This window comes from Megalops cyprinoides, chromosome 2, assembly GCF_013368585.1.
Source record: "Megalops cyprinoides isolate fMegCyp1 chromosome 2, fMegCyp1.pri, whole genome shotgun sequence".
Taxonomy (NCBI): Eukaryota; Metazoa; Chordata; class Actinopteri; order Elopiformes; family Megalopidae; genus Megalops; species Megalops cyprinoides.
This window is the reverse complement of record NC_050584.1, coordinates 39,850,387-39,994,565: the sequence shown is the minus strand read 5'-3', so window position 1 is coordinate 39,994,565 and position 144,179 is coordinate 39,850,387. Positions and strand designations below refer to the sequence as shown.

The following is a 144,179-nucleotide window of genomic DNA, read 5'->3' as shown; positions in this document are numbered from 1 at the left end:
TATTTTCCCTCTCTTGTTTCGGTGTGAACTATACAGTTTACTCCATGGGCTGCAGCCCGTCCTCAGTATTACATTGATGCAAAAGTCATTCGCTTTGGCAGATATGGCACCTATGCCTAATCTATGTTGGGCAGGATGAGACATGCTGGTAGGTCTACTCATACAAACCCTTCCTAATGATGACCGCATCTTCAGTTTGTGTCTGAAGTTTAAAGCTGGTAGGTCTACTCATACAAACCCTTCCTAATGATGACCGCATCTTCAGTTTGTGTCTGAAGTTTAAAGCTGGTAGGTCTACTCATACAAACCCTTCCTAATGATGGCCGCATCTTCAGTTTGTGTCTGAAGTTTAAAGCTGGTAGGTCTACTCATACAAACCCTTCCTAATGATGACTGTATCTTCAATTTGTGTCTGAAGTTTAAAGCTGGTAGGTCTACTCATACAAACCCTTTCTAATGATGACTATCTTCAGTTTGTGTCTGAAGTTTAAAGCTGGTAGGTCTTCTCATACAAACCCTTCACAGTGATGACCACATCTTCAGTTTGTGTCTGAAATTTAAAGCTGGTAGGTCTACTCATGCAAACCCTTCACAGTGATGACCATATCTTTAGTTTGTGTCTTAAGTTTAAAGCTTTCACTACTAAAACTGATCTCTTACACATCATATACTTTTTTAATATGAACATACCATAGTTATTGCTATTACAACTAAAGGGAATGACATTTGAGATGATAGCTGTGGTTTTTCTTGCTTACACTTTCGGTTGTAAATAGCATCACGCGTAGGTGTAGCTAACATGCTGGTGTCACAACAGAAAAAACTAATTCTACAAAGTCTTGATATGGTCATTTTTTGCATGGAACAAAATAAGCACATCACTGGGGACATTTCAGATCTGAATAGGTGCGTCCTGTTTCTGAAAGCAGGCAGCACAGATTTTGTTATTGCCTTATCAAGCGCAACTATAACTTTGTTGCCAACTATTCGGGTGTTTGTCAGCGCTGACCTTGATCTCTGGTATTGGCCAATGTAACTGAATTTCACAAAAAGGAAGATACCAGTCTGAGTTCCATTTCAATGACCACTGCTTGCTTTATCAATAACATTTTGTTTAATGTATTGTGCAAGACACTGAGTCCTTGTGTGTGTAGCAGCAGAATTATGAGAAGACTTAAATCAGCCTGATCTCAAAACACATACACCATTTATATACAGTAAGAAAACACATACACCATTTATATATAGTAAGAAATCTACTCTTGACTGTTAAAGACTCCATATTCATAGAGATGAACTGAACTCATTTTTGTAGTGGGGGTTTTCCAGACCCCTTGACCCGGTGTCTACAGCCCAGAAACAGCTCCTCCTCTCAACAACCAGTGAAGACCCCCCTCCTACACCATGGGCTCTCACACCCGCTACTGTCATGTGGATGCTGTGCCTGCCCCAAACAAGTACACATTCCCCACGCTTATGGGCTCCCAAGTGCCCACCAAGCCTTGCCAGCTACACAAATTTGGGACGCTGCAGGACTGGCAGTCTGTCTCAAGACCAGTCTAAAACGCCAGCAACAGCACAGGTCCAAGTGTCTACCTGCCCAGGCAGCCTGCTTTCTCCATGCTTGGGTGCCACAGCAACCCCCAGTGACGCCACTCAAAAGCCCAGTCCTGGCAGTCACAACCCAGAGAAGGTGACGATACACAAGCCCCGCCCCCCAGCATTCTCCATCATCATCAGACATACCAGGTTTGTCACCCCGCTGGTAATGGATCTGTTGGACTGACTGGAACCTTCCATGGTTTCTTGTTATTTATTTATTTTTTTTAAATCTGCCAATTCACTCAGTGTTTCATATTGGGCATCTTCAAATTTCCTTAGAATATCTAGCAACGTATACAACAGAAAGTGCAATTTGCTTCCATGTAATGTAGTCTCAAACTGTTTATATTGTTAAGTCTCTATTAAGAATGAATGATATTTTAATCAAATGCTTCATGCCGCCTGTTAATGAACAGGAAGATAACTGGATTCTGTGGTATTCAGGTGGCAGAACAAGTTGTACCACACTGATGTTACACATCACAGAATCGTGACCAGCAGTATGACAATGAAGCAGTGAAAATCTGTGAGAGGCACTGGAAAATGACATTCTCTCTGACAACACACCATGTAAACAGAAAACTGTACACCAGTTTTTTTGACATTGATCAGATCCTTTTATAGACCCTAGAAGTATGTAATAGGAATCTGAGAGAAAAAAAATAACACCGAAGTTGTGTTCATCATTCATTTATTTGGTGTAATCAGATATGCAATTGTCAGGTGTGACAGAATTATCCCCCCTCTTTAAAACAACCTAAATAAAGGAATAATTACAGGAAGCGGATCAAATATTTTTGTTAAACTGTCAAGCCTAATTTGGGCTAGCCCTATCCAATATAAAAGACTTAACTTTCACCCTTGCCATCAGAAAGTGAAGTTGGCAGCACACAGGTTTCTAGATGTACATCACACATGATCAAAGGAAATTCCTTGAAGATCAGTGAAAAGTTGTTGATGCCTATCAGTCTGTAAACAAATACTTACAAAGCCATTTCTAAGGCTCTGGGGCTCCACCTGAAGCATTGTCAGATCCATAATCTCCCAATAGAGAAAGGTGGTGAATCTTCACGGGAGTGGCCATTCTGCCAAAGTCTTTGCAACAGTAAGGTATAAAGTCATCAAGGAAGTCAAACAGCACCCTAGAATAACATTCAGGGTTCTGCAGGTGTCTCTTGCCTTGGCTAAGGTCAGTAAGCAAGACTCCTCCATCTGAAAGCCTGTAGGCAAAAGCTGCATTCATGAGAGAGCAGCAAGGCAGGGACCACTGCTCAGAAATAGGTACATGAATGCTTGTCTCAAGTTTGCCAAAAAGCACCTGGAAGGACCTGACGACTTTTGGTAAAATGCTCTATGGACGGACACATGAGTGAAAAGTAGAACACAGGTCCTGTTACGTCTGGCAAAAACCAGACACTGCATTCCACCCCAAACCAGCGGTTAAGCATGGTGGTGGTGCTACCTCAGGATTTGGATTACTTGCCTTCTTGAAGGAACCATGATTTTTGCTCTGTATCAGAGAATTGTAAAGGAGAAGGCCAGGCCATCCATCCGTGACCTGAAGCTGAAGCACAGCTGGGTTATGCAGCACGACAATGGTCCAATCTGCACAACTGACGGCTGATTTATGCTTCAAATTTGCACACAGCTACTAATGTGTAGGCAGATGTAGCACCGCCCGATGAAGACCCTTCATATCCCTATTTACATACCCTACCTACCCCTTATTTTGTTTCTGCAGGACAGTATTTGGCTGTATGTGCCAACCACCAAAACCGTTAGTTCCGACATGTTGAAATAATTGCGATAATCCTTGATTTTGTAACAATGTGAAGGGCTTTGCAGATGACTGCAAGATTATCACATATGATAACTGATTGATGATGAATATGGCTGGAATGCAAACTGACCAATAGGAAGAGTGAGTCAGCATTAACCATTTTGGTGGTTGGTACATATGGCCATGTACTGTACTGTCATGCGAAAATGGAATAAGCATGAAAGTTCTTCAGCTGGCGGAAGGTGCTACCACACCTCATCCGCATACATGTTCATGCTCATGTGCAAATTTTAAGCATAAATCAGCCTGCTGTCTACATCAGAACAGCTGAAATGCAACAAACTTAAAGTTTTGTAAAATACAGCCCTAAACCTAATTGACCTGAAAAAAGCAGTCCATGTTCAAAAGCCCACAAATGTTGAGTTAAAGCAGTTTTGCATGGAAGAGTGGGCCAAATTCCACAGCAATGCAAGAAACTGATCACAACCGGATATTGAGTAAAGGCAATTATTTTTTTATCAGGAATTATGTGACATCAATACAACAAATCCTACTTTGATTACTGAATCAAAGTATTAGAAGATCAATGCCTGTAGGGAGTTTGATGGTTGGTTCAGTACCTTGGTGTCCATTACAGACAGTTGAACCATGAATATTGTTTTTAAGCCTTAATATGAGCCGACCACCCAAAAAAAAAAAAAAAAAAAAAGGCAGCATATGAATAAGTATGTATGAGGTCATTTGCCCTCAGATAAAAATGTGCCACCGTGAAAAGTAGTTATATAAATATTGAAACTACAAGTTACATCTGAGAGGTTTACTAACATTACAAAGGTACAGGGCGTATATATGCACATATTTTCCTATTTATTATGATGCTTCTTATACAGTTACCCCACACAAGCCCAAGTTTGATAACCTAATGTGTAATGTTTTTAATCCACCCATGCGTCTTCTACACCAAAAACTTTTCCATTCCTCCTACATAGGGTAAAAAGACGGCCCCAGCTACATCATCTGCTTCGGAAACATAACATCCCAAGGTACAACATGGGGAAGTAAGTTTTAATATAACATTTTCCAGCCAGACTCCTGCTATTCTGTTTCTATTTTAATTGCTAGAGTCTAACTATCTTAACTTAAATTAAGACTGAGTTATATTCTTATACTTAATCTTTAGAGCAAAACGCTGCTGGCTAGTTAGCTGGCTTGTAGAAGTAGGTTATTTACAGTCAAGTTAGCAAACATGATTGCATGAATTATGAATTGAACAGCTAACACTTAGGCGGTTTGCATTTCGCGTGATTCGGTTATTAGCTAACATTGCAGTTCGACAAACAGAGAGGTAACTTAGTAGTATAACGTTAGCTAATTAGTTAGGCTTGCTGTAACCTTAACTTAGACAACACCGTTCCCTTGCTTCACTTTAAAATTGATTTCTGAAACTTTTGTATTTTGTTATGAATTATGTATTCCAATAACGGAACAATACATTTTCTTGCGAAAAAGCTTTTAATTTATGTAGCTCACTTAGCGAAGTATTCACCATCGTCATTCGCAGCAGGCAGCCGGTCACCTGCTCGCTTACCCAGGGGCAGCTGACATTCAGTTTCGGCAGTCAACTCAAATTACGGTGTCCAATATCTCGCGCACGGATTGGCTGAGTGCACAAAATAACGGATTTTGACTTGTCTGCATTGCCCCGCCCTGTTAACGGCGCGCTGTGTGTCCTGTACAGAAGTCACGTATTCTGGTGTTAGTGGAAGTTAGAGGGGTATTTTGTCACATGGCGAAGCCTCACTTTTCTGTTTTGTTATTGTTACACACCTCCAAGAAATTTGATGAACTTATGTGCAGAACAATGAATACAAATAAGCCAGCTAGTCACCTACGTGATGCATTTAAGTTCCCAAAATATTAAGAACATCCAGTAAAAACAATGAGGAAAATGACAGTGTCCTGTTCTACAGTAGTTGGCTACATCGCAGGAAAAATGAGTAGATGATAATCAAAACGGCCTTCAGAGCTGGCTCGGTCGAGCTCATCTCTTTATAGCCTAGTCTGTGGAAAATTTTCTCAACCTCGGTACAATTGTTTATTCCAAATATATATGAGGCTACAACTTTTCAGGAATATGAACATTGCTCATTTCTGTGATTATAGTCACAGCAGTTCTTTGTCAGTGAATAGATATACTATAGGCTATAGAGTCTGAAAACCTGGTCAAAATACCATTTTTACTTTTAAAAATGAATTAGGTGGCCAAACTCTGCATGAGCACTTTTTATTGTTATGATGTTTATGACTATTTAGTCATAGTGGAAGTGATTGTGACCATAACAGTTGCAATATTTTGTATTCAATGGACTCCTTCTTTTGTGTAAATGGCAGCAACACATAAAGTTTCTATGTTTGCTTAGATTCAGTACATCCAGAATGCACTTTGTTCTTATCACTGAGTAATTTATATTTGCAACAGCATTAACAGAACTTTGGTAGCAATATTGGATTTGATGATACCTTGGAATGGCCTTTTCCAAATTAACCATTTTCCAATCTACGTGTACACATAGATTATCAGGATCAGGACATACATGAAAATACCTACTCTGGGATATAGTTTCAGCTATTCTAGTGAAAATTAAGAGTTTTAAGAAGACATACAAAAACTAGTCTACATTATACAATTGAAAATTGGTGCACTACATTGCTCCTTTAACAAATCACATGACAATCTTTACTAAATGTACTGATACTGAAATATTTCAAATTTGGATCATTTTCTTTGTTGATTGTACTTTGCAAGTCTTGGCCATGCTTGGTTCAAGTTTTTGTTCATTTCCAACATGCACAAAACAGTCAAATGGTTATTGATGGATTACTGACAGTAAAGACGATGGATTTAGTAGAAATTAATGCAAAAGTTATCGTGCAGAGAACATTTGGTCTGTAGCCTAGTTTTCTCTTCTTTTCTTTGAAAACATTTCAAATGTCAACAGTGGTTAGCTAACCACACAATATCTGTGAAGAGAATATGAGTACTTTTATGGGCTTGGGAGTTTAAGTATTCATTGAGTATTTAATACTAATATACAGTACTAACATAACAAACTTATTCATTATCAGGGTTCATATCTTTACTGATCAGTTTGATGGCATGTTTCCAATAATGTTACATTTGACTCAGGCTTGCTTGTAGATGAGGGAGGAAGGAAGGTCTATGCAGTATTTTTTTTTAACTCTAAAGCGAGTTTGCTAAAGGTTATGCAGCCTACATAGTCTAAGAAGAATCCATACCCAGTAAACAAAGTTAATTAAAGTCATGTTGTTAAGAAATATGTGCCCTCCCCTATTTTCAAGTACTTCTCTGATATATTTGCTATTATTGTATAAACATTTTGAGGATTAAATTAGAATGATGAGGTAAATGTGTAAGATTGGCCAAGTCATAAACTCTGCTTCTTAGAATGTGTTAAAGAGTTCAACTATGCTTTAACAAAATAAAATAGGAAGTGATTAGATCTTTATACATAAGGTTGTGGAGTCTTCACCTGTCTTGTTTCTTTCCCCTTTTCAGAATGTTTCCAAATGAAAAAGCATTGCATATCCTGTTGAATTATGGTAGTACATGTGCTGTAACTACATGTGTTACACTCCATTTTAAAAAGAGAAGTTCAAGCAAGAGTGGAATATCAAGGGAGACACTGCATGGCAGATCAGTTGACCAAATTCAGAACCTGCATTTGGTTAACAGATTTATTTCTGCTTACCTACTATCACAAGCACTGTGACACACTTAAGCGAAATGTGTGTGTATATGTGTGTGTACCACTCTTGGTAAATGAGTAACAGGCTAATGCTGAAGGTTCTGTGAAAGTGCGTTTCTACATGTTCTTTAAATAACAACAGATTTACTCACTGGTGGCTGAGTAATGGATTCTAACGAGAACCTTTGAAAATACAGTCTTGAAATGGTGGAGAGCAGGGACGTTTCTACCTATTGAAAAGATTCGGGGCTAAGTCAAGTTTGCCTGGGGCTTGTCTTTTTGTTTTTTTTTGAAGGGAGATCGGCATCGGTAGGTTGGGGAGGTTATATCTACCTTTATAATAAATAAATATTATCACACCTTCAGATGCTGCAAGTCATGTTCCATTCTGTTACACAGTCTGTCTGTTGTTTTGCTATGAACACCTCCTTCTTTAGGGTGAAAATATTCGGGACTAGGCTTAAAATATTTGGGGCTATAGCCCCGAATGATCGGACCTGACAACGCCACTAGAGGAGAGAGTAGAAAAATCAGAGTTTCTCAATTGAAAATGAATATATGTTACAGCAATGGAAATATTAGATTGTACTTTGTGATGTATGATCTTCACTATTGTGGAAAAAAATGCAAACATGGTCAACTTAAATCACATGGTCTTTATTTATCTCTCCCCAAAACATGTTAATGGGGAGTTTCACCACTGTTCATTGTAATCTTAGTGGATCATTTCATTTCACGTCTGTAAGTGAAAGTTGCCGCTGAAGCTTTCCAATGACACAAATCAGTGTCAACGGTGACATTTGACATTTTAAACTGGCACAGACTGTGGTTGGGTTACGGAATATAGTAAATTTAAAAGGTAAACATAGTAAGATCATTTTTACATGAATATGTCATTCATCTGAGGCCTCTAGTTTGAATTGGTGTGGATATTTCTGGTATAACCATCAACCTACTTGACAACAACTCAAAAGACCCTGTTGTTAGGGGCATATTTGTTCTGGATGAACTAACTGGACACCATTCACTGCATATAATTCTCAGGTTTAACGCACTGTAGGACATGACCTTAGATTCTTCAGCTCTCCCTTAGTTTGAAGTCTCATTGCAAAATATTGAAAGACCCTCTGCATTTCTCACTAACCCCCCCCCCCCCCTAAATTATTAAGCTGCATTTTTGCCACAAACAAGGAAGTGAGTCAACATTGTGATTGGATGTTGGAATCAAAGGGGGGTGACCTGTGGTTATTGTGGCTTTTTGTGCTGTGCTTCCCTGTTTGTTCAATATGCAGACACACAGCTCATAGTCACACTCATACATTGGGCAACCCAAAAAAGCCTTTACATTCTTAGAACTTCCTCAGTACAACTGCATTTCATTTTGAGCTGGATTTGCATGTGTTGCATTAGTGGTCAGGGCATCCTCTCAGACAGCGCAGCAGACACTCCTGAATTCGGTGAGTTCTCTTTGGGCATATTACCTCTCCGTATTTAAGACATCTACCTTTCTGTATGGAATTTTTGTGTTGTATAGCTGCTTTCATACATCTCAAATAATTTCTAATTTTGATTCAAGAATATACTGTGACAGTCAATTTGGCAAAACATTAGCCTTTATTGGTTCTTTGGAATTACTGCACATTTGCTTACTTAACAAAAATGTTATTCCAGCCTTTGATATGTTACTGATCAAATAACATTGAATCTGTGTAAAATTGCCTTTTGATTCTTGTGAGAAAAATGGTGACTGAAATAGTGCTATATACAGCTGAGTATGATTATGTACAAAACTGTAAGTACATGTAAGTGTGCAATACTTACTTGTTATGTCAGGATGTTGGGCCTACTACCTTCCAACTACATATGTACCAAACAAATTCGTGCTCATGTACTTTCGCTGGGTAGTTTTGTCCTTTTTAAAACTTAAATCCTCTTTGAAAATCAAGACTGGACTCAAGATATAGTGTTGTTAAAAAGAAACATATAGGAATGATAAACGATGTAGTGATATTTCCATCCCATGTTCACTTTTGTTGTGTGATTCACACTTTAGCAGGGGCAAAGGGGGAAACACATGCACATATTTGTACTGGTCCTGGTCTCTTTTCTGAAGCTCATTAATTCAACTGTGTTTGTATTTCTCCTCATTTACGTCATTATAGCTATTAGTTAGGTTTCTTTTGGTCTGTGAATAAAAAGCCCAGTGCTACAACATAGTACAACACCTTTGTTCTAAAACCATTGCAGCTTGTTTGTAAATCGTATGTAAAAAGTGTATTTTGACCATGGCAGCTTTAGTCAATATTTTCTGACACTCATTATGACCTGGTATAATCCATGCTATTAATAGATAACTCGTTTGTTGGTGTGGTAAATCAGTTATCAGGAACATTAATACCATGTCAGATTCAGGCAGACTTAGGTCAGCTTATTTGTGTGTGTGTAAAGAGATACTGTATTGGTGGTGCTTTCTTTTCAAAGTTAGCTAGAGAAAGTTGCCAGATTAGTTTGGCAGCATTTTCAGTTTCCTTTGCAAGTAACCTAGTTTATACATTGTCTGCAGACATCCAGCTGAAATATTTATTGCAGTGCATTGGTGATACATTTAGATTTGTTCGCTGCCCGCTGTGAAGTCAGACACATGCGCTTAGCAATCAATCTAACAGCAAGTAAGTAGAAAAATAATGTGTAGAATAATCTCATACTGATATATTATAGACTACTTGAAGCTATGCTGGAACCGAAGTGTCATGTATGTGTCCTCAAGAGCTTTTTCAGATGATCAGTTGGTATTTACTCTTAAACTCATTGATACTAAAAAAGTACATAAAAGTCACAGACTGAAATGTTTTGTCCTTAATTTGTAATACTCAAAAATCAGTAAATTCAGATGATATAATTTACATAATTTCAAAGAATGAATTTATGTGGCTTTTAGTGTGACAGTGTGTCGGTATCAGGATTATCTGTTGCCTTTTCACTGCAAAGATTGCATGGTTGACGCCTTCGCTTCACAGATGATCATGGCATTATCAAGACCATTGTGGCATATTGCTGTGAATGTGAACTATTTCTATCTGACACCAGGGATCAAGTGCAGATATGTGGTTTCAGTATATTTTAATCTTCCCTTTTTTCTAATCCTTATTTTCTCCTCTGTAGCCAGAATGACCTTGTGCTGGATTCTCTGCTATGATGTTGGTTTTGTATTGGATTTTTCTCAGAAAGGTGTGCATTACAAATCCCTGTTTAACCCACTTAGGGGAGGCTCCTATAGGTGCGTGATTCCTAATTTCCCTTCCGTCACAGTTACGGGAGAGAGAGTGGTGTAGGGATGGGGTGAAAGGCCTCAGCTCTTCCAGCCTGCCTTTTAGGATGGTAGATGTCTCTCTTGGGAGCAGAGGAGAGGTGTACTGAGACAAGGAGACAGAGATGGAGGGAGGTCTGGATTATCCTGACAGTAATTCTCTTTAAGTATTGCTGTCGTGACTGCCACTGTTTATTGTACATGTCTTTTGAAGAATTTAATTGCCCCTCACCACCACTCACCCACACAGACACACCGCTTCACTCCTCTTAATTGGAAATGGCTGTGGTGACCCTATCTACAGAACTGCTGATGTCCTGCACACTAATATTGATCAATCCTTCCCTTTTCAATAATAAAATGTGGCAATTTGTAATAATAACCACAGCTTCACTGTTGTGATATACTTACGGAATGGTCACCCTCTGGCTGTGGCAGCTGCGCTCAGTGAGATACTACTGTATGTCTGGCTGAAGACACTTCTCTCTTTCCTGACTTCCCGATAGAAGCATAGCTCCCTACAGCTGAACAAAGTGTAGAGTGGGGCGCAGCTCCATTTAGGTAATTCTTTCAGCAGTCATTGTGCTCTCTTAGGGTACAAAAATTCATATGTTCTTTCGGAAATTCTTTATGTTTTAAGATCCTGCCAAAACAGCTTTGTAATCTGGATTACTCTACCACTGATGTGATGACTCATAACCACATACATGCACTGTGTTGGAGTGCTGAGCTTGTGTCTTTGCTGGGTGCTGAATTAGCCCTTTGTTTTAAACATGAAGCACAACTGAGGAGAGCGTCTTGCACTGCAGTCTGAGTTTATTTTCTGTGGGATGCATCTTGGAGCCAGTAATAAGTAATACTCTCCAAGAGGTCTGTCAAAGAGGGGCCACACCCACGCCTCGACACAGAAAATACAGTTTCCTGTTTTTGTGAGCAACTGTGAAGAGAGAGAGTAACGCCGTAGTATGGCCGGCGTGTTGTGATGTCAGGGCCAAATGTGGACGGAAAGGGGTTTCTTACGTCAGCATCTATAGCAACACCTGAACATGAAAGCTGGTGAATGGAACTCTTAAGCAATCTGACAGTCACAATCACGCCTACATACCGTCTGTGACGTCCTTTTTGGAAATATAACTGCTGACCCTGTTGCTCAATTTATGTACTATGCTCAATTTAAAAATAGCTGTTTTCTCAGTTATAATGTTGTATGGCTACATTGTAATACATAAACAGTAATAGACTGTTTTGCTTTTCTTTTTTTTTTTTAAAAAAAAGGCTCCCATAATGATTGTAAGACATAGTTTCACTTCTTAACACACAGTGAGATCATTGGAAGAAAAGCTCAATCTGTTGATTAACACCCACAAAAATGCTTGAATAATGAACTTGTGCACACTGTTTTCTGTGGTAATAATACTGGTCTTCAAAGATAAGCATTTACTGTAAAAAGAGGTGCTTCTGTCATGCCGTATAGAGGTTTATTGTGTGCACAGGAAGGTGCACCCTTGCCGTGTTGTTGTGGGGTGCTGGTTGGAAGGAAAGCCCAAGCAGATGTGGTTAGCTAATGCTGTCTGAGAGCAGCTGGGCAGGGCAGGGCTAATAGATGAGCAATAACACAATGACATCACTGAGAGGAGAGAGGGGGAGGGAGAGAGCCAAGCTGGAGAGCTCAGAGGCAGAAAGGAGAGAGAGAGGGAGAGAACGGGACAGCGCTCACTCTGCACGGACCGTGAGACATCTCTCTCCAGAAGATTTTTGCAAATAAACAGAGATTTCTTTTTTCTCCCAGTACGCCTCTCCCCCTCCCCCTCCCCTTCCCCTCGTCCTCCTAAAGCGCTCCCCTGCCACTCACTGCGTCGGGCTGCTCCCCCGGGTATGCTACTTAAGCCCAAGTATGGCCGCTTTCGCAACGACTCTGTGACCTCCTCCGACGACCTGATGCAGAGCTTAGCCATGAGCGGCAAAGTGGTCGCCACGCCGGTCGTCCCCTCCGCCTCCCCGTCCCTGCCGCTGCCCCCGCTGCAGCTCCCGGACCGCCGCCCGCCCGCCCCCAGCGGCCCGGCCCTGGCCGACTCCCCCTGCATCGACGGAGAGCAGGACGGCACCACCACCTTCTGCATGCTGATCCCCAGGATGCCCCAGTGGAAGTTCTCCAACTCGCTGCTCAGCCGGAGCCCCTCCAACTCCAGCTCTGGCTCCGGCTCCAGCTCTAGCAAGGACTCCAGCAGGGGGACCGCCCAGGGCCCGGTGGGGCCCGGCGGTTTGCCGGTCAGCGGCCCTGTGGCCAGCCTGGCCGCTGTTCTGAACTCCTGTGACCCCGTGTGTGTCACCTCCTGTTCCCTGCAGGCCATTGGCAGGCAGCGCGGTGCAGCCGGATCCAGCGGCGCGGTGGGACCCAGCGCGGGCAGCGCAGAGGGCACAGGTAGCCCAGGGGGTGCGAGCGGCTCCGGGACAGGGATGAGCCGCAGGGCGAGGGTGGAGGGCATGCAGCTGGGAAGGGAGGAACTCAGCCAGAAGGGAAGCTTCATCCATAAGCCCTCTCAGGGCTGGCTGCACCCGGACAAGAAGATCACCGGCCCAGGGGCCTCCTATATCATCAGGGTGAGTGGCACAAATGCACAAATCTCCTGTCTCCCCTCTGCAATCACACCCCACATTTGTATACAGCCCATGGCTTTGCCTTTCTTTGAGATAAGATCAATACGCATTCCCTCTCATGTGTTGCTGTGAATCAGGATATCCTGCCTTGTGTTGATGTGATAAAAGATTTTATTGGGCTTTCAGCTCTCTGTAATCCTAGGTAGAGGAGGTTTGGAGATGGTTTTGGTTGTCTTGTCCAATGCTGAACGAAACAACTGGGACATTTTTGCTGTTGTTTACAGTTAACACTTAAGGGCTTATGAATGTCTTTCATTATCTTTGGTGTGATCTAAAAACAAGTCCTCTACTTGATAGTTGTAACAAAGCAGTTTATGGAATTTGGGGTAATTGAAGCCATTTGTCACAAAATGCATTAAGCCAGCTAGACTTTTTGCTGTATCATTTCTGTTTTACTGAGTTATACAAAAGATGTACCTGTAAAGCTGGCAGTCATAGAATATGATAATGACCAATATCTTTCGCTTTTGTGTATTGTGTTTATTACACTGTGTCAGCTCTTGGCTATTTGTAAACAGATGAAGTGTGATTGAGTTGTACGTGGTTGTTTGTATGTATGGTTCTCTGTGTGTGAGTCTGTGTGTGTGTAGTTGTTGTTGTTGTTGTTGTTGGGTGGAGTGAGTGCATCTGCATGCTCTTTCTTGGTCAGTGAGTGTGTTCTCTCCTGTTTAGGTTAGTTCATGGTGTTAATGTGAAGCATACACGTTTGTCACTAAATGGTAACTCTCACTGGCGTTTAGATTCATGTTTGTCTTTCAATCTTTATGTTACATTTAGCATATGCTGACATTTTTGACGTCTGAACATTGCTAACCTTCGATGCCATTGTTTATTGTGCACCGTAAATCTCGTGTATGTACATCAGAAGAGAATATAAATTTTCTCATTACTGGCAGAGGAGTATGCATGTTTGTGAAAAATAATTCCCACAAACGAATTGTCACCACGGCAGGATAAAGTCACTTGAGTATCTAGAACCATCACTGTAGCAGTATGCGGAGATAAACAATCCCTCAAGAATGGGCTCGCGCTTACGGCACACGAGGGGTTACAGATGGAAGCAGACTATTTGACGTCAATGTCAGCGATCTTCCTCCCCGCACCCCCCTCCTCCAAGCAGGCCGCTATGGCTCTTTATCATCCTCGTCTGGGCCGGGGCACGTTTCCTAATTGCGTTACACAGGCACCATTCATTCCTGTATTCAATTAAATTTAATCATAGTCATTTGTGTCACATGTGGGGGGAGAAGCACCAGGGAAACACGGCAGCAGCTGCGAGTCTCACTGCGTCGGCGGGGCGGGAAGCAGAGGGCAAACAGGATGACCAGGACATCTTCCCCCAAACTCACGGCCCTCCTGCGTGCTCTTGCACTCCCGCCTGATGTCCCGGGCTGTCTTCCGGCCCCTGCGGGACAGCTACACCAGCACCAGAGATGGAGGAATAAACAATGCCGCTCCATCTCAGAGCCTCTCATTTCAGCTGAGCTCAACATCCCCAACGGCCACAATAGAATTATTATACTAATGGGATGTTGCTTAGCTGAAATTTTTCAATGGTTTTAGAAACAGATGTACCTATATGCATTTTAAAGTAAGCTCATTGTTTCACACTCCACTGAATGTATGCTTATGCCTCTATTCAGATAGACCCTCCGGACTCCCAGGTTAGCATGCGTCATTATAATAACGATACTAACTATAGTCATTGTAAAAGTAGTAGTAAAAGAAATAGTAACAAGGCGAGCAGCAGTGAGAACATTGCTGTGTGTAGGTGTAAGTCCCACCACATAAACATGCTGACTCCTGACAGCAGATTGCACCTGCTGCCTCCTTCTGCCATGCTGTGCTGGAGGGAAGGACCCTCGCTGTCATTTATAGAGACATTTTAGCGCTCACTCTGTAGTCAAACTCACAAGAAGATTTAAGCTGACTGCACAGGCCCCTGCAGCAGGGCACCGCAGCACTTCTGAAATCAAAAAGTTCCAGTTCCAGGAACCACGAGCTGCCGAAAAGGGTGACAAACTGTGTGTGAGAGAGGCAGTGGTGATCGCAGGCTCCCTCTCACTGAGGGTGCTGCAGCAATGAAGGAAAGAATCACATTTTAAGGTCATGCGATGACTTCATTCGTCAGAAGTTTATTTCCTAGAATGCAATACAGCACGGGGGAGGGTGAGTTGTTTGGGGTTCTCCCTCTTCCTGTTGGTGAGGTGGAAACAAGCCCTTTTCTGCTTTCACAGAATATGTCGGCCTTCTTGGAACACTTCCATCTCTGGTTTTGCGATGAGGTCAGGGAAGTGTGGGTTGAAGGTGTAACAACGGGAGTGAAACAGCAGTGTGAACGCACTTAGTGTTTGGGCCCAGAGCATTGTGACAGTAGATTGGACATGCTGACGTGAGGTCGACGCGGCTGGGCTTGGAAGGCTGTGATGCGTCTGGCTGAAGAGATGGTGACAATAGACCCATTGAGAGAGAGAGCCTGTCTCCCTGATGGAACACTTCCCCCTGTCTCCTAATCTTATTAAGCACTCACTGAGCTTGCAGGAAGAGGGGAGCTGTGGCTTGTGTCTCCACGCATCTGGGTGAAGCTGTGCATACATACACACACATACGCACACACTTGCATGTATGCATGCACACATTGCTCGCCTGCATGCATACGTGCATGTGCACGCAAAACCTCCACTCACACATTCACTCACGCATAACGATGCACACACTGATGTGAAGAAAGACAATACAGCATTGGCTGGGCAGCACTAAATAAAGGAGAAAATGTAGATAGGTTTCACAGGCGACCTAACAGCCTGGAAGAAGAGTTACCTCACCAAAAACAAACTGAAATGCAGAGCTGCAGTCTTGTGCTGCAGCACTGAGTGCATTTGTGTGGGTGGAGGCATCTGTTGGGGTTTATTGATGTGCATCTTGATTGCCTGTGCATGGGTGTGGGCGTTGCACGCAATCCACTTAGGCCTAGATGACATCATCACAGCCAGTCCGCTGAGCACACTGAGGCCCGCCAAAGTGAAATGACACGCTTTAAAATTCCAGCCCAGATGAGTTCATCCCAGCTGTCCCTCTGGCATCTGCATCCATTCCATCTCCCAGACGTGTCAGGGATGACCAGTGAGACGTGTTCCGCCCCCCTCCTGCGAGCTGTATTGCCTGTGCGCAAAACAAAAGAATTAAACTGCATAGTAAATCAGCTCCACTGAAGCAAGTGCACTCATCACAATTGTGCTTCATTGTACTCAACTTCTTCAATCAAGTGAAGAAATGTATGCTAGAATGAGAGGTGTCCAATGTGCACACACACACATGAACTAGATATTGTTTGTTTGTGTTTGTGTGTTGTATGTTTGTGTGAACCAGCATATAACTGTGTATGTTTAAGGAGATAGAAAGGATGCAAAGTAGATGAAAGATTATATCCTAGACATATGATGCTGTAGGAAATGAGTTACTATCAGAGAGGGGAAGATAACACCACAGGTTTGTTCAAGGGACTCTGACACTGAAAGGGTGCATTGTTGGTCCTATAGCTCTGTAGCTCTCGCAAGGCCTGTCCTGAGGGGCTGAGTTCTGCTGAGGGCTCTTAGCCCTGGAGCTCCCCTGATCTATTTATGAGCCAATTACCACTCTCAAAGTGTCAATTATGATGTCACTCAGAGGGATTCCTGGAAGTAATGCTCTGCCAGAATGCATAAATATTATAACCCCTTAATCACAAGGGAGGGGAGCGGGCAAGTATGATATGACAGGGGAGTGCAGTCATAAAATGTATATTCCTTTATTTGGCAATTCGTCCACACCATTAGCACTGTGGCGTAGTAACAACTCCTGTGTTAGTGACCCTGACGATTGTTTCCATTGCCTTGGTCAGTGGTCAGTTGTCAGTAGTATAGTCTGGAATTGTTCGCTCTAAGAATTTAGGACAGGGAATCGATCCATGCTCCCTAAATGGTTCTCACAGTTGATATGTGGTGCACTAAGAAAATTCTGCAGAAGAATTTTTCCCATTGTGAAACTCACACACAGTCTAGCAATGCGTGTTTCTGTTCTTTTCAGTACATGGGCTGCATTGAGGTCCTCAAGTCCATGCGGTCTCTGGACTTCAACACTCGAACACAGGTGACAAGGTAAGGCAGGGGTCAGTCCCATCATCCATACCCATGACTGCGGAGTCAGCAGAATTGGATCGGAGCACTTTGTGCAGCAGTGGCTCGAGACAAGGTTTCACATAGAAGCAGGTGTACATCTGTATGCACAAGAGTGCACATGTCGACACGCACATGCACACTGGCTGCAGCGTTTCCATCAACTGGCCAATGGAACGGCAGAATTGGGTGTGTCACCATAATCGCAAGTCAGTGGGAAGAAGTACAGTCCAGCTGGGAATGAGACTCTCACAGACAAAAAGGAATTCTTCTTAATTCGTCTTCATCTTTAATGTAAGAGAGGAAATCACTGTAAGGTAAATAGCATGATCGGTTGCTTCCAGTGATTGAATCTTTAAATCAAAGACATGGCCGTAAAGTATACCCCCGCAGCCCTCACAAGGGGGGGGGTGGGGGGGGTGGTGCAGTCCAAACAGGCCCCGAAATTTACTCAGTACAGTTAACTCCATAATGTGTCCAGTGTTATAAAGTGGTCTGTTAGTGGTCTGTTTTGTTGTGCGTTTGAAATGATAAGTATCCTTACTATGAACGATATTAAAATTCGCCTGCTCTGTGCTGCAGGAAAGGGGCCCGCTCAGGGTTAGCTGCAGGGGAGGTCTCACGTGTTAGTGTTACGGTGCTGATCAAAGACACTCTAAAAAGGAAAGGGAACTGAATACACACTAAAAAGGAAAAAGGCTTGCACCTGGCTCTACTTAAGCATTGACCCTTCTCATTGTGTGAGCACCATCTATAGGCAGAGATGACACACTGCTCCTAGTCTTGTTCAGTCAAATCTTGACCCCGTAGCACTTTGCTTTTGTCCTTTCTATGTTTCTCACAAAGAGCCCTGAACAGCGTAACCAAAGCGTGAGGTGTGAGCCGGAGCCGTCGTGCATCCGTATTCTAGACTGGCGCTTTCTGCACTGCCCGCTTGGGTGCGAGTGTGGTTGTTTATGGTGAGTGTTGCTGGGGGGCGTGCGGGAGGCGGGGCGAGGAGCTCCGCTGAGACCGGGCCCCGGTGATCGATGCGCAGTAATCTGAGCTACGCGCGCGCAGCGGGCTAAGTGCAGGGAGAACGGCAGCAGTGGAGTGATTGAGAGATGTATTATTGATGATGCTCTCTAATGACTGTGGAGAGCTGCAGTGGCCTGGATAGATGCACGCTGGTGGAAAATGAGCGCGTCCAGGAGCAGGGGCACTAAACAAAACAACTACAGCAAATAAAACAGCGAAAGAATTACGGGGTTATTGCAGGATACACCTATGGCGACATTACTGTCATGTTGGTTATGGGTACAGGGAATGAAATTAACATTCCAATGCAATTAAGTCACATTATGATGGGTTACTCATGCAGATATGTAAATTAAGGCTCTCTGAATAGGGAGTGTAAAGAGAGTTTGAGAGAGGACTTCAGGTCTGTACTGCATCACAGCCTCACATTACACAATCATTATTATACCTATGATATTCAAAACCCACAGGAAAAAAAGTTCAATGAAAGCCATAGATTATTTAAAACAAAGTTTGTCAGAGATGTTATGAAGAACCAGGATATAAGAAATATGTGAGGAGAAGATGGAGCTTAGAAGTGACAGGAAGTCTAGGGCTGTATTTATCCTCCCCACTGGCTCTCATGATTAAGGCCCTCAAAATGAATCAGGTCAATCACTGTCAGGGCATGGTATAAACTGGCTCAATGTCCTGCTGGTTTTAGGAGGAAGCAGAGTGGCCTTGGACATATCATGCATGTGTGCACCTACACACAGACACACAGACACACAGGGCAATACCCAATCAGTTTTCAGTGACTATCATGGAGGATGTTTGTGGTGCTCCTGACCCAAATACACTCTCAGTATCCCTCCCCCCCCATTGACAGTTAACTGCAGTTTCTTCTTCTCCAGCTCTGCATTGCCTCTTTTGCTCGAGTCGAATTGGGTGAGATCTGAGAGTTTGAAAAAGCCGTGAAAAGTCCCCAGTACAGGGCAAGTGCTGCGTGTTAATTATTCATGAGCCATTTGATCCTGGTCGGGTCCTTGACACGGGCAGCTGCCACCTGTCCCTGCAGTCCCCTGACACTGCCCAGCATAGTGTATCACAGAGAACTGCATCCAGACTGAGGGATATCAACACACCCACTCACATTCTGTGTGCCTTGTGGCTTTGACACAGTTCTTACAGGGAAGGAACGATAAGAAGTATTTGTTTGAAAGTGGATTGTTTTTGGGTATGGAACAGCACCGTAACACAAACACGTGAGCCCCCTCTGTCTCTGTCTGTATATTTTAACTAGCCTATTTTGTACCATATTATAAAGGCAAATTCCCTGTAGGTATGTGAAAACCTGATAAAGTAAAAAAATATTTATTGCTCTGATTCAGCATATACAGGCTAACTAACTTCATATGGCTAGCATATAAAATGGTATATTGGAGAAATAAATTCAACACAATTAGGCTAACTGTTTATCTTGCCAACACTGTCGGTAGCTGTCTAAACTATAGCAACCATCTAGCCTACCTGCTAACTCCAACAGACTGCATCCTTCACGGCTGACAGGATTTACCGTTCCAAATATATATAAAGAACTGTTTGATTAGGATGTCTAAAGCTGAGAAATATGGAGGTAATGTTCTATGGAATTAAGGTAAATCGTTGCATCACTGGGCGTGGAATGTGGACGTGGTCGTCTTTGTGCATTCACCCAGTGCGAAAGAGTACCCCCTTGCTTCTCTGGAAGGTCATCTGGCTGTTCTGTGGTTGCCAGGTGCTGCAATAGCAAATTCCAACATTGTTTGACCCATCCTTTTTGCCGTACCCTAGGGAAGCCATCAACAGGCTGTACGAGGTTGTGCCTGGGGTGAAGGGCACCTGGAAGAAGAAGGTGAGAAGGTCTCTCTGTGCTCGACTATACGAAATGCAACTGGGGATGGGCTGTTTGTGAATCGCGGACGATGACCCCTCTCTCTGCTCCTCTCCGCCTCAGGCCGCTAACAAGGCCCTGCAATCCATTATGGGGAAGAGCAATCTGCGCTTTGCTGGAATGAGCATCGCCATCAACATCTCCATTGAGGGGCTCAGCCTGCTTGTCCCCACCACACGCCAGGTCAGCGTGCAGCACCTCACCTCAGTTGAGCACAGCACTCGCTGACAACCTGGCACAGTGCAGCACTTTTCTCTACAGCTCAGCACAACACAGCACTGTGTTTATCATTACAACTCAGCACAGCACAGCACTGCACTTACTGTATCACAACAACTTAGCACAGCAGAGCCTATATCACTACAGCTTAGCGCAACACAGCACATACAGCTCCAGCCCAGCACAGCCTATATCACTACAGCACAGCACATGTAACTACAGCACATATCTGTACAGCTCAGCACAGCACAACACAGTACTTATCATTACAGGACAGCACTGCACACATAACTACAGCTCAGCTCAGCTCAGCACAGCACAGTAGTCATGGCACAGTGCAGCATATGTCACTACAGCTCAACACGGCATCTGTACACCTCATATTAGCAAAGTACGGCACCGTGCCCCCTAGTGTTTTAAAGACTCGCACAGTGCAATACATTGCAGCTACAAATTGCGCACACTTAGAGCCCTAAAGGCCGGACATGTTAAATTCTCCTTTCTTTGTGCAGGGAAAGGATGCATTATGTTGTTATTGATCCGCTGAGAAATGTATTGTTCTCCCTCTGTCTCAGGTGATTGCTCACCACCCCATGCAGTCCATCTCCTTTGCTTCCGGTGGAGATACGGTGAGGGATTCAAGCCTTAGCGCAATCATTTTCTTTTAGCCGTGCATTGTCTCTACGGCACAAATCAGTCATTATGTCAGGATCTGACTGCGAGTCTGCACATCTCAATTAGCAGCGTGCTGCTGTGATCTGTCTCTGTCTTCACTTCAACTTGGAAGTGTTTCTTCTCAATTATAGGAATTTTGCAGCTTTTATTCTTCTGTTTCAGGACACGCCTGACTATGTTGCTTATGTAGCTAAAGATCCCGTCAACCAGAGAGGTAATTGTCAGCCTTCTCGAATCTATCATCACCATTCAATTACTTTTCGCAATGACTCAATCTTAAATTGCGTATTTTTTTTTACCTTATATACACTTCATAAAATGGTGTCTGTCCACTGTATGCTTGCGCATTCATCAAATGGGTGCTCTTTACATGTGTGGCTTGTTCTTGACTGTCCATCCGTAGAAATGAATTTGATTCACTTGAGATGTTTTTTTTCGCCATCCTGCAGCTTGCCACATCCTGGAGTGCTGCGACGGCCTGGCCCAGAGCGTCATCAGCACCATTGGCCAGGCCTTCGAGCTGCAGTTCAAACAGTACCTGCACAGCCCGCCCAAGGCCATTCCCACACTCGAGCGGTGAGAGAGAGACCCCCGGCACAGACACACAGGAAGCAGATGTGGCTGAATGTATGCAACGGCACAAGCGCTTCTCGTTAGCCACAGCGGGCTGTGAAGCACAATTCTTTTTTCTCTGCAAAAAAAAAAATTACTTCCTGGTTACGTGACTTCTGCAATGAGATATGCCGCGTTCTGATTTTATTCCCTAGTCTGATGTTGCTAATATTGAGAGAGCTGGACTGCTATTTAAAACTGGATCGATTTTAGTGCGCCGTGGGAGCTCATGTCTCAGCGGTGTTACCTGGTAGATGGCGGGGGCAGTACCTTCTTTCTTCCTGGTTTCAAATTCTTCCCGTTCTGACCGATGCTACCAGCATAACCTCTGTACACAGTGACACCAGGCGGGATGTGTTGTGCTGTCTCATTTTGGAAATGCAATTTGGATCAGTGCTAATTTTGTCCCTGGGTCCTAGGAATATCAGGACAGATGAATCGGCATGGGGCGATGATGAAGACTCCGCAGAGCATGACTACTACAACAGCATCCCAGGGAAGGAGCCTCCGGTTGGGGGAGTGGTGGACTCCAGGCTGAGGCCTCCAGGGGCCCTGCTAGGCCACATCCATACCCAGCCTCCAAGCAAGACCACGCAGGTGAGTCCCCTGATCCCTACCACTCCCCTGACATTAGAGCAGCAGTTACTAAGGGCAAAAGCGATGATGTTGTTGACCTAGTATATGGCTTTAGTAGTGTGTGACTGCGCCATTGTGGATAGGTCCTTCTCCTTGATTATATGAGCAAACAGAGACTATACGATGCAGACAGGCAGGAATAAATTCAACACCAGAACGATTTAAATTTGTGCAATTGATGTGTATTGAGTTGACATATTAAATTCCTCTCTAAGCTTTATAGCTGCGTGATATCTTCTTGGAGATCCATTTGCTTTTGTTTTTATGGCTGTTTTGAGTATATGTCACAATGAAACTGAATTAAACAAATAGCAGGAGCAGCTCAGCTGTCACTATCCTGGAATCATCATGAATTTGTGGCCTGTCTGCTTGTAGATGGGATCTCAAGCAAAGAGAGACGGTGCCTCCTACCCCCCAGTGCAGCTGTGCTATGATGTTCATTGGGACACAGAGACCAGCAGCAGCTCAGGTGAGACCCCCTGTGGAGAAAGTTGGTACTGTGAAGTGATTGCCCTGGAATCAGGTTTAGACCGGGCACTTAACAACATATTCAAAACAAAATCGTATTCTGATTATCTAATTTTTTTTTAATAAAATGAAATGAAGAGCTTGGTAATTTTGAAGATGTTAGGTGTCATGTACAGGACTAGGAGTGTTTAAGGATGCTCCCGCTAAGGTGTGGTCAGAAGGGTGGCACTCAATGACTCAATGACAAGTATGTTGTGTGACTGGTAGGCCTGACGTCTGATGGGTACCTGCGTGCAGACGGCCAGCCACCTGGTAGCCGTGACTATGAAGAGCACCTGTATGTGAACACCCAGAATCTAGACGGTTGGGAACCTGGGTCAGAGAAAAGCTGGGGGGGCCGCGGGTCTGAGAGCCCCAAGAAAGACATCTTCGACATGAGTAAGTGCCACACAGTACAGGTCCATCCTCTCAACTTAATCAGGTTGAACACTCATGAATGGCTGTGTGTGTACATATGTGAGCGTTTTTGTCTGTGTGTCTGTGTGTGTATGTGTGTGTGTGCATGTGCGGCGTGTGTGTGTGTGTGTGCGTGCATGCTTCGTGTCTGGTTTCTCTTGCCATGATTCCCCTGTGCTCTGCAGGGCCCTTCGAGGATGCCCTCAAGATGCACGAGGCAGGGGGCGTGTGTGTGCTGGAGGACCAGTGGCCCAGCCCACCCCGACGCCGCGCCCCCATCGCGCCCACCGAGGAGCAGCTGCGGCGCGAGGCCTGGTACCACGGGCGCATGAGCCGGCGGGACGCCGAGAAGCTGCTGGCGCGAGACGGAGACTTCCTGGTGCGGGACAGCGCCACCAACCCGGGGCAGTACGTCCTGACGGGCATGCACTGCGGCCTGCCCAAACACCTGCTGCTGGTGGACCCCGAGGGCGTGGTGAGTGAGACCCCTGTAACACCCCTGTCTGTGTGCCAGTCACCCTCACCAAGGCCAGCAGGAGGAACGTTGGATATTGATGAAACAGAGTTAGGGACAAAGGCTGATTTCCAAATGTCTTCTTTGCCCCTTTTACATTCGGGAAAACTTATCTCAGGTCAGTTCATCAAAACGGAGGCTTGTGCATAGCACTCTGTTCAATGGTGCTTTATGCGTTATAATGATTAAGAGTGTATTCCTGGGGATTGTGACTCATGACAGATTTATCCAAATTATTTAGGGCACATACATGTATAGTTTTTTTTCCTCATCTCTCTGCTTTACTGCTGTCTAATCACTGATTTCTCTCTGTCACCTGTAGGTTCGCACCAAAGACATGCTTTTTGAAAGTATCAGTCATCTTATCAATTACCACCTACAAAACGAGCTGCCCATCGTAGCAGCTGAGAGTGAACTGCACCTCCAACAGGTGGTCCGTCGAAAACAATGATCCCACCCCTTGAATGTCTGCAGTGGTAAGTGTATACACCTTTAGTACTTTGCTCCAGTACTTATAGCCAACAGCACAATTACCCATCTTACACTGAAAGCTTCCTGGTCCTTGAATGTCCTGTACACCATTTGAGTATATGGTGCCCTAACTTGCAGGGTATTTTGTTTATAATCACAACTGAGATTATACTGGAATCGCATCTGGGATTTGATGTTCTGTCTATTGCAGTGCACCAACGTGTTGTTGACACTGTTCCTCGTTGCCAGGAGACAGGACTGCCCTCGTGTGACCTTGAGCGGCTGAAAGCGGGAGGTCCTCGTCTTGCCTTAAACAGACTCTGAGCGCCCCTCCCCCCCACCACCCCCCCACTGGGCTGGCACAGAGGGCACAGGAGCGGACTCTACTGCAGCCGTGAGCCGGACTGCATTTGACGCTGAAAACAAACCATTCATTTCAACAAAAACAATCAGCATGTCTGTGTTATGTTAATGGATGCTGTCTCTCACGCTGACCCTGAAATCTGTCTCACGCGGAGGGAATGTGAGGTCTGGGACAGGGGGGACAGGACATCAGAGGTAAGAGAAGAATATGGAAGAAGTGGCTCCGCTTCTCTGAGGTGGGCTTACAAGTGTAACCTAAACGGTGTCCCACAAGGTTAGTGTTCTATTAAGAAAAATAACAGAAACGAGGGATGGAAACCTTGCACTAAGTCTGTGCTGCACGGTAACAGTGTTACAAGAATGTATTGGGCTTCCTTCAGTCCAGAGTCTTTCAGTGCGAGAATGTGGACACAGAAAACTCAACGTTATGGCATGTGTCAGTGATTGTGTGTTCGGGACATATACTTACACTTAAGTTTGTGTTGTGGAAAAAAAAGTAGGGCAGTGTAGTTCCCTTATACCACCCCTTCATGTTTTTACAAGAGTAAAAGCGGCCTGCTTGTGGTCTGCATTCTTTTTTCCCATGGTTCTTCCTAGACCTGCCACAGATCACTACGATGAAAAGCACTATGGCCCCTGCTTTATGAACAAACTCTGATATAATCAGCCACATGAGTGTGTTTATATTGTATGCCACTTACACTGTACAGTGTTTTTTGTGAACATAATTACACAAATAAGTGTTCTCATAAGTTGTGTTTCCATAATTTAGTTCCTTTATTGCAGCAGCAAGATAATTTCTTCAAACTTACCTCAGGAGCAAAGATCAGGTGTAGATAACCTCTCATGTATTAGATCCTTTTCTGCGATGATAAAGGCATTCAGAAATGTTTATCCACACCAAAGCTGCAAACCAAACTCACCAACACATAGAACCTCTAAAGCCAGGTCTCTCATTAATCTATTAGATTAATTCAACACATGGCAATGTGAGAACCTCACATTCTGGGTTCTATGAGAGAACCTCATGTTCTGGGTTCTATGATAGCAGGAGGTAAAATCACAGTAGGATCAACATTGTATTGTTATTGTGGCTCATATTGTCAGTGCTAAATACTTAACTGCAGGTATTCACGCTCAGCATTTAACATGCAGCTGTCGTCTGGTCACATCACTAACAAATTTGATCAGTCTGTCTTTGCGATCCGTATTTTGCGAAACAGTAGATGCATCTAGATCCTTGGTGTTGTTTGGCTTCATCTCCCCGTTGTATCTCCACTGCTGGGTCCCTGGTTGCCTGATTGATGTCGATCAGGCCCTCTCTGTGAAAACTTCTCGTCTCTGTCGCATCAAATTCAGCGGTTGCACATATCGTTGGAATCGATTGTATGTTGTCGAACATTTCCCCTCCTACTTTCACAAGAATCACAAAATCAACAACCGAGTCTATACTGGCTCTTGAAACCCTCGTTGAAGAACAGAGCAGTGCCTTAATTGTCCTCATGTTTTGTCTTGCGTTGAACCAAAAGAATGAAAAAGTTCACTTGCATCATCAAAATTATTGCATCACACTTATACCATGTGTATGTCAGGGGAAGTCAATGCTGTTCCCAGAGGACTGAATGGTTCTGGTTTCCCTTCCATCTCGCATCTTTTTCCTTTGATCGTGGGTCTTATTCGGACTGGAAGTCAACACATGAGATCAATGAGTCTGCATAAGCTGTGTACCTGCAGACACATCCGAAGCCATATCTATTGGCCTGATCCCCGAAGGCCAGCATTGCCTGCCACTGCTGTCTGCTGTCTGCTCTCACTTAGAATCTCTCCCTACAGACTTCCCACATAAGGCAGGTGGTGTCCTGTTTAGTCCAAGAATCAGTTTTCACCACGGCCATGTACTGTGAACGAGCTGACTGCAGAGCCGCTGTGCAGCCAGACTGAGGGTAATGCATTCAGGATCCCCGTGGCCTGGGCAGCGCTCACTCCGCTCTCCAAGCCTGCTGAAAAGGAAAGGAAACGAGAGGAAGATCTGTGATGTAATACTTTACTCGAGTTTTCAGAAAGACCCCCCCCCCCCCCCCTGCTGTCTCAGGACATTCTTGTATTGGCTCGTCTTTGAACTAAATGCTATTTTCAATAAAACTCTCAAACCTTAAAGCAAATGTGCTTCAGTGCGAGTGGTTCGTTTGACCCAGTCTTTTAATAAGTGGTGAAAAAACGGTTTTGTCTGCATTCGTCCACAATTCACATCCATATAGACACAGTTATGCTGTCTGGTTTAGTGTATGAGCGACCTCAGTGAAGGAGGACAGCATTCTTCATTACAGCTCTTTTGAATCAGAGGCGACGAGTGTTAGTTACTGTGCGTATCAAAGTAAGGGTATTGCAGTGTATGTAATGATGTAAATCTGTATTGTCAAGCTGTGGTGTCAGTATATACCTGTCCTAAGAAATAGATCAGGTATACAGGGTAAATATATGCACTAGTGCTACATCAAAAATATAACATCACATTTTAACTTTAAAATGAATGAGTAAATAAATACACTATAAAACACTGATGTGACCTTGCAGCAAGCTAACTCTTGCTGTGGAGAGATCTAACTCCTTGTATACAGTGTATCCTACCTGGCTGGCCTGAGAACCTGGTTTGTGCTCAGCTCCTCCATACTAAAAGGCTCATTACTGTCAGCTGAGATGGCAGTGTTAATTGGACAAGAATCCAAACTTGTATTATACCTTCCTTGTTGATTCAAACTGATTAGAAAGCACCTGCTGGACCCTGGGAGTACACTGTCTAACTCCAACCTCTGACCCCTTTATCTCATTAACCCTGGGGCACAAATGTACTGATACCCATAAAATGTTAAATAATCAGCAGACCTGCCTTCTGGTGTTATTGTATTATCTCTGAACATATTAGTCTCAAAGAACGTCAGGGAGCCTGACGACTTTGCAGATGCCCATTTGGTGTTAGTTTACATTTTTTTTTTTCCATACATGAAGTATTTGAAAAGGAGGCCTCTGGGAAAATGACTCTACTAACAAATTTCACTTTGGGGAATGGAGGCTTAGTATTACAAAGGTTTATTTTTGCAGAGCAGTCACAGCATTGTCAGTTCTAGCTCTGTTCCATAACGGAATGAAAACTGTATATGGTTCATCATTTGGCCCATGTTGTCAAAGTATGGACGAAGAAGCAGACATGACAGGGAACTCCTGTACTGGTAAAGTACAGTATGAGAATGCATCCTGAATTCAGTGGGACATTACATTTCTCACACATCAACAATGTCTTATGGCAGATGTGTACCCATAGCACCAGTGTACTTTCTCTATGGTTGCTTCCAATTCCAGACCCTAGCAACTTGCTAGGAATAGATCTCTGTGCCTTTCATTACTGATGCAGCTGACGGGGTGATTGCCAATCAATGGACAACACTTTAGGCCTGAGACTGTATGAAAAAGGATCCACTTTCCTATTCATTTTAATCTGAATGAACATGAACCTCTGATTATACCTAAACCTTCAGGATTTTTTTTTACTTTGTTGCTGATATTTTGCATTGAAATTGGATGGAAAAGGCACTATACAGAGTTAAACAGGGCTTTTATTGTGCACTACATCTATTGAAGCTTTTATTATGAAGTACATGGACACTTGCATGAAACCAACGTGTCAATAATGTATGCAACCGAAGGCATTACCACATTGTGGCCAGCAAATCTGTCAATTGAACAAAGCTGGTGATTAAGGGGCTAATAACCTTCACTGAAATTTACTCCCTAAGCTAGGAGACACCCTTGTATGTGGAGGACTCGCTCTTGCATGCACAAAACTGAGATGTAGGATCTAGGGAAGGGTGTAGGCATTGGATTGGATATTTTCCTTAATGGCTACTAACTAATATTATGGATACAAATGTTATTATGCCTATGGGCAGAACATAGTCAGTTAGTCCAAGAAGGCTTGAAATGTTTGGACAAATATAATCAATACTTAGTTAAGATACTGTTATGCAAAGTAAGTGAAAGCATGTGAAACACCCATTTATAAAAACATTTCTGGTTTTCTAGGATACTTTTATATAATTTATATAATTTCCTTCGGGATCAATAAAGTCTTGTCTCATATTAAAACAGTAACCATAAAATTAACAACATTAGACTGATTACACTTAAAATGAGGTGCCAAACATGTCTTGATATTTCTGTACTTATGGAAGGTATATGACTAAATACAATACCTATCAGTTCAATAGTAGGAATTAATTAATACCCTCAACATACTCGGAATTACCAAATTAACACTCATAAATGAATGACATAGGTCTGTTTTTTAGTCCCTTCTACTGGAAAGAGTGCACATTTTGTAATCAAAACTAAGCAGAATGGTTCATTTTCATTATAGTGCATTTTTATTGCATAACACATTGTCCAACTGGACCGGCTATGGCAGCGATTTTTGGAAACTTTGTATTGGGTCCCCTGCTTCCCTGCCATTACAGCCACAGAATTTCTCCACAGGTTTCACCAGCTCCTTGAACAGGTGCCCCCCCCCGGGTTTGCTTTGTTTTTCGTTCCTTTCCTCTTCCCTGGAGAGGGAAGATTGAGAGTGGCATGCAGCACCAGCTTCCAGTAACCAGCCCTGTGTGTAGGCCTCTCCACCTGCTGGAGGAGCACTGCTTTTGGGGGAGGAGGCCCAGTGCTCTGTCCGTTCCAAGTGTAATCTCATGCGCAGGCTTTCAAGTGAAACAGGAAGCGCAGTGCAATCACAGAACTGTAGTTACCTTTTTTAACCACTAGATGGCTGTGTAATGCTGGTGCCCAGAGGGCAGACCTGATGACTACTGAATTGCATAATGTCTGTGAAAAATATGTGAACTTACTTTCTGGAAGAACTACGCACTTTGTTCCTCAGCTGTGCCCGATTCTGTCTCGGGAGTGCTGAGCAAAAGATGTGTGCTTTTGTGCTTTTCCCATGCTCCATTTTTACTTACCCTTTATATATTAAGTCTTTGGTATATTTTTATTTATGAGAGAATTTCAGGAAAACTCTTTTCCTTATTCTGCTGTCTTCTCCCTCTTGAGTTTTAATCATTGTCTGCACCATTCACACAATGATTTCCAAAACCAGCTACAATTAAATAACCTAATTTCTTTTGAGTTCATTAGTATCATCCATAACATAGTAGCATGAGACTGCAAATGTTTGTTCTCAGTTACTATGTCTTTTATGCTGATTATTTAAAGCATGGTGTATATACTGTGTGCCGCTGCATTGATCCCTGATGTGTTATATGTAATAACTTGCATTCCTGTGTGCTGATGTTTTGGCCAGGTCTTTGTGGGAAAAAAAGATTCTCTAATCTCAGTGGGACTGTCTGGATAAATATAGGATAATTAAATCAAATAAATAAACTCTACTCATTTAAGTATATTCTGCACTTGTGTATAATGTGAAAATGGGATTTCCTTGTACACACCACATAATGCTAATACTTACTGTCAAACCACAGCACCAGTGGTGGTCAAGAGAACTATTGGGTGCCAGTTTTCAAAGCTTCTGTAACCCTTTCATAAGGAACCTGCAGTATTTGTAGTGTGGTTCATAGTATATTGTGTTACTGCACTATATTATATATGCACTCAATTCTCCTGGCATGGTTTGTTTATTTTTTCAAATACTACAATAAAACAGCTTTAGGGGAATCAAATGAGCTTGGCTCTGTTCTAGCTCAGCTGTTTTGCTCCAGGTAAGACATTGTTCAAATTGATTCCCTGTCAACTAGAAATGTATGTGTTACTTTTAAAGTGTGTAGGATGTAAAGAGCAGTCAATCGTATTTTAACTATGACAAAATGTTCTTCACAGCTTACCCACTGCAAAAATAACATGTTCTTGAGCAAACTTTGTGTCTCTCTACTTCTTATTCAAATTTGCAACAACAACCCAGGCTGTGTGCAAATTAGCAGACAATGGGGGAACACCCACTATTGAATGAAACTTCTCAAATGCTAATCTTTCACTGAATCATCCACTCTCCAAGTCAGGATACATTCACTTGAGCAAAAGTTGTGTCTGTCATCAAAAAAGCACTTTCTGTCGGCACATCAGAGGATTCAGAAGAACCCTCAATTAAAAGTGCAAAAACTTTTGTCCATTGTTATTATGAGGGGGCATTGAATCCTCAAGCCCAGTGTACAGTAACTATGTTCAGTCCTGCTTCTAACCCACAGTAATACTTTGTCCAAAGCAGCGCATAGTTGAGGGTTCTCTTGCAGTCTTCTCTCTTACAGTATGGCCCAGCACTAGTTCCAGCTGCACGGTGTCCTGCTCTACCCTGGGGAGGGGAGTCAGTGGCCCTGCTCCTTCTGTGTCATCCTCAGGATCTGAAGTAACAAGGTCTGCACCTCCTCATCCATCCGGCCCTGAGGAGTGCACGTCGTTAGACTATGATTCAGTGCTGAACAGCACACACTGCATTCATCCCATGATAACACTCTGCAATCCTCATATACATTGAAAGTCATGACCTCACACACACACGCACACACACACACACTCCTCGCACATGTGATGTTAGACAGACCTGTACAGCAGCCAGAAGGTGAGAACGATACACAGATACCACAGCCCGGTGCTTCCGTTCCCAGTCCTGCACAGACAGGAAACAAGACTGTTGTTTCAAAGTGTACAGCTAGCCTTCCCATGGAAAATCTCTGCATACAGTACCACAATTACACTACACAGTGACACAACACAGTGAAATGTACTGCCATGTAAAAATATAATATGCATTAAGCACCTCAGACAGTCCAACTCTGTCCTGCTTACTGCTATTACCTCTAAGATCCTCTCTTTAGAACAAGTTTCATAAAGCCCAATGCCAGTGTGTACATCTGTACAAGTATGGAGATGAGCTGGCAGAGAAGTACAGTGCTGCCCTCACCTGGAGTTGGTGTGTCAGTGCAGTCACACGGTTTTGCAGTGCCATCTGCTGGCCGGGACAGCCTGAGGAGGGCAGGCCCAGCGGGGGTGTCAGAGCACCCAGGGCCTCCTTTAGGCGAAACACTTCCTTGGAAAGCTCTGTGATCTGAGAGAGCGGACAGATCTCAGCTTTGCCCCCATACCTCTCCAGTTGTGTCACTCTTTCATCAAACCTGCCCTCTTTCATGTCTCCCCCCTTCTCTCCATTTCCTCCCCCTCATCCCTCTCATTAAAGTTGTCAGGGTAATATTGTCATGCATGCGCTCACCATCACTGATCTATAGTATCTTCACTTGCTTTGATAAACTCCCATTGAATGTTTGAGATGCTGCTGAGGGGCAGTCTCTCCTCTCCTCTGCTCCCTCTCACCTTGCGGTCCCTCTCCTTGATCAGACCCTGGGAGTCCTGGATGTCTTTATGCAGCTCCTGCACATGCGTGGACTGGGCCTGCAGGTCTGTGAGCTGCTGCTGCACTACGGCCAGCTGGGCCTCAGCCGCCTGCCGCTCGCTCTTATTGAACAGAGCCTCCCTCTGCACCTGGAACACCTGCAGGGCCAGAGGCACTGAGGGTGAGGCTGTGTGGGCCAGGCAACACTTACATGCGCACACACACACACACACACACACACACACACATGCTCAGACCTCGGTGCAGGTCTTCTCGTGCTTGCGCGTGAGGTCTCCCAGCCGGGCCGTGAGGGTGATGATCTCAGCCTGCAGGGACAGGCGCTGGGCCTCGTGGTCCTCTTTGGACACGAATCCCTGCTCCGCGGCTTTCTGGGATTTCAGCTCCCTCAGCTCCATCTCCTTGGTGCTCAGGGCATCCTGCGCCGCTTGGACGCTGCTCTCACTCTCCTCCAGGGAGCGCTGCAGGGCCGCCTGACCGATAGGGAGCAGCAGATACAAGGAGATGGTGAGGAAGCCGGGAGACAACGCTAAGGACAGTGTTGAAATTTCGGTTCTTGTGAACCAGCAATTTTGTCTTTGCGTGAGTGGGAATAAGAAGTACAGTGTTGAGGTCATACTTAACACTCAAGGTGTCTAAACCTTGGAGATTGAAGCTTGTGGTAGTGCAAGCTTTTTGGCTGATAACAGTAGCACATGTAACATGTAACAATATTTACAATAGTGCTATATTATGAGTATGGCATGCCTAACCTGATGAACACACTTGCTCTGAATAAGTAAATGTGCTCTGGATGAGTAAATGTTCATATAAATGTAAATGTTAGGTAGCTACATCATTTGTCATTCAGGATGCAGTCATTATTCCAGCTGTGATTCCAAGTGTAAAGCTTCCAAACAATCTGCCTGGAAGCTTTACAGGCATAGTATATAACTCACCTTGATCTTTTCATGCTCCTCTCGTGGTATTACGCCCTGCTGGACAGTCCTTAACTCCGCCTCCAGCCTGGATATTTCCTGTTGAGCATGTTCTCGTAGAGCTCTCTCTCCCTCCAGCTCCTGGACAGCCTGGGCCAGCTGAGTTGCGAGTGCGGACACTGCCTCCTGGTGCTGAGACAGGGGTACTGCATCCATCAGCTGAAGGGCGTCCTGTGCCCGCTCTTCTCGTTCCGCGCACAGGGTGTCCAGAGCCTGTGCCGCCTCCTGCCGCGCCACCTCCAGCTCCTCTCTCACAGCTGCCAAGGTCTGGCCCCCGGACATCTGCACAGAGCGGTCTGATTGGAAAGAAGTGACATCATCTCACAGCCTTGGAAGGGAAGCAATGACATCTGGCACGACTTCACAGCACAAAAGCTTTGATGGGCTCAGCTATCAATGACATCCCACAGTGTCTATAAGGTAAGAGGGAAAGAGGGGCTCACACACACACACTCACCTGATGTGATGGAGGGGTCTGACCCCTCGGACCTCTCTTCCTCATCTTCCTCATCGTCATCCCCCTCTTCATGTGGCGGCGGCCTGAGCCTCTCCAGCTCCAGCAGGGCCTCGTTGAGGCGCATGGCCACCTCCGCCCGCTCCCGCGCCAGCTGCTCCAGCTGCAGCCCCATGGTGAGCTGCGCCTCCTCCAGCTCCGCCCGGGGAACGCTATCCCGCAGCTCGTTCAGCCTGGCCTGCAGCCTCCGCACCTCCTCCTCCCCCCCTTCCCTCGCTCCCTTGTCCGGCTTGTTTGCCACGGCTGCCTCCAGCTCGCTCACTCTCTCTGTGAGCTGCCTCACCCTCTCGTCTTCGCCGGTGTCCTTCTCCGCTTCCTTCTCCGACTCTCTCTCAGCCAGAGCTGCCTGCAGTTCCTCCACCTTCCCCCGCAGCTGCTTCACTGTGTCACTCTCCTCCGGCCCCTCCACCTGTTCCTGTCTCTCTGTCAGCGCCGCCTCCAGCTCCTTCACCCTGTCCCTCAGCTGCTGTGTCTCCTGGCTGTCGCCCTCAGGCTGGGACTCGCTGACTATGTCCCCAGCCTGCTCCACGGAGAACACCCCAACCTTCACTTGCTCCCTCAGCTCCCCCAGCTCTGTCTGGGTCTGGGACAACTGCTCCTCCACCCCCCGCAGCTTCTTCCTCAGCTCCACAGCACTCTCCGTCTCCCCTGTCTCAGTCTGCTCCCCTTCACCTCCGCCCTGCTCTTCATCCTGCCTCCCAGCTGACCTGGGCATAGAGACAAGACCTTCAATGTACAATGTACAACATGTCCTGTGTCCTAAAACTGTTATTATAATTTAACCTGGGTAACCCAACCCAGATGGGTTCAAATTAACTTTGATTAAAAGTTGAGTGGCCACACCAGTACACTTGCGTAATAACATATGCATCTACTATCTACTGTAAGGCTTATGTCAGTATGCCTTATGACACAGTACATACAGTACCAGTCAAAGGTTTGGCCACACCTGATTAACATAATGGGAAAAATGCATTCAAAGACATTTTAAACAAAAGACCTGTGCTTAAATGCTTGAACTTTGTTTCTTAGACAGATAAATAGTTGATGTTAAAAAGTTAATGTCTAGTTTTCATTTCTTTTTTTGGTCACTGCATAATTCCATTTATGTTATTTCATAGTATAAATGTCTTTACTATTATTCCAAAATGTGGAAAATAATAAAAATAAAGAAAAAGTAGGTGTGCTCAACTTTGACTGGTACAATATATAGTGTTTATGCATGTAATTAGGTATGTACAGTGTCACTGTAATGTAAAAGGGTCCCTTGTTGGAGCTGGATCATGCTTCAGAGGCTTTATGTTGCCGTAAAGATGACCCTCTCACCCCTGCTCCTCTGACATGCTGGCCGCTTCGGCTGCAGCCTGGGCCTGGGAGTAGCGCTCCTGCAGCTCCTCAAACTCCTTCCGCAGAGAGTCATACAGAACAGTGGGCACAAAGTCTGGGCTGGAGCTCTGCATGTTCGTGTCGTCCTTCTCGAATGTCTCCAGCATCTGCAGCCCATATAAAGAATCACACTGATAAACCTGCGAAAAATGGAGTTTTTCCATTTGACTCACGTTCTGGATGGAAATTCACCAGGCTATGATTTAAAATTGAACAGCTACCGACAGCACACTGGAGACCGTAGAGTGAGGCACCTGGCTCCATTCCAAGACTGACACGATGAGAGGCCCTGCGCATTAGCCCACGACTAGAAACGGTGTGTTACAGTGTTTTGAAGCGGCTCTGGGCCCAGGTCATTGCACAGGTCCCAACTCACTGGCATCCCTCTCGTCCTCCCTAGAGTCAGGCAACTCCGCGGGGTTCGGCCTGTCCTCTGTGGTGTCGCAGGGCTATTGTTTTCCATGCATAAAGTCTGGACTTCTGCAGCTGTCCCGCATTCTGCATGAGTTTGTCCTATTTAAAATCTGTGTTCCTTTACAGAACGTGACCCACTTTGTGAAGAACGCCTGCACCCAGGCTCTCTAATGGCTTTCTATTTATACCTAGACACTGCATCATGCACTTAAACTGGTAATGACTAATAGTACTCGCAGTGCTGCCAGACCTGGTCCAGCTCAGCAATGTGTTGATTGCTGTCTTACTATGAGGGACATATACAGCTCCAAGTATATACATCTTGAATAATAATCTGTGGTTGCATGTATTAATACAGCATTACCTTGTGTCCTTTCCAGCGTGTACGCATAAAAGGATGCTAACAGAACAGACCTAAACCAGCGTGTGAGATCTCTGATTTTAAAAGTGTGTGTGGGTTCCCGAGAGGCTCAGAGAGCAAAAGCGCTCCTTTCAAGTGCAGGCTGAGCCCTGTGGCCCCAGTTCAAAAATGGCCTTGTCAGTTACCAATAATGACCGGGAGCCCTCACTGGTGGAACAAATTAGCTTTGTTTTGCTGGGGACAGGGATGGGTGGGTTGGCCAGGGTCCCCACGTTACTGCACTCTCTACACATTACATTACATGTATTTACAGTAACAGATGCTCTCATCCAGAGTGACTTCCAGCATAAGAGAAGAGAGGTGTCCATCCAAGTTACATGAGGAACAGTGATAGACCAGGTAAGCAAGCATCACCACAAGTTAATTTGTGTTAATCTGAAACTACATCTACAGTATGAGGTAATCACACAGGACTTGTATGTGTGTGTGTGTATCGGCACATTGCACATGTCTAGCACTGGTCTACTAAGTGGGTTCAGCTGTTGTTGACTTAACAACATAATGAGTGATTCCAAAAGTGGGTGAAAAAGCAAAGTAAATGAATTAATAAATATTCATAAAATGTGTATTTGCCTATATCTGTGTGAGTTTCTGCATGTACCTGGACTTTGAGGACCAGGTCAGCGTTGGCTGCCGTCAGCTCCTCCACCTGTCTCTGAAGGGAAGCCAGAGACTCGGGGTCCACCTGGCTCTGAGAGAGGCACATAGAGTCAGGCTCCCCCTGAGAGGTGCAGTCTTCCGTAACACAGAGAGACTCTGGCTCTGAGGCCCGGGATTGCCTGGAGAGCAGCCTCTCTGCACCTAAGACACACAGCACAGGCAGGAAACCTCAGCAATCAACTTACAAAAGCAAATATCAGGGTGTTCACATATATGTACATACCACATCTTGCCGGTGTTTATCTGAGACCTCAAAATAGACATGGATATAGAAACTCGGATGAGGTTGTTCACACTGTTCTTTGTTAGTATATCTCATCTCCCCAAGCTGAGCTCACCTGGAAAGTCCAGCATGTCCTCTGTGACCTCAGAGTCGCTGAGGCTGCCGGCCCCCTGCATGCTCCTCAGCTCCTCTACCTCTACATGCAGCCTGTCCCGCTCCGCCTCCGCCCGCTCCAAACGCTCCCGTAGAACACACAGCTGGCAGGCAAGCAGAGCACAGTGAGTGGCAAACCACACAAACCAAGTCGCCCTGTACATAACACTGTGTCTGTGACTTAAAGGACAGGGTGTGTTTGTGACTGAAAATGTGATCTTAACATACTGGGAATTCAGGTGAAGGTCCTTAAACAGCCACTGTTCATGAACTTCAGGTGAGACATGTTGATGTATGGTAGTATACTTGGCTTCCCTTGTCTAGTGGGGTTGCACAAGTTAACTTAGCTTGAATAGTGTAATGCTCACATTCACTGGTCTGAGAGTGTTAGCCTGGTCTGATACTGTTGCTCACTCAACTTGAATGGATACACTCATGTTCTATTGTACTGGAGGTTTCTGTGGATAACAGCGTCTGCTAAATGAATGTAATGATGCCAATGTGGGGAATGCAAGGCTGCAGTACCTCCTCCTGCGCAACGTGGGCGCTTTGCTGCTGTTGCTCCAGACCCTTGATCTTCTGCAGGAGACGTCCTCTCTCCAACCTCAGCCTGCGGATCTCCTCAAACACCTCCTCATCCTCCGTCTCACATACAGTAACACAATGTTACACGACAATACAATAAGACAGCATCTTTGATGGAGTTTCCATGGCAAGTATTTGGGAAGTCAAGCTAATTCAGATCAGCATGTATATTTGAATTAACACTTGCATGCTCTTTACGGTCATTGGGCCAACTCTGTCTCTCAGTCATTCATGCTGCCTTCGCATGCTTTCCATACAGAAATCAAATAAATGATATGGTTATGAAATATGGAATGTAATGCTCTGAGAAGTCTATTTTGCAGATGGAAACAGGCCATTTTTTCACAGTCTCTCACATGAATAGCCTGGGACATTTAAAAGATGACCTACTTCTGCTGGATTTAAAAATGTCACACACTATCTGAATAATGGCACAGCACAGAGGAAAACACTGCACAAAGCAAATTCCCACAGATTGTGATTCTAGTTGCACAGCACACAACCCAATGGCATATCATAACATGCAAACTGACTGTCAGCTGATACTTTTAGGTCAGTAACGAGCGACACGCCTTTTCATTTACAGATCTTATTTTGTAAGAGCTTTGAGGTGTGTGTGGTGTGTAACATCACTGTTTGCTTGCCTTCTGATACAGAAGAAGTGCTCCAGTGTTTTAACTGTTCTTTGTGGCACTATGTGCATGCAGTGGTTGTCACTCACAATGCTGGCCTGAGGGGGACGCTGTGTTTCTGGGGACTGAGCAGGGGGAAGGGGGCTCTGGGGTTCCGGTGTGGGTGGGGGATCCTGCAACACCACACAGCACATGGATTATCTGTCTATTAACTTTAGCTAAGTGCTGTCCATTGAGAACAGGTCTTTTCCAATTTTTTTCCTTGCACAATTACCCAACTGCTACACAAATGCCGCTGTTTGTCTTTTATTCCTATACTGCTGCACTCTGTGCCTATATTAGGTCACGCAATGCACTGAATTTACTTATTTTTTTTGTTGATAAGTTGCACTAAGTTGCTCAACTAATTAACTGTTTTACTAAAAACACACAAGAACTACAGATTCATGACTGCTGCAGTGTGGTTTAGACAGACTCCTAACTGACCCTGAACCCCCTCTCATACCTGGGGAGGGGAGCGTGGTGGAGGGGGGGCCTTCCTCTTGCGGGGCGTGGCCCCCCCTGGAAGGGGTGGGGGAGCAGGGGGCTGCTGGAGTCACAGACAAACACACGTCAGACTCAACGAGGGGAGAGGAGAGAGCAGGATAATTGCAACACGTCATTGAACAATCTGGGGTGAAAGGCAGCAAAGCAAGCAGCACCATATGCCATGTGTTTCCTCTTTCAATCAGCAATCAGGAACAATCTCAACACAAGTCTTGTGTAACACCAGTAGTGTATCATTGTCAGGGATGCATGCTTTGGTATTAACGAAGATTGTTTTGAGACATTCTTGAATTAAATATTTGTCCAGAGTTCTATACATGGAACAGGACAGAAGCTCAGTAACAGATTGATTTCCTAGATACGAACTCCTGTGAGATGCAGGTGTTTTGTGGTGGAAAGACGCAAATACAGGCAGGCATAAGGGTGTGGGCTGCGGCATGCTCTTCCTTGCTGGTGTCTCAGAGGCTGTGGGTAATCAGCCTGTGCTATGTCTTTATGTGATCTGAATGCCTAACGAATGATCAATCTTGATTTATCTGTGGTGTAAAATGCTGAGTGGCCACAGTTACCTCCTCGCCTGAGCCCTCTGTGCCAATGAGCGCATAGGGAGAGACAGACAGCGAGATCCTTAACCTCCAGCACACTGAGACTCATTACACATGCGCACACACACACACACACACACACACACACACACACACACACACACACACAAACACTTTACACGTATTAGTCTCTCTTTTACATCCCAGACATTGCAAAAAATTTGGGCGGCATCATTTCGTTTTGGGCCTATTCCGAGGACTTTAAGTTCCACTCATCTCACCATGATACATTACATTACATTATTACATTATTGCCATTTAGCAGACGCTCTTATCCACACAGACTTACATTGGTTACAGTTTTTACATGTTATCCATTTATACAGCTGGATATTTACTGAGGCAATTCTGAGTTAAGTACCTGGTCCAAGGGTACAGCAGCAGCAACCTTTATTAGTTACGAGCCCTGCTCCTTACCACTATGCTATACTGCTGCCCTGTTCATAAGTAACAAATAAATGACAGCAAGACTTCACACTAAATACATAAAGGCACATTCTTGCTTTCATGCAGCCAGAGGCAGAGGCCAGTATGGTTCTAAACAGAGGCTGCAGCCACTAAAATTTCAGAAGTATAGGAGTTGCTCGCTCCCTGTTATTAAGAGTCATAGAGGTCACGGCCTCTCTGATGTTACCTGTGCCTCGGGCAGCGGACTGCAGCAGCCGTGTGATCTGCTCATTTCCAGCTGTGACGCTGTAGTGGGTGGCGCTGTGCCCCAGGGCGTCGGTCAGCCGGGGGTCCGCCCCGGCCCTCAGCAACACCTCCACTGTCTCTGTGCTGTCACTCTCACAGGCGAGCATCAGGGCTGACCTGGAACACACAGCACACCGTGGCTGAAGTCAACGCCACAACTGAGGGCGCAGACTCCCAGGATGAAATCACTGTTTCCGGTGCTAGGAAGCAGAAAAATATAACAGCGATCTTTGCAAAGGAAGCTGGGATTTAAAAGTGAGTTTAAAACTGAATGACACCTGAGAGTGATAAAGAGGATAACCACCAAAACCTGCCACATGTGTATTTATAATTCTGTACAACGCACAGTGGGGGGTCATTGGCTAATGTGAGAGCAGAAAACTGAGTGTTACCCCTGAGACTGCATGTGCTAATGTTACATTTGTGAGAAATTTAGAGTGATCATGTAAATGCCACTAAGCACTAACAACGCCCCTCACCACACTTCAGTTAAACACCTCCCAAGATAAACTGCTGTCTGGATCTTCACACTCACAGCAAATATGCCCAGAGAACAAGCAAACACCCAGCAGAGGAAAGATAAATTCCAGCCAACAGAGCTGTAAATATTTATAGAGGAATCAAAGTATCCAGGACAGCATGCAAGCATCCTCCGAATGTAGCTATAACTGGAAACATACGAAGAGGAGGCTTTCGAATTCTCGTGTTGTCTGCAAATCCCTGCTCTGGAAAAATCTGTCACTTTCTAGTTCCCAGCTGATATGAAATTGCAGTTGGTTCCTCAGAGCTCGCTCACTTGGAGTGAAGTTTTAAGCATTCTGACACCATTAGTCCCCCAAAGAATGTGGACTTCTGCTCCTGAACAAAAATAGCAAAAGTCTGCTTTTGAGAAATGGACATTATCATTATCTAATTTTCACCATCATTTTTTTAAAAATATGAACACAGAATAAATCTATAATTGATTTTCCTTCATATTATTCTATGCCGCTTCAGCCAATTTATGGTGACCTTCATGGTAGACTTTTTACAAAATGCATAACCCTGCTGTTTTTTATAGATATTTGACTGTTGGAAAAAAAGGTTTTTAGCTCACAAAGTTAATTTAACATAATTGAGCAGATGAGTTTGTAAAATCACTCCAGATCTTTCTTAGTGAGAAATGTCTGTCATAATGAAGCTTCTTTACATCTACAGAGAAAGATGAAAAATAACACTGAACAAAAAATTAACATTTTTGATGGACAAATGTGCACACAAAATGAATATTCATTTTTTTCTTTTTAAATCTATGTATTTATCTATTTATTTTTGATTCAAATTACCAGTCAACACCTACAATAGCATTTTCCCAAAGTGTTCTTGATCCTGAGATAGTCCTCTCACACGTAATACCTGGCTTTAAAAGGCCTGAGAGCCAGGTGAAAAAACTGCCCTCTGTGATAATTCCCATCTCATTAGGTTTTGTGGTGGATTATTGTTTTTCAGGAGTATCTGCACTGACTCTGCAGAAACTCGAAGTGATTATTCAGAAGATTGCATATGCATGAAACCTTTCGCACAGTCCACAGTCAAGCAGACAGGGTAGTGTGTTCTGAAACCATTTAATACATGGTTAAGAGATGCCATTGGACTACAAATGAGGTCAGCAGTTCTAAAAAAGTTAATTAAAAGGAGTCATGGTGACAAGACACAATTCATAACGACCTTCCACGCTAAGGCTGATCACAATAAAACATACTCCAACAATATACTATAGCCCCACAGAACAGTCTCATACTAAAAGTGTCACTGGTGGCACAAGGGTTGCCTTATTCTAGAGAGAATGGAAATGCACACTAAAGGAAAATCTACACAGCTCAAAAACCCTGCTTCGTTATAACAGCTCTTGAGAATCCCATACACAACCATGTCTCTCAGGTACAGACACTGAAATCATCAAACCGGAGTTTGTATAAGACACTTACAAAAAGCACAAGCTCTGATGTCCTGTAGGACAGTCTTTGGAAAGCTCACACTCTAGGACTATGGCTGGCCTACAGTATAGACATCAGGTTGTGGTGAGACGGATGGGGTTCAGGGCTGCCATACCTGCCCTGGCTGTCCTGTAGGTTGGCATTAGCCCCACGGTCCAGCAGGAAGGCACACAGCTCGACACGGCTCATCTGGGCAGCCAGGAGCAGTGGGGTCGCCCCATCCTGGAGCGCACAGACATGACCACTCAAGTCATTTTCAGTCCCATCCTCATCATCAACATCATCATCATCAGCATCACCATCATCACTGTCACCATCACAGAGATTGTATCAATGCATCATTGACATCATTATCACAGCATGTCTTAAGTCTCCTTGGTTCACATTAAGGCTGTAGCATTCACCGTGGCGCAGAACATATGAACAATATTCAATGTGCATCAACTAATATGCTCATGTGAAAATTACAATATTATAATTCCACTCCACTGTGCATTATGCACTACAGATTTCTTGATGCATCCTCAATAAAAACAGTTGTGTACAGGTGAAACATTTTAAGAATGAAATTCCCTGTCATACACTGATATCCATCAGCAAGCCTACGGTAAAACAGCTATCAATCCACTAAATTCCTCATTTCATTGATAGATTGAAATGCATACAGTAGAATCGTTATCAGTCTCAAAGGATCTATAATCAGAAACACTTTTATTCTCAGAAGCACAGCTGCCACACTGAGAAGAGTTTTGGTGCACTGCTGACAGTGGTGTCTTGACGCTGCATTATTTTACACATGCATGCAGGACCAATGAATATTCCAGAGGCTTTCAGCAGAAGCTGAAGGTGAATAAGCTCATTACTACATCTGCACCAAGAATTCATCCAGATCCATGCACCCCTCCTAAATGATTCATAGTATCTGAACAAAGACAGAATGCAAACCCAGCTACCAGCACGTGGCGACATGTTACCGCCTCGTTAAGAAGAAAAATTATAATACACAATCTGACCCCCCCTATTGTGTCTAATTTTACTGCAGCTTTGTTGAGTACAATTAATGTAGCTCACACAGAGATCAGGTGAACCTGACCCCCTGCTTACCCTATCCTGAGCGTCCAGGCAGGCCTTGAAATCCCACAAAGTCTCAGTGCAGGACAGGCATCCACTCACAGCTGGACACAGCGAGACAGAGAGACAGACAGAGAGGGAGGGGGGGGGGAGACATCAGTTCAGTTCTGTTGTACTGCTTGGATGTTCATTATACCATATGGGCCTCAGAGGGGGTCAGGTGTGTGTGCTGTACTACCGTGTGGCTCACAGCTGTGGGTAGGGGGCTAGTTTTACCTGCATGGTGCAGAGCTGTCCTGCCAAAGCTGTCCGTGGAGTCCACGGGCACTCTCTCCTGCAGAAGAGAGAAAAATGTCTTTTTAAATCATCGCACAGGCACTGAAGTGCCTATTGAAAGCATCAACCCCCCAGTGGTCTACAGGCTAATTAGTGTTGAGAAATATTATGTTTTGCACACAGGCCCAACAGGGGTGCCCCCCCCCCATTTCCTCAATGAATACAACATGGGTGTTATTCATGACTAGGCCTGCCCAACAGTCACATACACATACACGCTTACTTTTCTTCCTCTCACTCTCCATCTCTTACAGAAACATAATCCATTACCATGACACCCTCTGTATGAGGCCAGAATCAGAGGGCTCCGGGCAATCACTCACCTGCAGCAGTCTCTTCACACACTCAGGGTGGCCATTTTTGGCTGCCAAGTGAAGGGCATTGAAACCTTGGGGAGTATCAGAGGGAGGGAGGGAGGGAGGTCAAGAAATCAGCAAACATAGGGGTAATCAAAGGAAAAACACAGGGGAGAGACAAGGACAGATACAAAAGAGCATCAAAAGAACAAACACAACGGAGATTCATGTCCTGGTTGTCCTGTACAGTGTTGCGTAGTGTGCATCAGGCAACCCTTGTCTGGCATTGGCTGAATGGCCTGCTGATCATACATCAAAGCAAAAGCTGCTCTCTGGGAGCAAACGGCTGTCTGTGTGAGCTTGTGTGAAATGTGACAACACACCTGTGCCATCGGTGGAGTTGATGTCAACCCCGTGAGACAGGATGGCCTCCAAGCAGTCCACACGGCCACGCATAGCGCAGACATGAAACCTGCAGGAGAGAGAGGATCCAACAAGTGGAATTAACCTGGCCAGCTCTGGATCACCGTGGGATCAGGACTGCTGGTTTAGAACGTGTGATCTGGGTAAATGTTGGTAAAGGTGAGATTTCCTCAGCTAAAAGAGCATCCTAATATCAATAAGGCATGCTGCCTTCACTCACGCTGATTTCCCCTCAGCATCCAGCTTATAGGCGCAGAGCCCCTTCTTCACCAGCAGGGCGGTGACTTTATCGGGCTCATTCTGCTCCACCGCCTGCAGCAGCCGCTCATCGCTTTTGTTCCAGTCCTGGCTCTAAGAGGGCACAGACAGCCGTGTCAGAACCAGACCAGAACTTTCTCACATGATTCTGCTCCTAGCCTACGGAAGGACCCAGGCTGGCTTTAGGGTCATCCGGGTCTCTCCCCCAATACTTCAGAAAATGTATTCCAGAGTTTGTGCAAACTTTCATTTAGAGTGGAATTCTCCCTGCAAAGAGGAAGGAACGTAAACATTTATTATGGTTGATTAGGCAATAAAAGCAACAGATCAACAGCGCCATTTCCTTTAGAACAAAAGGCAAAACGAGGGATCAGTCAAGGCTTTACAGACGGCAAAGGTGAAACTTCACCTTTTTCTCCTAAAGATTCTCATGCCAAAATGTATGACATATGACATAAGCTTTCTCCCCCCCAAAACCATTGTGCAGGGTTTCCCTCCCCTGTGGACGGTGAGGCTGCCGCGTGGAGAGGGGTACGTACCGGGAATACGCTGAGACAAGGACAGAAGCGCTTCATCAGGCTCAACAGGAGCTGCAGATCCATAGAGCTGAGAGAGCAGGACACACCTCTGCTGCTGCACTGCCTGACTTTCAGACTAACAAAGCCACCAAGCCCTCAGTCCCACAAACACACACACACACACACTCAGCGTCTCACTGCACTGACTGAATCCCTGATATACATACCGGTACCTCACGCGCTAATAAAAAGACACGGACACCCATAGGGACATGCGAAGCCTCACCTTGCACTGATGAAACTCAGAGCTGTCCTGTCACAGACCCAGAGTCACACACAAGAGGAACAATGAGTCAGGCACATACATTCGCTGTGAAAAACAGCAAAACCCAAACACCTCTGCAGACAAATGTGCACAGATGCACACAGAAGGTCAACGACCTAGAGAAGCTCAGTAAAAGGCCTGTAGGTACGTGCGTCCCACACGAGCTGCCTGCTAAACTAACACTCTACACACGATCAAAACAAAATGATCTCACCTTATAATTAAACTGTGACAGTAATACACCCATGCACACACACAAACACACACACACACCCTTTTCTGGCTCTCAGTCTCACAATCGTGCCACCCTCCTAGCACTACCCTCACAGAACAAACAGCATCCCCTCGTCCGGTATTGCTGGTCACAGCGATATTCTCACACTGCAGTCAGTACCTGGCACATACTGTACACTCTCTCTCTCTCTCTCTCTCTCTCTCTCCCCATGTCCTTCTTTTTCACACTCTAACCTAATAACGTCTTCTTTCCCTTCCCTTCTCTCTCTCTCTCTCTCTCTCTGCCCCAGCTTCTTCATTTGTTTCTGTCAACTAACTCCCTCCCCCTTGCTGTCCTATCTGGGCTGAGCCCTCGCTGGACCCATTTGCATCAGGAGATGAAAGCTCAGCAAAAGAGAAAAAAAATCTGGCTGCTGGTGCCAGGGCAGAGGGACACAGCGAAATGCCCAGAGACTCTTGACTGCCTGATCTAACCTGTGCTGCCCTACAGAGCCACTGATGAGCTCAGCATAGAATGTGTCTGAACAATTACTGACATGACATTATCCAGCTTCATTGTAACCTTATTTAGGATGAATGACATATTTTATGATTTTACAAAGCTGAATATGAATACTCTGCTGAAGTCATTCAGATTAAGCTAAATATGCCACCCTTCCTCCTTTTAGATGCAAAAGGAGCCACACAAAAACCAGTCAATACAATCAAATCAGACTAGGCTCACTCTGCACCACTTTGATCAATTCCTGGTTTTCAGTCACACTCCTGCAGGCTCTTGATGAAGTCATCACCAGTAAATTCATATTCCAGACATAACTGGTTATCTAAATTCTGGCAACACAGGCACGTGAAGCTAAAACATTTACAAAATATTCAACTGTTACTAATGCCCCATTACTGCAGAATGCACATGCATATAGCATACACCATCCAACATACAATTTCAAGTGCATAAACTCAGTATACATCTGCAATGCAACCATTCCTTTCCCTGGAGGATGCCTGCGTGTGATAAGATGAGGTAATCTTTAGTTACACCAGGATGAATGTGACAGCAGAATGCACAATGAAAAAGAAGTGAGAGAAAGTGCTGGGGACAGGAACTGCCTGAGCAGAGTGACACCCAATTTGCAAAGTGCTGCAAAAATGTCTCTTTCTCTCTACACAAAACATGAACCTCCCCTACTGTGAGACTGTCAGCAAATGATTAATAACTGTCCCCCTCCTAACTCCCCCAGATGCACCTGTGCTGAGCTCTGAAACCACACAGGCACAGAGGCACTGAACAGGTCATGCCTCAAAGGAATTATATTTCTGCTCATTGTAAATTGTACAGCACACACACACACACACACACACACACACGCACAAACACACACACACAAACACACATTACAAGTGAAGATGAGACTCCTATTGCAAAGATATTTGATCTGGCCACCATGGGTGGGATCTGGTACTGTTAACCTGCCCAGCTATAAATTACCATTGTGTACTACTGTATATGTAAATGATCAGGAGTTAATTTACAAATAACAAATTTTTACAAATTTATTTACAAATAATTGCAAATTCAGTTATTCAGAAAAAAATTCAGAAATTTGTTCTAGCTTTTCATTTTAAAAATCAGACAGATATATTATGATGGGATACAATGGGAAAACAGTGCATACACTGTGTATGCATTTTTATATGAGCACATGCATGTGTTTGCATGTGTATGTGTGTGTATGAATGTTTGCATGTGTGTGTGTGTGTATGCATATGTGTGTGTGGGTGCACGTACGTGCGTGTCTGAATAATTCAGCTCTAGCAGAGGGCTCTGGTTACAGCAACAGTCTGCAGGCCTATCTGGCCTAGTCCCCAGCTGTTCTGGGACACTGACACCCAGCCCACTGCCCCCACTCACTGACACACAGAGAACACATCTAACAACTGAAAGTGCTCAGACATTATCAAAGTAACAAGTGAAAACTCAACATCAATCACCATTGAGTACTATGTAACTAAATGTCTTTTTGGGTTTTGCATAAGGTATATTTGAAAATGATAAAGGTATGTACAACATTTAGATAGATTTTAGATTTTGAAGAGGGTTATGTCAACTCTTACTTCACTCTTTTTAAATTTGGCCTTCAAGCTCTTCATGGTTTTACCCAGCACCACACTGGCTCTCAGCTCTGAAACAGAGAAAAATATACACATTCGCATCTTGCATACCGTTGTGGAGTAGCATTCACAATATTTTCAATATTCAAAAGGAAGATATATCCAATAATAACATAATACTCCGAAAATGTTTACCATATCCAATAAACATCTCCCTCATATATACTCTATATTACTTTTCAGTCCCATAGCATTCTCACTTGGCAATTTGAAAAAAAAAAAAAAAAAAAACAACAACAACAAAAAAATAAACAGCTACTGTTAACATATGAGATGTATTTGAGAGAACGTTTTCTCCATCTAGGGAAATTTTCATAAGCATTTTGAAGCCTGTATCCCTGATAAGTTTGGAGACAACTTATTGGTAAGTCAAACGACAGATAATTAAGTATGACGTTAAACAAGACAAACTGCACGTAGGTTGACATCATTTTTCATTACTTATATTTCTGCAATATAACAATGTAAAACCTTCAGCAACCGTAATTAATGGTTTACTAGTGTACCGTTACCGTTTCTGTGGGGTATGCCTTCTCTGTCTGAAGTGCCGTTCTCTGCACCAAAGCTTCAGCCTGTTGGACTCACCTGGCTAGATGCTCCGAAATCCACCAATCATGTTGCAGGAAGGGGCCGAACCTAACTGTGACAAGCAACTCTGACTGCACAATTTATTCAGTTCTGCCGCCGTTTGTTTGCTCTATTCTTATTTTCCTCTGTAAAATAACTATTTATGGGAAATATGAAATATGGGAAATTATTTGTGGTAAGATCATTATATCACAAACAATTTCCTTGGCGTGGTACACGGGGCAATTTCAGAAAATATGTAAATTTGTGAAAATTGGAGTTCATAGGGCATCCGACAACCTTCATGACCAATAAGCTTTCAGTAAAGGGGCGGTGTGTTTTGAAGAAGCCTTTCTTACGTTTATTGTCACCGGAAATATGAGAGCACGTGTTGTAACTGTGGAGTCAGAGTCTGGGCAGTCTGAGGTTAGCTAGTCACATGAAGTGGTCATCGGAATATTGTATGAAGATTCCGTTCATGTCGGAAAGGAGGGATTTACGCGTAAGATTTCAGTTTTGTTTCGTAAAATGGCAGTAATTTGGTAGCAACATGAACATCGATGAGCTGCCGGTTTGTTGATACTGTAATAGGCTACCTGTATAGTTAAAAGAATCTAGCGAGAAGATGCATCCATATGCAGCTTTGCGTAAAGTGTAAAATAGTGCAGCTTGCAATCAAAAGATTTCTAGATTTCTAATCTGGGTAGCTGTTATTGGATTGGATAACGATGACGATACATACAATTTACAGGAAACATTGATTTCTTCATACTGCCAGAATGAACTGACTTAGCCTGATAAATAAATAGTTAACGCTGATTCTAACCGACCAGCTGCTTAACTGATTATTAAAAGGGTATATCGCTCGTTAGCTACTGTGTTTGTGTTGCTGTTACAGTAGACAGATGCAAACGTTGCTACGGTAGCGCTTTAACAGTTTGTCCGCACCTGATCGTCAGTATTTCCTGCAGCCGAGAGCACCATTCAACATAAGATACGTAGCTTTCTTAATTACAGCAGATTAAACACGTAATTTATTTGGCATAATACTACTTCCTGAATTAATGTATGGGGGTTTATTTTACTGGAAATGATTTGCAAATTCCATGCTCTTTCGCCAGTCCCAAATGTTGAATGGTTTCTTCATAACTGTATTTAGCCATTGTATTAGTGACATTATTGGTGAATGAATTCATTAATTACTGAGACTTTCACTTCCTCTGTAGCGGTTGAGACACTTGAACACACAATGGAAGTCAGACCCCAGACTCATGAAAAAAAATCATTATTTGATTTGAGCTAGAGCACAATGCATTTTTTTTTTGTTTTAATAAACTGAGCAGCTGACTTAGGGTGGTTTTTGATTCAGGTATGTGTTTTTGCAGTGTTGTATGTTCCACAGGAGGTGGTGCTTAATGGAGAAGAGTATTCTCCACTGGTAGCAAAGTGACTGAGCTCAGTTCCCCATTGATGGCAGAACTCGCCTGCGTATCTGTGCAACAAGCACACTGTACAAAGAAACTTTAGCATTGCAGAGATGGTTGTAACTCATGTGATTGCTTGTTCCACCAGAGGTGCTGGTACTTCTTTTAAAAAACCTGTAGTCAGCAAAAGGGTGTGTAGTGTTTACTGACTGTATGTTAAAACGTGCTTTGTTATTTTGTTGGATATCATAGGCAGCTATTCAAAAGTGGCACTTTCAGCCTGAAATGAATGCAGTATTTATACAAGATTCCTTTGATAATTATATAACTTTTGTGTTTGTGTGTCTAGCTGTTTTCAGTCATTTATTGGATTCAGTAACTTTGTGTCAGATGAATGCAGCATGTTTACAATTTCAGACAGTCTGGCTTGGATGTTGCTGATGTTGGGTATGTGAGGCATGTCGGTTCTTCCCCCTGAACATTATATCGTGTATCACAATATTATCACAGCATGACATCACAGTACAACAATGGGTATCAGTCCGATCCCAAATACAGGACACTCCAATCTGCTTTTTACAATCCCAGCAGTTCAATGCACACGCTCACGCTGCCTCTGCACTCCTTGGCCCTTGTCTCTTCAAGTCTTGGGTCCCTCATTATGGGTTGTGAAGCACCCCCATATGGAAACCTGGGAACGGAGTATTGGGGGCTGGGAGGTGGTCTACAGAGACCACTGGTGGTGAGGAAGAAACCTGGAAACCTGAAACCTGGAAAAACACACACAGAGACAGCTTAGTCCAGGCTATAAGGTGAGGCCTTGTGTAGTTGTCACCATTGTATTGATATTTTCATTGATAAAATTTTTCATTGTTTGTATTGATGTCATTTTCAGTAGTGGTTTATGAGGAAACAAATTATCTCTGAAGCCCTTATATGGGGATGGAATACCTTGCTGTTGTACGCAGGCAAGCTAAATTATGCAGTACAGCTAAGAAGCCACAGAGGGGCAGTACATACCGTTGATGAACGGATGCACCATAGTTCAATGCTACTGAAGTCCAGTCGTGGACACTCACAATCCTACAGTTTTACTTGCTCTTTTTAAACCACTAACACTAAGTACTTGGGAAGGGAGCCTAATGAATTTAATAAAAACAACTATTAGACTCGGGTGCATATGTGCTGGAGTGCATTGTAAGAACAGTCCTATCAACAACAATATTATGTGCCTTGTCATGTCTGAAACCATAAAGTGCACATTTTTTTCAATGACCAAAATAGCTTTACATTTACATTTACATTTATTTATTTAGCAGACGCTTTTATCCAAAGCGACTTACAAAAGTGCATACAGTAGGTACAGCGACAGTACGGGGACAGGATGTGTACAGTTCCACAATGAGACAGTTCTCAGCTGAGAGCAAGGTCTGTTTGAGGACGCAGTACTATCAGATTTTTACAATTACAGCCTAAAGGGCAACTAGTACGATATACTTTCGAACTGCGAACTTCAACAACTTCAAAACGGCACAATGAGCGTCAGGGTTAAGGCGGCAACAAGAGACAAAATTTAAAAGCACAATTTAAAAAGCACAGCAATTTTTGAAAAGCACAGCAATTTACAGCACTGATGGGCGGGGGGGGGGGGGGGCAGCAATTGTGTGCTGGGTCAGTCCAGGTAGAGTCTGAAGAGGTGCGTCTTCAGGCCCCGTCTGAAGGACTGGGGTGAAGGAGCTGTCCGTAGCGAGACCGGGAGTTCGTTCCACCACTGGGGAGCGATGTAGGCGAAACGCCGATGTCTGGCAGAACGAGCACCTCCTGCCTTGACCATGCAGGGAGCAAGGCGTCCAGTTGCTGCTGAGCGTAGGGGTCGGGCTGGTGTGTAGGGCTGGATGAGTTCTTGGAGGTAGGCAGGGGCTGTCCTGTTGACTGCAGAGAAGGCGAGGGTCAGGGTCTTGAATCTGATCCTGGCAGCAACAGGAAGCCAGTGGAGGGATTTCAGCAGGGGAGTAACATGGGAGAATTTGGGGAGGTTGAAGATCAGTCGGGCAGCTGCATTCTGGATGAGCTGGAGAGGGTGGGTGGTGCATGCTGGGAGGCCTGCAAGGAGAGCGTTGCAGTAGTCCAGTTTACTAGTAGTAGCTTTAATAGCTTTACAAACTAGGCATTACTATGTTTTAATTTGCGTTTACATTTATTCGTTTGGCAGACTTACAAGTGAGGTACAATACAACACAAGTGAAAAACCATACGGAGTCAACAATATTAGAAGCACTGCATGACAAAGTTCCAAAGGTTAGCGAGGCGAGGTACAGACTAGCAGGTAAAGCTAACGAGTGTGTTAAACCATTACAACCAAACCATTATGTTAAACGTTACCCTTAAACGTTAGATACAACTGGTGTAGGAGAATGAAATTGCTCCCTATTTTTAATCAAGCAGCCACCTGCTCTTTTAGAAATTGATGTTCTAAAGGCCACAGCTTCCCCTGGTGAAACACTCACAGCCACCAGTGATCCAATCACATCACAAAGCAGTTCATCACTGAGCCTGTTGGGAGCTTACTCTGACAGCGATGACAATAGCTGAAGCAGATCTCTGCCTCTGATACTTACTCTAAAACATTCAAGCTGTATACAGGTTACACAGTATGGCAATAAAGAAGACAGAATGTAGCAGTACAGGCTTTCTACAGTCTGCCTATTTACCTCAATCCAACCAGTGTCTGTCAAGGAACTGCCAAATAAATAGTAGCCAGTAAATGTCTGATTGTCCAGCTTTCTAGAGACTATTCATAATGGATGTGCAAAATAAATCTATTGTATTTTCACCGTGTGTTGTTTCATTTCATTTGACTGGGGAGTCATGAATGGTAATCAAGTCAACAGAAAGTCTCAATATGAACATTTGTGTAGACAAAAGAGCTTAATGCACAGCACTTGCTTTTCAGTTTGGTTATCTCCATCCTTTGTGAGTTTTTTTGATGCTGGTGAAGCCAGCCTTTTTATTCCCTCCTCTCCTCTCTTTTTCTTTTGTTCCTCACTGTTGTGGATGGCTGATGTCCCCTGTCTGGGGGGGGGGGGTGCAGTGTAGAGAGAGAGAGGTAAGGGGAAGATGGGGTGGGCTAGTATGACTTCATCCCCCTTGCTTTATCCCCAGGGAGATGGGGAGAGCGTGAGATCATGGCTGTTTTAAAGAGGTATTTATGGGCTTTTTATTGCTTTAGACAGTATCATCTGCGCTATCACCGAATCCAATTTTCTTTTTAACAACCGCATCCAGGAAAAGGGGACATCTGCGAAAGTAGGCAGCCTGGGAGACACATTTGTGGTCTTCTGAACAGGGGGGATATTCATTGCACTGTCTTTCATTTGAAATCTTAAGTGTGTACAACAGTGCATCATTGTCACTCTGTTATATTCATACAAATTACTGACAGTGTGATGCTTCATCAGACAATGCTCTCAAATGGGGATGTGCACGAGATTTGAACATCTTTCCCAGTCAATGTGAGAATGACTGAATTGTCTCCTCAGAGTAAACTGAGCTCTCCCTTTTTCTTTGCCCACTCCCCCACCTCTCTCTGAGAGACAAATCTGCTAATTAAGGTATGCAAATCAGCAACCTAGAGTGGGCTGAGAAGTTTTTTTATAGAACAAATTATGCTGTGGAGGGAAAATTAGAGCTTGATAAGGTATATTTAAATCCCCTTGTTTCTTTGTTAATGTACAAAGTAATGAAGGAGCTACATCCACCACTTAGAATGGAACAAAAAATAAAGAACAGAAAGAACAAATGAATGTGTAGCATTTGCTTGTGAAAGTAACCAGTATACCAATATGCCTAAAGAGAGATAAACTTGAAAAGTCTATTAAGAAAAGGGGGGCTGATTTAATCTCTGGTTTGCACATGTAATTTTACAGTGTTGTGAATCATGTGTGGACCCTCTCCTTAGGAAAACTGTTCTTCTATGCATTCGAAACACTCTCAACGTTAACCTTGGAGAGCTTTAGATTTGCCATTCTCTCGCCACGGGATGTACTGCAGTTTCTTGAGAGGGACAAGGGGATATGTACTGATTTAGATTTGACTTTGACTAAATTTAGTCTGGTATAGATTAAGGAAGGGATAAAGATAAAGGTCATACCTTGTAGAAACGTGCCACATGCCTACACCGATGTTAAGAGCAATTAAATGTCGGCTGAGCAGAAAAGGGAAAATCCACTGGGAATTCAAGCGTTATCCCACCCCTTTAAGCGGGTGGTCTCTCTCTCTCTCTCTCTCTCTCTCTCTCGCTCTCTCTCTTTTCCTCGTACTAGCGCTCACTTGCATTCTGTTGCAATCAGTGGTTTCCTGGCGGAACTCAGAACTGCCGAATGGTCCCGGAGCGTATTGTTTTCTTTTCTCTCCGTTGCACTCCAAAACTAAAACAATCAACCAAATCAACATTTTTTTTCCGGTTTCTATCCAAACTATAAGGATGGAGGTAATAGAAGGCTGATGATAGGATCCAAAAAGGTTAGTCTCGGAGTCCTTCTCACTGTCAGTAAACCCCGGATTGTTGTGGATACATCGAAGCGTGCGTATACAAACTTGCTCTTATGCACACATTGACATAAAGCCTAGATGCAGTTACAAAATCATTAAATGCTTATTCAGTCTGCATTTTGACACCAATATGGATAGTGATGAAGGTAAAATGTCACACAATGAAACGGAATAGTGTCGTATCTTTGGTCCCACGGGGGTTTGTGTGTAACTTACTTCATCTGTTAGCCTACTCTTTTGTGGGAGAGTATATCTGAAATAAACTGTTTTGCGGTTAAATGTGTTTTCCTTTGTCATTTTAACTGTTAGGCGTAAACTAGTTTAATTTAAATCGCCTACTCCGTAATCTACTTTAATGATTTATGTCATACTAAAATGGACGAAGGACAGTAAATATGAAACTGCGACAAACCTGGGTGAAACAAGGCTATTCTCAGGGGAATAGCAGGAATAAGGTAAACTTTTCCCATGAATGAGTTCCTCCGTCATTGCGTTTTCTCGTTTGCCTTAACATGTTAAAGACTCCCAAAGCGTAGTTTTGTTATTGTACGTGTTTTCGACAAAGAGTTGTTAACAGCTCAATACGATAAAGTTGAACAAGCAATTTTATTGCCCTGGCTTGATTTTGTTGTACAATGAGTAATTCGTTTGTCACGATGCTTTCGTTGTAAATTGGAAATGTATGCCCAACAGTACTGCACCCGGCGCCTTTGGGTTGTTTAAATTAAAATGTCAGGTTGCGGTCGCTGCTCTTATCTTAGTATCAACGGTAATTATGAGCTTAGTATGAGTACGGAACGGTAATTATGAGACCGCTTTATATGTTAAAATGAAAACGATCATCAGTTAGCTACACAGCTCGTGTTGGACATTCGATAATTAAAATTTTTACATAATACACAATAGCTTTAAAACATTGTCTGATTCTGTACTTCCCTTAAAGACAGAATCAGATATTTGAACACCTGTAATAGAAAACTGTCGAACAACAAAGTCTACTTTGTTTAACCCCAATTTCTGCGAAAAGGTATTTAAATTAAAATTTGCTGAAGAGGTTTAAACAGCTCTTATTGCTAAAATGTTTAGATTCACTTAAAGCTGGAGTTCCCAAGCTCAGTCTAGACTGTGTTATTGTTTCCCGGAGCCGCGACCTGCAGATCAATGCCAGCTGTCGGCTCTTGCAGAGAAAGTGTTGGTTGCTCCGTGCCTCAGATCTGTGCGCTAGAGACTGGCCACGTGTGTTTTGGGACGGTGGATTTGAGGATTATTCTCTGGATTTAAGGCGCGTTGTCCTGCATTTCAAACGCAGGAGCTGTATTAATATTTAAGCTTCCATGTGCTTTATTTTCAGACACAAACTGGTTCCTACATATCTTATAGGCCTACATCGGTACACAATGCAAGTATTTTGACTTGATAACGTACGTTAGGGTTAAATTGGCGAAGTTAATTTAATAATCAGGGCAGTGTCTGACCTACAATAGTAACCAAAAGTGTCCACGGCTGATGTGTTGAGCACTTCTCATAGTAGAGAAATGGCAAAGTGGCTGAAAGATTATTTGAGTTTCGGCGGCAAGCGTGTGCCTCCTCAACCGCCGAAACCCGATTACACGGAGAGCGAGATACTGAAGGCCTACAGAGTTCAGAAAAACTTGGACTTCGAAGATCCGTACCAGGACGCGGAGCGGGCTCGAAACGACTCTGGGATGGAAGACCTGTCCCACCCTGCCTTTGGCTCGCCGTTGAAGTCCACCAGTTTGGACATGAAGACTGTATCGCCCAAGCACCGACTCATCAAGGTGGAATCGCAAGACCTTGGTCGAAGCAAGATCCTTCTGAGTGCTGTATCTATCGAGGAGCCATCAGAACCCGTAAGTCGTGGTTGAAAAAATTGTATTCGCGTCCGCTAACAATTCTCTCAGCTACAATAATTCGGTGTAATGAAATTATGGTAATTGTAGACAAGACTGTTTGCTCTCCCTGTGAATCTGCGGCACAGTTCTTTCTTTGACAGAGAGTCTAGGTCCTGTCAGAACAGAACGCAGTGTTGCCTTCATGTCTACTTAGTCGTTAATTTCTGAACGTGCAGCACGTGTCTTGACTACAAGTATGAATCAGTTATTATTTGAAAATTGCTAATAATTTCAGTCTTTAAAACGTACTGGTGTGTGAGATTTTTCAGCCCTTAAATCTTAGGCGGGTGTATTAAGCACGGCATGTTTTAGTTGGAAAAAAAAGTGTACATCCTACTCTGGATACGACTCACTGACGAATCCACATGTTCCTAATTTGACTCCTGACAAGCCTGGTTCTGCATATCTGTCTGACGTAATTAATAATGCCAGTGTGGTGTGTACAGTACGGGCCTTTTAATAAGACATGAAGCATACTCTCACGACTTCACGTTATATTGTAGCTTGGGCTTATTAGCTCTTCTCTTTGACTACTTTACCGGTCACCACGGGATGGACGATGAGGTGCGAATTTTGAGAGCCCCTCAAGTTGGAGCTGTCATTTTATTAATAATAAATAGCGTTTGGATTATTGCGCAGTGTGATGGCATCGTGGGCCTTTAGCGAAGGAAACGTACGTGCAAACACTACATGTTGCTCCTCTTGTGGTTCCTTCAGAGACGATGTAGCCCTTTTTTTCGTCATATGCAAAAGCTGTATGTGAACTTGGTCGCAATCGGTATGAAGCGCTGCCTTCGACTGGGTGTTTTGCAGTACCTGCTTCAACCCAAATGCAAGCAATACCCACAACATTCAAAGCGCAGTGCGACGTAAATCAAGCTGAGTATGTCGTGCATTTTAATTTTACTTCAGGGAATATGTAAGAACCATTACATGTGAGGATTGCTTGACGTTGTATAACCTGAAGGAGACCCCAAGCCTGCACCCTCATGATGTTCAGCCTGTTATAAAATGTGCAGAAGCTGACAGAGCTGTAGAGGGACTTAGGTGTTCTGTCTGCAGATGAGTGGAAACCTCAGCTGAGCAGCTGCACTGCTGGAGTGTTATGATTCCATGCACAAATCACGGTGCGCACGCATACCCATCTTCTGGTCAATACCCAGTGCCTCCCTGAGCGCTCACAGTTTCTGGTCTTACTGTGGGTGTCCGGAACGTAGTGAGTCAGTCGGAGGGGAGTGATGATTGCATGCTCTGCTTTACACCTTTCTCACGGAGAATGCGGGAAGCGCACGGCTTAAGATGTGAAGTACAGGCCTGACGCATCGCTGTGTGAGTGTCCAGGCTACACGTTGTGCTCTGATAGCGCTCATTAATTTCCCAGTCTCAAGGGCCAACCAAGGAATGCTGTTCACGGGGAATTGTCACCAACGTGGCAAATTGCTGCTTGTCGATAACTTGTTATGCAGCATTAACAAGGGAATGCATGTAACCGCGTGTGTGTGTTCAGTCAGGCATTGTCTGGATTTTGGTACGTGCTTTGGTTAAGTGATTGCACCTTGAATGCTGGTATATGCATTCAGATTTGGTAAGCTTCTGTGTGTGACCATATGGCATGCTCTGTAATTGTAAGTGTGCCAGCTGACCTCTGACACCTTCTTTGAGCGAGACTGGCAGTACATAGATTCAGATGCAGAGACTGACACACCCACTCACATTACTGTGGGTATCTCTTGCCAAAGAAGTGGAAATCATAGCATATTTACTAAGATTATCTCATTTCTAATTCAGCCTCACTCAAAGTCAATTCCCCTCTGAATTTCCAGTAGCGGTGTGAATAAAGGTGGAGCTGCTGCTGTGGTGCCTCCGTCCGTGCGCGAGATAGAGGTCCACGTAGATAAAAAAATGTCTCATTTGCTTTATTTCTGTTTCTCAGGTGGTCCCGTCAGCCCCAGCTGTAGGAGACACAGATTACTCTGACCCGTTTGACGCCCGCCTCGAGTCACGGCCAGAGCCTGAGCTGGAACCAGTACCATCTGAAAATAATAGCTACATGGAGCCTTATGAGGCGCAAAGGGTCATTACAGGTGAGTCTGGGGTCTCTTTATGTCTTATTCTGTTCCACTGCATGCACTGAGCATTCTCTTATCCCCAGCATTGTCTTTGTACTTTAATGTACCACAATGTCTAGTCTGTCTGGTATGTTTGGGTTTCTGTGCCTCACTTTTTTTGCTTTCGTCCACTGGCCATTGCTGTTCTTATCTGTCAGTGCTTCTCACATACTTTAAAATGCTCTTTCCTTTTTTTTTTTTTTTTTTTTTGCTCCTCTGCACTCTCCTCTGACCTTCCATTTTCACCTGATACAGAAGTGTCTTTTTCTATTTGCCTTTAATATCCCAGTGTCTCTCACTGATGTAGTGAGCCACACTCTCCCTGCTGTAAATTCTCCCAGTCCCTGGGGGGGCCTTGAGAGCTTTGATCAGTCTGAGAGCGAATACGTGTCTTTAGCTGTAGTCTTAGCTGGATTTCTTCTGGTCAGAAGCAGTTCACAGCCGCTGAACAGGAGTAAGAGGTTTCGGTCCTCCGGGTTGTTAGCTGAGCCGAGGCAAACCCAGAACTCAGTCATTTGCAGTTTGTCTGCAGGCGCTCGTTAGAAATGAGGGGAGCTAAAAACAGAGCCAGGTGCGCGTTTGGGAGCGCCCTTCTGATTCTGAAAGAGAAGAATAGGAGTGCTACAAGGCGACTGGCTGCATATTGTCCCAAGAATATCTCCATGCATTCGTCAGTCATCTGGAATGAATGTAATTAGTTATTTTGTTTCAGGCCTTGGGGTTCTTTGTGCGTGCGCAAATCCCTGGAAATATCGAATATTTTGAGCCCTTTCAAATAGTTTGAATCTTTGGCTGCTGGATACTATTCTTTAACTGTCTCCATCATAAATTTGCGTTTGTGATAAACTGGTCTGTGAATGGAAAAGGTGCTGGGTTTGTAACCTGCCTCCAGGTGTTCCTGTCACTGGGTGTTCCAACTCATTTCATAGCTAAATAGATTCTCCACTTCCTCCAGGGCCCCTGGTTATACCCCTTTCTCCTGCCCATCAGGTTAAATCCATTTCTGATTTAGATTTTGCCATTTCCTATCATTCTATGCTGATTGCTGCTGTCTCCTGCTTGCTCTTTGACACTGGGGCTCCCCCCCCCACCCTGCTCAGGTACAGCAGGATTTAGCTCTCCTGTGCCTATGTCTGAATCACTTTACATCAAAACTAGCTCCCCCCTCCGCCTCCCTGCGCCTCAGGGTCTGTCCCCAGGGCATCTGTTGTCGCCATGGAGACGGCAAGGGCGCCCAATAGCAGTGTGTCATCTGAAGGTTAAAGTTTGTCTCTTCCCTTCTCTCCCCTCATCCCTCTTTCTCACTGTCTCACTCTCTTGTTCTCATATTTGAAGCCCCCTCTATGGTAATTCTATTCATACAACAATGTATCTGCTACTGGCTTTTATCTGTTTGTCTCTGACGTTCAGTGAAATGTGCACATTGGTAATGCAACTCTTGTTTACTCAACTGAGGCTCAGTGATTGACATGTTGTTAGAGGGGCGATTGATTTTTATGTTCAGGAATTCAATTTCTTCATCAATCTCCCGACACATACTTCAAGGTCACGCCAACATTTTCGCTGGTTGGGAAAACTGTGGTTTAGAGTCTCACCGCTGCACCCACATACTACAAGCTGTGAACCTAATGACAATTGAAATGAAAATGCTATTGTGAGTAACACTGCACTACAGGATTACAGACTAGATTAGTGGGATGCCTGTGAGCTTCACGGCTCAGTCTCCAACGAGCACAGAGAGCCGACCTCTTCAAAGCCTCTCAGTGTGACCTTCCCTGCTTCACACAAGCTGTGCAAATACAAATTGTCTCACTCTCATTCAAATTGTGTTGTCATCCAACAGGCATTTTAATTATTCTACAAGCTGCAGCAGGACCATGTACAAACAATGTAATGTTTGCGCGTGTTGCTCCCTTATTCTGTTTTTGCTCCCCCCATTGGTTTGAATACTGTGCGTCAGTTATTTTCATGAAATATGAGGCCTGTATTTCCTAAGCACTCTCTCCCCTGTCTTTCAGAGCTGCAGCGGGGCCCGGGCGGTGGCCGGTCGAGGGGTGGCGTCCAGCTCTATGATACCCCTTACGAGGAGCGAGGACGGGGGCACGTGGGGCTGACGGACGACGGGAGGGAGAGCCGCCTGCCCCAGGACGACGAGCGGCCCGCCGACGAGTACGACCAGCCCTGGGAGTGGAAAAAGGACCATATCTCCAAGGCCTTCGCAGGTACTGACCGTAGACTCACCCACGCAGGCTCTCTCTAGCTGCCAGCCTGGCCCTCTGCCACATGCTCAGAACGGCCGCACGATGGCCTCCCTTTCTGATAGAAACTGCCAGGCTCCTACGTGCGTATGTGTGTGTACCTTATGTTCATCAGGATCTGTACACAAGCAGCAATAACCGTTTGTGTGCGTGCAGCATACGTGCGCATGTGTAACTGGTGTGTTGGCAGTGAATTCATACAAGGGGGGGGGTTGTGCTTAATTGAGCTGTATTGAGAGCCATGAGGTCAAAGTGACAGGGCATAAATCAGCTTGCTTGTCCTTTCAGTCTTCCACCCTCTCCCTCCCTCCATCTTGTGCCTCTGTTTAATCAACTTCCTGCTCATATGTGCATGGCTGATCTTGTGCTAACAAAGCCAGTGGCCTGCGGAAGCCGGCACCAACTGGTCAAATCTGAGAGGTGTGCACTCAAATCATATTACTGTGGCAGCACTTACAGGGTCCTGTAATACGAGCCCCGAGCTGGTCCTGTGTGAACCTTAATCTTAATTTATGGGGGAAAATGATTCTCTCGCCCTGTATCAGAACGTGCACTCTCGGACAGGATCGTTTACCGTTAAGACCATTAAACAAATGCAGATGGGAAAGGCATTCAGCGTTTCCACCTTTGGAACTCCGGACACGGTCTGTTTGCGGCAGATCGATTGCTCAAAGCTGAAATGAAACGAATTTCCATGCCAGCAATCCTAAACCCCAGAACTCTGCTGTTGTTTAGTGGAGTAATGTGAAGGGCTTTGAACCTTGAGCCGCGCTGACAAAAAAAAAAAAAAACGTAAGGCAGGGGAACATCCAAGGTTACGGCAGATTTGATGCGCGAGCCGGATCCCTGTGATTCAGCGGCCCCAGCTCCAAGCGGAGAGGACAGAATTAATGACAGCTGCTGAGGAGAGGGGAGGAAGGAAGGGCGGGGGGGGCGACACCGTGGAGGGGTGCAATCAGTCACGCTACGACACCCTCTCCCTCTCCACCGCGCACATCCCTCCAGCGGTGACAGGGCTGTCCCTCCCCGTTGATCTGACACACGAGCGCAGATAAGCTACAGCAGGGGGCGGCGGGGCATCTCTTCCTGCCAGCAGCTCCCCTCCTCTCTCTTCATCATCATCGACAACCCCCCCCCCCCCCTTTTTCCACCCCACCCCCTCGCCACCCCACCACTGCCGCCTTCTGTAGTGCTGATTATCACCAGCCGCCAACCGCAGTCAGGTGTGAGGACGGGTGAGAACGCTCTGCTGATTCAGAATAGGTCACTGAGCTGTGGACCTGGAAGAGCTCGCGGACATGTCCACGTGGGTGCGTGATTGAGTGGGTATCGACAAAGTGTCATCTGAGGGATGGCCTTTTGTGTGTCTGCATTATTTTAAATGTAGGAGCTGTATGTGTGTGAGGAATTGTGCATTAATGCTGCGAAGTAATGGGAATGCAAACATCTGTGTGTGCATTTTGATTCGAGCCTGGTGTGCATTTTTTAAATTAATTTGAACTGTAAGACGGTAGTAATTGCTCCTGGTGCTGGCATGTTTCAGTCCAGCAGGTTTTAATTATAGCAGCCCAAAGCTGTCAATATCTAGCCAATTACATCAGTTGTTAACACTGGCAGCCCGCGATCAAGAAATACAGGAGGACACCAAGCTACCTCTAGAGTTCTGATTGTCTCAGGTTTTGATCATTCTGACTGTTATGGCGCTGGACAATTCCATTGCCAGGTTTTCTTAGTTTCACTTATCAGCTGGGTAATTTTAGCTTAACTGTGTCAAACCCTCTCAGATATGCATATGTAGAAAATGGTCTCTGGTAATTTACCTCTGTTTCAGTCAAATGATGTCCCACAGTGGTGTTTTGTTTTTACCTTGTGTGTTTTATTAAGTTAGGAAATGCAACATTTCCATTTATTTACATTGTTCATGATTGGAAAAGCTAATGGGTCAGGAGAGCTGGTAGAGACCCGCTGAGCACAAGTCACAGACGTGTAACCCACGCGGTGCATGAAAGGAGGAATGCCGTACTGTAGCTTTTGCACACCGCACAGTAAATGCTGCCAAATGATGACATAAATACTGAAACACTGCTAGTACATATTGTAACACGGTGAGAGGCCGAGCCTCAAAATGCTAGCACATGTGCGATAATATCACAAGACCACAGCAAATATGATTCCTGCCGTGCAAACAGTGGGCATTTAGTCGGGGGGGGAATCGGGGATACAAAACCAACAGGGATAATCCAAAAGGCAAATCCAGTCCAAACACAGGTCAAAACACAATCCAGGTTCTCCTCCGAACAAGGTCATACACTAATGTAGATTCCGTTATACACGCTACTTCCACTGCTCACAACAGTAAATCCTTCTCTCTCCCACCCCCGGCACAGGTGCCAGAGCTCCGTTTTATCTAGTGTTGATGAACACGCCTGTCAGGTGTGTCCTGTGTTGGAAAGGTGTAGTGTGAGCTAGGGAAGGGGTGGAGCCACCAGTGGAGGAACTCCTGGCCCTCAATCACCTCTCCCCTTTCTGTGTCACAAAACTTACTTTTTACTGTTATTTTGTTTTATTTACTGAACTTGTCGTCATGCACTGCTGTGTATGGCTAAAATTGTCATTATGATCCATCTGTTTCCATGCTTTCATGGTGCTTTGTTGTGTAATAGACCATGTAATCTGCCTTGGATAGATTCATATCCTCAGTTCATGATGTAATACGAACAATAGGTCACAGACCAAACAGGCAAATGCATACTCAATTTTAAAATGCTGTGGCTACTGGCAGCATTGCTGCCTTTTGAAAATGATGGAAGAATGAGTCAGTGTCCACCTTCTGCAGGCACACTTATTGTCAGCCACTGCTGCTGAAATGCACTGCATGTCGGTAGTGTAAGTAGCACACCAGGAAAAAAAATGTACAAATCAGAAACTGAAGATTATTTTTAGTTTAGATTCAGAAAAGAAAAATAGCTGGATTTAGTAGGTGTGAAAAGGAATCACCTATAAATATTTGTTTACATGTGAGTTTTGCCCAAAAAGTGAAGAAATATCAAACCCAGGTGTTCCAATTCAGCTGTATTCCTCAGATCTTTAGAGGCATTCGGGTTTGACTCACCAAACCTTAAGAGTTTGGTTGAACCCAAATGCCTCTAAAAATGTGTGTCTTACCTCTAAAAAACCAAACTCTTATGTGCCTGACACTGACATGGGTTTGTGTTTTCCAAATGCTGATGCAATGCCACTGGCGACTACATTTTAGTGCTGTGTGCCACAATGAATTCTGTCACAGGAAAAAATGGAAAAATGCAGAAAGATGGTGATTTGGCTAATGTGACATATGTGCATTGCAGTATTATCTTGCAGTGGAAAGGAGCCAGGGCAATATACAGCCTTGCCATTACTAAAACTTAAGTGTTTGATTGATGACAGGTCCACTGCAATTAGCAGTAGCAGCTGCCATGATTCTATTGACACCACAGAACAGTACAATGGGAAGGCTGTGGTAGCTTCAGACCCAGGAAGGAAATGCAACTCAAACTACTAGCAGCCTGCAAGCGCAGCAATGGACTTTGGACAGCCCTCATACTCAAGTGATTCATTCCGCAGTCATTAAGATGATGGTAATGCGGGATATATTGCCTCACTCAACTCAATGGTTGTTGATAACCTTAGATTTACAACTAGACTGCTCCAACCAAAATGTAAATTCCCATCTCAGCAGTTTTTTCCTTATAAAAATACCTGATATGTAAAAGGCCATAATGAAGCACTTAAGAAAATCCATTAGGAGAAATTGTATGTCAACTAAATAATTTTTTTGCAGTATCCTTTCAAACTAGGGGTAGGAATATCTGCTTCTTGAGTGCCAGAGTTGTTTCTGATACATCAGCAAGAAAGAATTAGCATTTACAAATGACATATGGACATGCGAGTGTCCTACATGGTCTTACATCTGTGCAGCTTCACACTGCATTCATAATGATCACACCATGACAGAAGTGCCATTTTGGACTGAGGCTGTTGACTGCAGGCCCGCAGCAGCGCTCATTTGTTGTGTAGAATAAAGAGAAAGATTCGAGTGAAAATTAAAAACACAAATGGCAGACAAGAACAATGACTTCATTATTCTTAATGTAACTCTTGTCTGACTTCACATTTGGTGCTTGTGTTCATAGAATAAGTAGGATTAGGGATTTGGTTCAGTATTTGGCCAAATCTTTAATGCTGGATTCAGCGTTGCAGCCAAATCCTAAAAGTATGGATGGGATGCATTCTTACGGAAAGGTTTTTCAAAATACTTTCTGGGGAGTGAGAGAGAGCATGTGTGTGTGTGTGTGTGTGTGTGTGTGTGTGTGTGTGTGTGTGTGTGTGTGTGTGTGTGTGTGTGTGTGTGTGTGTGTGCGTGTGTGTGTTTATGAGGGTGAGAGTATGTGTTTGCGACAGAGAGACATTCTGAGCCTGTGTGTCCCTGTCGGTCAGATGGCTGTTAGGGGGGCCCCGGGGGAGCCTGGCTTGCCTCTCTATCAATTTGCTTGGCGCAGGAACCTCTTCTCCTGATTCTCTCTCTCTCTCTCTCTCTCTCTCTCTCTCTCTGCGCCCAGCATCGCTGACGCTAATGAAAAGACATGTCCTCTGTGATTCCATCTCCCTCATGTGCAGAGCGGGCGGGCGGGGGCCGGGGGGCGGGGGGAGCGGAGGGGCGCAGTGGGGAGAGAGGTAATGTAGCACTTACATGAGAGGATGATGATGAGGAGAGGAATGAATGGAGCGGAGATGAGCGCAGAATACACAGCAAGGTGCAAACGGAGCCGCTGGGAGTGGCGGCGAAACGGAACAGGAGAAGGTGAGGTTAAATCAACAGCTAAAGCAGACGCGGGGAGCGAATGGCCACAAAGCGTCCTTGTTTGACTTCATGAAGCGGCCTTCGTGGTCAGTGACCTGATATTGTGCAGACACTCGTCGGCGGCAGAGCAGAGACAGTCTGTAGTCCGGCGCGCTGGCCGACAGCGCGCGCGCGTCACTCTCACGTTAGTGTCCTCCTAATGAGCGGGAGCCCATGTGCCTTCAACACCACAATAGGGTGTTAATTGTCTGCCGTCGGTGGAACGGCAATTGGCTTGTGTGTAGCAACGAGAGCCACTTGTGTCTGTGTCTTGGTGTAAAATGAGGGAGAGGGGGAGGAGTAGGACAACTGCCAAGACCAAATTTGACAGGAAAATAAACCTACAAGGAGATGTCATGAAAAATGTGAATATGCTAATTATACCATCTCTGTCTTTCACAGCCTTGGTGCGATTTTTTTTCTAAAAGGTGATATCTAGAGGTCCCCTTTCTGTTTCTCTCCGCATTTTATTTTAACAATGGGGGAGGTAGTCAATCTTCAGCATTACAATGGCAGTCAGTGTATCTCTGCATATTAACGCATGCTATTTGTCAACAGAACGTCACTCAAAAACCTGTTTGGAGTAGATGACTGCCAATACTGCCAAAATGCAAATGAACGCAGATATATCGGGCAGATGTAAGTGCAGCCTTGATTTAAATAACTATAGTGTTCCAAATAATTATTCAGCCCAGAGAGAGGCAAAGATTCCAGCTGACTGGATTGATTCGAGACAACAGGTACTAATATCAGCTGTCACTGTGTGTGTATGTAGAATTTTCTTGTCTTGAAGAAATCTACAAAATTGCCCCTCTTATCTGTGGTGTTAGGGAGCTCCAGTCATTCTGTGGGAGCGTTTCCCTGATTCAGGCCAGATGTGACCTGAGCTGAGTGGCAGCTCAGCAGTGGTGTGTAGGGGTAGTGGGGCCAGGGGGACGGAGAGCGAGGGGCTGCCCTTTGTCACAGTGACAAGCGCCGACAGACATGGGAGGGGGGGCAGAGCTGATGTCATCGGGGAGTTACAAAGGGTTAATTCAGGGCCTAGTGTCAGACTGCTTTCAGAATACGGTCACACTGGGAGTCCCAGCGACATTTCCATACACATGCACACACTGCCCTGGGACTGAAAAAAAGCACACCAGCACTGCAGAAATGTAAGAATCACAAGCATGTTTTAAGTGTAAGCATATAACACCAGCTAGGTACATGGTTTAAATGCACGCACTTGTACAAAAAACTACATGTAGTCTGTAGCATGAACATTCTCTCTTTTTTTCTCTCTCGCTCTCTTTCTCTCTCTGTCTCTCACACAAACACACAGGCACATGCACACTCACACAGACACACCTAACTGGTAAATACATAGGAAAGAAACGCAAATACAGTTTAAGAATTGTGCAGGCGTATTAATACGAGGTAGCTACATAGTTTTAAAAGCACTTCCCTTCCACTTGTATGAATATATCTGTAGTATGAATGCGTCACATGCACACACACACACACACACACACAGATCTGAGAAGTGCTGAGAGAAACCTTGAATCCCCCCAGTCAGTCCTGTGCACATACTGTGACATGAAACTCTCTCCACTCAAGCGAGCTCATTTCCTTCACCGGGTTCCTCCCCTTGTCCTTTTGTCTTATCGTGAGTCATTCTTACCCCGTGATCTTGCTGTGATCCCCCTCTCCGCTCCGTCCTGAGCGAGGGGTCAAGTGGAAGGCAGGGGAGCGGGTTTTCTGGAGGGGGCGGGGTCACAGTTTAATCATGGGTTCTGCTGGGTCTGTTGGTTTCCAGATGGGACCATTGTACTGCGCCATGCATCAATAATTCACAGAGAGCGAGTGAAAGTGCTGGAGTGTGTCTGTCTGCTCAATAATTAACCAGCGAGAGGTGGGGTGTATGTACAGCCTGTTTCTTTTTTAAATGGCCACTCTCCTTGCTTTGATGTCCTAAAACCCGGGGAGGGGGAGGCTGCAAGTTTTTCATCTCATAAAGATGTCACCCCCCTCTCTTGTGTCATTTTGGCTTTTGTAATCCTGTTTCACAGTCCGCCATGTGCAGTTTATGCTGCCAGCGATTGTGTATGTCACAAGTGTGGCAGTGGGTGCATGTGTGTTACTGATGCCGCAGTAATGAATGTCACATGATTGGCATTGTTTTAGTGAGCTGTGTAAGACAATGAATCGATGTGAGTCACACATGCCTGTCTTCCATTCTCTCTGTACGTTTCCAGTGCTGGTCCCTAACTCGCAGCAAATGGCACCACCTCTTCTGCTCAAGGGCCCGTTGTTGGTCTGTCCTCTTTTCAGTCACTTTCTTGTTATATCTCTCTTTCTTTCTTTTCTCTTTTCTGTCTTGCCCCTCTTTTGTCACTGGTGCTTTTTCCATATCCCCTTTTCTCTCCTCCCCCTCTCTCTTCTCTCTCTTTCTTATGCTCCTCGGTCTCTGCCCCATTCCCTCAGTAGACATTAAAGAGTTTGCTGACCTGCCCTGGCCCCCACCAGTGGGGCAGCTGGAGGAGGAGCCCCCCCTCAGAGAGCAAGGTGACCTCTCACCCTGGACCCCCCCCTACAGCGCCCCCTGTCTGCCCTGCCTGTTAGCTGCACTAACACTCTGCCAGCACTGTGCACAGAGTCACTCTGAGTCACTGTCCGCTTCACTGGTGCAACCTGGAACCCTGCTGCTCAGGGATCTGCCCCCAGCTCACTTCTCCCATGATCCTCTGCAGCATCTTCTCCTCATGCCTTCCTTTGGTCACCCTGCACTCTTTTCCTCTAAGGCCTTGCAGTGTCTGCACCCAGCTCACAATTCCTCATCTGTTCCACAGGCACTCACTCAAAGCCCTTCCTCCCACCCACTGCTTTGCCAGCCCTGTAGTGTCTCTGCTAGTCTCCTCCCTCCTCTTCCTCAGGTTTGGCTTCAGTTGGCTGCTCTGTTCGAGGCCTGTCATCCTAACCTCTGAGCTGTGTCTCTCTGTACAGTGCAGTTTGATGGTGCAGAGTGGGAGCACTCCTCGTCGCCCACAGAGCGCCTGCGGCCACCACGCTCCAGCCCCCTGGCTGGAGCCACCAAGTTACGCAAGCCCGCAGACCCTCACACTATGCTGGGGGAGAGAGTGGACCCCACCTTGCCCCTGGAGAAACAGGTGTAAGTACCCCCATCAAGCAACTCCTGTGTGCTGTTGTGGCTCGTGGCCCCATTGGTCCTGTATAACATACCAGTCTGAATGCTGTAGTGAAAACCAATAAAATTACCAGTCTGAAATATCTCAACAATGACTTTCCCTTGTGAGAAATATGTATAGCATATGCTAACAGCTTTGTCTTACTGAGAAGTGAACTGTATTGAACAGTCCTTTGTTGATAGATGGTGATAGATTCACTTTCTTGTTTATATATTTAACCAGCTTTGCTATACTGATCTACACTACTGAGCCATTAGACACTTGGAATCACTTAGACAGAGTTGCTGAATGTAACCTACCCATAAATTCCCCTTTCTGTGTGTCCCAGGTGGTACCATGGAGCTCTGTCTCGGTCTGAGGCCGAGTCTCTGCTTACTCTGTGTAAGGAGTGCAGCTATCTGGTGAGGAACAGCCAGACCAGCCGCACAGACTTCTCTCTCTCTCTCAGGTACACATACACTTTCCACCCCCCCCCCCCCCCCCACTACACACACACACACACACACACACACACACACACACACACACACAGTGCTTATATATACTCCCCTTCCAGTGTCCTTTGACTTAAATATTAAGGTTAACTGGCAGATTGAAAAACACATGTAGAATATGGCCCTAATACTAAATATAGCCCTAATATTGAATATGGTCCATTCGCTGGTCCCCCTTCTCCCTTCTCCTCTGAGATAGCGGCCACACTGTTTTCCCCTCAGGAACTACACTCCATCACTCAGTGTAATGCTGCCTATCAGGAGAAATCTCCTCCCTCTAATTACTGTCTCGCTCTGTCTCCCTCTCTGCTCCCTGCTTCTGTTCTCTTTGAGTGCTGATCAAGCAGGTAAAGCACACTTGAGTTCACACAAAGCATCTGCTCGTCCCTAATGAATATTAATCACCCTCTGCAGACCACACACAGAGACACGCGGGCGCGCGCGCACACACTCCTGTCCGCAGCACGCACACATGTTCGCGCTGTGCCAGTCTCTTCCTCTGAGGTAGCTTTGTGTTTCCAGGAATTCCAGCAGAGCAGTTTGTTTTCGTCTTTGTGCGTTTGCTGAAGTGCTCTGGAGCTGCGGTGTAGGAGACCTGTGCGAGGTTGCTGAGTGGAGATGAAAGCGAAACTGACAGGTGTCCCTGAGCAGGGAGGGAGTCAGCACTCAACCGGGACAGCATAGCAGTCTGAGCAGTAGGCCAGAGAAGGGCTGCACTGTACCACCCACCAATTCACACAGCCTTCCTTTCCCCATTATGTATTATATACATCCTGTTATAACGTACTATCTCGCCGTCAAGCAGTGGACATAAACAACCCTAATTGCTAATGTGGCTCATGAGTGGTGGTAGCCCAAAGGAAAAAAAATAAAAAAACAAAGACGTATAATGGTGCTGGACTGAAGTTAGATTCTTTGTCTTGCTGTGGCCAGTGAAGTTTTCTGCCAGCGAGCAGCAATCCGTGTGCATGAGTGAAAAAGAGCGTGTTGCAGGCAGTTCACATCACTTAACTCAGCGTTGATTCTGCTCGCTGTAATGACTGACTGTAGCCGGCCAATTAGAGCCCTCTGTTCTCCCTCTGTTTCTATAATTAGAAGCGACGTCATGGCAGCCTTGGCTTTCTTAAAGGGGAGTTGTGGTCGTGGTTCACTGATGCTCAGCCCCCTTCACTCTCACTCTCTCCCCAGCTCCTGCAGAATTGCTCTCTCTTTCTTTTCCTCTCTTTCCACCTCTTTTGTATTTCTTCCTTTCCCCTCCTTCCCCTTTCTTTAAAAGGTGCTCATTATTTGTATTCCTGCTGAACTGAAAGTACAGCAGCTATTCAGTAAGTGACTTCGGGACCATGACATTCTTCAACCATCTGTTACTTCTCTCCTCTTATTCACTCCCATCTCTCCTGTCTGCTTCTTTTAACTGTCTTCCTCTTTTTTTTTATCATGACTACATCAGACTGGGCCTTTGGTGTTACCCTAGTCATTCTATTGAATCCCTTTTGCTGTTGCAACATGTCACGCACTTGCCTTAATTGTTCTATGTAGGGCGTAACAACTTATTACCCAGTTTGTATTTCTCATGCTATGAAGAGTGTCGCTATGTTTGTTATACAATATAGAAGGGTTAGTTCAGAACCATTGTTCCTATTGGTCAGTCTGGACTCCAGCCTTGACAATATTATCTAGTATACCATATCTAGTATACCACAAGTACAGTACCAGTCAAAATGTCTTCGAATGCATGTCCCCCCCTATCTTAATCAGGTGTGTCTAAACTTTTCACTGTTACTGAAAGTGGAATTGTAGATTTGTGGTGAAATGTTTGTTGTTATGTGTGTTACACGGTGTGCGTGAGGAAATGTGACTTTGTTGTTCCTCAGGAGCTGCCAAGGCTTCATGCACATGAAGTTCACAGTGAATAAGGAGGGGAAGTACATCCTGGGCCAGAACAGCCCTCCCTTTGACAACATCCCGGAGGTCATCCATTACTACACCACCCACAAGCTGCCAATCAGAGGAGCTGAACACCTATCTCTGCTCTTCCCTGTGCTTGTCCAGACTCTCTGATGTGCCTGAGTACCTTGCAGGGTTCTCGTTCCAGCAGGTACTGTGGAATGCTGGACACTGTTCTGACTGACTGACGCTGGTTTGGGAATGCTCTCGTTAGATGGAACTGACTGAATTCTAGGTGGTTGCCCAGAGGGCCGACAGAATCACTAACTTCTCTAGTGCCATCTTCTCTGGAAATGGATCCATATCAGAGACTATACTTGAAGTTTTTTACTTGTTCCCCTAATGAAGGTTCTCTCTGGACATTTTAAGATGAAAGGACTTTTTGTTAGGCATGTGTCATATTCCATGTACTCTTCAGATGTCTTTGATTACATCATGATCAGTTAAAAGTGTCTGATTAGATGGATGGATGATTAGAACACTTGACTAGTCAGCCACAGCCTGACTATGAGGTCAGATGAGCTACTTTTCTCTGTGCCATTAGATGTTCCAGTTGGTTTGTTTGACTGCTGTTCAATAATCATACTGTTGCCGCATCCACACCATGATCTGCCCTTGCAAACTTCACAGATGAGCTGAAATAGTCTTGTTGGTTCACCTTTAGTTACGTGACCCTTCTGCAAAAACAGAAATGAGGTGTCCCTTGAGCCTTTGCTTATTGTTCTTCTATGAAATTTGCCTATTTCATGTATGGACTTTAAGTCTGGATACTGTCATCACTACTACATTACCATTGGCATTAATATGGAGAGATGTAGGTTAGAATAGAGAATATTTTGTCAGTGGTGAACTGAATCACGGAGTAACAAAGATCAGCTGATACCATTGAGTGTTTTAGTATAATAATCATTATTGTTACTAATATTGTTATGATTACTATTATTCTCCTTGTTGCTATTTCTGATGACAATTACAATAATCCCAATAGGTTTGACGTATTTAGCTGTGTTTAAGATTTTCACTTGTACTAAGAAATTAAAAGGTTTATAAAGGTCATCACGCTCTGTCTGTGTAAATTAATGAGCTGTGGTTACTGCACACTGCAGCTACTGGATACAGGATGAAATGGAAGACCTGCAAAAAGTGTTCAGGTGTATGCTTTTCACAGCTTGCAATTCAGACACAAGTGCGTGCACACACATACAACCATGCACACGGCGGGGACCCTGGCCATTCACAGATTTTCAGTCTGCCGTTTTGAACATCCAGGTGGTTCTCTGTCGGAAACAAATCCTCTTAGTGCATAAGTCTTTATTTTTGGCACAGTATAACGTTTGTGGATTTCCCCATTTTCAGGGATCTTAACTACATGCTCCCTGTGAATGGCTAGGTTGCTCTATATAACCAAGGACAAACATATTGACAGATATCTAGAAGTCTTACAGAACGTCATGGACTGTGCAAGGGCACAGAATCTGCCTGGTTTGAGAATGTACCCATGCTTTTCTTATTAAAGCAGACAGTTGCTCTTCCCCCACTATTACCAGGCAGGGGGTAATGGAGCAGAGGAAAGGAGGAGGTGGTCATTATTTCGGATATGCCGGAGTGAAAAGGGATGGGATTGCTTTCATTAGGAAGCCAAATGAAACGGCAGCAGCTGATTACTGGTGTGACAGGCAATTTGAGTACGTGTGTGGAAGAAAGCGTGTCTGTATTTCTCCACTGGGACGTGTGGAAAGGTACACTGTACAGGACAATGGTGTTCAGTCTGAGAATAGTCTGTCTGTTGATGGAGTAAAAGATACCTTGTCAAGTTTGCATAAATGTAAACTGTTCTCCATATATTGTTTCTGTGTGGTTTATTGAGGTTGCTGTAATGAATATGTCTCAATGTTTGGAAACCAACCAGTCAGTTTTTACTCTTTCCTTAGCACTGTACATAAATGGCTTTTGTACGGCTGTGTGGAGTGAGTTCCCTATGTGCGTCTGTGTTAGTGTAGCGTATGTGTCTGCCCAGCTGTCTATCACACTGTGTAAAGTGAATGCATTGAGTCACTCAGTGTGTCTGACGGTGTTGATTTGGCAACAGCTGATAGCTCTGATTAGAAGAGCCGTGAGGCACTAACACCTGTTATCACTGCTGAGCCAAACACACGCGTGGGCGGATGCACACACACACACACACACACACACACACACACACACACACACACACACACACACACACACACACACACACACACACATACATACACCCACAGCTGTGTCGTGCACCATTACCAGTGACCATTTCTGATGGATGACAATAGACATGGAGATTTGCGCACACGTGGGTGGATTTAAAGGCGTGCGATGGCTAAATGCACAGCTGTGCTCATGCGCACACACATGATTGCAAGGGTGGGCTGCATTGTCAAAGGCATGGACACCATCTCCAGCACGCGAGGACTGGCTAATCCCCACAGGATGAGCTTATGCATAGAGAGCAGGGTGAAGTGTGGCTGTCTGGGCAGCGTTTGCCACCCAGTGTAGGCAGGTGTGTGACAGCGGTGAGGGATGCTGGGAGATTGCAATCAGAGGCGGGTCACATGGGGAGCAGCTGGGCAGAGGGGGAGGGGGGCAGCTGCACAGACCGCATCGAGAATTCCAGCCAACACTGCCTCGCATCACATTTCAAGGTCTGCATTCCAAGGCCCCCTTCATAATGGTACCCATTTTGATTTGGCCAGCATTTTAAATAACTGCAGTTTATTCTTGATTAATTATATGATTATTCCAGAACATTTAAAGGAAGACAAAGCCCCATCCATAATATGTGTGTGTGTGTGTGTGTGTGTTTGTGAGAGAAAAAAGTGTGAGAGAGGGGAAATACTTGAGGTTCATTGTTTTCATGCACCAATTCATATGTTGCATTAGTTTGTGGCCATCATTTAAAATGTTACTTCACATGAGTGAGTGGGCACCAGTGTGGAGAGAGTGGTCAGGACATGCCGACATGGCACTGCTTTAGTGAGTGAATCTGGGGCCTGAAACCCTTCACCTCTCTCCCCCTGCAGTGCTTCCAGCTGCCGCCTGTTAAACCCCTCCTGCAGAGCCTAACACTAAACCCTGCCCAATCCTTGTGACTAATGAGACTTATTGTCGGAGGTTCAACAGCTTCGTATTGGACTGAGGAAAAGAAGCGTGACAGGGACAAATATCTGGTTGCTATTCGTCCCCAGTCAGTGCAGCTGTGGTGGAGACAGCCCTTATAAGGATCATCTGTGACAATGATGATCCTTATAAGATCCCCCCCAAAGCTTGTTAAACACCATGACCCTGTGACCAGTGTATTGGGGGGAGATGAATGCACAGCCCCACGCTGGCAGCCCCACAAATGCAGCCCAGATGGGCTCTTTTGTCTTCAGACTCGCAGAAATTACTGGGCAATATGGAGTGCCAGGTTAGGGGTTTTGGCACCGAGAAGGCGTCACTCTGTCGCTCAACGTCCTGTATGCCTTTGTGTGGCCGAGGTGACTGAGGCATATGGAGAAGATCAGTCACCTTACTGTCACCCGACACACACCCAACAGAAAGCACCGCGGGTCGTTTGGTTGGTAAACAGCAGTGAGAAGCGGCCGCTTGCTGCCGGTGTGTGCGCCTCTCGTTCCTCCTCCTCTGCGGGAGGCTGCTGCGTGGTGTGGCTGTACACTTCATTCAGAGCACGTCTGAGATGCTGAGATGGAGGTCTCTGAGGCTGGCATCTCCTGCTGAGTTACCTGTTTCACAAGATGCCTTTTTCTTGCTCGACTATCAATGGATGCGATACGATATGATATTCCGTAGGCAATAATGCTGTAAGCCGCATAACATGAGTAGCGGACATAATCATTTAGTCCTCAGAGTGCTCTTTTCACTGATTGTATGCTCCTTTGTTGAAGTCGGCTTTCTCCAGCATAATGAAAAATGTGTATTTGATTAATTTAAAAACTGTCAGGAGGTGTTATGATGATTTGAAATGTGTCCTTTGCATACATTTCTTTCAAGGCAAAATCTTTTGGTGTCTATTTGTCATTCACTACCTGTGGCCATAGCTATGACTTCCATGGGTGTATATATTTAAATAAATAATACACTGTAATATTAACATAAATATTTCACAGAAGATATTCAGTTGAAAGATGTAAAACACATGGTGTTCTCAGAGATGCTGATGAGAAGAAGTAGATTTGCTTTTGACAAACCACCAGGTTTGAACTTTAAGGGGTCTATCTTTGCCCTGGTCCACTGAGCAATTCGCAGCTCCCTCTCAGATATTCAGTCAGGGACAGATGTGCAGAACGAGGCTGCCTGCAGGTGAGGTGAGCGTCTCGTCTGAAATGTCATCCTGTCAGCAACGATCATCCATTCCGATCACAGCGATGTCATATCAACAGTGCGCAGAACCCAGCAGATTGTTGCAGACGTTTACTGTCAGGTGTCCTGTGGTGGTTCCTAACCCACCCCATTCGGACACATGCTCAACTGACACTGGTGTAACACGCTGCTCTCCCACACTGGGGCCCTGGGACCGGCAGCCGTCAGAGGAGAAGTGACGGACCTGCGTGGCTTCTTTTATCAGAAGTCTTGCTTAACGGTGTTGTGTCGCTCATGGGACGCTGGCTGCCATAGTCTGTCCAGTATGTGTCAATAGCTTGATTATCATGTGGTCATAAAATCACCCTTTTAAAAACCCAGTGTCTCTCCAGACCATTGTTTACAGCTCCTTCGCAGCCATACTGCAAGCTGATGTTGGCTGAAGCCCCACTGCCTTTTGGTTAAATTATTCAATTTTATGTTCATCTACCTATTAAATAATCAAAATGGTATGTGTATATATATATATATATATATATATATATATATATATATATATATATATATATATATATATATATATATATATATATATACATACAGTGCCATGCAAAAGTTTGGGCACCCCTGGTCAAAATTTCTGTTACTGTGAATAGTTAAGTGAGTAGAAGATGAACTGATCTCCAAAAGGCATAAAGTTAAAGATTAAACATTTTTTTCAACATTTTAAGCAAGATTAGTGTTTTATTTTTGTTTTGTACAATTTTAGAGTGGAAAAAAGGAAAGGATCACCATGCAAATGTTTGGGCACCCCAAGAGATTTGAGCTCTCAGATAACTTTTACCAAGGTCTCAGACCTTAATTAGCTTGTTAGGGCTATGGCTGGTTCACAATCATCGCTAGGAAAGGCCAGATGATGCAAATTTCAAAGCTTTATAAATACTCTGACTCCTCAAACCTTGTCCCAACAATCAGCAGCCATGGGCTCCTCTAAGCAGCTGCCTAGCACTCTGAAAATTAAAATGATTGATGCCCACAGCAGGAGAAGGTTATGAGAAGATAGCAAAGCGTTTTCAGGTAGCCGTTTCCTCCTTATGTAATTAAGAAATGGCAGTTAACAGGAACGGTGGAGGTCAAGTTGAGGTCTGGAAGACTGAGAAAACTTTCAGAGAGAACTGCTTGTAGGATTGTTAGAAAGGCAAATCAAAACCATGTTTGACTGCAAAAGACCTTCAGGAAGATTTAGCAGACTCTGGAGTGGTTGGGCACAGTTCTACTGTGCAGCAACACCTGCACAAAAATGACCTTCATGGAAGAGTCATCAGAAGAAAACCTTTCCTGCGACCTCACCACAAAATTCAGTGTAAGAAGTCTGCAAAGGAACAAAACAAGCCTGATGCATTTTGGAAACAAGTCCTGTGGACTGATGAAGTTAAAATAGAACTTTTTGGCTGCAGTGAGCTAAGGTATGTTTGGAGGAAAAAGGGTGCAGAATTTCATGAAAAGAACACCTCTCTAACTGTTAAGCACGGCGGTGGATTGATCATACTGGGCTTGTGTTGCAGCCAGTGGCATGGGGAACATTTCACTGGTAGAGGGAAGAATGGATTCAATTAAATACCAGCAAATTCTGGAAGCAAACATTACACCATCTGAAAAAAGCTGAAGATGAAAAGAGGATGGCTTCTACAACAGGATAATGATCCTAAACACACCTCAAAATCCGCAATGGACTACCTCAAGAGGCGCAAGCTGAAGGTTTTGCCATGGCTCTCACAGTCCCCCGACCTAAATATCATCGAAAATCTGTGGATAGACCTTAAAAGAGCAGTGCATGCAAGACAGCCCAAGAATCTCACAGAACTAGAAGCCTTTTGCAAGGAAGAATGGGCGAAAATCCCCCAAACAAGAACTGAAAGACTCAAAAGCTACAAAAAGTGTTTACAAGCTGTGATACTTGCCAAAGGGGGTGTTACTAAGTACTGACCATGCAGGGTGCCCAAACTTTTACTTCTGGCCCTTTTCCTTTTTTGTTATTTTGAAACTGTAAAAGATGGAAATAAAAAGTAATCTTGCTTAAAATATTAAAGAAATGTGTCATCTTTAACTTTATGTCTTTTGGAAATCTGGTCATCTTTTATTCGCTTAGCTATTCACAGTAACAGAAATTTTGACCAGGGGTGCTCAAACTTTTGCCTGGCACTGTGTGTGTGTGTGTATGTATGTATATATATATATATATATATAATGTATAAACTTAATATAAAAGTATACAATATAGTGTGTAGACTTCACTCTATCCAGTCATTTATTCTAAAATGTCAGAATGTGTTAATCAAATTACAAAAGCAAGAGCTTTGACCAAGTACTCTCCCAGCCAACTGTGAGGTTTTCTCTCTTCCATTCTCTCTCAGAGCTTGCTTCATTGCACTGGTTTTGTGGAACACCAGCTGATGAATCTTTTGAGACATACAATCCAGTTAAAGGATTTTTTCTTTGCCTTGATTCTCAGATCTTGATTTCACTCTTAAGAACTACCTTCTCTTCTCTCCTGAGGAGAAGGTAAGATTCCCATTAATTAGCATTGGAGCTGTTTTCAGACTCACAGTTCATCATTTGTGAATGGTTGAAGAGTTCAAGAATTTAACAGTTCAGTATTTTCAATCCACTGGTGTTACTCTGATGGCAGCTATTTTAGGCAAATGATATTTCACCAGTGAAGCCAGTATGCCAAGGATGTTTAGCCTGATCTTTCCTGAAAAGCACTAAGTGCAGATCTTTCATGAATGTAGTTATTAAGATTCTTTTGATCTACACAGCCCTGTTTCAACACCTAGGCTGTCATAACAGTGCAAACAATTTCTCCTAAAACCCAAGTGTATCTCATGTGTTTATTTTCCTTTTCTTGGTTATTGACATCCTGTATTTTCACTCCTTTCAACCCAGTATCCCAAATGACAGACAATGAGAGCTTCTCCCTTTCACCACTAGGTGGAAGCATTGGGTTTACACCCACCACCGTGTTTTTAACAATATCCAACATTTGTTTAATATATCACATAGGCCCTGTGAATGTAAACCAAAAGCACAATAAGATGACACCTGGTCTACTACCTGGGAAATAAATTAAATTAGAGAGGAGAGGACATAAGTCTAGGATCAAATGTGCATTGAAAACAACCTGTGTGTCTCTTCATATCTACATATCACGTCAAACTGAACTGGTTCACTTCTAAAGTTCGATATTCAAGGTTTTAAATACACATTGCAATTGCAGATGGGTAATAAATCTTGCATAGCATCAAGACAGGAGAAAGTAAAAATAATGCATACAAATGAATTCATGACCATACAGTGGAAACAGGTGTTGTACCGTCATACTGTCACAATGTAATAAACACGACCTGCTTCCTATATATGTTCACATACATCAAAACTATACACACAGCTCATTAAAGTGACTGAACATCCTGACCAGTAAACAAAGTCATGACTCAAGAAGCAGTTTTATTGGTCTGTGTAGTGATTTAGCTGGAGTCTATCTGGTAGTAGTCATACCACACAAAGTGAAGCATGACATACCCCTATATCTACAAGTATAATTTAACAAATCACATCAAACAACATGTATGCTACACACAGTCATGTGTTTGTGTGTAGGTGACATTACAAACTTTAGATTGTTAGAAAAGATTTGTTTTTTTAGCAGTACGTTCAGCAATCATTACCATGGCCGTAACCAGGGTTTGAAAAATAGTCAGGGTGGGGGGGGGAGTTTTGTCAAAATTACACATATAAACATTACATACATAGAAACCTTAGCTAGCTATAAAAATAAAAGAAAAATGCTTGAGAGTAACACCATTACATGCTAACGTTTCATGCCATTGCCTTTACTCCAGACGCTGTACCAGGTTACTGCTTTGAACGTTTCTTACAGATAATGGCATAATGATCATTGCTTTGTCTTACTGAATGGTATGCTGCCAGTTCACACACAAGCCTCCTGCTGCTGCCAACATGCGTAAATTCCATTTGCTGCTGTCAGTGGAAGTGCTGATGATGCAAGGGGCTGCGCTTGCGCCCTCTCTCACTCTCACAACTCTCACACACAGGGGACACTAAATAACAATTCTAAACTTAAGCATGCAATCGTCTCAGAGGAGAAGTTGTCAACCACTGATTTTTTATCCAGTTGTATTTAGCTTTATTTTTAGCTCTAAAAAAATTAACAATGTCCGGACCTCGGTGACCTCATAGCTGGTTACGGGTATGATCATTACCATCTACTAATGATAAAAAATCACCACAATCCATCTTATTGTTGTGCTACTTTTAGGCATCAAATACCAGTCAACAAAAAATTTAGGTAATAGTGAAAAAATGTTATTCATCATAAAATAAATATGCTGTTTTATAGGAAGGTGGGTAGAATATTTAGAGATACAATGCTATCAAACTTTTACATTACATATGTACACTTATGCTTATAACTTTATTTTACAAACCTCACCTATTCTGTCGTTCACAAAAACAAAGGTTCTCATATATTTTTTTTACTTGCTATCCATATGTTGTAAGGTATATAGGAGCAAGCCAAATGTATTTTCATCATACTGATATATAGGAAGGCAGACTGTAGAATATCTTACAGAATGAAGAAAATCAATTAATTAGTCTTTAGAGCACTTAACAGAAGTGTTTTTTCCACCTCTGAAAAGGGAACAATGTACCCTACCACTTACCAGTCCTTAAATTGGCTTAGTGAGAGTTTTGAGTGAATCCTTTACAGGCTCTGAGGCGAAAGAGCTGTCTGCCCTTGCTGAGGATTCAGTTATATGCACTTGTGTCTCAAAGTCTCTGTTGTGGAAGTGGTTATCTTAACAGCAAATGCAGGGATGTCACTGGATGTGTGTCCTCAGGGGTGTAGATCTGGAATCTGGGCGTACCAGTATGAGGGAGCCCCTGGGTTAGAGCACTGAGATTATTCCAGAACAGGGCAGATGAGCAGAGATGCAGCATCAGACTGTGTCATGATGTCAGAACTTTCCCAGTGAGGGGAGCGCCCCCGCCTTAACCAGGACCGCAGAGAACAGGTCAGCAGGGCCAGAGGGGTGTGAGGGCGTGGGGGCGGGAGGGTCAGCCCGCTGGTGGCTGGAACTCAAGGGAGTTGGTATCTTACCCTTGGTGGGCGGCCCCCGGGCTGCCCCTGTCACCCCACTCCCACTGCCGCCGATGCTGGACTTACTGTTCTCCACCGTGGGGATGACCGTGCCCAGGTGGGGGGCGGCTGCATTGGCAGGCGGGGAGTCTAGGTGCGGCTGGCAGCAGCACAGCAGGCGGAAGAAGGCGGCCCTCATCTCCCGGCTGGACAGGGTGTAGATGAGGGGGTTGAGGGCCGAGTTGAGCACGGCCAGGGCGATGAACCAGTCCACCTGGTACAGCACAGGGCAGCGCGTCGGGCTGCAGCCCACATCCAGGAGCAGCAGCAGGAAGAGGGGCGCCCAGCACACCACAAATACGCCCAGCACGATGACCACAGTGCGCAGCAAGGCCAGCGAGCGCTCCGAGGGCCGGCTGCTCACCCGTCTCCCGCTCGACGTCACCAGCTGGTAGATGCGGATGTAGAGGATGACGATGGCCACCAGCAGGCCGGTGAAGACGCTGATGCAGAAAGCCACATATTTCTTGTCGTATAGGGGCAGCACGGTGGAGCAGGAGGACAGCTGGTTCCGGCAGTTCCAGCCGAGGCTAGGCAGAGCGCCAAGCAGCACTGACACCGCCCAGCATGCCCCCAGCAGCCCCAGCAGCCGACCCCGCCCCGCCACCTTGCAGGGCCGCAGGCGGACCATCGTCATGTGACGCTCGATGCCAATGGCGAGCAGGCTGAAGGTGGAGGCGCTGAGGGCCACGAACATGCTTCCCTCACGCGCCAGCCACTGAGCCGGCTTGAGGTAGAAGGTGCGGCTGCCCGAGGTGAAGATGTTGACCACGTAGGCCACGCCGGCCAGCAGGTCGGACAGTGCCAGGTTGCCAATGAGGACGTACATGCGGTTGTGGAAGCGCTTATTCCTCCACAGGGCCAGCAACACAGTGACGTTCTCCAGCACGATGAGCACGCAGATCATCAGCAGCAGGGCCGTCTTACAGGCCCCGCTGCTCCGCGGACGCCCCCATTTCCCCGAGTGGTTGTAGTGCTTGACAATCTCCATGTCCATCCCGTCCAGCACCACATGCTCCATCCTGCCTGAAGTTCCTGTTTCACACACCAGAGGGCGGCGTAGGACGGGTGACTGTTAGTTGCTGAGCCCTTCTATCCAGCACTGGCGGCATCATCAAGTCTAGACTGGGACCTTCCAGAAAATATTAGCAACACATGTAATCATAACACAACGGAAGGATGATTGAACCAGCCCCTTTTTACACTAAAATCCTCTTACTTTTACCGTTTATGTTTGCTAAAGGGTCATACATTTTTGTACCACAAAACATTATCTTAAAGATAAGACACTCCATATGCGGGTAAATGACTATCAGGGTTTTTATTTTCGAAATAATCTTTAACAGCTTGTTTTGACCCTCGTTCCTCTTGCAGTCCCAAATGCCATGTATATAGCTTAAATATTTAAAGTAAGTATTTCATGATAAAGCAAGAATATATATATATATATATATATATCACAAAGCTGAATGTACTTTTATCGATTGAAACATGTGCTCATATTTAAAATAAATTAAATATGATTGAGGAATTTCAAACTAAAGGGCTGAGACTAACTTTGCTTCCTTGATCTTGGCAAATATTAAGCATCAGTACAATGCAGTTTTCCCTTGGTAACTGCGTGCGTCTGCCCAGCCAGCAAAGAATGGTATGATAAATGCTCAAACCGTTGTGATCAGAAACGATCAAAATTAAAATTACTGAAGCCAATACCCTGTAAACACATTGCATCACACACACGAACATTTCATTGACATGTTTAGAGCGGTGACATACCTGTAACACACCTGGAGAGTCGGATTTTACATTCTGACAACACAGACGAACACAGTCTGGGTAAGGTACGCTGTCCCAGAACGGGTATGACTAGTATCCCACTGTGAATTTTATCAACACATCAATTTGTTCTTCCTTTTTCCTAGACCATTGGATGCTTGTCTTACTTTCCCACACTCGGTCTAGTTTGTCTGTTTATATAGGTCCGATGCTGCCACCACTCTGCTTTCCCCGTTCTTTCCTAAACTTTGAAGACTTCTCTCTTATTGAGGAAAATTTCGTCCCAGTTAGTCCGACCCTCTTTCCCCAGCGTTGGTTGGGGCGGTTCACTCTACGTGAATCACCCTCTCCAATCATGAGTTACTAACTGTCCCCTGAAGGCAGGATCTCTCACCCCAAACCTTTGGAACGTCATATTGGTAACGTCATGTCATATAAAGGTTCGGGTGCAGTGTAGAGCGGTAGAAACGGGTAACAATTTGACACAATAAGTTAATATACTGAAACCTTTTACTGGAGCTTTGTTAAGATACGTTAATATTTGAAACAACCGTATGCTTTTAGTAACACGGTAGTCCAATTGTGTTGTAAAAGGTAATAGTTCACAATGTCCCGTTTCTCTCCCCAGCATAAAAGAGCAACCACTGTCTTGAGCTGATAAAGGTGACTGGTTGGAGGTTGTCGCTGCATTGTATTATCATTGCAATTGTATTCATTATCTAAAATAAACACAAAATCGCATCCTTCCTACAAAACGTAAAGTTACTCACTTACTACTTATTCTATGCAAGTCAGTAGAAATACTTTAAAAACAGGTTTGTCATTAAAATCGCTGATATCAAAATGAAGCCAGATTACCCTAACCAACCTGGACGACGTTGCCTCACAGAGACTAAACAAGATATATCCCAAAGCAAATTTAAACAATGTTTCCTAAATTGTTGCTGTAGCTTGTTGTCCTGTGCTTTTTCGTCTTACCATCTAAAGAGGGTGAGGTCTTACAATACTTATGTCATGTGCATTTGCAAAATTTGGGAGGAAAAACTAAAAACACTAATAAAACAAGTGGTACAAATATGATGTATTTAAAGTAGTGCTGTCATTTTAAGCAATTATAAGTACGGTAGGTAGGAGATAACAACCGGACAACAAGAAAGGATTATGACATGGTTTTGTTCTTGTATGGCGTAGTAGCACCTTATATATATATACAGACACGTGGGCTACATATGTACTGGTAATTCTTCAATTTCAACAACTGAACTTTACTGTATGTGAAATTGTGGTTAACACGATCATGTTACACTACGAATAAAGCAATGCACAAGCAAACACACATAAATCTGTTTCTTGAGGGTTACTATTTCACCTGCAGCATATGACATGAGTGGAAAAGATATATTATGCTGTCACAGTTTGGCACATTCATGAGAGAGTTCACAAATACAGAATGTGGAAAAGGGGCATACATATGCAGATGGTTTTCTGCCATTTAAGTGCAGGTCATTGCTGTATAATATAACCTAATTTTGTACTGTGGCAGTGTGTTAGCAACTTGCAATAAAGCACAGACATATTATAACTGGATGCATTCAGCAGCACATCATATGAATGGAGATGTTTTGGTTGTGCACCCTTACTGCCTTTTGGCATTTGAGACTTGGATGTGACACACGGAAACCATATTCTCTTGCGATGGTAAGATGAAAAATGCATGACAGGATTTAGGAAACATTAGCGCCAGAATGTTTTAGAATGGTGCTTAATCGTCCAATTTGTGGGAGGTCATTTGACCAGGATTATTTAATGTTTTAGCTTGACCTGATTTAAATCAACAAATTCGATGGAAATAATGGCAGACCTATTTTTGCAAGTATTGCACTGACTTAAAGAGAACAAGCGCTTGGTATGGCATTTTTGTATGATGAAAACTTTTTTGTGATGCAATTTATATTGGCATTGCATATGTTGGGCTAGAATGCTCTGCAGATGAATTGCTAGCGTGTAATACAGAAGAATTCTGACGATATTGTTTGTCAATGAGAGTGTTAAGTCATGTGATCCAGTACATTTTTACACATTACTATCACGCTAGCTAGCCAGTTACCAATTTAGCTAGCTGTCTGAAAATAAAATGAACTAGTGTTAAGGAAAGCCTTCTCCTGTTCACCAGAATTGTTCGTGTTTGATGTATTTAATTGTTGGTTGTATTGTTAAATTGTTTAATTGTGAACTGAGGAACCTCTGTTCTCAGTTTTCCATATGTCAAATAACAGAACATCAGCTTCATCTTCAAGGTCTAGGTGCTGCTAGGGAGCGAGACTCCTTGAGCAATTTGGCTGCATCTGCTGTCTGGCCAGTTTGGTTTGTTGTATTTTTAAAGTAGATTATTTGGTTTTGGTACAATGGCTCCTTTTTGTGATGCCTTGGCCAGTATTGTAACACTAGAAGCTGAATTGGTTGTATCAACCTCATTTTCAAATGAGGTTGATATACAATCTGGCTAGGAAACTCAATTTTCTAAATTATTAGCTATCTTGTTGTTTGGTTGATTGTCAATGTTTTGCTTTGGTTAAGGAACTAGTTAACTGCATGCAAATAAGATAGCTAGCTAGCTGTAGAGCAAGAGTAATTAATTGTCAGCCTTATGTTTTCCCTGGTTGGCTAACCGCCTGAATGGTCAAGCTGAAGCTAGGTAGCTAATGTTATCAGATTTCAGTGAGCTTTATGTTGCTAGAAGGCAAGCTAACTAGTTAAGGAACTAACTAGCTTGTTTTCCTGCATCTAAATCCAATACTATCATTTTACACCCGTTTTGAGTAAAATTATGAAGAATGTCCCAACATTGCCTTTGTGTTTGCACTGAACTCTGGCATTAATACAGTTAATGTAATACTTGAGTTCTCTGTCTCATTCACAGGGTCAATGTCCTTGCCCTATGCCTATTTATGTATGTTGACGGGCACACATTAACATCAAATAGGATTATTTATTAAATATAACCAGTGTTTAATATTTGGTGGCTTTCTAGTTTTATGAAGTATGTGTACAATCATACAACTGTTAAAAACTCCCCCTCTGTATACCATTGGACCATAACTATGATATATCAAACTTTTCTAAGGGAAACTACCAAGAAATTAATAGCGTGTCAGCACATCTTTGTCATTAATGACTGCTTAAATGCATGACCGAAGACAGTCTCCTAACTGCTAGTAGACAAATGGTGGTATTGTGCTTCGCTCCTCCTTTAAAGCCTTAGTAAGCTCCACTGCTGAAGAGGGCTGTCCGGTCATTGCCCCAGCTGTGTTCCAGTTCACTCCAGAGATGCGGTCCGGTTGAGGTCGGGATTCTCTGCTGCCCCTTGCAATGTTCAGATGTTACTCTCTTCAGACTACTTGTAGTCACACCCATTTTCCTGCCATCAGATGCAGTTTCCAATGAATTTTGGTGGTGTGGTGTAATATTATGACCTTTGAATTCTCACTTCTGTATGCAGCATATTTATTGGGCCATTTTACCTGATCTTAACTTAACTTAACTAAATAACTAATGATATTATTACAGCTAAAGCAGCTGATCTTTTGCATATACTGTGTTTGTTGTCACTGCTCATCATCTGAAATGGTGGTTGGTTGGTTGTTGTTAAGGCTTGTGAGCTTGAAATAGATTGAGCAATTAATAATTATAGATAGAATAATTGTTTGACCCCCCTTTTAAGCATGTTATGTGATTAACAAAGGTTCCAGATCTCCCAGTTGATCAGTTGATTCCATTCTACTTCATTGTAGCTAATGTTTTATTCTTTGTAAATATTCTGCACTTCACACAAATATTTTAATGTTAACAAAAAGATTATCTGATGAAGATGCTTAGTCAAAATCTGCTACAGGTCTTTCATGATGATGACATCATTTTTGAGAGTTTTTAGTATTTTTGTCTTGTGTGGGAGTACCTTGGTATTTTCTATTGTGCATAAGCCATACAAAATCAGAATGAAGATTCGAAGCATTCAGAATAAGACATAGGCAGAAACATATTTAATAAGCACTTAGTTCATTTTCTGATTTAGTCACTTTGTTTTTGATGAATCCTTGACAGGCCCTGAGGAGACATACAGTAGCTACTGCCTGACCTTTCCAAGAACTCAGTTATGCACTTGTGTCTCAAAGTGCTGCAGTTTCTGTCTGATGTGGAAGTGGTTTTTTCACAGCAGACAGTGGTTGTGGGTCACTTGAGCTGCCCTTGGTGTGGATCTAGTATGTCATGAGGATGTACCTGTATGAGTAAGCGTCTTGGTTACAACAATGACAGTAGTCCAAAATAGAGGACATGAGGAAAGTGGACCGGTGTAGCATCAGAATGTGCCACGATGTAGTGATTTTACTTTGTTTTGCTAAGGTGAAACAGTGCATTATGGACATTGTATTTTTTCTGACATGTCTGTGGTTCACCATTAAACACACATAAAATTTAAATTGACAGATTTAAAAAAACTACAAATCTCGGTCAAAAATAAAAACCATAAATCACTATGTCACTGAGAGGTGCTCAAAAAATCCAAATAAAACCCCTGGAGAATGGTAGTGTTGTGTCAGCTATATTTTTGTGTGCATAGAGTATGTATGTGTGCATGAATGTTAGTATGAATAAATGTGTGCTTGTATATTCACAGTTATGTATATTTTCTGTCCTGTCCAAGGATAGGTATGTGTCATTCAGTGTCACAGAGAAGGTTTAAGTGTTTTTTTAGTTCTGTACTGTGGAGGCAGTTTTTGTCACAATCACATGGTTCCATTTAAATAACGTCCTTCCCCTGCATGTGTAGGAATACCTACTTTGCATGTTAGCAGATTTATGGCATGCCTTTGCATAAGTAAGTCATGTCATGTTGCTTTTTGTATATGTTGCTCTCACATGTCTGCTCCTTCTTCAGCTAAAAAATATGAAATAGAATACAGGCACATGCAGAGCGCCTTCCATATTTCATCATACCCTTGATTAAATTGGAACAAACAATATAACAGAAAATGCAGTGCATATTTTCTTCTGTTTAAACATTTGTAAATATTAATTAATCTCAACAGCATTGTACAAGCAGTCATATTTTTTAAGGATAATATTATTCACGAATATATTGAGATTTTCAGTTGATCAAAAAGGTTGATGAGTTTTTCCTTTCGGCTTATTAACCGGTAGGTTAATCGGATCTTTTTTTGAAGGTTAGCCATGCTGTCATCCTTTTTATTTGGACACTAAATTCTAAACAAAAAAAATCATTGATTTGATTGGAGTGCAGAGACATAAAAAAACAGTATTGCAGTACCATTTGCTGGAATGAATGAACCAGCAAGAATGATACAGTAAACCAATTTATTAACTGGCTAAAGAGACTACTTTGTAATGAATAATTTTTCTTTTCATTTTGAAACAACAACTGATGTACAAATAATTGCTGCTCCCATTGTATGTAATTGTATAATAATTGTGGCCAGCATAGAGAGATAAAAATCGTGATATAATACCTTGTGTTGCACATTGTAATGTTACAATGTAATTTTAAGCACGTCCTTGATCCATGATGTTTCATGACATCTTATCCTGCCCCTAGGGACCTATGTGTCCTCCTCCCAAGCTGGCTCTGGGATTGAAGTTGCCTGACTGAAAGACAAAGACTTTATGCAGTACGCAGCTTCATGCCTTCTTACTGCAGTAACTGGCTTTTTACTTAAGTCTTTAAAGAGTTTTAGCATTGGTTTGGGTAAAACCTCTGACTAGAAATGTTGGTGTTTCCTGAAAATGTTGGTGTTTACTGTATTTTGAAAACCAGACACAGCTAAAGGAAGAAAGTTATTAAACTGCGAAACAGAACGTTCTTTTTAAGACTTGTATGCATATAAATGTTATTGTCACGGTCGCTATCTTTATTCCCATCAATACTAATGTCAGCACAATTCAGAATATTTAAGATTTTACACAAAAACAAAATTGACATGTTAGTGTGATCTTTTTGACGTATTACTTGTCAGAGGCTGTATTTTCTTAGCTGTCAGGTCCAGAAAAGATGACTTGCATTGCTTCATATCCACCCTTCTTTCATTCCTTTCTGTTTTTCATGTTCAGATGAGGAATGATTTTTTTCCTTCTTATGCCCTTCCTGTGTGTGGGATAGGTCATTCCTCTCCCATTGCGCCATTCCAGGATGGACAAGGACAGTACACACAGACACACATGCACACACACACTCAGTCACTTAGAGACAAGAGTCCCTTCCCTGGTAACACGACACGGCATGCGAGGTGACTTCAGTTCAAACGAACAGAATGACCAAAATGGGAGAGGGAAAAAACGGGTAAAGAAGAGAAAGCTGAACTTTGAAGCTGTGGAACTTAGGGCTGAACCCCCCCCCCCCCCCCCCCCCCCGCAACTTCCCACCGTGTATTTACAGTATGGGCAGCACATTCTCCTAGTATTCCCAGAGGAAAATGGGCCATTTTATGAGGAACTGCTTGAAGGCACACCAGCATAAAACACTCAGGGAAAATAAACAAGCTAGGCTGCTATCACATCCCATTGTGTGGCTTACGAGCTGTTACAGCTGCTCTTGAGTCTGCCCGACTGTTTCCACACTGTCACCCTCCTGATTAAAACACCCATAAACAAAGCATGGGAGAGAGAGAGAAAGGGGGAGGCTTTGGTTTTTCTCACCAGACTGTCAGCGAGTGTGAGGACTAACAGGCGGCCTTGCCCCACTCACACACGTCAGGCCTGACCCAAGCAGATTAATGGATATGGCCCGTCTCTGTTTACTCTACCCTGACCAACAGAGACGCGCAGACATTCTGAAAATGATTCATAACAGAACTAAAACACACAACTGAAGTTGTGGTGTTGTTAACATTCTGATGTCCTGCCTGCTTGGTGAAACTGGGAAAGAGAGAAACCAGTTGTGAGCGATCAGAGCCTTTGGGGACCTCGAGTCCCAATCTTGTTCATTTCTGGAGCTTGTGCATTGATCCGCCTGCACAAGGAGGTCAAGTCCGTGTCACTCTGAGTTCTCTGAGGAAATGGCACAGTTGATTATGTGTGTGTGTGTGTGTGTGTGTATATATGTGTGTGTGTGTGTGTGTGTGTGTGTGTGTGTGTGTGTGTGTGTGTATGTGTGTGTGCGTGTGTGTGTGTGTGTGTGTGTGTGTGTGTGTGTGTCTGTGTATGTGTGTGTGTGTGTGTGTGTGTGTGTGTGTGTGTGTGTGTGTGTGTGTGTGATATGAGTCAGGGATAGCTGACCCAGGACTGATAGTTTTGGCGGTGAGTTAGCTCATTTGGAATTTATAGTTCAGTGGGAACTTGGGGGGCGGGGGAAAGGGGGGGGTGCCTCTGGGGTTTTCACCTTTCTTCTCCTAATCCTTCCCCCTCTGCCTGCTCTCCTTTACCAGCCTCCTCTACACGTCCTCTTCTACATGTTAACCAGCCTCATCTATAGCTCCGAGTTCAGGCCCTCGTCCTCTCACACCTGGCCTACTGCAGCTCCCTCTTTGCTTGCCTTCCTGTGTGTGCAATCAAATCTCTACAACTAATCTAAAATGCAGCTGCATGACTTGTCTACAATCTCCCTAAATGTAGTCAAGTTAATCCCCTCCTCATCTCGCTTCACTAGCTTCCAGTTATCGCCTGCATCATGTTCAAAACCTTGGTGTTGCATACAGGACAGTGACTGGGACAGCCCCCTCATACTCATGACCCCTCTTCAAACCCTATGTTCCCTCAAGATCACTGCACTCTGCAGCAGTGGGGCAACTGGCTGTCCTGACCCGACGGGGTCGCACTTCTCAGACATGTTCCCTGTCTGTACTGGTCCCTCAGTGGTGGATTGAACTCCTCATGGGGTTAGGACAGTGGAATCACTGGCCATCTTTTGACATAGACTGAAGACCCATCTTTTCAGACTGCATCTCAGTTCCACTTCTATCCCCACCCCCTAACACCTGCTACTTCTTGCATTTCATGTTAATTTTATGTGTAGTATTATGATGTATTATGAATTTGTGTTTTAGGGACTGTTGGATTGTAGTATAATTGGCTTTTGTCAAAAGTGTACAAGTTAACTTGTGGTAGGGCTTAAATAGTGTTATGCTCACACTCACTCTGGGACAACTCTCTGGGAGTGTTGTGAGCCTGGTCTGACACTGTTGCTCGTTTAACGGATACACTCATTGAATGGATATGCTTATGTTCTACTGTGATGGAAGTCGCTCTGGATAAGAGCATCTGTTAAATGCATGTAATGTGATGTAATGTTTTGAAGCAGCTCAAGGAGAAAGAGTTGTGATGTCCTCGTGTGTACGGTACACATCCCTAACATGGTAAGTTCCCCATCAGAATCCTTCATTATTGCTTTTTTCTTTACAGTTCATTAAGTGAATGTCTACAAGACCCAGTAGCCATTGGACTTGCACAACACTGTGATACCGCTTACAATAAAGCTTGAATTGGCCGAAAATGGAAAAAACTGAAGGAGCTGGAACTGGATGACAGTGAAGAACACCACTTTTATAGTGTACTGTAAGCTGCATATCTATCCCATTTTTCTCTGACTGGTGTCTCAGTGGCTGGGGAGGTGGGCCATTGTGCCTAGAGGGTCCAGATGGCAGGTTGTGTGGGAGGACATTTGTGCTTTGCCCCAGAGACGACTGCTTTATGTGGGATGGCCCCAGGTAAAAAAAGCCAAGCTAAAGAGCTAAAAAAACAGAGTTACTTCAGGAAAACAAAATTCTACACAGTTTTTTAAGTTGAAAAACTACATATACCAGTACATGCACTCCTGTAAGTAAAGTTGTGTGTGTGCATGCATGACGGAGTGTGTGCGTTTATGTGTGTAGCCTGCTGTGTGAATCTATAAAGTTAATATGAACTTTGATGATCACCAAACAAGCTGTGTGTGAGAAAGACAAAAAAAAGTTTAACAAAAACATACACAGACATAAAATTTTAAAATCACAAAACAAAACTATACAAAAAAGCACAGTGCATATTTTCACATCTGTTCAACACAGCCATGAGATCAAGAACTCTTACAGATTTCTTTTGCTTACTGATTTAATTCTAAATGTATCCTTATTTATGTGCCACGTTTTACTAAAACCAGACCCCTGTTCCAACTGACTTTGATACAAAACAAAAGAGTAGAAAAGTCCCATTCTCTGTACCTTATTTTATGTGGTATTTACAGACCATTTTGACCAGACTTCAGCTAGGATAAAGACAGATTGTATGTGTCTGGCAGAGGATCAGGAGAAAGACCACAGTGAAAGAGGGATGAAAGTAAGGACAGATAGTGTGATGGAAAAAATGAAGGAAGAGGACGAGTAAAGAGGGGAACAAACAGGAAGAAATGAAAATAGGGAAAACTGCCGTACAAGGAGTGGATTTGAGGACAGATGATAGAAAGGGCTTGGAAAATGGGAGGTGCAGGGGAAATGATGGAGGTGTTTGGTTGAGGGTGAGGAGTGGTTGAGAGATGATATTTTTTAAATAAAAAATGATAAAAATATATAAAGCAAAACTCTAAAATGATACAAAATGCTTGTTATCATAGTGATACTTTCAAAATATGTTCATAGATAGTATCATCTGTGCAATGCCATTATCAATTTTTTTTCTTGTAATAGGCACACTACATTTGCTGGCTTTAATTTATTTTCCTTATGGTCACTGTTTAATCACTAAATAAAGTTCTGGCCTTTGCCTCTCCAAACAACTTAAAAATAACTTGGATCTCAGTCATGTAAATAACCCAGTCCTTTGATTCTGCCAGATTCACTTGGGCTGTTTGGCTGATATCCGGCAGAGTTTGCATAATCCAGACCTCTTTGTGTGTGAGAATGTAGCTTTATATAGCTATAGTGGTGTGCATGTGGATGCATGTATGTGTGTGTGTGTGTGTGTGTGTGTGTGTGTGTGTGTGCGCAAGTATGCGTGTATGTCAGTAAAACCAACTGTTGCATATGTGAGTATGCATCTTTGTCTTCAAGCCTCATACCTTAAATGTGTGTTTGTTTTTACTGAATGTGTCTGATTGAATGTCCACAGTTCCTGCCTTTGAACAAGAAAAACACAACCCAAGGTCCTATTCACCAAGACACTCCCTGTTTAATTGGATTTAATATACTCTATTCAAATGTGTAAGAGATGAGTACATGTCACTGTTTACAGCATTGCTTTAGCAACATCTCTACACATTGCCCTGAAACCACAAGGGTCTCTATGCAGCCAGACGAGTGACTCGCTTCATCCCCCTGTGCTGCTCTGTGGGAGAAATTAAATCTGGCCGCCTACATACTAATGTCATTGGGCTGGGGTCAGAGAGTTGTGTCCCGGGAGAGTGTGTGGAATGCTCAAGTGTTTCTTTGTGTGTGTCCCCATCTGGTCCCATTCTCACGTCCCCTGAACCCCCACTGTCTGGCTCAGTGCACATCTGGGTACTCAGAACAACCTCAGAAACATCTGGATTACTGTGTCATCGGCCCAGACCTGCCAGTGAAGTCAGTCAGTGTCAGAAAATGTCTGTCAGCTGCCCACTGCCATATTCACTCACCACCTTTCTCCTGTTGCTGTACTGTTGCCATTCTCAGACTCTTTGCTGTTGGAATAATAAGCTTTTCTTTATGACGTACTGCTCTCCTTTGCCACTTTTTTGGGAATCTAATGCAGAATCATCCCTTTCCCCTTTTTAGAGTTCCGTTACACACTCCTGTTCAGGATTTGTATTTTCATGGGATCAGAGTTTTGTTGTTAATTTCAGCACTCCTCCTGATGATTCTAAAATTAGGCCTTTGCTCTCTGTGTAGTGCACTAGTTTTGGTGTCAGCTATTTGGTGGAGTGTTCCCATTCAAAGACAACTAAGTAATATCCTATGTAGTGTACTGTAACTATCCCAGAATGCACTGCATAACGTCATTACACAGTCATCAAGCTCATACAGATCGGCTGTCTGGACACTGAAAGTGAAAATCAAATGCCTCAGTCTTTAAAAACGTAATAAAAATGAAAAAACCTTGAATGTCTTGGTTGTACAAGTTGCATACCCTTAAAGTAGTACTTAGTGGAAGCACCCTTTGCTTTGATAACTGCAGTGAGTCTGTTTGGATAAGTCTCCACCAACTTTGAGTTCACTTAAACTGCAGGACCGCAATTATGCGCTGACTGCTTATGAACAGCTTTCTTCAGGTCAGTCCAAAGATTTATCACAGGCTTGAGGTCAGGGCTCTGGGCCATTCCAGGACATTGATTTTCCTTTTTTTTCAGCCGTTCCATTGTGGATTTGGCTGAGTAATTTGGGTCACTGTCATACTGAAAGGTGAAGTTCTTTCACATCTTCAGCTTTTTTGCAGAGGGTAGCAGGTTTTTCTTTTTTCTAAAATCCTTTGGTATTTTGCACTATTAATTTTCCCCTCTATCCTCACCAGAGTTCCTGTTCCTGCCCAAGAGAAACAGGGGGTCTCTGTCAGTGACTCTGAGGGGTATGTGAATGGGGCTATGTCCAGGCTGCCGACTGCAGGGTGAGACTCCACATAAAGGCAGAGATACAGATCTGCAGAGGTGGCACACGCTGTGCTGATCCAGCGACTGCCTGCCGCTCAAGAACAAGACAGCTGGGCTGTCCAGCTGGGCCCCCCCAAAGCTCTCTGGCTCCAGATTCAAGCCTGCATCACTTTCCACACCGTGAACTAAATACACAGTTCACAATCCATTATTCAAGCCCGTAGTGCTGCCGTGATGGTATCCACCAAAACAGGACTGCTGGAAAAAACCCTTTGAAACCTTTCAGAGGTTAACATGCTTTCTCTACGATCAACCTTTTCATTTCCATACTTCTCATGAATACAAAATTATATGCTGCATGCGCCATTGTGACAGAGATGATTTGAATATATCATTTGTGTTTTTGAGATTCAACAATATGCATTATTCAAATAGGATTCTGCTGAAAGTCTACAGTTTGATGTTGTTTATTAGGATGAAATATTTAGAGGCAAAGCAGAATATAAGACAGCAGGGCACTTCACCATTTCAGTATGTCTAATTTTTACAGAGAAAGCTCCTCTTTCTTCTCTGAAGCAGGCAAATTTCTATGGTCCTTTCCCAGAGAAAATAGAACAACCTTGGAGAACAAATTTGAGAAAAAATGATACAACAGCTGCCTAATTAGAACTAAAAACACATGTTTAAAATTACCATAAAGTTTGCAAATGTCTCTGGGCACAAATTAAAATCATTTAACTGGATCATTAGCTTTATTACCATTATTTTAAATTGAATTGAGTTTTATTGTCTTGTATACTCCATGTGAGAACTGGTGTGTAATTAGTTGAAAATCAGCACTTGGGTGTAGGACACAGGTTAAACTGGACCCATTCTGGGGCTGAAGGAGAGAGAAGAAGGTGCATCATGTGTGTAGCACATCCCCCCCCCCCCCCCCCCCCCCCCCCACTGTCAGTGTCTGTGCACTGCTGTGCTCCACCTGTGTTTACAGCACAGACATGTCAGGCAGAGCACATTGTTGCGAGTAAAGGGGGGGTCCTGCTTCAGCCCTTCCATCTCCCGAGCGGACCCCACATGTGTCTGTCCCCCCGGGGGGTGGGGTGGTGGGGGGCTGTGCGGCACGCTCCGGTGCAGGAGGAGAAAGGCCCGCTCTGAGGTGCGCTGCGGTGCTGTTTGTTGACGGAGGCAGAGGCGGACAGAGACGAGAGGGCGACACTCCCGCCGAGAGGGCAGGCTGCGAGGGAATGTGGTGTGAAAATAAACGGGCCGGGCTGCAGACAGTGGGGTGAACAATGGGCTTTCAGAGCCCTGCCGGCCTGCAGCGCTCCCCACTGTGTAAACAGCAGCATTATCTGCTCACTGAGCTCATCCTTTCCGACACACCTCCCTTCTCCACACCACGCTGCAGCCCAGAGAGATCCCTGAGATTTATTCCTCTGGAGAAATTAGGGAAGTCTGTCTCTTACAGTATTCACACTTATACCTTAGGCGTTATTTTGTTTTTTTTTTTCAGTTTTGCTTATCTAGAGTGACTTACAGTATATAACCCGCCATTTTCCATGTAATCCACTTGTGCAGCTGAATATTTACTGAGGGAGTTCAGGTGAAGTACTGTGCCCAAGGGTGCAATAGCAGTGCCACCTAGGAAACAAACTAACAACCTTTAAGCTCCAATCTAAAAGGCATAGTAAACCATCGCTTTTGTTGAAGAACATTGGTGAACACTGGTGCATTTAATATTATAAACAAAGGTGCACACCATTGCACTCTTCAGCACAGTTTCATTTCTCCTGAAAACAAACTTAAAATGGGTCATAGTTTGCCAGAAAGACCCCTGAGACCAAAGGAGGGATCATTACCCATGTATGGGAACCAGATTAATAAATTAATGGTCACTTAATCATCTTGACCAAATGGTCCCATCTGAGTTTGCTAAATCTGAAGTTCCAGTAAAATGTTCACTCCATATTGATGTCACTGGCAGAGATTCTGTGACAAATCTTTCAATGCCAGTAAAGATGGTGCACTTTCATGTTACATTTGGAAATATTTTTCCAAACATTTTGCTCAAGTGGAGTTGTTGCCATGCAACCAGGGAATGATTATATTAGATATTATCACACCCTAACAAGGATCTACCCTTGTTTAGTCATGCTGCTTGTAATTCAGTTTTGAGGGGAGCAGGACAAGCTTGTCACTACTTCCTTGAGAGGCAATTCAGTCCTTAACATGCAATTTAAATCCCAGAGATTTACTCAAATTCATAAGCACAGCATCTGATTGTGGCTGGCCCCATCGAGGCACAGCATGATTTAGCCAGAATTTCATCTTCAGGTCTTATAGCTGCTTTTTTTTATTTTGAAATAATCTTTTTTTTTTCCACACCATTTTACAGAGAGCAAGACATAATATAGATCAAGCCAAGCTAACAAGATCATAATTGTGTATTTCTATGCTGCATGAGTATGTACAAGTCTTTTAAAAATGCATGAAAGCCATATGTGTCTCGGTGTTAGTGTCTTAATGATACTACTTACTGCCTAATTCAGACTCAGGTTGTGGTGCCAATTTGAAAAAATAACATTGAAATTTTGCTAACACAGAATCCGTTGTGTCAGTCTGTGTGGAGGCGAGTGTTTTGTGTGGCTCAGTGATGGCTTTTAAGATCTCCATTCACTACAATCATTCTTTTACCTCTGTAATTTTCCTACTTTTTTAAAGTTTGTAGCACTATAAAAGTAGTGGCACCCTTGGATGTCTTTATCAATATCCATACGTGATGCTTTTTTCACCCAGTTAGAGGCTGGTTTAACAAAATTTGATGATAATTGAAATAGCTGGAAACAGGAGAGGGTACAGAAGAAAGATTTAAAGAGGGGAGCAAGAGAGGGAGCAGGGACAATGACAGCAAAATGGAGGAGGACTCAGGGAGGAAGGGGCAAAGAAAGAGAGAGAGGAGAGGAGTGAGAGGGAGGGACAGTACTGGGCTGAGCGGTGCTGCATGTTTTGTTTCTACACGGGTGTTTTTATTTGAGCCGATTGCAGCTCACAGGAAATGCCCACCAGATTCAGACTTTCCACTGTGGGCTTATAAGGTTAAAGACTTACCCCTCCACAGACTATTTATAGAATGCTTGATATGGGGGACAAGCTCAGAATGGTCAGTGCTTTTACTGACTTTGGCTCATTGTCTAGATGTATTACTCCAACTGCCACCTTTCCACCTCTCTTAGTTTATCTCAGTACGACATCAGCTAATCCACTTCAGTCAGCTCCACTGACCTGTTTGAGATTTCCTATGAGACACCTGGAGGCTGGGGATGTTCATCGCTCTGGAGCATAGTGCATTAGTGTGCCCCGGTGCTCTGCACCAACACTGAGAGCACTTTCAATGTGGCATTTGATTGCCAGCTTTCTCATGTATTAGGTAGTGCACACTGTGGTGTAATGGATTTGCTTTCTTTCTTATAGGGATTAGCTTGGCATGCTAGCCACCTCATCCAGCCCTAGCTGGATGCTGTAGCACACCTTTGTCCAGTCAATAGCAAAATGTCAATATGTTTATCTTTTATGGCTGTCTCAATTATTGGGTGACAGCTGCTCTGGCTAACACTAAGCACAAAGGTATGCTAAGCTCTAACAGGTTTGTTCAATTTCATTCGAAAACAATAACCTGCATATAATTAGTCCTTCTGCTTTGGGTAAAGTGGTTCAGGATGAGGCTGACTTGGCAGAGATGGAGTGAAAGGGCATCAATTTGGCTGACTTACGAAGAGTGAAGCACAACTGGATGACAATGCCTAAAACATAGTTTTTTCACCTGAAGTATGAGAGGGTTTTGATGAGGCTGTAATGAATGAGGCAAGAAGCCAATCATCAAATAATTAGTTTGCAGATCCACCTCTTCAACAGAAATTTGTGTATACTGAGTGCTATGGGGGAAATCCCCTTGACCCCCTGACTTGGACGGCACACACGGACACATATACATTTAGATACAGTATGTATGCATTGACAACTGCACATAAACTGGCTGTGTTCAGTTTTAATGAATCAGCCTCACACACAATTCTGCCTGCTCTTCACCTTCCTTCATCCAGGGCAGACCTGAATTTTACACAAGTGTGTTTGTGGCAGTTTTGTACAGAAGCACAGCCTTCCCTGGTAATCAGCAAACCACTGGGAACCACAGACAGCTGATATAGTATGCCTCATTTTAGTCATGTCACATGTGGCTGAAACCCCGTCTACAGTGTGATCTATAGCAAGTCACATGATGTTATTGCAACAGGCCCTGCTATGCTGATTGTGGGCAGTTGATTCTGGAGACATACTGTTCGTGTGTGTGGTTTTCACTTCCACTGAGCTCTCTATAAGTTTGGTCAAACTGAGTGGTTATTTGAACACTGATTTAATGTCTGGATTAGATGTCACTTGCTAGGTTACATGCTATTAATTTTTTGTAACAGATATGGGTCATTGGGAGTTTTTAAAGGACTTGTTTTTATATCATTGCTGCATGGATTTACTAATCTATATGGTATGCAATTTGGAAACATGGCTACCACGCAGAGACCAGTAAATTCATGCAGAATTTATGCAAAAACAGTCGTAAAAGAAAGATACAGGTAAAGCTGCTTCTGTAGGTTATTTCTTTGAATTTGAGTCCCTTAAACAAATTATTAATACAGACAAATGTTTAGATTTATTGATTAATGATTATGAATAATCAGTTTCCATTTCATTCTAGGACAATTAATTGAACTAATTAAGCTGAATTTAAGCATTTGCACCAAATTGTTCAAGGGACAGATATCTGTACTATTATCTTTTATATGAGCACAAAACACCTTCAACAACAGATTCAATTTAGAGATTACAACAGATTCAATTTAGAGATGTCAAATCAAGATCATGATTCAATTAACAGCTCACTGCTACCTAATTAACTGAGAGCTCAGATGGAACAGAAACCTGCACATGTAAACCATATAAACTAGGACCAGGGCTGGAAAATAAACAGTGCAGAGTTCTCAACTTAACAAGCTAAGATCCTATTTCCTTACGTATTTTCCCATGAACTGGTCCCAAAATGGCCTATTGTTTCTCGGATAAAAACATCATCCAAATTAATTGCTTTATGTTGCACTTGCGTCACACTCAAAAGTCCCAGTCCCAGTCATCCCATAATCATCTTTCCCACTTCCACACTTTCCGCTCTCTTTGGACGCGAATGGAATGGTCTGAGAGGGCATATGCAGCAAGGCCTTCTCTGTATCACCCTGAGAAATGTGCGAGGCCTCTCGTGTGCATTGCTGTGTTTTGTGTGTGTGTGTGTGTGTGCATTTGTGCCGGGGGGGGCCTGACCCCTGTGGGAGGGTGGCGTGTGAAATAAAGGCAGGGCAGCCGATTGCTATCTGCACTGCTGCCCCGCGCTCACCCTGTCAGCGGCCATGACAAAGCGGGCGTCCGCCCCTGTGACATCCCTGTGTTGTGAGACCATGTGTTTGTTTAGCGTGGGGCAAAAGGGATGTGCTCTTTGGGGTTTTTAAATCCCTGTTAATCAGGGCCAGACTGGTAGCAGGGGCACAGCGGGGCTTTTGCTGCATTATCTGATTGTCCGCGTTGTACTGGTCTGCAGCCCATAAAGGCATAAACATCCTGTTTATAGAGAGTCCGTCCAAGCGAGAGAGCAGGGAGGGGCGGGAGCATGGCGAGGTAAGCAAGAGGAGAGCAGAGAAGGGGACAGGACAGGGGACAGGAGGAGAGGGTGAAACAGCAAATGAGAGATGAGAAAGGGACCTGAAAGCTAGGAGGTAGGTGGCAGAAAGTCAAGGGGAGTGTATAGAAATAAGCTTTGAAGGAAACTGCTGAAAATGTCTCAGGAAAGAAAGGGGAAAAATCTAGAGGGGGTGATAAAAGCAAGAAGGCTGACCATCTCCCTCTGCCTCTCTTTGAGTCAGCTGTGGCATACGATGCAGCAACAACCGTTTGATAAACATTGCTTAAAGAAGTGCCAGTTTGACAATGGGGCAAGTTTGAGAGGTATTCATGTCCAGGTGACTTTTATTCATGTTAAGTACTTTGATATTTTTATGCCACAAACACACAATGAAGACAAAGGTGAGCAAAGTGAAGCTCATCTGCTCCTCCTAGGACAATATTGCCCCCTAGTGGATTATTGCAAACATGTATCCACTTTCAGTTCAACAAGGTCAACAATTGCAATCAAAGCATGAGTAGTACCTGCAATTTGAAATAATGCCATTCAATGCGTTTTTCATATTCTAAGAAAACAAGACCAGAGAGAGTGCAGTAACAAATTACACGAACCAAGGTAGGGAATGTCAAAAATGTCCTTAGAGCTAAATGAAAATGGAGGTTAATACAACATTGAAAGAGATGGCATAGAAAAAAGCCTAGCCATTCTGAGGAGAACTGGACGCTGACTGAGAATGACTAGATAGTATGGAAACTATACTGAATTTTACTTTCATTTTGGAGTGTGAGAGAGGCAGATAGAGGCACGGGTCTGGTATCTGTTTGTTTGACTTTGAGTCACACCACTACAAACTCACAGACCATAAATCTGTGACCATACCGACATCACATGCTAACACATCACACTGCCGCCTCTCAGTGTGGCCAGCTCCACATTTTTAGGGAACATTCAGATGAAAACTAATTCTCTTTACCACTACACATCCCGCACTGAACAATAACACCCTATATGGCTCTGTTTCCTTCTTCCACCTTGCTCTGCTCTGTGAAATTGTACATTGCGTCATGCATTTCTATATAATGTTCTGTGCTGTCTAACAACACGATTTGATCTGAACAATGTTGCACTACAGTACACTTCTTTATCCATTTCTCTGGTGTACTTTGGGCTGGAGAACTGCTATGCTTGGCTCAATACTGGAGTAGTACTAGATAAGGGATGGGGGTCAGCATAACATTTCCATGTGAAAGAGATATTTTGGAAGTACTGGGTATTGTATAGTGTATACTGAACTTCAGCTGATTCTTTTTTACCCTGTTGTTAAAGCATGTGAGATGGCATGGGTAATATTTCACCTTTTTTCAAACAAAAGAAAACAATATGAGAATACACAAATAACATGGTTCTTGAGAATTAATTTAATTTGTTCATTTTATATACCACATAGCATTCACAATCACTTCATTCAGTCACTTCAGTCAGTCTATCTTTTACATAGTATGTAAATGCCAGCTGGTAACTCCTGTTTTGTCCAAGCATAAACCAGAGAGTTTTTAGATTGCCAACATTTCTCTTCTCAGAGGGTGCACCTCATATCCAATGATTTGTATAAATTTTCAAATTGGTTTTATTAAGGTTTATTATTGATTATTATTGTTATTTATTAAGGTTTTATTATTGATAGAACTGTGTCCACACTAAATACACGAAGGTATTGTTAAGCATGGGTGTCTAAGAGTTTAGCCATCAAGCTTCCTGTTGCTGGGATACAAGCGGTTTTCTTTTCTCCTGTGATTTCGTGTTTTCATTGGATAAGGCACAGGACATGGACTTCAGATAACAGGATCGGTGTCCTCAGTCCTTCAAGGGACCTCTGACCATTCTGAAGTCAGAACCTTCAAGAAACCGTTAAAACATGGACTCATTATTTCAGCCTCAGCTATTCAAGCCAATAATTCAGACATGTTGACACAGTTGGGAATGGGATTCTAGGTCTTCCATGGAACATGAGACCTATGAGGAAACAAAAGCAAAACAGTGTTTATACCTTCACATTAACATTTACATAAACAAAATGCCTGATGCCCTGTGGGGCCCCCCCCCCCCCCCCCCCCCATAATCTTTGCACATGGGACAATAACTGTTCTCTAACCATCTGGTCAGGATTTGCACTATACAGTTATCATTGTCATGCACATTGTACAACAATAACTGTTTTTCTACTGCACTTCATACTGTATAATAGCAATAACCTTACTGTTGTTTATAGTTGTTTCATAATTCATTATATAATCAAAGCATAAGGATGATAACTTCTCCATCTCACTATTCTCATTTATTTATTATATGACAACTACAGTAGTACTGCACAACGCATAATTGCACAAACATATTTCTTTTTGTTGTATTTTATACCTCTCTATTTATTTTATTCAATTTATTCTTGTGTTGTCTTGGTGTATGCCGGACGGTGCAGTTGTGACACTCAAATTTCATTCTGGATTAATAAAGTATTTCTTATTCTTATTCTTATTCTTATTAAAACAGAAGTGTGAAATTGGGTCTGGGAAATGAGAGTGTGCATGTGTGATTCGGTTCATGTTTGACAACGTGTAAGTATCTCCAAATGCGGACAACATGCTGACCCACCATTTTTGTGAGCATCAGATCCTCTTCTATGCGCTGTGGCTGCCCTTCCAATGTGTGCCAAGGTGATTCATAAACACAGACCGGGAGGGCAAGGTCAGGTGGCTCAGGGGTGCGAACCACCATGGGTCTGGCTGTGGCATACAAGAGGGTCTGAACATAGAGAGGCAGAGTTAAATGGGAACCACACTGTGACAGCACCATGGCCTCCAGAAAGTAATGTCAGCACCTAGCTGTGAGAAACATTACTCTGCCTGTTACACACGGCCCTCATTACAAGCCAATACTATAATGCACTATGCAAACATACATAAATACTGATTCATATGTAAATACTGATTCAAATGTCAGTGTGGCCCCTATAATCTATGCCAAGTTGTAACTGGATCGCAGTAAGATTAAACAGGTTGGGACACCTCTCCGACTCACTGCGCAGGTCAGGTCTCCTGCACTGGCACCCCTCAGACTGTTCCTCTTGTCCTTGCAGCGCTTGTTCTGGAACCAGACCCGGATGACCCGCGGGCTCAGGCCAGTCAGCTGGCCCAGGCGGAGCTTGATGTGCGCGTCGGGTCGGGGGGTCTGGGAGTAGCAGGAACGGAGAGCTCTGAGCTGAGCGTCGCTGAGCACTGTGCGCACTCGCATCCCTCCGCCCCTGCCCCGCTGCCTGTCCCGCGACACGTCACCCTTCCCTGGCCTCTGCCCGTCTCGGGGCACTGCTCCTGGTGGATCGAGGTGCACAGAGATAGATCAGTTGCCCATATACAGACAAACAGTCATGAGCAGGACAGAGAGGGCCCAGCAGACCAAATCTGTTGTATAACTATATCTACACTATATTTGAATACAGGAATTGTGTAGTAGTATAACAGAAACTATAACAAAAATAACATCTGAACCAAGCGCACATTCACACACAAAGAAACATTTACCATTGCTGTTGCTAAACTCTGCTTACCTTCCTTTAATCTCTCAGATTTGGCTCCTGTACAGCTCCTCTGCTCTGGCTTCTTATGATCTGCCTGGCAGCATAGTCCTTGCGACCCCAAAGTGAAGCAATCCCCAGGCAGCATCAATCGATTACAGAGTGAACAGCGCAGGCATTTGGGGTGATAGACATGTCCCCCTGCCTTCAAAACCAGATGGGTGGGAAGCACTGCCTCCCTACAGCCCCCACACTTCACTGCAAACATCCTGACACACAGATAGAGGGCAGCACTGAGCACCAAAACAAATAAATGGACTTGGCTGACAATCAGACAACAAATTCCTGAAAGTGAAGTTTTAATATGTAAAGCACTAGCCATAAATTAATTATAATAAATTCAACAGAGGAACACACAGTTAATTTTAAGATCTAAATTAAGTGAACTTGAGGGGAGAGCATTGCTGGAAGTGCCTCCAAGTTGCACTAGTAATCACTGACACGTAAAAGAATGAAAATAATTGTATTATGAGTGATTTGCAACAAGATGTGTAAATGTGCTGGCATGCAATTCAATAACAGCACCTAAGGACACTGTGACACTGTCCAGTGTTGGTAAGATCACTACAATAATTGTGAGAACAGGCTACAGTTGAAGTACCTTGTTATTACGCATGACCAATAATGGATCACTGCAGGAGACCTTGTTATTTATGAGCATGCTTACTACTAATTGACAATGTAATGCTGTAGGGCGCATGGGCTGCTCTGGTGCTCCTCTCCTGCCACCTCCTTTACCTGGTGTAATCCCCTCTGCAGAGGGTCCGGCCGTTTTTCAAGAAGCAGCTGGCGCTTCCCTCCAGGGGGCATCTGCACTCAGCACAGCGCAGGCAGCTGGCATGCCACCGCTGATCAGGCCCCACGCACAGCACCACAGGGTCTCTGATGGCTCCTCCACAGCCAGCACAGACCCACAGCGCCCCTGCTGGACACACTCCCTTACTACAGTCTGTCCGTGCATAAATATGAGGTGCCACTCATATCTCACTTTATATGGTTAGCATCTGAGCACCACCACTAGTTCAGTAGGACTGGACTGGACCATTCTATCGCCTTATATACAATTCAGCTGCACTCACATGCATCCCCACAAGGTGCCTGTAAAAGACACGGATCCCTGCTGCCTGTAAAATACTTTGCTATATTGATCTACATTTCCCAGTAAATTCCAAGGGGGAAACTGACACATTTTACAAATCAGAGGATCTGTTTGTAAACTATTCTCATCATATTAAATTTATCAGGTCATGATTTTGTATGTGTTAATACTTTTCATCTTCTGTTAGTTCACGTATTAGTCTGAAAATAAGTAGCAAAATATTGTGATTGTAGAGAACATTTTATCAAAATCTTAATCCCAAAATGTAGACAATGAATGTATATGCACAATATTTGTGACCACCATGAAAATAAAATATTCCAGTGTCTCCAAGGCTCTGCATAACTGACTTATTCTGCTGAGACTGAAGCTTGGGCATAGGCAAGTTAATATACCACTCGCCAATGTCTTGCAACTGACATAGTCATTTGTGCAGATGTGAAATAAGAAATGAAAAATAAATCACTAACAGGGATTGAACATATCAAGCACCCATAAGAAAACCAGGGATGACAGAAAAATGATGTAACACAGGAAATGAGGTTCAGACTGAATCAAAACTGGCAACTCACGTCTGTCTGAATTGTTCTGATCTCCCATGGTTTTCATCCAAAGTTATGAATAGCGCACACGGTTAAACTGACTCCACTTCAGGATCCGTAGCCAGCACACACCCCAAATGATTCACAGTCCTTTTCTTTCAGTGCCTGTCTTCCTGTTGTTGCATTGATGAAATAACAGGGCTTTCTTGAAAACTGTAATCGTAAGACCGGAGCTCCCAGAAAAAGAATAAAGACCCTGAGATAAGAGTCACTTTTATATATTCCTTCTCTGTGCCCCCACCCCTACTCATAGACACACACACACACACACACACACACACACACACACACATACACACCTCACTCTTGAACACAATCTATTAAATTAACTCACAGCAAACACCCCTCCCCCTCATTTGGGAAATAATGCAATACATCCCGCCTCCTTTGTTATCAGAATTAAAACTAATTTATTGCAGGACAAAAGCAGACATACTGTAGAGAGTAGGCACAGAGGGAGTAAGACAGAGGAAGACAGATACAGAATATGTAGAAATATCATCAACAATGTCAACATCTACAGTGATGCGATTTCTCTGTTTTTCAACATCTGTGTATGCATAAAAGAATTTATGAATGATGCACTAAAATTTTGTTATTATTTCTGACATGCTCTGCTTACCCTGGAATGTATTTTATTATTATTTGGTTTACTGTTGAGTATGAAGTCTTGCAACATAATACTGTAAAGTGCCAGAAAAACTAATAAAGAAAGGGGAATTCATATTCATTATGCATTTACATCTTCATGAAAAAATGAATGCTCTCATGTTTATTTAAACACTATACAAGACCACAACACAAAATAAATTTGATAATTATGTACTCTTAAGGGGAACATGAAGCTGGTACTATATAGGCCACAAAACATTGGTTTGACCTTACGCATTTTTTATCAATGAATGGTTGTGTTCAGGACTGCTGTTTTGCTCACTCACTCAACAAAATCATCAATCACAGTGTTGGTGAGTTTGATGGCCCACAATCTTAACGGTCATTCCAAATGAATAAGCAGTGCACATGCACATGGGAGACAATATCTTTGTCTCAAAATCACAATTGTGTGGGCCACAGCAGACATGGGGAAATGTGGAAATGTTGCTGTCTGAAGTTGTAGTACCAAATTCCACTCTGTTGTTTTCATATTCTAAAAAGCAGATTCACACATTACATATTCATAACATTTCACTTCCTAGTCACACAGTATTAACTACACTTGCTTGAATGTTCATATTCACTTTCTGGTTCTCAAACTTCAGAAGAAAATTCAAACAATATGAGACTATGAACAGTTTAATCACAATAAAATCCCCTAAAAAGGCAATATAATGAATGTGATGTTGTGATGTTTCCAAATAAGATACTGAAAGATATGTCATCATTATTCCATGTAATAAATGAATCTTAACCATGTAAAGTTGTTAAATTCTTAGTCCATCCTCATTGAATTAATTTAATTAGTTTAGCATATTGCAAATGACTGCACAACAAAATAGAGTCATATTCACTATTACCCTGAATCCTTTCTTGTTCTTCAGTTAAAAATGTCTGTGAACACCACCCTTATGAAACAGTGTCTTTTTAATGACTACTGTCTTGTTGCTGTAGTTATAAATGACTGAGAACAGCTCTGCAAGCAACTAAGCATATAAATTATGATTAACTTAATCAATAATCACTCTACACTGCCATGAAGATTTTAAACTAAGAGATATATAAATATACGGTAAAAACTGTGTCACTATGCTTTGTTATAGGTCTTTATAGTACACCTCTCTGGCATCGGCATAGTGCAGTGCAGTGACCTTGGACAGTCCCTCTCATGATAACTTTCTTTCTACAGGTCAGGGCCAGTTAACTTGTTGCTGCAGCCTTCCTGCAATTTTCGTCACAAATTCAGTCAATATAAATAATTCTGTGACCCCAATCCCCCCCCGCCTCCCCCCCCCACCAAAAAAGTAAATTGGTCCCAAAAGGCAGAGACATCCCTAACTCGCAACCATGGCCCATAATGAAACAAAATTAATTAAGGACTCCTGGTAAACCAAAGGACACCCTGCTGTGTTCCAGCCCTTTTCCAAACTCCCCCGCCCCAGAGTTCTCTCACTGCCAGTAATTAAAAGCCACTGGAGGGCAAGGGAGGAGCAACCTGCTGATTAATACTCTACATGCTGATCAGGCCCAGGAAACGCCCACTAATTTAATGCGGCTGCAGCCGGTGTGCCAATGCGTAGCCCTCCCCTTTCCTGACACCCTGTGTAACAGGAATGCAGAGAGACAGAATGAAATTCCTCTCTCCTCATTTGCATGGCATATAAAAAAGCACGGAATTAGGTATGTATATTAATCAAGGCAGCGGATGTTTGGCTGAGGCGCTCCCTTATATCTCCCTCTGTCTCTTCATTAACGTTCCCCAAAGACATTGGGAAGGGTGACGACAGGGAGAGGTGGGAAGGGATTGGGGGGGGGGCGTGGAGAGAGAGATAAACGGTGTGATTTATTTACATGCGTATCCTCTGCAATTTTGCAAAACAGTTTAATTTGCAGCTGTCTTGGAACAAAACAAAGCAACAAAATAAAAGAAGCATGCAAATCTCTCACTCTGCCTGATTAATTAACCCCTTGGATTCCCGCTCTTGTAATGAGCTCAGCTCTTACAGCGTGTGCGGGCGAATGTGCTGGGACAGACAGAGGTCGTTCACAGGTGGAGCCCCAGTCGCAGGACAGTTCTGAATATTCACCCCAACCAATGACAAACAGCAAGGACCTTCTCTGTCCAGGGCTGCCCACATAGGTGAAATGTGAGGGTGCAATATGTGGTAATATAGAAATATATGAAAGTAAATACAGCAAGACAAGAAAAATTATACATACGGTAACAATTTGACTGGCACATAGGGATCATTTTTTACCCATATGAAAATAAAATATATTGTAATATATTGATAAATATGTTGTTCAGCCCAAGAATATATTGCAAAAACAATTAAAATGTAGTGTTGGAAATCAGAAATATATTGCAATATACCAAAATGGCAATAATTTACACACCTTAAATACACTGATTAAGCTAAAAAATATATTTTCTGTAATATATTCTCAATAGATTATTTTTGGTATGGGGATATGTATTTAACATATTTAATAAAAAGAACTGAACAGTCAATAGAAATCATGGTGACCATAGTAAATTTCTTAAAATTTTGGTCTGATGTACAATAATATGATAAGAAACTCATTTCTTCAGTGACACAATATCAAACATGAGCATGAGATATAATTACAAATAATGTGTATGTAGAACTCAGCTATTCCACAGTAGATTTGAAAGAATGCCAAAGGTACACGTTCATGAGCTCTTCTCAGGCATGTGCTAACACATTAAAATATATGCAAAGCTCTTTTATGGGTTAAGACACTTAGCCCAACTTCTGAAATACGTCTTTATACTTTGAGCAAATACCTTCAGCCAGGTAAACTGACAACATAGTGACTCAGTTGCAGTCTCTGACATGTTTATTTCTCAAACAATATATCAAGACAATTAAGTCTTTTGTTCCAGTCTGAGACATGTCTGTTTTGTGAGAAAATGGAAAAAAAAAAACTATAGCAATAGATGAAGTGTGGATATACAAGTCGTGGACAAGCAAAGGCAATCTCACTTACCCAGGTGAATTGTTAATGAATGACAACTAAACAATAAAAGTTACCAGGTAGTTTTATGGGGAACACAACACAGTGATTTTTTTTATTATTTATGATAGCAACAATTTTGTGTTATTGAATATTGTGGAAGAATTCCCAGACAACCAGAGACTTCGGCCGAGATCAAGCTTTATTGCATGATATCATGGAGAGAAATACAGAGCACTGCAGGTCTACAGGAATTTCTTCCACAGATATTCAGTTTAAGTTGAATTTTCAACACAAAACCGTTGTTTTCAACATCTATGCAATGTCACACTGCAATACCAGGCACTTCCAAAAAGGAAATTTCCCTTGCCAACGGTCATGTATGTTGAAACAAAGGTACACAACCTAAAATAAACATAAAACATAGCACAGTAAAGACAATAAGGACAATAAATACAACAGTAAATACCAAATTCAATACCAAACCAAAAAAAAAAAAACAGGAGAACAGAAAATGGTCAGCCAGTGTTTTTTTTTGTCCTCATTGAGGGTGTACTGATTTAAATCAGATCATATTCACATTTCAGCTCACATCAGATATTCATTCACACTCAAAGGCCCTGTAGCTCCTATAGCACAACCTGTTCTGAATAGTCACTCATACAAGCACAGAGCTGTGCTATGCTTCTACCTTGTCTTCAGTTTGAACAGATATATTCAAATATATGGTAATACAAATGTATTCTTAAAAATGCTCTTCTATCCCCCTTTCCCTTCCTGTTGTATACACAAATATGATGGAATCATTGCAAATATATTATATTAGGGTAAGCACTGTCACATCAGTGTAAGCATGACTTTATTAGGCTTTTCTGGCATAAAAGTAATGGTTTTTAAAATTTCTTTTACCATCTGTGCTTGATCCCAAGCCCCACCTGTCCCAGCAGTCATGCCCCCAACAGAATTAATATCTTAATGACAGTTTTCGGGAGGAGGTGAAGGGTGTAAACAGAACATTTCAGTCTGTGGGGATGGGGGTGGGTAACCATGTGAGAAGTGCAGAAAGAGAGACAGAGAACATTGTCTGTCTGACATGGCTTAAACAGGTGGCCACCCCTCTCTGCATTTTCCCTCCACCTCGTCCTGTTGTTGTTCCTCACAGAATGGTCCTCCATCTTTGCACCTCTGCTCAGCCCCATCTCGTTTTCTCATCTCTTATGCTACGCAAGGCAGGTGCAGTGCCTCTGAGATCCTTCCCCTCTGATGGAGAGTACTGTCTTGTGCAGCCTTGCTTGCCCATTTCCAGCTGGCAGTCTGTGGTGAATACACACATCTCCCTATCACTTATTTAACCTCAGATTTATGTCACCTCATCATTTCTCTTTATGTTCTTTCATTAGACTTTCAAGCCAAATGAGCTGGAAATGGCCCTTCAGTCTGTGACCTGGAGGTCTTCCATCAAAGACAAATAAATATGGGAGGAGGCCGTGCACATCCTCCCAACACCCATTCAGTCACATACACATGACCAATCCCCAGGTTGTTACCATAAGGTGTACTGCTGTGCAGGGGGGGGGGATCAGAGGCAATTTAGTCACTACAGTAAATTCATTTGGAGAGAAAAACACCACTCTGGACTGCTGTCCTTCATGAATTTCACAGCAATCAAGTGTTGTAAGAATAAGAGTCCGTTGCTGCTGTGTGGTTACATCAGCTTGGATAGACTGGTGAGAATGCCTACTGAACAACTGCAAATGTGTGTACTGTGACCTGTCAGAGCTGACTCCGCTACATTGGGGCAGTATTAGAAAGAAATCCTGTCTCAGACACGTAGCAGATAAGCTTGCTGTGTGGTTGCTCTTAACGGCACGTGTGTTTTACCGCAGTCATGTTCATACCTTTGGAACAGAGAGCAACACCTTAAAAGTTCCAGTTTCCCTTAGAGCATCTAACTCACTCTGAACTACATGCATGAAACCACTTCATTAAGTGAAAAAAGGTGAGGATGTGGATCTGAAAGAGAATGGCTTGCGTATAATTAAAATAGCTTTGAGGATCACTTGAATACAGCATTATTGCCCTTGCATTTTATCCGCATGAGAAGTGACAGTCGGTTAGTATTCGGCTATAGTAGGCTACGTTCTGATACATGGACACGTCACTATTACTTTCTTTTCATTAATGTGCTTGTAGGCTATGACAGCTTTTTTTCAGTTTTGTTATCGACATCTAATTACTCGGCATCGCTCTAACAATGTGTGTATATGCTGAAATGCACTATCAACATCTAACAACATATCAATACATTGATAGAAATGATCGCCGTGGAGTTAATTTGGCGCTGCCTTTTAGTTATTTAATAGTGATTTCAAAAACTTTTAACAGATACAAAGAAGACAAAAAAGAGAAAAAAGTACAGTATCAATAGTAAAATATAAATCAATATTTTACGAATTGAAAAAACTGATACTTAAGAACTTTGGGCAACTTGGGCAAACATTTGGACAAAACCTACCTTTAATGGTTTGTGTGGTGTAAATATGTTTACTTATTTAAATAGTAAAGGTTATTATTTTTCTACATATGTAAACATACAGTCGCATTTTATTGTTAATATTAAGTTTGTTGGCAACAAGTTATAGCTGTATCGCTGTAGCAATAAAGTAAGCGGCTCGTAGAGTAGACCTACAACATCCGGGCATTCCACACTGCCTGCGCAGAAACGGAATGGCGGAGGTAAGAAAGCAGAAAAGGTTGGGGAAGAACATAGTTGCTGAATTACTTTAAACAATGCTGCGTACGTGCGCTTACGGAGGGTTGGGTTTTCGATAACATTTTTGTTGGTCGTATCAGCTGGTTATAGAGGAGTGTGTAAAGCCTGGGTGTCATATTGGACGGAGTAAAGATGGGGGTATTTGCTCCGTTTGTTTCCTCTCGGCGCTCGTCATGCTAAAACTAAAGAACCATCCCCTGTCTGCCAGATAGTGCGCTATTGGAAACAATGCGAGATCGGCTCGACAGTGGTGCTGAATAGTGTCCCAGGTGCGCACAGATAAGCATGCGTGTTGGCTGGATCGGCTGCTAACTGAGCATCCGACTCGCAGCGTCGTGAAACGCCAGTATCTGACTTTGGTTGTAGGTATTTTTCTTCGTTTTAAAATAATAATTTACATGAATGTTCAGCACCTAGAGATTTAGGATAGCGACTTGGTGATTGGTGACGGTGGTGTGAGGTAGACGTACTGAAGTAGTTACAGTAGAAGTTCCCGGTCTAGTTCTGCCTGGCAAGTCGCTACATTTTATTGCTGGTTAAAAAGTACAACGTTATTACACTTAGCTTTCAGTGTCGAGATGTTGCTATTCCGGTGTTTTTAGTTGTTTGTGTTAATGCATAGCTTGTAAGTGTGAGATTTCTTTCAACCACTGTTCACATAGAGTTACCACACTTAATGAAATCTAGAAGTGACTCATCTTTTTATGACGAGTGACAGTGTGTCATGAAGTTTTGCCACAACAGTTTTGATAGATATTTTATTGTCATATGCATGTAATATGTATGTGCTAACAAAGTTGTATCTTAATATTAAACCTATTGCTTATTAAGTATGTTTCTGCTATCCTCCAACAGTGAAGCCCTGAGGAGTAGCCTAAACTTTTAGGCTACGTTTAAAACTACAGAAATTTCATATAGAAAGATTTTCATATAGAAAGTTCTATAAAATGCCACAAAATTTGGCAGAATTGAATTGGATCTTCAAGAATCAAGTCAAATACTAATGCTAATACTCATTTTATCTCATCATAACAACTACTTTGTGATTTTTGGCATAATGCTGAAATGACTTTTCTCATACTTAAAGGAATTGTTTGTAACCAATACTGTAAAAGCATCACACTGTCTTCATCAGATTGGCAGTGCCTTCAGATCTGCTTCAGATCTATACAATTAAAAAGTAACAGGCTATTTTAACTTTTTTTTTGTCATTTGGGGACCTCAGAGAATAAGAGAAAGCTGATGTCATGAATGTTGTTAATTTATCTAATTAATCTCTATTTCTAAGTCCTCTCCCTATTTCTGTGTTGTGGATATAAATACAAAAGTAAGGAAGAAAAGCAGGAATGCACCACTTGGAGCAGTGTGTTTTTTTTTTTTAAATGTTACTTTTTATGAAGCAACACACAAGCCCACAGCAGGAAGATTTACCTTCTAAGATGTAATGTGATATTTAAAAATGTCGTCGGTTTTTTCATAACCTTAAATAGTTAGTTTTAACTTTCTGTAGTGATGACGTAAAGAACTGTATGGTAAAAAAATGTTTCATGTTAATTATATAATCTGTATTATGATGCATGCAAATACATGATTTATCATCTTGTATGGACTAAGACCACAAAAAATAACTCTGACTCCAAATAAAGGGATTCTGATTCCCACTCAACTGGCTTTAATATGATGTTCGAAAGGAAGGTATAGAAGCGAGGAGGCACATGGGTAGTAATGGGATAAAAAGGGATCAAGACCTTCCTGATCCCGTCCATTCTCTCAACACACCAATGCTCTGCTCTCTGTCTCTGTCCCAGCTGGTTCATGGGCTCAGGGGAACACCGATTCAGGCTAGCGGAGATCCTGAGTCACGGCTATGAAGTTCACAAGGAGGAGTCTAAGCAGGAGAAAAAGTCTATAGCTGAGCTGGAAAAGAGCCTTGGGCCCACACAGGTACTGGAGCAGTAATCTCTTTCAAAAACAAATAAATTAAGTACTGGACCCATAATGGGCCCCTGTGGAACCCCTTTCCTTTTTCTCTTGCTGCAGGGAAGCGAGATGCCCCTAGAGGAACTGCTTGCACTGTATGGATATGAGGTGGCAGACCCTATTGTAGAGCATAACAGGCAGCCTACTGAGCTGGTGGCCAGCCTGCCTGACATGACACTGGATAAGGTGAGAGTTTTGCAGGGACGTGAAGCATCTCTGCTGCTCTTTCTTTATGCAAGCGTTAGCCATTCAACCGTTATCACTTAATTTGCTTCCCGTGTGATTCTGTGCAGTTCTGGCTCTTTTCCTCTTTCTGTTAAAGCCCTAGAGGTTTGAAAGGGTGTGAAGGTCCCAGTAAATGCTAGAAATATTTCCAGAAATTTTTGTCATTTCACTTACTCATGTAATAAGCTTTTCTTTTTGGAACAGTATTTTCTGAGACAGTTTGTAAGTCTCCAAATTGTATGTTACCACACACAGTATGACTGGATTGTGGAAGCCATAATGATGCATAATGTGTCTTATACAATGAGGATGTAACAGGAAAATAATTTCAACATTTCTTATCTTTAGATCATTACATCATATTATAGATTATAAAAATGTAGATCTTATTTACAGGTATGTGATTTTTTTTACAGAAGCTATGTTTCTAAATATTCCATTGAGAGCCATGTAACAGCTTTGAACAACCACAAAACTACTTTTAGTGGCAATGTACTATTCAGAAAATTCAGTTATTTGAGAAAATGGAAATATTTGATCTGTGAATTCCTGTCTCTTGTGTACAGTGTTGAGGGTGTGGTATTAAATAGTACTTGAGTTACAACTAAGTGTGAACTCTTGATTTCACAAACCCCGATTGGCTATGATTTGGGAGAGTAAAACTATGTCTTCTGTGCCAATGCTAAGTGCAGAAGCGATTCACAAGAGTGTTAAAAAACAGGGCTGGTTGGATATAAGGTGACATGGCATTAATTGCTGGTTCCTTACAGGATCAGATAGCAAAAGATCTGCTCTCAGGGGGGGAGGATGAGGAGAGTCAGTCATCAGCTGATGACCTCACCCCCTCTGTCACCTCACATGGCTCAGATCTCTTCCAGGGCCATCTACGAGGTATGACTCACCCCAAATCCTGCTGCACTCAGCACTTAAAGAGCAACAAACCTCTGTCTGCAGGATCCTTTCCCTATGACAACACCCTTTTCAAGGAACAAAAAAGCATTTTCGTCCCATACCACTGTGTAGCAATGATACAGAGAAAAATGTAGAGACTCTCATGTGATGGTCTTATGAGTACATTAAGTGTGCGTATGCTTGCTGCTGTAGTGTCCATGGCTTTGCATTTGTTCAAGGGTTCGCAGAAGCAGTTGACGTAACTAATGCTGTCCTGGTCTCTACTTTTATCTCTGCATTATATGTACTGTCTAGCCCTGTTTCTCAGTTCCTCTCCACTCCCTTCCAGATGAGGAGAAAGACTTTTCAGGCAGCACCTCCGACGAAGACTCTGATGGCAGCTTCATTCAGACCAGTGATGGAGGCAAGGTGAGGCACGGACAGCAGTAGAGATGATCACAGCTATAGCTGGCGCCGCTATAGGAACAAGACAGGACAACTTGTGCATTAACTATGTGGCTGTGATTTGTAGGACATCATGGTGGGCCCACAATACCAGGCCTCCATCCCCCCTCTCAGCACATACTCCCACCAGGAGAGAGGTAACCCATATTGGCCATTTGTCCCCTGTCTTATCTGCATTCATCAACATTTTCTCATCAATAGTGACTCCCTCCCATGCCATTAGAGCTATACTAGTTTGTATTTTGTTCAGTATACAGCTTTATGTGTGATACATTACTCTCCACCCTCCACTCTTGTCCTCATATAACTTGCATATGCTACCTGTCCTTTCCTGGACTTACTGTCCCTTCTCCTCAGCCTATGAGAATGAGGACCAGCTGCTATGGACACCAGGGACGCTGACAGCCGAGGCTGTGGAGGAATTCCTCCTGCGGGCCCAGAGGCGGGGGGGTGAGCAGGGGTGTGCAGAGACCCCCACAAATGGGGACATTATCAAGGACAGTGAACAGGTGAAGTGCTGTTGTCACTCCACTATTCTGTTCAGATAGAAGGAACTCGGAAGAAGTAAACAAAGCCTGTCGGTTTTGTGATGACCTTTTTGGTCAACATTGGTGATGTATCTCCAGAATTGATGTTCTCTCCCCCTCCTCTCACGCTTTTTCTCTCAGGCTCTGTATGAGCTGGTGAAATGCAACTTCAATGCAGAAGAGGCGTTGAGAAGATTACGCTTTAATATTAAAGTGTTCAGTGGTAAGACCGTCTATTTTAAACATTTCCTTCCAATGCCACATAACCATTGTCAAGGGCATTTATGGACCAGTGAAGTAGTGATGGGACTGTCTAAATAGTAGCTCTTTGTATCACAGCACATGAAAACCATTTAGCAGTGTATCTTCAGTTTGGTGGAGGAGATCACATTATGCCATAAGATTCATTAGTCTTCATTAGAGCTAAAATAATTCTTCCATTTAACATGATGTTGTAACAGCCCCCTGATTGAATCCACACTCAGAATTTTAATAAACAGCTCATTTGGGTTTTGACCATCACTGTACCATGAAAAGGGTAATTCTGAGTGAACAAAATCAGCGTAGTTAATTTAAGGGTAATTTTAAGTGAAGGAATCACATGGCTTAGTAATGTCCTGGAAGGCAGGAAGGCATTCCATTAAGCCATTAAAGAAGTGAGTCACTGATTTGAACCAGTCATTGTGTTTTGTTGTGGAGAGCAAAAGTTTTTAATTCTTTCAAAGAAGTTAGTAATTGGCAACAGATTTTGGTTCCATCCATCATGGGATTCAGGACAAATTATGTGTGTGTGCCTGTGTGTCTTTGTGCGTGCATATACGTGTGTGTGTGTGTGTGTGTGTGTGTGTGTGTGAGAGAGAGAGAGAGAGAGAGTGAGAGAGTGAGAGAGTGAGAGTGACACCCATGACCAACCTTGCTTTGGCATGTTCAAGAGTTTTTTGTCCCTTTCAATAAGCTTATTTACTAGTACTTAATATTTTTTCTTGGGGTTTCTCAGTAGCCTTTATAAATCTGTGTATTACTGACAATGCCGCTCTTGACATGTGTCCTTGACATTGATTGTGGATTATCTTAAGTGACCAGTGGCGCTATTTGCCATTGCAGTATCCATCCTAGGTTAATCCTCTGCTGAGCTGACTGAAGACAGTAAGGCAAGGTGTTGCATCCGGTGCAGGATACTGTGATTTTCATGTGTCCCTTGCATACCAGTCTGTATTTGTTAGTGCTCTGAGCTCTGGGCTGTCTTTCCCCTCTAACAGTATCAATTTTTGTGCAGAGGAGCTATGTGCCTGGAGTGAAGAAGAGTGTCGAAATTTTGAACATGGATATCGGGTCCACGGGAAGAACTTCCACCTTATCCAGGCCAATAAGGTGAACAGTGAACACCCACAATCTGCAGTATAGAAGTCCCTCAGCTGTTGGTTAAGTGCTGGGGGACACCTGTCCCACACTATAGTGGTCATACTCTCTCTCTAGTCAGATACATATTCCATATGCATAAGATTACAACATCACTCATAGTATGTGACATGGATAGCTTGTAAGATATGCTAGCACAAGTTCAAAGTCTCTTTACCATAGACCATGTAAGCCCATGAAAGGTGCAAAAATTCCACCTTTTATTCTGTGGATTATATTGCATAATTTATGCTTGATGCAAGGGTCTAGTCTTGTTGCCCTTCTTTGTACTTTTCAAGAATACCAAGAATGTCTTTTTATATTGTAGTGAACAAAAATGAACTCAACACTCAGGAAATTTAGTTTGATGAATGCATTGTATAGTAAGTTATACCCTCCACTGGTTATACAAAATACATTTTGCTATGTATCCCAGCATCCACTTTTCCTTTGTACTGCTTTGGTACAATTCCCAGATCCAGATAACCTTTGGGTCTAGTGTTAAAACCGATTCTTGTATTCAGTCCTCCAGAATCTACTTATTCTGCTATTATATTCACTTCCATTTCAGCTGCAGTAACCTGATGGGTTAGTTTGAATCAGTTTGTGTAGTGATCAATTATTAGTTTGTGATCAGTTTGTTTAATGAATTTGTTTGTTTGCATCAGGGTTGTCATTATGTAATTGCCTGTCAGTCTTGTGTGTAAACTTAATTTAATCAACTTTTTAATTTTAAGTAAAAATATGAGTGATGCTTTTTTCTTCACACATTTTAGAATATGCTATGAAGTTGTTTTATTCTTTTTAATCTGCATCAGTCATGTATTCCTGTACATTCTAGATTTCCACCCTGCTTGTAATTCAAATTTCAAGGAAACAGAAAACTTTGCAGAAATCATTTTTCATTGCTTTTGTTAGCTTATTGTCTTCATAGACATTTATTTATTCTTTATTCTTTATTCTGTATTGGGATCACTATTAGCTTCCACATAGTAGTCGCTAGTCTTCCTGGGATCCACTCAACAGCAATAACAATCAATTAAAACAAACAATAGTAAAAATGATACTGTATCAAAAACAATGGACACAAAAACCAAAACAAGCCAAAATCTTCAAAAAGCTAGTTACTCTACATATGAAAAAAGCTAGTTACTCTACATATGAAACACGAGACAATAATAACCTGCACTGATAACCAAAACAAAATTGTCACAAATATACAGCAACAAAACAAAATCAAAACAATCCAAGGTTCAGAAACAGTAATAAGACATTTATTTCATTTGTCGCAATCAGAGTTTTCACTTTGTCTTCACCAGATAAAGGTTCATATCTGTATAAGTTTAAAGGAAAGAGCATGCATTTTAATAAGATCCTCTTCTCCAGTAGCAAGCTTGGCTGAGAGTAGGTTTCTGTATCAAAAGCAAAAAGCAGTTAAAGTGTTTTACCTGAATACAAGAACCTGGGATATTTGTTGTGTGGAAGCAATTATGAATGCAATTGAGTAATAGTATTCCAAAATCTTCATACCTCAGTACAAATGCTGTCCCTCCCCCCATCTTCTCCCCTTGGTCTCTCAGGTTCGCACGCGCTCTGTGGGGGAGTGTGTGGAGTATTACTACATGTGGAAAAAGTCGGAACGGCACGAGTACTTCACACAGCAGACCACCAGACTGGGCCGCAAAAAGTACAGTCTGCAGTCAGGGACCATGTGAGTAAGAACAGACTGTGTCTGGAAGTGTTAATTTTTTGATATTTGGCTCCAAGTCAGGAAGCATTGAAGCAGTCAGAATCACCCCCTCTTACTGTGCTGAAATGCTCTGAAAATAGCCAAGTTGCTTAATGAGCAAACTGCTTCAGTTCAGATAAATATTTTGTTTGTTGTTTTCACATAATGTCCTTGGAGAGTCGATTGAAAGAAAGGACAATATCCTTGGACGCTTGATTGAAAGAAACGACTAATTATCACTTCATGTTTGTTCTTCTGCACAGTAATTCTTTGTGCACAGATGGTTACATATAGGAACTTGTTTACACTTGCAAGAAAACAAAGCCAGACATTATGCCCGTCATTCAGAAGGCAGTCTGGCTAATGGCTATGCTTTTCAGTACAGACATGGGGCTTCTTCAGGCATTCTTCAGCTGTTTTGAGTCTTTTCAGAAGGCTATTTGTCAGCTACTGACTTACTCTGGACAGAATAATGCGTCATGTAGTCATGTCTCGGATCAAACTGTACTTGCTGTGATGGTGATGAGGGTGATGGTGATATCTGCTTCTTAGGGAGGATGGAGAGCAAGATGGTGAAGGGCGGGAGCTAGAGGGGTGCAGCCACTCCAGTGATTCACCTTGTGAACCCTTAGCCACCACACAGCCTGAGCCACCCTCTTTACCAGACATCTTTAACCTGGAAAAGCAAGGTACAGAACCCCCAGTCCTATCCCAGGAGTCTCCTGGACAACTCCTCTACCAACATCTCCTTCAGTCAGATCGTAGGTAAAACAGAACACACTTAATTTTCCTGCCCATTCAGGTTCACAGGGGCAGAATTCCCAGTGCTGCTGCTTATTCTTCTCTGGGATCCAAAGAGGTTTTTCAAGATAGACACAGCTTGTGCATGGAAGACATATAATTAAGCACAATAGAAATAGAAACAGACCAGCACAGAGAACGTGAACACATGCTGTTCAGGGGCAAGTGGGTAGTTACAGGTTGGGGGTTACAGGAAGTGGTTAGCAGTTATGCCCATGTGCAGTGCAAATGTGCAGGTGCTGTCTGCATAATCATTAATGTGAGCATTTGGTTACATATGCTTTATTGCTATGACTGGATGGAATGGTTGTAGATATATTTTATGTACATGTTCACTGATGCCTGCACACAGTTAAAACAGGGCCATGAATGAACGGTTTGTGTTTGCTAATGTGATGCCTGTTTTCCTGTAGCCTCAGTCCCATTGGTGTTTTGCCATTGGAGTCACAGTGGTTTTACCTATGCCCTGCTCTGTGTTTCAATCCCTGCCTGCTCTTTTAGTTCATTCTTATCATTGCTCATTCTAATTACATTGCTTGTATTCTAATTTGTTTGTACCGGTTTGACTATGCAAAATTATTTGAGTCATTTTATTGTTTTTTTTTTTTTTTTTGTCACTGCATCTGTTTCTCCATCTCTGTGTTGACCCATTTGTTTGTGTCTATTTTGTTTTGTCATCAATCTATATTTGTTCACGTGTTGCGAAGAAGAGGGGAGCCCGAGGTGCGCGGCTCACTTGCAGGGCCGTCCCCGGCGGAAACGAACGCCCCGCTTTCACTTAAAGCCCTGAGCTCACAGCACACAGGCCACACACACCAGCCAGGTCCTCAGAGGTAAAAGCAGAGAGAGGGCCAAGCACAAGCTGCACTAACCCACACCCTCTGGACACGTCGGCGTCATGGGGCACAGCTACCACACACTAACCCCACTAGTCCTGAGAGTGCAAAATAGCTGTTCACTGGAAACCAGACTCCCTGGTTTGGATCATTTTGGAGTAGGGTTGCCACCCGTCCGGTTTTAACCTGGACAGTCTGGTTTCCAGGCTATATGTCCAGGTGTCCGGTTATGACTGTCATTTGTCCGGTTTTGGCAATGTTCTCTCTGGGGGGAAATACATGCAATAAAATCATGTGGTCAGATCGTTGACTTTAAGTGTGTTATTGCATAGGGGTGTCCGGTTTTGGCTTGTCGAAAAGGTGGCAACCCTATTTTGGAGCCTTTAACTTCCCCTTGTACACTGTCGGACTGCAACCAGGCTGCCTCCCCTGGTGCAGGTTCTGGGTGGTTTCCATGTTTTTTTGTTGAGTTGAATGAGAACTTCCTTTTTCAGCCCAGCCTGCTGTCATTACAGATGTTGAACTACAAGTGAGATGAGGGCAGAGTCTGCTAGCTGTGGAGCTGTGCTCCCTTGGGTGCTAAAAACCAATCAGATGAGAAAAGAGCATACCGCCATTGCTGGCCATTACATTCAAAAAAAGAAGAAACAGTTCTGCTGATAAGCATCACTCACTTTGTCAGTACAGAGGAATTGGCAGTCCACAATGTCATCTGTCTTGATCGGCTTTCCAAATGCTTGCCATGTCATGTGCTGCAGCTCTGGTCGCCAGTAATGTAGTAAAAACCATGCTGTATTGCCTCAGCCAGCTTTGGTTCCTGCTCGCACCAGCCTGGTTGCAGCTTTACTGTGAACAAGGGGTATTAGTCTTGCACAATTAGAGTATAATTGGATTGGTGAATGCTGGATGTGAATGCTCGTGTATTTGGCATCGGTGTGAAGGGACCCATGTCAGTGTTTTGCTCAGCCGTGGTGTGACATGGCTCTTGTGCAGGTGCCGAGCTGGGGGAGGATGTGTCGAGCCAGTGTGGGTGCACCAGGCCCAGCTCACCCCGGGCGCCGCTGTTCCACCAGCTGTCACCTTTTCCTGCCCACGAGGGACCCCGAGAGCCTGTTAAAAACTGCCCCAACCACATGGACTGCCCTGCGCCGCCTCCTGCCTCACTGGATCAGAGACTGTGTGACAGCCCTCTCCCTCAATCCCGTCCTCTGGTCGCAGACCTCCTGGGCCCTGGGTTCTATCAGCTGCAGCTGGCACCCTTCGTCACAGACAGCATGCCAGCCTCCATCACCACAGATTTTGGGGCCATCAGCAGCTTCCTGTGTCCCCCTGCCCTGCGCCCCCCTCCCGTCCAGCACCCACGTTCTCTCACACAGTGAAAGGGGGGACCTCCGGTAGCACAGGGGCACACGGCACAAACGTGGCTGACAGACCTTTGAAAACCTGTCCAGCTCCCTCCTTCATGGGCCACGCGTGGCAGCTGAATGCGTGAGGGTGGAAGGGGGAATGATGTGAGCATAGACCCGTGAGGCAGTGTGTCATAGTCCTGCAGGAGCAGAGCAGCTTACTGTGACGGCAGAACTCCTATGCTGCTGCAGGGCTGGGGAGGGGTGGGGCGGGGCCTTTTGGTGGTCTTAAAGTGAGGCTGCAGAGGGTCTGCACTGTACCCAGTTTAGCACTGCAGTGGGACTTGAGAAGTCCATTTTGGTTGACCCACGACCAAAGTATGCACTAAACCAGCTGACTAGGGCTGTGCCCCACCGAAATGGTTTCATAATCGATGACAATACCAGTAACTGTGATTACACTATCCTTTTTGTTATGTGACTACTTACTGGAACTATAAAAAAGCCTTTTGGTCAGAAACCATCTGTATGAAAGTTTTCCATTTTTATAAATGTAAAAACACATACATACATGTGCAGCAGATTATTGTATTGTACAGTCAAACCCTATGAACTACTCTTGTTCTGGTAGTGTTTTTTATCACTAGGGTCTACAAAGACATGAAGTGCACCTTATCCAATGAAAGCTGGAAAATGTCTAACCTATTCTTCCATCCATCTGTGGTTCTGTGGCTCCGTCCTCCTTTGACAAAAGGTGTCTCTGATTTCTGACACTGGCAGTTATAAATATATTTTGATTCATTGATAATATAACTTATAAATTGTGTTATAAATTATATGATAATATAACTTTAACATAAAATGTCTTCACAGATCCTTAGGGCTTGGTTATGTTTGCGGTCACAAGGTCACAGCTTATTGCCACCAAAGCTCTTGATTTACAGTCTCTGTAACTTGGCCAGTTGAAGATGTATTTAAATGAACTCTTAACAAAAATATTACTCACTGTCAGTCTTCAAGTTAAAAGGCCAGATGATAATATATGATAATAATATTTTTTCAGGTACATGTGCATTTACAACTCTCAGCTAATAGTCATGCTCATCAGAAATGCATCTTTGTAACTTCACACAGTAGATGCCCATGTGCTTTGTTCACCACCTGTGCTAGTAAACATATACATATCTGACTTACATTATTACTTAAATTCATCTGTGATATATTAATTGAATATTCATAGGATATTTTTTGAATTTCACAGTTCTAGAGCCTGTTCTGTATTTTCCCACCCACCCACCATTCACATTGCATCTTATTCTTTTCTTTTCATACTTCCTTGCTACGTGTTTAGTGGCTGTCCTTGAATAAGGTGCTCCTCAGAACAAAAGAAACCTTTGTACATCAGGAGTTTTGTAATGTGCAATCTGCCATCCCAGTTCATAATGAAGTTTAAAACAATTTGTGAAATGTTTGTATTAGTATGAAGTCAACATAATTGTTCCAGAATTGCAGGTTAGCCTCTGCAGATGTGTCAGACTGTGTCTTAAATGCCAATTGTTCACTGACTCGCTCAATAGATGGTTACTCAGGTAATGTAGCTTCGGGGTCCTTCTCGAGTCTGTATCTCCACTTGTTTGTATAAAGAAGTGGATTATTTCTACAGCATTTGTCTCTTTGCTTATTTGGGACAGTCGTTGAAAGAATCCAAAGAAATTCCAGGATGCCAAGATTGTGCCACTTCACAGGTTACATTGATGCTGCTGGTCTGAGGTATCTCTGTCTGCCACCAGGGGCACTGTTGACTATGATCAGTCATACAGAGTGCCCCTCTGTGCATTGCTATTCTTCTGTGGTGGGACCTGAGGAAGTAGTCCTGTCCTCCTATGAGGGACTGTATTTAATTTCTTTGTTATTATCTATTGGTGTTTGGTTTCTTTGTACCCCCTTGAATATTTTAAGATAAATGTTTGTTTTTGTTTACAGTTTAAAAGTGTGTTGAGTTATTGAGTGCTGGGATGGGGAAGGCAGAAAGAGAAGAAACACTGCCTTCCTTTAGCTTTTTTTTATCAATATGTATTGCTTTGTTTTTGTTGCTTTGACATTTAAATTACTATATTTTGTTTAAAAAAAGAAAAAAGGTCAAGAAATGTTTAAATAGCACATAGAACTGATTATTAACACTGGAATCAACACACCACACACACTTCACACACTTTACAAACTAACACAAACAACATACATAATATATACATACAGCAGAAACACTTGGGCGTAGTGTCAACAGATTACAGTACTGCTGATGGAGAATAAAGTTGTTTTGTTCAAATCAGTGTAAGGTTTGTCCTTTTTATGTGATTTGAAGAAATGTAAGGGGCCCTCACTTACAAAAATGGGCTTAGTAATCTTTTAACACAAACAGGAATGTTTAAATAAAAGCTACTTGATTGTATGAAACCCAAGAAAAAGACTTCTCTCTTATTTGTTATACATTTCTGCCAGTGGAGGGCGGCAGCAGCAGCATTATAAAGTTTGTACATGACTTAAATGTCTCATCTGTGGAAAGTGCTAAAAGATGTCAGGAAACACATCCTTTTGTTGTTTCATTTCCGTTGGGGTGTTTGCTTCAGTATCAGCCCTGCATCATCTTTATGGGCACTCAGTGAATATACTGTACAGATCAGTGCCGGGATTGGTCAAAGCACAGCTGATTTTATTGACACAGTCACTCATTGAGGCATTTCTCCAGCTCTGTTCACAGCAGCAAGGAAGATTACAACTAGACTCTTTCAAAGGTAAGCTTTTCTGAGATGGAGACTGGGGACAGTGGGGAGTGCGTTTACTGTACCTTTGAAAGGACAGATTTAAATATTTAAGCAAAATGCTCAGAATATTAAAAGAATATTATATTTACAAAAATCTGGATTGTTTTATACTCAGATCAGTTTATCGTGTTATGAAATTAGTAAACTGATCTGTGTAGCATTCCATGCTTTTTTTCTTTTTCCTAAATGTTTTTACAGTTACTTTGTACTACCATGCATTACCAAATTATAGAGGCTACTGACAGGCTCATATCACCGGAGCGTGCAGGTTGTGATTGAGCTGCAGATGTTAGTGTCTGAGATCCTGCAGCCCTGTATATGTACGAGTGGCATGTGCATATTCTACTGAACAGGGTTCATGGTGTGTCCCCTGGCATGTATTGTCCTGAAGTAGAGTCATCCTGTAAGGAAGTCACTAATATTTATTGCACAAAATTAATTGTTAATAAGTGATCTGCAAAGTATTTGACATGCATATCTGTCCTTACAGAGAAGGGAATGCGGAAGTAATAGCATTTTTAACACAATGGTGAACCAGTAAAATATTGGTTTTGGTATTGATTTACCAGCTGATCGGAGTATTCTTTTTGGCCTGTTTGCTTTAATATTATAAAAAGCAACTCATGCTCAGTTCCAGAGCTAACATTTTTCAACATTAATAGGTAGCATGTTTGATTGAAGCATTATTTATATAAAAATCTCAGTGTTATGCTTATAAATGGATAATCTTTTGTAAATTGGAGCCATAAAATGTCAGAAACTACCAAATGATGCCTCTCTTACATGTTTCATTTATGGCTATTTAAACTTGTTACATTGTATTCAGACATTTCATGATCGTATGAAAAGCATCAACCAGTTTTAATTAACGCACAAGAACTTGCTTCAGAGTTTGATCTTTTCTTTCTGTGCTATTGAGTAAAGAATTCCTTCACAAACATCTTTAAATGTCAGGCTAGTAGATTCTAAAAACATGATTACAGTTGCAATTAATCTGCATAATTGTTATTGTTTTCTAGCTGTTACACTGTGGCAACCAATCCATGAATTTATTGAAAATCATAACATATCTTCTAATAAATATATAAATATAATGGAATATAATATTCAGTGTTACCCTTTACTTACTTGTGTGTTTATTTGAAGGAAATGTTTACAGATGAGGGAATTAGTGCTTGGCGAATGCCATGGAAGAAAAAATTTATAATCTTTGAATTACTTGTCTGCATTAACAGTTCAGGCTCCTTGAGTCTTGTTTTAATGGAACGATGGAGGAAGACTCACTTTCACAGTGATAACGTATCAGATGAAAAGGCTGAAGTATCATGTTTAAGTTTTTCTGAACAGACTTAATCTTCCAGATTAAATCTGAGGTAATGACTTTATCAGGCTAATGTGACATGGCTTCACATGAAGCACCTGAGGCCAGTGCATGCTTAAATGTGCAAATGATTGTGCAAACCATGTGTTCTTTTCTTTGATTATGATGTACACAGTCAACAAACTTGGCCCACAGCCAGGTGTGATCCCTTTGTCTAACTCCAAGCCAAATAAAATAGATCCAAGCCAAATAAAATAGATACACCCACACACACATATATATATATATACATATATACATATATACATGTGTCCAAAAAACAATATAATAAAAAAGTGCTTGTTTTTTACAGTTCAGACAAATAACCCTCAAAAGGGCAATACCCTCTCCCTGGGGGCTGGGATGCCTTGGGAGATTTTGTTATGCACTCCTAAAAAGACCAGAGATGCTGTTTCATATGTTGTTTACCCATGTGCCTCTGGGTTATTCTGAGAACAAAAATGTGAGGATGAGAAAGATACTATTGAATACCCTGCTTGTAATGTCAGCAACCAGTGAAAATTGCTTGCAAATTGTTTATTTAACAATTGGATGCTCATTCTCTGATCAAACTAATGTGTTTCCGGGGAGTTTTCATTTGGGTATCCATGGAAACCTGCATGTATGTCATTGAACAGATCCTTTATTCACCATTAATACTGAATTTGTTTTGCACATGCAAGTAAATATGGGCAAGAAAAGTAAACAAACATGGCACATCACATAATAAAAAAATAAAATAAATAAGACAGAGTAGAGAGAGGTAGCAGGTATGTGAAAATGGTTCAATCTCTCTCTGTCTCTCCTTGTCACACACTACATACACACACACACACACACACACACACACACACATATATATATATATATATATATATATATATATATAGTTCCCATCAAAAGTTTGGACACACTTTTCTTTCTTATTTTTACTATTTTCCACGTTTTAGAATAACAGTAATGCCATCACACTATGAAATAACACGAATGGAATTATGCAGGAACTGCAGGACAGGGTAGTTCCCCTGTCAACGCCAGGGCGTTAACCTCACTTTTAATGGTACTAAACTGTACTTTCAGCACTAATGAACTTTGAAGACATGTGTTTACATTAAATGGCTCTAGTTCATGTGATACCCCCTTTCTTAGCCAAACCCAGATTGGTTTGTCAATGCCCTAAGATACAGCTTGCTGGAAAGACTACATCCAGACTACAGATTAGCAACCACTAGTAATTGGTTAGATGGAGATTTCAGCATTGTAAGTGTACACATCAACACGCAAATGTTTAAACAAAGGGTGTTTGTTCCAGTAACTGGGGGAAGTGCTGTTTTCTTATCTTGGCCTTACATATCAAATGTAATATTTCTGCATCAAATTTAAGTTTAATGAAGACAGCATAGTCATTTACTTGGCCACATGTAACACAGCACACTCTTCTGTTCTCGTGTTTTGTTCTCATCCCATTGTAACACTACTCTGCACACACAGCTCATCTCACTGAAGCATACACTGACACATACAAAATATCCTTTATTGAAAAACATGGGAATAATAGAATTCTTCATGTCTATTCCATCAATCAACACACAATTGCTAAGGCACATCTATCTATGGTCTCAGAGGTGTTTGTGACATCTTCCACTGTGCATTTTAAGAAAACATTACATTTTTATTCTGCAATTGATATTTGTTCATTATTTTTATATACTGCAGTTAAAAAGCATATCCTGCACTTTAAAAAGTAGAGATGGCATATACATGTATACATTACTTCTGTAGAACTGCTTCTGTTTTATATTTTTTTCTAAGCAGAGTACCCTTTCAGATAACATTTATATATATATATATATATATATATATATATATATATATATATATATAAATTCATTTTATCAATCTACACTCATTACCCCATAACGACAAATCAAAAACAGGATTTTAGAATTTTTGGCAAATTTGTTAAAAATAAAAAAACTGGAATATCACATTGACCAAAGTATTCAGACCTTTTGCTATGACACTTGAAATTTAGTTCCGGTGCATCCCATTTCTCTTGATCATCTTTGAGATGTTTCTACACCTTGATTGGAATCTACCTGTGGTAAATTCCATTGATTGGACATGATTTGGAAAGGCACACACCTGTCTATATAAGGTCTCTCAGCTGACAATACATATCAGAGCAAAAAACAAGCCTTGTGTTCAAAGGAATTGCCTGCAGAGCTTAGAGACAGAATTGTATCGAGGCACAGATCTGGGGAAGGCTATATAAAAAATTTGGCTGCATTGAAGGTTCCCAAGAGCATAGAGGCCTCCATAATTCTTAAATGGAAGAAGTTTGGAACAATTAGGACTCTTCCTAGAGCTGGCCAGCTGACCAAACTGAGTGATCGGGGGAGGGCCTTGGTAAGAGAGGTGATCAAGAACCCTGGTCACTCTGGCTGAGCTCCAGAGATCCTGTGTGGAGGTGGGAGAAACTTCCAGAATGACAACCATCACTGCAACACTCCACCGATCTCGCCTTTATGGCAAAGTGGCCAGATGGACACCTCTCCTCCGTAAAAGACACACGAAAGCCTGCTTGTAGTTTGCAAAAAAGCACCTAAAAGACTCTCAGACTCTCACACTCTGGTCTGATGAAACCAAGATTGAACTGTTTGGTCTTAATTCTAAGCATCATGTTTGGAGGAAACCAGGCAACGCTCATCACCTGCGCAATACCATCCCAACAGTGAAGCATGGTTGTGGCAGCATCATGCTCTGGGGGTGTTTTTCAGTGGCAGGGAATGGGAGACTGCTCGGGGTTGAGGGAAAGCTGAACGGAGCAAAGTACAGAGATATTCTTAATGTAATATCCTTGACTGGCCCAGCCAGACCCCGAATGTCTCTGGAGAGACTTGAAAATGGCTTTCCACCGATGGTCCCCATCCAACCTGACAGAGTTTGAGAGGATCTGCAGAGAAGAATGGCAGAAAATCCCCAAATCCAAGCTTGTTGCATCATATCCAAGAAGACTCGAGGCTGTAATCGCTGCCAAAGGTGCTTCAAGTAAGGACTGAGTTAAGGGTCTGAATACTTATGTCAATGTGATGTTTTAGTTTTTTATTTTTAATAAATTTGCAAAAATTTCTAAAATCCTGTTTTCACATTGTCATTATGGAGTATTGATGAGGGAAAATTGAATTTAAACAATTTTAGCATAAGGCTGCAACATAAAAAATGTGAAAAAAGTGAAGGGGTCTGAATACTTTCTGCATACACTGTAGATATATTGGTATGTGAATCTGGTTTTTGAATAGATGTTTGGTAGGAGTCAGTCAGACACATTGGTTATGCATGAATTGAAGTTCATTTTCAGTCAACAACAAACTGAATTAATTAAACCATACAGAGGGATTTTCTCTTAGCAGGCAAGTGTAGAAAAACAGTTCCATGTTTTTTCAATGATCGTATGTGCAGCTGATTTTCCCTCTAACAACATAAAGTCAAGAAAACAGCTTTTGACACAAGTCCTTATTTTATAGAAAACAGGCCTTTTATGATAAAACAACATTATTAATCTAACAGGCATCAGTTTCAAATTGAGACTCCGCTTCTGCCTACTGTCACTGGGCATATTCTGCAACTCTATGTTGTTGGTTGTTCAGCTAGCAAATGTCCTTTGACACTATGTGTATACATTTCAATGAAAACTTGGCAAACAAATATATCTACACTCTAGTACAAAATATAGTAACGGAGTAATGTTTCACACTACGATACACAAAACAGTGTCTGGGAGAATACGGTCACACTGATTACCAAAAAGTGTTGTAACCAAACTCAGTGCACAAGCTTCTTCTTTTACCCAGTCTCTTTCAACACCTATTTGTTCATTAATGACCACTTCTAATGAAGATGTACTTCATTAGTATCCACTACTATCTCAGCATATATATGTGTGTAATTGTTACTTTACTGACTGCTGAAAGACAGCAGGAGATTGAAAGTGATTGGCGGTGGTGTTCGAAACTTCGAAGTTGAGCCTGAGAGCAGAAAATGATGGGTCATCAGTCTAGTGTCTTTGCACTTAGGTTCAGCCAGGAAACAGTACATATCACGCCATGAGTATGATGAAGATCTGCAGAGCTGGCCTCCTGTTTCTTACTTTGAGAATCTGCATTTCTGCAGGTATGCACACGCCGTCTCCACTCAACATTCCCTTCTGTAAGTGAGCATCTCTGTCATTTAGCAGAGGGAATGTGATTGTGTAGCTGGAAATCTGTCAGAATGGAAATAGGTCAGTGTTTGATTTAGGTTATCATGTGTTACCAAACTTGTTTTTCTGCCCCATGTTGACAGCATGTCTGTGAACTTTTCAAAAGTAGACAAGATAACTGGGCAGTGTGCATCTACTGTGGAAACCCATCCTGCTAATCATGAGTTTGGCTGGCACCAATATATCCACTGAAAGGACTTGGCTATGGAGGAAGACAGCTGTAAAGAAAAGTGAAGATATTATCAGAGGGATTGTCTTTGAAGAGAAAGGACAGTTTAGCTTTCTCTTCAAAGACAACCTTGATTGAAATCCAAGTTTACTGGTAAGCGGTAAGTGTGGTGTCCACCCATTGGCCACTGTCCAATGCACCCTTTACCATGAAGATGACTGTATGAGTACTGAAAAATCTCAGGGCACTGAGTATGTAAGTTTCAGTGAAATCACAACTCTGTACAGGTAAAATGCTATGTTTCAGATGGTCAACTCTTCACTGCATATCTAACAATACATCCACGGTGCATTTTATCAGTTTTATACAAACAGTAGCAGTTGGGCAACAGATGAGCTATTTGTACTGGATTTGATTTTAGGATTCATTGTAAAAAATGATAGAGGATTAGAAAGTTTTGCTTGGACTAGTTGAAGTGATTGATTGTTGGGTCCTCAATGGCACAAGTGAGACAACCAATGCTCTAGTGGACTGGGATTGGACTACATAGGCCATTACCTTTGAACATGGGGATAAGAAACAGGATGAAAATCTAAGGCTGGGGCAGGTCTGATACAATAGTATAAAAATAAACCATTGATACTCTTATTATGTCATATAGACCCCCACTTTGAGAAATCTTTATATAAGTATTTAATATATTGCACACGGTTATAAGACAGCGGCCATGATAGGTTGATATTGTCTCTGTCAGCCAATAAAAACTGCTGTATATATAAAGAACACATTCATATGTAAGTCCCACAAATGAAAAATACTTGACCTCTTTAGAGCTACTGTTCATCTTAAAAACCTAGCAGTGAGAAATGACTGGTCTTGAGTGAAAGCGTACGAAGAATAGGTTTGATGCAGAGATCCAATTACGGTAAACATGCCTCTTCCACAGATGCAGGAAAACTGTACCTGTAAGGCACTGTACACTGTTGATACAGTGTATCTGTTATGGAGTCTGTTATGATTAGTTGGAAGACATAGTCATCTGTTCCAGGTTTCTGTTATGACACTGTCAATACACCCAAACAGACCTAGATATGGGATATACTATATCTAGAAAGACATGGAGACATGACATCAAAACAGTATCAATGGCCTAGTGCATGGCCTATTCTAACATTGCTGGCCTTGCTTCAAAGGAAAGCCTCCTCTATAGTACGCCCTGCAACTTTCAGGGACCACACAGCCCCCGTTCTCTGCCTCACCCCCACTGAGAAACACTTTTATTGCTGGTGCTGAGAATGATTTTGGGAGAAGCGAACAGTGAGTCTTATTTTGCATATATGAACACACATCACACATGCAGACACACACACACACACACACACACACACACACATTTTGCTGTCTTTTTTTCCCTGCTTCATAACCTGTAAAAAAATGGTACTCCTTCATCTCTTACAGCCTTTTGCAGCTTCCCTGTCTGTCACTACGCACTGGTGAACTGGCCACCTCAAACCAAAAATCGTCTAGTTCTTGTTTGTCTTTTTCTGTCCCCTCCCCAACAGAGCCGGGGCTAACTCCCACAGGACTCATTTGTGTCTTCATGGAGTATGCAAATGTGACCTGTAAGTGGGAGCCTGGAGATGACACGCCCCCAGATACACTCTACATCCTGCAGGTCAACCAGTAAGGCAATGCTCACATCACTCACTGGTGACCAGTTCTTATCTCATGGATCTCATGACTGATTTGGTTTTGTTGTTTTAGCTATGTTGTCCTCCTTAGTTCATTAATTGGTTAGGGGACATCTGAATTACAGCAGTCCACACCAGGTATGCCTCCGCTTTAGTGACCACTGGAACCTACCAACCCCAGTTTTACAGTTGAAATGATGCAATGAGACAAAATGACAATATGTGGTAACCCTACGTTGGCACACATGTCCTCTCTCCTTTTTTTGGAAGTGAACTATCACTTATTCACTTATTCTTATTAATATCTAAGACTGTTAAAAATAATTATGTTTTTGAATTGAGGGAATTAATCAATTAATCAAGTCAAGTCATGAACCTTGAATTGTTTTTTTATTAGTGTGGATAAGAAGGCTACATTTTCTGTTTTGTGTTTCTTTACATGACATACTTTACATGACTTTACATGACGGCATCTATGGGATTTACTTTTAACCCACGATCCTAACATTTTTATATTTGCTTATTTTGGGGTGAGGTTTGTTTAGATTGAATTGATTAGGACATAGCTGAGCGCCTATGCCCACTTTACTGAACTCAGCATCAACAGGAAGCCCAAGTGGGAAAAACCCTGCTACCTTAACAGCACGTTATGATGAGGTGTGCCCAATGAGTAGGGCGTTGCCGATGAGAAGATTAAGACTAACAGATGAGGGCATGGGTAACACCGTACAGAAGTGCCCACAGTATACATCAGCAGACCTGAGCACATGAGGAATGACTTACAGAAGTGTGGGAACTTTGTGAACTGCCACTCATTTAGTACTGGTCCTTGAAAAAAAGCTCTGATGCCATGATCAATGAACTAAGATCTATTAAGATATTGCGTTTGTTTTAAGAGTAAAATAGGTGATGGATTTTGGCTGCAAATGGGACTACCTTTCCAGGGACTCATATATAATATATAATTGACTGAAGTTTTTATAGGCCCAGAGAAAAAAGTGCATGGCCTATACATCCAACATTGTGGCAAAAACACAAATCTGTTGATGCTTAGGTATAAACCTTATCTACGTTCTCTAAGCCTTCGTGCGTGCTTGTGCTGAAGAGAGACTGACTATCTGTCAGTGATAAGGAATAGGTTAGTAGGGTTTTTTCCTGTGGTCTTGGGTGATCGTGATATCGGCCTTGCTGTCAAACATATTTTTCATGAGTTTCTATCTGTGCTTGATGGGTACAGGATGTCACAGTATATCAGATCAGGGGCAGATTGTAATCAGTACCACTTCCTCTAACTTAGATACATAATGCCCCTGTACAGTCAAAACACAACTTTCCATGGGGATAAACTCATCTCATAAATTGCTGATACTTGGCATATTACAAAGAATATTTCAGTTCGCTTCCTGTTCATTTTAATTTGTTTTATTTTTGCAGCATATAAAATAATACTCATGAGATTTGAACATACAGACGTCAGTTTTATAAATATGCCATTTCCATGATGCACTGAGAATTTTTAGTGTTTTAAACATCCCTTTTTGGAATCACCAGTTGCACATTAACTTCCTCTCACCATGACAACCTCATCGCTGAACAGAGACAAATGCAATCCTCCAATTCACTTGCATGCAAGCCAACAGCTATTTTTTTACACCACAAGTCCCACAGTGCACCAACTGGAGGATAGGCACTAGCCTGACAACTTGCTGGGTGCCAGATAGTTGTGAGACAAGCAGACCCAGGCCTACCTACCCCTATCCCCAGTGGAACAAAACCAGTTTCTGGAAACTTGCTCATTGGTGACAAGTGTTACGGTGGGTTTTGAACTCAGGCTGTAGGGCTGAGCCTGTGCTTGAGATGAGCACTTTTTCAAAACAATTTCCTTAAAACAATTTAAAAGAGCCTCTTTCTAGTGCTGACTTTATATCACAATATTATATCATAATATTTTACTCAAAAGGAAAATGTTAATGTCTGCTCTGATGTCCTACAATATCCATTCTAACATGCCCATGTAAATTTGAGTTCTTAAACACTTCAGTAAATTCAACAGAACAGGGGCCTTCCCGGCAAAATGCATGCACATAAAAAATACATATTAATCAAGGGCATCAAGGGCAAGGGCACCTTGTGACTTTGCACTGGAAACACAGCTTTTAATTGTGAGATTGACCCAATGTGTTACCCACATAGCTATTGGAGCCCCATTATTTTGATGACACCTGTTTCAGCTGTAATTCAAATACAATCAGTTAGTATTTGATTTCAGTATCTAAATTAAGACATTTTTTTCAGATTTTTGAGCCAAAAAAAAAAAAAATTTGGTTCAATTTGGCCCTGAAAATGTCATGAGGATCACCTCATCCATTTCAAGATTTCAAAGCAGCAGAATATCAGCCCATGTTTCAGTATATATTCTGCAAATTTAGTGATAAAGTTCATCACAGTGCAAAAAAATCACAGTCAAATAATGATAAAGTCAGGAATTCAAAGTAAAAAAAAAAACATTTAAAACTTGCAAACTGAAGTTTTACAGTACAGACCTTTAACACTGATGCCCTGGCACCCTGCCAACACATCTTTAAGTACTGACCTCATGCTATGCTTTATCTCACCTTACTGTATCATGGTGATGCTGTTTTTATCATGCTTTGGTGCAATCTGCATTACTTGCATGTTTGAGGAGATGCATCTCTCTGCGCAGGACATTGGGAACCAGCGACACGTTCTATGATCAGAGTCAGTGTCAGACCGTGTCAGAGACCAGCTGCTCTGTGCCAATGGACTCTTTACATGTTCACTACTGCATACGTGTCACGGCACAAAGTCGCTTCGGTTCAGCCGGCTCTGCCAGGCTCTGCCTCAATGCCATCAGTGCAGGTATTCTCCTCCTGTAAAACGCATTTATGATGTTGTTCTGAGATTATATTTTCTTACGTCATTGCACTAGCACTACATATTTGACACAGTGGGTGGAGGTATGACAAGCACAAGAGTGCTGAGGCAGATGATACAGGAAGTAAACATGTACAGGTAGAAGGAGCTTACACAGTTTTTACCAGGCAGGCAGGCAAGCAACAGGGTATATGCTGCACGACAATTTGAACTTGAACTGCTTGAACGTAACCTGGCTACACTCACGGTTGGATTCTGAGTCACCTGTGTATGAATTTATTCAACCCGTGGAATTAGTGGCTTTGAACTTTTGAAGTTTGAACTTGAAATTTGTTTTGAACTTGGAAATAACAACCACACATCCCCTCAAACAATCCCTCCTTGTCCAGTTTATGCTTGAAATTGAGCTAAGACGGTCTAGAAAACTGAACTTTATTGACATGCAAAACAGGGAGAGAGAGAGATGTTACATTTACTCCTACAGTCTCCTACAGTTTCTCAGGGTTCATAGTATACAGGCAGTCACATATCTTGGTTGTGGCAAGTCCATTTTAAAATACAACATAAGACAAGTCAAATTCTGAAAGCTAAGAAAATATCTCAGGATAGCTCTTCCCATTTAACCCAATATATCAATCCAAGGCTGCAGTATTGTTGAGTGCTTTGACTATCAAACTCTTCCTTTTCATCTGTCTCTTGAAGATGCAGGTAGCAGACGATTCTTCATTTTGAAACTTGCCACTTTAACCAGCAGCCACAATCCTTTCCTTGCCCCTCCCCCCTTCCTCCTCCCCTCTTTCTTTCTCTCCTTCAGCAAAGCTATACGCTCCAGTTTTCTACAGACTCTCAGCAACACGAGGGAAACCCAGGTGTCTGGATGTAGAGTGGTCTGAGCCTGAAATCTTCCCCCTGAACAGGACACGCATCAGAGAAGGTGCTCTAGACTACCAGCTGGAGTACAGTAGAGAGGACCAGGTGAGCAGCCTGCATTACTGCTGCCACAAAGCCACAAAGTGGTAGACCATGCAAACGTACAGAGCGGGGCCGCCGAGTGCTGAAGCACGTAGCACGTAAAAACCGCCTTTATTCTGTTGAATCACTCAATACAGAGTTCCAAACTGTCTCTGGCTGCAACATCAGAACAAGAACTGTGCGTTTGGAGCTTCATAAAATGGGTTTCCATGGCCGAGCAGCTGCACACAAGCGCAACATTACTATGCGCCATGCCAAGCAATGGCTGGAGTGGTGCAAAGCATGCTGCCACTGGACTCTGTAGGGTTTCTGCTAGGATTTTCTCTTGCTGGTCCCATGTCCGGAAAGAATTTGAATTTGAAACTTAACGGTCACGTTTCAATAACAGTCTGTGTTACAAATGCAAATATAATGTACATCTAGGTTGAAGAAAGAATGACAACGACCTCAAATTAGTTTGACTATTTAGTGAATAGTAACAATTAAACAAAACGAACAGTAACGATTGAGCAAAACCTCAACATTAGCCGCTAAAATCTAGGCTATTACAAAACATCTGTAACCTGTAACATCTGTAGCCTGTTTAAAAAAGGCTAGGCCTACATGGCATCAAAGTAGCCTATAGGCTACCAGGTAACATTTCATTTTCTCCTTTTTTCATTGCGGCAAATACCTCTGCTGCCAATTTGAAATCAAACGTGTCCAATGTGTCTTTGCAGCTTGCTATGCGCATAAGCCACGTCACTGTCTCCTCCTCCAGATGACTTCGCAACGCCATTTTAATTCGATTCTGCAAAGAGAAACCCCTCTCTGCTGGCCTAGTAGCAAGTATTGCACAATAAAAGAGCGCACCCTTTTGGGGGAAAAAAGTACTGTAGACTGGTAATAGGCTGTTTCGCTGTCAAAACACAAATGTCCTGTGCAGGGTTAGCCTTCGTTATGGCTAAGTTTTGTATGAGCATTATTTTTTATAAATTTTACCAGGCAAAAACCGGTAATTACCGGATAATGGAAACCCTGCTCTGGAGCAGTGGTAATACATTCTCTGGAGAGTGGAGGCTGTTATAGCTGCAAGGGGGCTGCAAGCTCATATAGGTGTGATGGTCAGGTTTCCACATACTTTTGGCCATATAGTGTATGTTTCAATGGTGCCCTGAACAGCCTTTCAAATAACCTAGGAAAAGGTGATGTCACATTTGTGAATTCATGATACAATTAGTAGGTATACACTGAAGTGCAAGGAATAAGGTGAGTTTGTGCATATAAAGTTTGCTTCTCCCCCTGTTTGAAATGACTGTTTAACTAAAACTTTTTTAAACTTGGAAAAGTCACACATTAGAGCAGCACACATTAGTTTGGTCACCAAGGGTAAGAATCTACCTGTCCTCTGTTTTTACTTCTTACTCATCCACAGTTGTATCTTCCAATAAGAAGCTGTACACAATATATTGTTCAACAGAATTAAAATATTGTAACATGTTCTAATTTGTGCTGATGTATGGTGTGATCAAATGAGTCAAATGAGTGATCAAATGGGTCTTCCTGAAGAAGACCAATTATTGTTACAGATATGTCTGTGTGTTCATGAAATACCTGTTTTCAGTTGAGATTTGATACATTTGTGAACCGTATTGCTGTAATGTCTGTTTTTCAACATGATGACACTCTTAAGTCTGATTGGGACTTGGCGGGAATTTGGAAACACTGTTTTCCAAAACCGTGTACCCTATTTATCCTAATTCCACTGCAGCCTGTGCCCCAGGTCCTTGGGGTGGACCTGAGACAGAAAGAGCAGTGTCTCTTTGACCCCTTCACACTCTACACTGTGAGGATACGCTATCAGTACCGCAGCACCCTGAGCCACTGGAGTGACTGGAGCTCAGAACTGCGGGCCCGCACAGAAGAGGCTGGTAAGAGAGTGAAATGAATGAAACATTTGTGCTGTGTTTATTAGATACTGCAGAGCTCTCTTTTGAAAGATAACTTAAGTTTCAGTAAGGGGATTAAAACTACTACATTAGAAGCGTCTCCCTGATGACTCAGCTAAGTGTCACAGCTTAGGAACCTGTTGCGAATGAGATGACGTCATTGCTCTGCCATTCACATAAAGCAATAATGTAGGCCTGATGCGTTATTACAGAGCTGCTTGCAATGAGATAGGGGATTTCATATTTTCTATGTGTTTCAGTGTGGAGTTGTAGGCGAGATGAGGAGGAGGAAATGAATGGAGACTAGGGAGGGTGCTTGCCTGTCTGAGATGATACTCCTCCAGATGCAGATGCTATTACATCTTACATGGAAGGAGCCTCTGTATTATAAGAATAGTAAATGAGAAATGGTTGTAATGAACAAATAGCTATTGAATAAAAATATAATCCATACCTTGATTTCCTGTGTACAACCTTGTGCAAGTCAAATCCTGTTCAATAGTGTGTCTCAAGTGGAACTTAAGCCAGCCGTGACAGCTGGGAGCTCATGCCTGTTGTAGGGCCCACAGGGGATACGTTATGCCTCAGGAATGCCCCAAGATCTTGTTTCTCACAGTGCTAAAGTTATTCGGTATACAAAAGAGTCAACAAGATGTAAAACTAATGAACTGATGATGTGTGTATGCTGTAATGTGTGGTGTCATAATCATGTTTTTGTTGACCAAGCAGACTTCTTTCAGACAACTAATTATTTCTGACTACTAGTGTATTTGACAATTCTAAAATGGTCACTGGTAAAAGCTGGGGATCCTACTGGAGTGAAAGGCCTAGAGGTGGGTGTGGGGAATGCTCTTCTTCATTGTTTTTAATTAAAAGGTGTAGCTAAATGTCTGCCTGTAGTGAATATGTCATGACCTTTGTGACATCAGTGTGTCCCTCTCTGCTAGCCCCCTCTGCTGCCCCACAGCTTTGGAGGACGATAGAGCCGGCTGGTGTGACAGACTGGAGACATGTGACTTTGCTCTGGAAGGTGAGATGGCAATGGCAACATCGTCACCATTCTGAAGAATGGGTTGCTTTAAAACATGTTTTGAGACATTGTGGTGCTTGAGCTGATAACAGTGCTTCGGTCCTCTCAGCCCTAATTCTGTAGTGCAGCAACTGACATATCTCTTATTTGTACCAGCACGTATTTCATAAGTTGTTGATTATATTATTCACAGTAATAATTTTCATTATAAATAAGACTGAGCATGTGATTTTATATTCTAATTCTGTGGTTGTCTGATAAATTGGGAGGCCATTACCACAGTTCCCTTACATAGTGTTGTCATTACCACGGACGGCAGTGATGACGATGATGATGATAATGATGATGATGATGATGTCAGTGCTGAAGATGTTGTGTCATTACCATCATTATTAACATCTTGTGGTCCTGGTGCTGCAATGGTGTTGTTGCAAATCGGAGAACTTCTGTTTCCTCAGGATTAGAGGAAAGAGCATTGTTAACTACTGCAATAGCGTGAGAAAAGATATCAAGAGTCTTGAAGAGGGTAGAGAATGATGATAGACCATATCTGATTATTTAATCACTGAGTCATTTTTTACAACTTGAAGAAAAGCTAATGCAAGCTGTACGGTAATTATATTCTATAAAGATTCAATAATTGATGGTGAGTCGAAAGAATCCAGATTTACATTGATTTTAAGGGGCTGCTCATCAACAAAAATAAAAATTCTTTAACTGAAAACTGAAATTCTGATCAGGATAAATGTCCTGGAAAAGAACATATCAAGGGAGAACAAAAAGGATTGAAAAATAAGGTCTGAAACTTAAGGGTGAAAGTAAAGAGATTGAGCAAGGCTATCATTCACAAGAGCGGCTCTTGAAATAAAATGTTTCAAGGCTGTTGACAGTAACTCAGAAACTGGAAATGAACTGGGTGAATGCAGGAAGTGGAGAAGCTATTAGCCTTTCTTTTCAGCACTTTCTAAAGTTTCTCTGTTTTGGCTGGCCACACAGTCCCTCCTGAAGCACCAGGCAAATGGCAGAGTTTTGAGATACAATGTTTCATGCTGGCGAAAGGGAACACAGACAGAGCTGGAGAGAGGGGGCTGTGAAGTACTGCTTCCCTCTGACACCTCCTGCCAGCTGGCCCTGCCCCCCCAGCAGTGCTTCTGTACCCTGACAGTGTCCAACTCAGCAGGCTCCTCCCCCTCCGCAATCATTCTCATCCCCAGCACTTTGGACAGAGGTAAGTCCTATCTGCCTTACTGCAGAGCTCACTACACTACAATATTGAGGCACTGTTTTGCATCATATACCACAAACCTCACTACAGTACTGAACCACTCTTCTGGATGAAATATGATATTAACCTGAGAGAAAACAGAAAATTTTGCTCTCTTAATCTGTGTGACTTTTGCATTTACAACAATTTAATTCAGCCCATAGTTTCATGGAGGTGAATTTTTGAATGACCATCTTGAGTCTGTTGACTCCTGTTGGCTCTCGACAGGTCAGAGGTGGGAGGACTTTACTCAAGTTCGTTTTTGTGGTGAAAATGTCTTGCCACGTGGGTGCCAGGCTAAGCCGTGTTTATCTTCTCTCAGAGCTCTGGTCCCCTGTAGCTTTCAACGTCACCCCACTGGATGACTACAGCCTGGAGGTGCGGTGGGGAGCTCGGCTGGGCCCATCAGAGAGCAGCTTTGTGGTGGAGTGGTGCGTTGCGTCTGAGGCAGCTCCCTGTGGGCTTCACTGGCAGAGAGTGAGACCAAACTGTACTGGCACAGTCATCACAGGTCAGCAGGCTCTGCGTTCATTCTCACGCCTCCACAAATGAAAGATGCAGCATTAGCACCTCCTGCCCTGGCTTGGTCATTCAACCACTTTATGCATCAAAAACCCACTAATTTGGTGACAGAGAGCTGTGTTTAGGGGAGGTGTTGTAATATTTGCCCATTTCTTCGCAGGGGTCTGCCTGATCTGGGGGCATTAACCTTAATGTGGGTAACCTCAATTTTATGCAGAAATTCTTCTCCTGATAGCCCCAGTGATGGAACTCAGCGGGCTGTATTTATTTGTCTTTATTACATTAATGCTACAGATACTTGGACAAACCACGGTAATAAATACATATCAGCAACCCATACACCACATCAGTGACGTGGAATGTCTGCTCTTTCGTGGACACTAGACTTTCCTGGTAAATCTCTTAGTCATACCAATCGTATTGTAACAAAGAAGGAATTTTACTGCACCACTATACAAAAAAAGGACATGTCACCAAATAAGATTTAATTGAATACAGTTTGGCTATGACAGTAAAACAAATTACAGAACTTTATAAAGAGGAATTTTAACAAAAACATTTTATTTTTATCATTGTTTCAGATCCATTGTTATTCCATTGTCAAAACTTAATTTTTTGTCTCAGATACACCCACCATCTGAGTCAGGTGTTAAACAAGCATTTGATTTGATGACTTGATCATGCTTGTACAAGCCAGATTTTTCAGTTAAAATTTAACCTTGACTTGTCAGATCAACACATTTGTAAGATTTTCCTGAGATGTTGATGTGCCTCCTTCTGGATATTCATTCATTATGAAAGTGATAATGAAATTCAGACATTATCAGCCAGCACCTGATCACGCACTGAAGACTTGCTCTGGTCAGCAGTCATTTAATTTCAGCGATTATGACGGTACAACTTGAACACCATCTTGCTTTTCCATTGCACTTTTCTGATGCATGTTTAGGCTGGATTTGATAGATTAATTAAAAGATTGTTTATAAGAGCAGTGACCTCAGTATGAGGTAGGAGGTGGACGGGGTGTGAATGGAACTATTCCTCTGTGTTTCAGAGGGGGTCCAGCCAGAGGTATGCTATGCTGTGTCTGTGAGGGCGGAGTATGGTGCGGAGGCTGGCCCAGGGTACTCAGTGCTGGTCTACACCAGGCAGGGAGGTGAGAACCATGCTTCCACAACAGAACCTAGCAGTCAATAACATAACAACCAATAAAGTAACAACTAACCAATACGGTAATTGCTTTTCAGTGATAATGCAGTAAGTAACCATCAGTGTAATAACTGATTATAGCATAATTATTTTTTAGTGATAACATGATAACTAACAACTAATGTAAGAACTAAACCACCAGTATAATAAAATATTATGTTCAATAACGCAATGACACTTAACAAATAGCATAACATTTTCCTGAAGAAGAATATGGGATGTATGCTGACAATTTTACATCCATTTAAAGGTCAGATGGAATATTTCGTAAATATGGATAAAAATGCAATGGATGTGTGTTTGTTTTTCTCTTTGTGTATGTGTGTGTAAGAGTGAGGGAGCAAGAGAGACACAGAATGTAAGTGGGTGAATGAAAATGTTAGTGGAAATACTGGATGCTCTCTCGTGTCTTCTTCAGCTCCCTCTGCTGGCCCAAGGCTGCAAGTGACAGAGCTGGGCAGCACCAGCGTGTCTCTTCAGTGGGAGCCTGTACCACTGGAGCAACGACGAGGCTTTGTTCGGAACTACACCCTCTACTATGAGAAAGTAGACCGCAACACCACAGGTGTGTGCACCACAACTGTATGTTTGTCAGACCTCCTCCTGGGCGCTGTGTAACCACCATATGCAATGCAGCTCAGCTGGGATATCACCTGTGCTGCATTAGCAGATTCACCCAGCTACTGAATATACCTAGCTAATTAAGCACAGTAAGACTGTCTAACAGTAGCTGTGCCTCTGTTCACCCTGTATTGACACCATGTATTGTGTTTTTGCCATTCTATAGCATGACCATGCACATTCACATGCATTTTAAGACTATAAAAAGGAGGGGAGGTGACCAGTGACATCAGCTACAAGGAGCATGCTGACATAGTCAGGCAACACTCTCACTGGTTTAGTGTGGAACTGATAAATGTCCTTAGATGAGATCAAGCGATGGACAGCATGTATAGTATACATATTTGCATAATGTAGCCTCCAATGATCATCACTCATGCAGTGGATGACACTGTACATGTGTTTTAGTTTCAAGGGTGACAGTGTCAGGTGAGCTGCGAGAGTATCACCTGACTGATCTGTCTGGGGTGTACAAGATCTATATGGTGGCCCACACTGATGCAGGACAAGGACCTGCTGGTCAACCAGTCACTGTTGTGGTTCAAGGTAAGAACTGGGAGAGCCCTTCTCACAACTAATGCATGATTTATGAAACATATAATCCACTATAGAATGCATACATATAAACTTTAGGAGTCTTCTGGTGCAAACGTCATTTATTAAGGAGATCATCTTGGCAACCTTATGCCTGTGTCTCATTTGGCTCTTACATTATTTTAAATAAATGTTTATGTGTACTTGTCTGTGTGCACGTGTGTCTATGTATGCATGTGCACATGTGCGTCTGTTTTTTGTGTGTGCATGTGTCTGTGTGTTCCAGGGTACGGCCACTCAGTTATGACCATCCTGAGCTGCACCATTCTCATCTCTCTCACACTGCTGGTGCTCCTGTCCTGCCTGAAGTGGAGACAGAGGTGAGGGCACTCACAGTGTCACAGCGAATGCCAGCGTTAGTGTGGCTGCACCCCTGCGCCCCGCCTACTGCTCTGAAGACTGGGGCCCCGTCTACATCTCTCATCATCTCAAGTCCTTCCACACTAAACCAGCTCTGGACAGAGTTTATTTCTGCTCGGAGAAAAGGACCTTTGGGTTGGCGTGTCATCCCATCATTTAGAATTTCATTAGCACTGATATCATCATGATGACTTATGCATGTCATCTTTTAACACACAATTTGCTAGTTGGATGTGAAATAGTAAGTGATGGTAATTTCCATTTCCCCATGGTTTTCCTTGTCTTCTTGCATCAGTATAGCTCAGATTGGTGCTATAGTGTTGTTCTGGTGACCCCTTCTTGTGTCAGTCTGGTTTTTTGGCAGGCTTCCATTCTTCCTGCTGCTCTGAGAGTTATGGTGTGTCTCCCACAGGATAAAGCATGCTCTCTGGCCAATGGTCCCTGACCCTGCCCAAAGCAGCCTGTCTTTCTGGATCTCCAACACACTGCAGAGTGTAGATACAAAGGTGGGTGTAGAGTGTACTAGTGTGGAATGGGGGAAAGCTCCTGTTCCATTTTGGACACCACAATGAGATAAGCTGTGACATGCTGAACTGTCAGATCTGGCACTGCCCAGACTTTACAAATGCAGACATCATAATGTAAAATGCATGTAATATCTACATGTAACATCTCTACCTCTCTATCCGTTTATGTCCAGGATCCAAAAGACCCACATGGTCAGAGCTCCACCAGAAAGGACTTCTTCTCTTACTCCAATCTCAGCCTCTGTGTTCTGGACTCTGCCTTGGTGTTTTCCTTTGCCTTCGGTGATAACTGCGATCCCCTCTGGACCAAGGATGCCCAATCAGATTTGAGAGCCTTCCCGCGGTTCCCTCAGTACCTCAGCCAGGTTTACGTGCAGGCCGGGAACCTTCAGGCCACTCTCCCTCAGTCCCTGTCAGACTGCCCACAGCATCCCTCTGTCGCCACATACACCCAGAACGAACTGGAAACAGAAGCAACGCACTTTTTTTTCAACCCGCCGCCGTAATGACACAGGCTGTATAGCTCCTTACCTGATAAATGCAACACGTATAGGTATCTAACCTGCAGAGGCTATTGTATAGAATATTTTAAAGCATTTCATTGACTGCTACATTTTGAGATCTGTGTTGTTATAATCACTTTTGCTAGTGTTCCACCCTGAATCTCAGTGAGAGTT

At 43.0% G+C, this 144,179-nt stretch overlaps 7 protein-coding genes across 7 annotated transcripts; 4 read left to right on the top strand and 3 right to left on the bottom strand.

Moving 5' to 3' along the window:
* Positions 1-459: 459 nt before the first annotated feature.
* On the top strand, positions 460-1,786 carry odf3l2b (outer dense fiber of sperm tails 3-like 2b). Its single transcript, XM_036519053.1, is given in 5 exon segments — positions 460-496; positions 1,316-1,502; positions 1,504-1,568; positions 1,571-1,640; positions 1,642-1,786. Coding segments are annotated over 5 exon segments (504 nt in total).
* Positions 1,787-12,158: 10,372 nt separating this feature from the next.
* On the top strand, positions 12,159-26,681 carry shc2 (SHC (Src homology 2 domain containing) transforming protein 2). The gene is made up of 13 exons (XM_036521903.1): positions 12,159-13,057; positions 17,180-17,250; positions 20,098-20,158; positions 20,261-20,380; positions 20,992-21,045; positions 21,254-21,305; positions 21,541-21,667; positions 22,123-22,300; positions 22,715-22,808; positions 23,075-23,245; positions 23,449-23,738; positions 24,100-24,253; positions 24,498-26,681. The coding sequence occupies exons 1-12, from the start codon at positions 12,332-12,334 to the stop codon at positions 24,226-24,228; spliced, it is 2,073 nt and encodes a 690-aa protein (XP_036377796.1). The 5' UTR covers positions 12,159-12,331; the 3' UTR covers positions 24,229-24,253; positions 24,498-26,681.
* A 3,899-nt stretch (positions 26,682-30,580) lies between these two features.
* On the bottom strand, positions 30,581-47,981 carry ankrd24 (ankyrin repeat domain 24). The gene is given in 22 exon segments (XM_036522379.1): positions 30,581-31,042; positions 31,204-31,269; positions 31,564-31,707; positions 31,971-32,147; positions 32,247-32,480; positions 32,946-33,280; positions 33,442-34,182; positions 34,817-34,991; positions 36,321-36,520; positions 36,718-36,859; positions 37,281-37,400; positions 38,062-38,145; positions 38,448-38,561; positions 39,741-39,933; positions 41,908-42,014; positions 42,897-42,967; positions 43,140-43,197; positions 43,523-43,587; positions 43,879-43,967; positions 44,139-44,269; positions 47,366-47,433; positions 47,935-47,981. Coding segments are annotated over 21 exon segments (3,357 nt in total). The 5' UTR covers positions 47,402-47,433; positions 47,935-47,981; the 3' UTR covers positions 30,581-30,967.
* Positions 47,982-54,889: 6,908 nt separating this feature from the next.
* shdb (Src homology 2 domain containing transforming protein D, b) lies at positions 54,890-70,862 on the top strand. The gene is made up of 7 exons (XM_036521922.1): positions 54,890-55,835; positions 57,811-57,961; positions 60,004-60,207; positions 67,589-67,666; positions 68,105-68,270; positions 68,636-68,755; positions 70,676-70,862. Exons 1-7 carry the CDS (start codon positions 55,500-55,502, stop codon positions 70,860-70,862), a joined length of 1,242 nt encoding a protein of 413 aa, XP_036377815.1. The 5' UTR covers positions 54,890-55,499.
* Positions 70,863-79,886: 9,024 nt separating this feature from the next.
* s1pr3a (sphingosine-1-phosphate receptor 3a) lies at positions 79,887-82,316 on the bottom strand. The gene is made up of 2 exons (XM_036522051.1): positions 82,081-82,316; positions 79,887-81,436 (listed from the first exon to the last, which is right to left on the bottom strand). The coding sequence occupies exon 2, from the start codon at positions 81,323-81,325 to the stop codon at positions 80,123-80,125; it is 1,203 nt and encodes a 400-aa protein (XP_036377944.1). The 5' UTR covers positions 81,326-81,436; positions 82,081-82,316; the 3' UTR covers positions 79,887-80,122.
* Positions 82,317-94,665: 12,349 nt separating this feature from the next.
* LOC118771146 (insulin gene enhancer protein ISL-2-like) lies at positions 94,666-104,671 on the bottom strand. The gene is made up of 6 exons (XM_036519041.1): positions 104,644-104,671; positions 103,711-103,921; positions 102,946-103,181; positions 102,420-102,694; positions 102,075-102,143; positions 94,666-94,893 (listed from the first exon to the last, which is right to left on the bottom strand). The coding sequence occupies exons 1-6, from the start codon at positions 104,669-104,671 to the stop codon at positions 94,666-94,668; spliced, it is 1,047 nt and encodes a 348-aa protein (XP_036374934.1).
* Positions 104,672-112,999: 8,328 nt separating this feature from the next.
* On the top strand, positions 113,000-121,339 carry mier2 (mesoderm induction early response 1, family member 2). The gene is made up of 11 exons (XM_036522611.1): positions 113,000-113,023; positions 113,120-113,245; positions 114,055-114,175; positions 114,525-114,604; positions 114,708-114,777; positions 114,998-115,149; positions 115,309-115,390; positions 116,444-116,538; positions 118,146-118,276; positions 118,847-118,983; positions 120,925-121,339. The coding sequence occupies exons 2-11, from the start codon at positions 113,129-113,131 to the stop codon at positions 121,308-121,310; spliced, it is 1,371 nt and encodes a 456-aa protein (XP_036378504.1). The 5' UTR covers positions 113,000-113,023; positions 113,120-113,128; the 3' UTR covers positions 121,311-121,339.
* Positions 121,340-144,179: the final 22,840 nt, after the last annotated feature.

Coding starts and splice junctions, on each gene's coding strand:
- mier2 (XM_036522611.1), top strand. CDS start 113,129: ATGCCCCTAGAGGAACTGCTTGCACTGTATGGATATGAGGTGGCAGAC. Junction 114,176..114,524: donor CTTCCAGGGCCATCTACGAG/GTATGACTCACC, acceptor ACTCCCTTCCAG/ATGAGGAGAAAGACTTTTCA. Junction 115,391..116,443: donor TAATATTAAAGTGTTCAGTG/GTAAGACCGTCT, acceptor ATTTTTGTGCAG/AGGAGCTATGTGCCTGGAGT.
- s1pr3a (XM_036522051.1), bottom strand. CDS start 81,325: ATGGAGCATGTGGTGCTGGACGGGATGGACATGGAGATTGTCAAGCAC.
- shc2 (XM_036521903.1), top strand. CDS start 12,332: ATGCTACTTAAGCCCAAGTATGGCCGCTTTCGCAACGACTCTGTGACC. Junction 22,301..22,714: donor CTCCAAGCAAGACCACGCAG/GTGAGTCCCCTG, acceptor GTCTGCTTGTAG/ATGGGATCTCAAGCAAAGAG. Junction 23,739..24,099: donor TGGTGGACCCCGAGGGCGTG/GTGAGTGAGACC, acceptor TGTCACCTGTAG/GTTCGCACCAAAGACATGCT.
- LOC118771146 (XM_036519041.1), bottom strand. CDS start 104,671: ATGGGAGATCAGAACAATTCAGACAGAC. Junction 103,182..103,710: donor TGCAGAGGGGATTACACCAG/GTAAAGGAGGTG, acceptor TCTGTGTGTCAG/GATGTTTGCAGTGAAGTGTG. Junction 94,894..102,074: donor CACCTGACCTTGCCCTCCCG/GTCTGTGTTTAT, acceptor CACTGTCTGCAG/CCCGGCCCGTTTATTTTCAC.
- shdb (XM_036521922.1), top strand. CDS start 55,500: ATGGCAAAGTGGCTGAAAGATTATTTGAGTTTCGGCGGCAAGCGTGTG. Junction 67,667..68,104: donor GCCCCCCCTCAGAGAGCAAG/GTGACCTCTCAC, acceptor CTCTCTGTACAG/TGCAGTTTGATGGTGCAGAG. Junction 68,756..70,675: donor GACTTCTCTCTCTCTCTCAG/GTACACATACAC, acceptor GTTGTTCCTCAG/GAGCTGCCAAGGCTTCATGC.